Here is a 144,179-nt window from a genome sequence, read left to right as displayed (position 1 = left end):
CTAAGATATCAGGACTTAAACTATTTGAAAGCCCCAAAAGATGCCTTTTTTACCTTTTCCCATTCTATTTCAAACAGGTTATATGTTAAAAGGGGGTAATACAAAAGCTGCTCTCATTCCATTTACTCTTTAAACTTTGTAAAAAATTTAAATTATACATTTGATCTCCAATATGAACCAATGTCATTTCTATATCATTTAGTCTATTATTAATTTGCTCATCAATGAGATTGTCTATGCCACAGTTCACTGGCGTTTTTCTAACAATGCTGCATCTGTATAGTTTGATGCAATGCAGTTCCAGCGACTGCAGCCACTGTGATGCTTCCAATGATTCCAATGGCAGGTGCAATAATGAATCCAATTAGTCTATTAGTCCTTTTTAGATATTCTTTTGCCAAATGGATCAGTATATGTGTTTCTGGAGAGGATTGCCAGAATCTTGACCTCTGCACCGGCAGCCAAATACCTCTTCTTTTCCTTGCTGCTGTAATAGTCTCATCTTTCTGCAACATAAATGCTTGGATACAAGTGAATAGAGAACAATTCTCACAATTAAAAGTTTGATTTCCTATATGTATATGACCTTTAACAAACATATATGGATCTCTAATACATATTTGTATATAGCATTTATGGCTGCTATTTAAAGAGAAACTATAGTTACTAGAATTGGCTATAAAAATTGGTCTCAGTCCTAGGAAAATTTTCTGTCATTTTCTTTGACTAATGCTATATTTATCACCCCATGAATTTGGCACAAATCATCCTCCATGAATTAAACCCTGATTTAGCTTGCCTGTTCATATGGTCTCAGTTATCTTCAAGTCAGAGATGAGAGACCCCACAGGGGCTGCATCTCTTACAATTCCATAGGAATCATTAATTATGATAACTGCTCAATTCATATGACGTAACTGCCATCCATTCCAACTTTCTTTCCCATCTAACAGGCAAATATCACTTGTTTCCATAGAGTTATGCATACGGGTCTTACTAAAATGGAAGAGTTAAATTTGACACCATTTTTCTTCTTTTTTAAGTAGTTTTGGAAGCCTAGAATCTACTGGACCTGGGAATCCTAAGCTAGTATTCAGATATTTTGGTAAAGTTAGATTGGCCCATGTTAGGGCCCACAGCAGAGGTGGGTTAGGCATATAAACCCAATAAGTATGACTATGTCCCTGTCCTTCAGCAATTAAAGTTATATGTCCTATAATATACATTACCCATTTAGTTATTTTCATCTGGGTTGACATCTCTGGGTTTTATCCAAACTGAAGTTCCGTCATCTGCAATGACAAGAGCAAATCCCCTACCCCACACCTTTACCATTCCTGGTTTCCATAAATCATCTTCAACATCTTTCCAATAGATTGGCTGCAGCTGCAGTTCCATTTGGGTTGTATCATTTTTCTTTTCCAAATTACTAAAATGTTGTTCTGCAGGAGTCTGTGATGAATTATCATAAATGTTTTTTTTTTTTAATTTAAAGTAAAAAGTGCTTTTGCTAATTGATCTTTAGGTGTACTTATTTTCATAACATCATTTTCCTGATCATCATCTACCCCTTTTTGTTTCAGGAGCATAGACTTTAGTGTCCGGTTTGCTCGTTCAATAATTCCTTGCCCAGAGGGATTATGTGGAATTCCTGTGATAAGAGTAATATTAAAAGTAGTACAAAATTTATGAAATTACTTTCCTGTATAAGCAGGACCATTGTCCATTTAATAGATTGAGGGCATCCCATAACAGCAAAAGCGTTAAGTAAATGTGATCAAACATGGCAGAAACGATCTCCAGATTGTGCGGTAGCCCAGATGAAATGAGAACAAGCATTTATGATAACATGTACATACTGCATTTTACCAAAATGTGAAATATGAGTAACATCTATTTGCCATAATTCATTTGCTTTTTGACCTCAAGGATTAATCACGATGCAAATGGGTGTGCATTTAAAGGTCCACAGGTTTGACAAGTCCTAACAATGTCCTGAGCTTGTTGTTTAGGTAAAGACGGAAATTTATTTCACAGCCATTTGCTATTGATATGAGTCAATTTGTGAAATGTTGTGGAATCTTGCATTACCCCCACAAGAGTATTTGCTTGCTGATTTTGTAATGACAAAGGACCGGGAAGATTGGTATGAGCTCTTTATATGCATGATAAAAAGGGGAGTAATTCAACTTCTGACTAATGTTTGTAAATGTAAAAATATTCAGGACAATTAATTTCCTTTAAACAAAGAAGCTGTCTCAATGTGAGTAACTGTTTGGCAGACTTAGTCTGAATCAGAAACAATATTAAGAGATTGTGGAAAATTTTGCAATACTTGAATTACAGCTATTAATTCAGTGCACTGGGCTGAGATATAAGGTGTTTTCTAACTTGTTTTCCTCTGGGGTGACATAAGCAGCCTGCCCATTTATTTTATCTTTGGTAAAGACAGTAATAACTAACAGAAAAGCCTGAACTATTTTAGGCAAAATATATTGCATTCTTTTTTAAAAATTGTAAAGGTTTTGACATAGCAAATGATTATTAATTTGTCCTTTAAAATCACTTAACGTTATTTGTCAAGAGGTATTGAAGATAAATAGATTTCACACACTATGCGATTAATAAATCAGAATCTCCTTGTAAAATATTAAACAGGTTCTGTAACATATAATTAAGAATTCCTAAAGTGGCAGGTAGCAAAAATGAAAGCAGAGTGTCAATAGTGACATGTACCCATAGTAAATGACCAGATTTTTAAAATTGAATTCATTGAATTGATTGAAAAGGAATGCAGGAATGTGGATTCTTTATAATTGGCTGTGCATTTTTGCTAATTTTAAATTTATTGCATGCAGTTTTATGAAACTTTCTTATAATAGTGGTTAAATTCCAATTTGCTTACATGACTGGGCCCGGTTGGGTCCTCTGGGAACTGGCTAGGGACCAAGAGGAGCTTCCTGGGACTTAGATATCTTTATTAAAGTACACCTCCTTCTGGGAAGATAGCCAGTCCTTCCAGCAAGAGTGCACATTTTAACTATTTCTTACCAAGTTCATGCGATAGCAACATCAGTTGCATGTAATGGCAACATCAGGTGAACAAAAAAGACTCCACAAGTATATTTTTTCCTTGCATTCAGCCCTCAAATCTGATCTGCTCCCCAAATAAGCCATGGTTATTTGGGGATAAATTTAGTTTATATATATCTAGTTTATATAAACACCGGACAAAGCATTAAGATATTTGATTTAAAGGAATTTAGGTTTTCATATGATTTGAATATTATTTAATAGGTAATAGATTCATTTATAGTAATATTACTTAGATTAATAGATTAAGCCACCTGGTTTAGGACAAGAAAATAAACAGTTTTTGTTTTTGTTTTTGTTTTTTTTTTGCCAGTATAATGATACCCAGGAGAAAATCAGCATTCTTTATACAGATAACGACATGATAAAAGTCGACGTAAGCTATCCTGATAAAACGCATACTCCCTGCCCCTCACAGTGATCATCCAGGAAAAAACACTTTTTTATATCTTCATTAGAACAGACTGAGAGTCCAAGAAAATGCTGTCATTCCAGACTCATTAAATCTTTTTTGATTTTGACCATAATCTCCATTTTTACAAACCCTCAGCACTTATTATATTAGTTTAGGCTTTGTCCCACACTCCTCTTACTCTGCAACAGTCATTCATTTTATCTTAGGATAAAACTACTCTGTCTTCCTACGAATAAAAATACGTTTCCTATATCCTTCATGCCCAAACCATCATTCCAAATACTTTACCACACACAATTACCAGCAAAATCAAATGCTAGAATGTCAAATACTTAAAACACTTCAGTTAATGCACATTCAAAACACCAATATATAGTTTTTAATGAGAATCTTCAGTCTCAAAGTTCCTAAAATATATCTCTTCTTCAAACATGAATAGGAGCTAAACTCATGGCCAGTCTCCAAACCACTGCCTGTCGAGGATTTAAGCCAACAAAAGAAGATGGAGCTACCATTCCCACTCTCCATCACAAGACTTTACCTGTAGCATTGGTATAAATCTCATAGAATAATCATTCAGACTAAACAAAGGTAACCTAACAGAACACCTTGAGTCAAAACTACAATCCTGAACCTCATACCCCCTTGGGGACCAACCTGTCACAGGAACCATCAATGAGCACTGACCCCCATTTGGTAGGCACCTTTCTCACTGAATACTCTCTGACTCAGGTGTACATGAATCCCTGTATAAAGGCAGCCCATCAAGAACAAGCCCAGAAACCAATCTTTCTTTATCCTGCTCTGCCAAAGGCACGGCAAAGAAGCAATTTTTAAAATCTATCATAATAAAGCAGTTCTTAGAAATTACAACTGGTTTGGGCAAGCCAGACTGCAAAGATTCCATAGGCTGAACCACAGTATTAACTTTTATCAAATCAGTCTACATTCACCATTTTCCTGACCTCCTTCCTACAATAAATATTGGAGAATTCCAAGAACCACGAGACTCCTCTAAACATCCTGCTTCAAACTGTTCCAAAATCAACTGAGTCAGAGCCTCAAACCTCTCTATAGATAAGAGCCACTGCTCAACCCACAAAGGCCCACCTGTAGTATTTGTAGTGGATGTCCCTGGAGCATCTCCTCACTTTATGCTTTAAGAGTTCCCTTATTAAATCCCTGTTTGGGCATCAATTGCCGAGTCCAGCTCAAGCAACTGTCCAAACAGGGTAAGAAGGGGTAGTGGGAGATTGAGAAGAAACACAACTTAGAGTTTAAGACAAAGCATGAGCCAGGTAGTTCATTGCCTGACTGAACACAATAACCAAATAGAAACAGGAATATTTTCCCCGTTTCGTTATGTTCACTGCAAAGCCTTCATAACCAATTTCCATTACTTGAGATTTAAAACATTATGGCCTTAAGGCTGAAACCAAAAACAATGTTTTTGAATGAGATCAAATAAGCTTACTAATTCAGATGTTTTAACAGGCACCCCAGTAGCTTTAATACACACACATACTCCTCCAGCCGCCTATTATGATTACTCGTTACCCTGATGATCCAAGGAAAATACTTACTTTACCAATATGACTCGAGTCCTCTTCTGTCGGCTGGACACACATGCCTCTAATGAGACTTTTCCTTGGTTCCTTAATATTGATTTGGAGTCTTCTTCTTTGAACCCCATGTTGGGTGCCAAATGTTGCTTCCTATTGAAATGGAGCTCAAAGGATATTAAGGAATGATGAGAAAAAAAGAAAGGAAGAAAGAAAGAAAGAAAGACACAGACGGGCTCGGGGGTCTGAAGCTTGAGTTTACTTCAGACAGACTTCAGACAACTTTATTCTTATCCAGATCCTACTTAAATACTGCAGGGTGACAAAAGGCATGCATGCATTTCTTGAAAGAACAGAGAGCTTATTTTTCAGTGCTCCCTTCCTTCATACTTAACATAACCATTTGGGGTAAACATTCTCTTCCTCTCAGACTGCTCTAGATAACAATCTCCAGTTTACTGCCACCATCCTGAGGCCAGCTGCTTCAAAAAAATTCTGCAGGTCTTGTTTTAACACTTGGGTCCTACAAGACAACACCCAGCTCATGATATGCAACTCAAGTCTCACAGTAACTTGGTGGCCCAAGGTTAAGCATTCAGTCTCTGCTAAGGCCCAGTAGTAGGCCAAACCTGTTTCTCAAAAGGAGAGTAGTTATCTGCAGCAGATGGTAAGGCTTTGCTCCAAAATCTTAAGGGTCTGCATTGTGATTCTCCTATAGGGGCCTGCCAAAGGCTCCAAACAGCATCTCTGATGGATCATATGGTCCAAGTGGCAGAGCAGCTTGTACAGCAGCCTGGACCTGTTGCAGAGCCTCCTCTTGTTCAGGTCCCCACTCAAAATTACCAGCTTTCTGGTCACTTGATAAATGGTCTGGAGTAGCACACCCAAATGAGGAATACATTGTTGCCAAAATCCAAAGGATCACCTAGGCGTTGCACCTCTTTTTTGGTCATAGGAAGGGCCAGATGCAGCAACTTATCCTTCACCTTAGAAGGAATATCTTGACATGTCCCACACCACTGGACACCTAGAAATTTCACTGAAGTGGAAGTTCCCTGTATTTTTGTTGGATTTATCTCCCATCCTCTGACATGCAAATACCTTACCAGTAAGTCTAGTGTAATTGCTACTTCTTGCTCACTAGATCCAATCAACATGATACCATCAATATAATGGACCAGTGTGATGTCTTGTGGGAGGGAAAAATGATCAAGATCCCTGCAGACAAGATTATGACATAGGGCTGGAGAGTTGATATACCCCTGAGGTAGAACAGTGAAAGTATATTGCTGACCTTGTCAGCTGAAATCAAATTGTTTCTGGTGGTTCTTACTAACAGCTATTGAGAAAAAAGCATTTGTCAGATCAAAAGTTATATACTAGGTACCAGGGGATGTACTGATTTCTCAAGTAATGATACCACATCCGTAACAGCAGGTGCAACTGGAGATACCACCTGGTCGAGCTTATGATAAGCCACTGTCATCCTTCAACACCCATCTGTTTTCTGCATAGGCCAAATAAGAGAGTTGAATGGGGATGTGGTGGGAATCATCAGCAGTAATCTCTGCAATCCCTCCAGGGATCCAGCATTGCTTCTAATTTACTATTTTGCTAGGTAGGGCAGTTCTAGTGGCTTCCACTTGGCTTTTCCCACCATAGTAGCCCTCACTGCATGAGTCAGAGAGCTAATGTGGGGATTCTGCCAGTTGCTCAGTATATCTATACCAATTATACATTCTGAAACTGGGGAAATAACTACAGAATGGGTCCAGGGGCCCACTGAACCCACTGTGAGAAGGACCTGAGCTAAAACTCCATTGATCACCTGGCATCCATAAGTCCCCACTCTGATTGGTGGATCAGAGTGATGTTTTGGGTCCTCTGGAATTAAATGTCACTTCTGAATCAGTGTCTAATAATCCCTGAAATATGTGATCATTTCCTTTTCCCCAGTGCACAGTTACCCTGGCAAAATGCTTTGGTCTCCTTGGGAAAGGCTTGGAGGAAGATTAACAATATAAATTTGGGGTAGTGTAACAGAGTTCTCCCCCAGAGGGACCTGGCCTCCCCTTCATTCAAGAGGCTCTGGGTCTGTAAACTATCTCAAGTCTGGAAATTGATTAAGGGGCCATGACTGTTTTTGTAATTCAGGTTAGATTTCTGTTCACTTGACCTGGAACTCTTTTGTTTATACAGCTCAAACAAGAATTTAGTAGACTGCCCATTTATTGTGTTTCTAGGTACCCCATGATTTACTAGCCAACACCACAAATCTCTGCAAGTCAGATTATTTTGACTCCTGCTTTGAGTTTGCTGTCTATTATAATAGCCATGTCCACCTATCTTTGGCAATTAAGTGCTGCCACCTGGCTTCTGCCAACTCAGGATCTGGCCATCCCCATTGTGTTCCCACAGTAATATCTGACCTACAGAGAAGTGCAACTATAGAGCTCTTCAGGAGTGATGGCGCTAGTCTCACAAATTTATTTCTCACTGTTCTGGTAAAAGGTGCATCCTCTGGACATTCCTGGGGTGTAAGAGCAGGCTTTGCATGATAAGTCCACTCTAACATTGCAATCTCTCTAAGCCTCTGGATCCCCTCATCTACATTATACCAGGGCAGTTCTGACATTTCAACCTCAGGTACTGTTGGCCACCTTTTGATCCATGTTTCAACCAACCATTCAAACAAACTGCTAATACCTTTTTCTAACCCATAGAGGTATAACATTGAATTCAGAATCCCTGCCTAGTGGGCCCATATCAATAAATTCAGCCTGATTCAGCCTTATATTCCTCCCACATTATCCCACACTGTTAAAATTCATTGCCACACATTTTCCCCTGATTTTTGTCTATATAAATTGGAAAACTCACACAGTTCTTTTGGTGTAATGTACCTCTTCATGTGTGATGCTTTTACCTCACCTTTAGGGGTCTGTTGGGACTTAAGTCTAGTTATAGATCTGGAAGAAATGAGGGGTGGTGGGGGTGGGTCATGTAAAGAATTGGAAATCTCTTCCAAGCCATTTGCTTCAGGGTATTCATTTGCAGTTTCATCTGGTGAAACAAGATTAATCACTAATCTCTTCAAGTAGAGGTTGGGTGGCCAACTCCTCAAGGCAGGCTGGAGGTGGGGCAGTTATGTCCTCAGGGCAAACTATTAGAGTTATCTAGAGAAGACTCAGCATGATCTAAGGCTTCAACCTCACCCCCGACATCATTATCAATCCATATGTCACCAACCTATTTTTCAGGTTTGCACTCCTTTCCAATCAATGCCCTCACTTTAACAGCAGACACCATGCAAAATTGAGATTTCAGTTTACATTGTAAAGTTGCTACTCAACAAAAAATATTCTGAGTCTGATTTTCAGAGATCTCAAGTCAACAGCTACAAGAAGTAAGATTTTCCTTCAGGACACTCATAGAAACTTCTACATCTGTCAGATGGCACTTAAACTTCCCATTTGAAACCTTAAGCCCATCCCTTTCACTCATTTATGTAGCCAGTGTATTGAACAACAACCAGCCAACATATCTATACCTCCTATTTCCACAAAACTCTGTAAAGGTGTCAAAAACATTATCCCCCAGAGCCTGGCTCCATACAAGCAAAGCCGTAGAAGAATCGAATGATAATATTTTGACTATTTCTTTTACCAACTCACTCCATGGATTGGCAATGTCATTCTGATTACGGGAATCAGAGCCTTTAGTGCCTCTGAGTCCAGTCAAAGTAGAAAACCATTCATAAAAACCTATTTTTAAGATTCTGTTTCTTAAGAACCATTCCTGGTACCAAGCTGTATTAGCTAGGGTTCTCTAGAGAAACAGAATCAATAGGAAATATTAGTAAATATAAAATTTATAAAAGTGTCTCAAGCAACCATGGGAACATAGAGTCCAAAATCTGTAGGACAGGCTGTGAAGCCAACGATTCTGATGGAGGGTCTGGACAAACTCCACAGGAGAGGCTCTCTGGCCGAAGCAGGAAGAGAGCTTGTCTCCTTTGAATCCTCCTTAAAAGATTTCCAGTGATTAGATTAAGCATCACTCATTGCAGAAGACACTCCCCTTGGCAGATTACAAATGAAATCAGCTGTGGATGCAGCCAACATGATCATGATTTAATTCTATGAAATGTCCTCAGAGCAACAGGTAGGCCAGCACTTGCCCAACCAAACAAACAGGTACCAACTCTTGGCCAAGTTGACACATGAACCTGACTATGATACCTTGTATCTACTTATTCTTTCCTTGCTTGTGCTGTGGGTATAAAGTCTAAGAATCCACTGTCTACCACATGATCTTGAAGATACTTCCCTATACTTTCTTCTAGGAGTTTTTTGGTCTTGATTTTTATTCTTAGGTCTTTGATCAATTTTGAGTTGATTTTTATATATAGTATAAGATAGAGATCCACTTTCATTCTTTTGCATGTTGATATACAGTTCTCCCAGCACCATTTGTTGGAGACAATTCTTTCCCTGTTGAGTGGACTTGAAAGGCTTGTCAAATATCAGTTGTCCATAGATGTGAGGGCCTATTTCCTAACTCTCAATTTGATTCCACTGGTCAATGTATCTATCTTTATGCCAGTACCTTGCTGTTTTTGACCACTGTAGCTTTATAATATGGTTAAAGTCAGGTAGTGTGAGTCCTCCAACTTCCTTCTTTTTCAAGATATTTTTGTCTACTTGGAGCCCCTTACACTTTCAAAAAAAGTTTAAAATTGGTTTCTCCATTTCTGCAAAGTAGACTGTTGGAATTTTTATTGGGTTTGCATTGAATCTGTAAATCAATTTATGTACAATTGATGCCTTAATGATATTTGCAACATCCAGTATGTCCAATCCATGAGTAGAGAATGCCCATCCACTTATTTAGGTCTTCTTTGATTTCTTTTAGCAATGTTTTAAAATTTTCTGGGAATAAGTTCTTTACATCCTTGGTTAAATATATCCCTAGATATTTGATTATTTTAGTTACACTCATAAATGGAATTTTTTCCTTGATTTCCTCTTCAGATGCTCATTACTAGTGTATAGAAATGTCACTGATTTTTTGCATCTTGGTCTTGAACCCCACCACTTTGCTGAATTCGTTTCTTAATTAGTACCTTTGTTGTTGATTTTTCAGACTTTCTGTACAGAACATGTCATCTGCAAATAGTGAATGTTTTACTTCTTCCTTTTCAATGTGAATGCCCTTTATTTATTTATTTTTCTTGCCTAACTGCTCTTACTTGAACTTCTAGGACAATGTTGAATAACAGTGGTAACAATGGTGACAGTGGCATCCTTGTCTTGTTCCAGATCTTAGAATAAAAACTTTCAGTCATTCACCATTGAATACAATGTTAGTATGTGTTACATACATATGCTTTATCATGTTCAGGAAGTTTCCTTCAATCCCTATTTTTCTAAGTGTTTTTATCAAGAAAGAATGCTAGATTTTGTCAAATAAATTTTCTGCGTCGACCAGGATAATCATGTGTTTTCCCCTTCATTTTGTTAATGTGGTGAAGTACATTAATTTTTTGTGTGTGTTGAAACACACCTGCATACCTGGGATAAAACCCACTTGACCATGATACACAATTCTTTTAATGTGCTGTTGGATTCATTATACAATATTTTGTTGAGGATTTTTGCATCTATATTCAAAAAATGAATGGGTCTGTACTTGTCTTATGGTATCTTTATCTGGCTTTGGTATTAGGGTGATATTGGCTTCATAGAATGAGTTAGGTAGTGTTACCTCCTCTTTATTTATTTATTATTTTTTTTGAAGAGTTTGAACAGAATTGTAATTAATTCTTTTTTGGAATGATTGGTAGAATTCACCTGTGAAGCCTTCTGGTGCTGGGCTATTTTTGTTGGAACTTTTTGATGGCTGATCCAATTTCCTTTCTTGTAATTGGTGTGTTGAGTCTTCTATTTCTTGTAGAGTCAGTGAAGGTTATTTGTGTATTTTTAGGAATTTGTCTGTTCCATCTTAGTTGTCTAATTTGTTGGCACACAATTGTTCATGGTATCCTCTTATATTCCTCTTTATTTCTCTGGGGTCAGTAGTAATGCTCCCTCTCCTCATTTCTGATTTTATTTATTTTCATCTTCTCTCCTTTTTTCTTTGTCAGTTTAGCTAAGGGTTTGTCCATTTTATTGCTCTTCTCAAAGAATCAGCTTTTGGTTTGTTAATTCTCTCTATTGATTTTTCTTTCAATCTTTTTTATTTTTGTCCTAATCTATGTTATTTCTTACCTTCACTTTGGGTTTTGTTTGCTGTTCTTTTTCTCATTCCCCCAAGTGTCCACTTAGGTCTTTGACATCTAGTCTTTCTTTTTTAAATATAGACATTTAGAGCTATAAGTCTCTCTCTCAGCACTGCCTTTGCTGCATCCCATAAGTTTTGCTGTTTCATGATATTCTCGTTTTTGTCTAAAAATATTTACTGATTTCCTTTGAAATTTCGTCTTTGATCCACTGATTGTTTAAGAATGTAACTTCCGTATATTAGCAAAATTTCCAGTTCTCTGCCTGTTATTGATTTCCAGCTTCATACAATTATGGTCAGAGAAAGGGCTTTGTATAATTTCAATCTTTTAAGTTTATTGAGATTTATTTTATGGTCCCACATGTGGTTTATCCTGAAGAATGATCTATGCACACAAGAGGAGAACTTACATCCTGTTGTTTCTGAGTGCGATGTTCTATATATGCCTTTTAGGTCTAGTTCATTTATCATATTATTCAAGTTCTCTGTTTTCCTCATTGATCCTCCATCCAGATGTTCTATGTATTGGTGAGAGTGGTGTACTGAAGACTCCAACTACTATTGTGGAGGTGTCTATTTCTACCTTCAATTTTGCCAGTGTTTGCCACATGTATTTTGGTGCATAAATAGTTATTATTGAGATTTCTTCTCAATGGATTGTCCCTTTTATTAATATCTTTCTTTGTCTCTTATAAAAGTTTTGTATTTAAAGTCTATTTTGTCCAATATTAGTGTAGCTCCCCCAGTTCTTTTTTGCTAACTGTTTGCATAGAATATCTTTTTCCAATCTTTCACTTTCAACCTATTTGTTCTTTGGGTCTAAGGAGAGTCTCTTGTAGACAGCACATAGGTGGCTCATGCTTTTTTATCCATTCTGCCAATCTATGTCCTTTGATTGGGGAGTTTAATCCATTAACATTCAATGTAATTACTATAAAGGCAATATTCACTGTCCTGGGACTGAGGTAGGACATATACAAGAGGAGCCTGGAGCAGCTTGTAGCGTCAGAAAATCAGGAAGGTTCAGAGAAAATGAAGCTCACCATGGTGAGGATATGTCAGAGACATACAGGAGCCCATGGAAAGTGCCTCCAATGACCAAAATTGGAATGATTTGATCAACAAAATAAAGTAGATTGGATTATAGCTGAGAGTGTAAAATCTATATCCATGAGTCCATTCTGATATAAATTAATGACTCAATACACTAATAAATAGGGGAGAAGAGACAGATCTCCTGTGCAGAAGAATTTTGAATAATTTATTTAACACCTCGTCCTTAAGGAAGAGGAAAGTAACTCCACAGCCCTCAAGTGTGGGCAGTGCATCATGACTTCTTTCCAAAGACTACAGTGCCGAAATGAGGGAAAGAGAAAAGCTTTACAGTGGAGAAACCTGACAAAGACGACCTCATCCAGATGATCAAAGTCAATATCAGCAGTGAAAAGATATATTGTCTGTATGTACCCCTGAGAAGTTGTGATGAGAAGGTCACTTCACCTCTCTGGTCTTCTTCCAAAACGCTCATAACTCAGGTTGAGAAAAATATCAGACAAATACTAGTTGAGGGACATTCCAGAGAATACCTGTGGTGGTTTGGAACTGGATGTCCACAGGAAAATACGTTTTTGAAGTTAATCCATTCCTGTGGGGATAAAACGAATGAATGTAAGGAATGTGGGAAAACGTGTGGTTCTAACACAAAGATTACAGACCATCTAAGAATTCACACTGAGAGAAGGCTTATAAATGTGAAGAGTATGGAAAAGCTTTCATCTTGAGGAAGATGCTTAGTGAACATCAGAGATTCATCATAGAGAGAAACCTTACAAATGTAATGAATATGGGAAAGCTTTTACTTATCAAAACCTTTAAAAGGGTATTTTAGATATGCATGTAGCTTAGCTGATGCTCACCATAATTATTTTTAATTACAAAACTACAACTAGAATAAATCCATATTTGAATATATAGACAAGGTCATCATAAAATATAGCTAAGTAGGGCGGGCCGCGGTGGCTCAGCGGGCAAAGTGCTTGCCTGCTATGCCGGAGGACCTCGGTTCGATTCCCGGCCCCAGCCCATGTAACAAAAACGGAGAAACAGAATACAATAAAACAAGAAAATGTTTAAAAATGTTTCCCTTTCTTCCTTCCTTCCTTCCTTCTATCCTTCCTTCCTTCTCTCTGTCTTTCCTTTAAAAAAAAAAAAAAAAAAAAAAAAAAAAAAAATATAGCTAAGTAGAAAAACCTCCAAGCATATACACAAAGTATTAACTAAGGCTGTATTCATTAGGGGCATTTTCTGATTTTTTAGTAGTGAGCAAGGTGAAGTTCAGCAGGAAGACACTGGTCTGGCCATTGTCTCCTTGGTCAGCAATGGGGTTTCATGTTCAATTCCCTGTGCATTGCAGTTGCTGACACATAGAAATCACTTTAGTAGGGGATGCAAGGGTAGTTCAGTGGTAGAATTCTCCCTTGCCATGCGGGAGACCCAAGTTTGACTCCCGGCTCATGCACTTCCAATAAAACAAACAAACAAAAATTAAACAAATGGTGCTGCAATAACAGGATATTCACATGGAAAAATAATGAAATGTGACCCTGCCATACAGCATACCAAAAAAAAAAAAAAACCACATTTTAGTAATTAGGAAAAAGAATTTTCATTTTTTAATCATCATTTTCTTCAATTCTGTGTGACACCCCTCCTGGCCCCTGCTGACACATTCAAGACGTGACTTCATTTTTTAACATCCCACAAAACTTTCCAGATAAACTGGAGGACTAGAGGGACAGCTGGGCATCACTGCAGGTAGTTGGTAAGCCATGTCCTCAGTGGATGTCCCCCTCTACTTCTACCCCCTCCTTGTTCCCATTCTCACTAGGAAGGAAGAAGACAACCCAGAAAAGCCAGGGTATGAGCCAACCCTAGCTAACCCTCTGGAACCATAGCTCCTTCCTGCCTGAGAAAAACAATTAAACAGCTGATCACCCCTAATCACTGGACTTAATAACAGTAGGTGCCATTTATCTGGACTCTGCTCTGTGACATGTGCACTTTCTTCTTCTTTCTGTTGGGGAAATTGTGAAAGATGTTGAAATGTGAAAAAAAGATTACAGTGTATGTTGTCAGTGAAATTCTAGCTATTGCCTAACAAACTCGCTGGAATTGTCTGGTTCTATGGGAACATAGGTCTTTGATTGTTTAGTTGGGCTATTTGGCAACTCCATAGGAATAGAAATTAACTGGACAGATATTTCCTGTCCAAAGTAATGCAAAAGTTGTTCGTGGCAATTCAGGTAAAATTTGTCTGATAGAAAATATAGATCTCTGTAAATCCAATCAGCACTTGAACTGGCTACCTTCTTAATTAATGGTCATTGACATGTGTTCATTTTATATTTATGAGAGTCATGAGTCTATGAAAATTATCCTTTAGGAATTTTAAAGGTCCTCCTGGGTTTACCTGGCAAAGCCAGGTAAATCACATGGTGGGACAAAGGCACTTCATGGGCTGCTTGACCCAAGGTCTATCTTTAATTGGCTGCCGGAGCTAATCCTAAGTGATAATAGAACATTAACTTTGCTCATTCTCCAATTCTCTAGTTATATATTTCTCATCTTTACTGATTTTGTGTTTGTGTTTTTGTTTCTGACTCGTGTTCTGTCAACATCAGCGGCAGCAGTTAAGTGGGAATTTGATTTCAAGGTCTGACTATTTGGTGATTTTTTTAATTAAGTGGATGATAGATTTCTGTGTCCTTGGGATGAAAGACAACAGAAAATCCAAATCGTTACTCCTTTTTTGCTTATTTGTATATTTGTCTATTTTGAGCTCAAATCCATCAAGAATTTTGTGCTCACTGGGAAAGACAGCTTTTTGAGATCTGGGTTCCTGTTTACATTTGACCTGTTGCTGAGGCAAAAAATAAGCATATACATAAATCTAATATTCCTAACTTCTAATACTTTAAATGTACTAGACTTTGAAAAATCTTTCATGCAGAAACTGCAAGCTCAGAAATATTTTATGAATTAATTTTGGTTTTAAAAAACAGCTGGGGGATTGCAAGAGTAGTTCAGTGGTCGGATTCTCACCTGCCAGGCAGGAGACCTGTGTTCGATTCCCAGCCCATGAGCTTCTCAAACAAATAATCAAAACAAACAAATGATAAAAACAAATAAACAAGCAAAAATTCTACAAATGGTGCTGCAATAAGGGGATACTCACATGGAAAAAGAAAGAAATGTGACCTTCACCATACAGGATACAAAAAAAACCAACAGCTAGATTTATTCTGTGATTTATCAGTGTTAAGTATAGTGTAGAGCATATTTTATTTGGTTTGATTTCTCATGAAGAGAACAATTAATCTGAACTTCCTAAATAGGTTTATTGATGAAAAGGTTAACATTGCTCTCACATAATGTCACAATTATAAAAAGAGTAAATTGATGTTCAACTAAATTGTATCTTTAGGCAGAAAAACTTCAAATATTAACCTATGTTTTATAGTATTTAACGTTAAATAAATTCCCAAGATCTTTAGATAACTTTAAACCTTGAATTGATATTTAAAGGGTAATTATTGGATGCCTAAGTAATTTCTAAGATATAATTTCTAAAACTAAGCCATTGGTTATTAAGTATAATTTTAAGTTTATTTTTGCTCTTTCTTTTTATACGTTGCAGAAAGGCTATATCTTTAGGGCATTATATAGATTGAATTATATACCCCAACCAAGACATGTTCTTAATCTTAACCCACATTCCCATGGTTGTGAACCCATTGGAAATAGGACCTTTAAAAGATGTTACTTTTTAATTAAGGTGTGACCCAACTGAATTAAGGTAGGTCTTACTCCACAATCCTGGAGGCCTTCTAAAGAGAGGAAACCAGAAGCCAAAAGTCAGAGAAGCCAGTGCAGATAATCAGCGGGAACCAGAAAAGCAGATGAAAAGAGAGAACATCGCCACATAGAGGGAGGCAGAAATGCAAACCAAGGAAGGCCAAGGAGTGTGTCAAGCCATCCCCAGAAGGCTACAAACTTCATGGAGAAAGCACAGCCTAGCCATCACCTTCTGTTGGGGCTTCTGGCCTCCAAAACAATGAGTCAGTTGTTGTTTAAGCCAACCCATTGTGGTGTTTGTCATGGCAGCCTTGGCAAACTGAGACAATAGTGTTAAGAAACAAGTTCATGTTTGCCTCTTCAAGGAGAAGTAAAAGGAACGTACGTGGCTGCGGATCAGTGTGTATGTGCATTCCTGAAACTTGCTAGCCTGCCAAATTGCTTGCGTGTGACAGTTTTCAGTTTTCTACTCACCTCCCAATTTTTTCTGTGAAATGCAAGTTGGTTACTTAGGATAAAAGTTATAATGAACATGGGTGGCTGATAGTCTACACAAAGCAGTAGTGAGAAAGACTTACAAGCATGTAAGTGCTTCTGTCTTACAAAGCCTGACATAGTGGTTTGGCTCCATTACATAGTGGTTTGGCTCCAGAATAGAAAAGAACAGAGTGGAGGGCAAAACTGGGAAAGTGAATTTTATTTGCCTTGTTTTATGATGCCTAGTCTGAAAAGCAGCCACGAAAAATGTTAAAATTTTAGCAAAGTTTCATGCCATTTCGATGGGCTTGTTTCTTTGGCTAACTGATGAGTTTCTTCTTCTACAATATGAAAGGTTATTCTTTCCCTTCTGTGCAGTCTGCCTAGATAGCAGATATTCTGCATCTTACCAGAATGATTTTCTGTGCTTTATGTTGGCCATCTTGTGACCTTGATTATTAAGCACACATACACACAGAGAAAACCAACAGCAAAATCCCTCGTTGATGAAAGAGAAAAATTGACGATCATGCCAACTTCTATGCTTATTTTGCTTTATTATTACTATTATTTAGTAATTATTTTACTAGTAGCAAATAGATGAGAAAATGCTGTTTCTCAGGCACGTGGGATACTCTCTTAATCAACTAAGTTCTCAGACAAATCTTTCAATTTTCCTTCCAAAGGTCAGGTCCTAAATATATAGAAACAGAAAAATAAAGTTTTAACTAAGATGTTTTTCAAAATTCTTAATGGGCCCCTGGAAACTCACGAAGAATTGCTCATTCACTTTAAAAAAACAAGAGAGAGATGCTAGAAGTAATTATGTTTGTTTGAAATATTCGATATTCCTTAATCAGAGCCTCTACTGTAATTGCTGCCTGGAAGGAGTTGTGCAATCAGCAGATACTCAGCCTTCTCAAGGTTAAGGTTGTATTGGTAAAACATCATTAATATAAATATTTCAGATATTGCACGCTTTATGGAAGACCATAATTTGTTTTGACCCTCAGGGAAACACTTCCCCAGGAGAGAATTTTTCTCTCTTCCGTTTCTGTTATTGGTTATTGCAATAAATTAACCACAGTTTTTGTCATTTACAAATAGTTTTTACTTTACTCTCATGTTTGTCCGAAAGCTCACTTTATTTGCCTTGGTTTTTGATGCCTGGGTCTGTTTCTTCAATAAAGGAAGACAACTTGAGAGCCTGCTGGAGAGGACTGGACAGGGCCTTTGGAGCTGTGGACCCAGGGGACAGGCTTCCAGGCTGGCATGGCTTAGACAACTCTCAGACTGAACCACAGTTTCTAGAATGCTAAAGTTCAGAGCAGAAGCTTCTGGAAAACTGCTGACCCTAGATCCATGAACAAGAGTTAATTACATTGGACTGAATGAGGGCAATTTATTGTGGTTATTTGTTTGAATATCACTGATGTACTTTGAAGGTTCTTAAATTTATGGATAAATAACTGAAAGGAAATATGTTTAAACATGAGTCCTGCTCTTTTTGGCATCCTTTCACCTGTGCAGAGTGGTTTGGGCCCCTGGGACTGCTCTTCCAGGTGTCTGGCTCCACAATGCCCCCATGCGGGCAGACCCCTCCCCTGGAGGAGGTAGCAGGTGTCTCTCTTCTGACTGACAGAAACGGTCCTCCTTTCACCAGGTACAATTGGACTGTGCAACAAGAGTCAGATCTGGGACACATTTGGGAACAATCCTGATTTAATCGGGTAGGACAAGCCACTTTGTAAACAGAATCAGCACCTACAAAGCCCTCCCAGGAAACCCGGTCCCCCGCTTACAGGCCTTCCCACAGGCAGTAAGGAAGGCAGAGACCTGCAGACCACGAGCCTTACCCAGTGTGGGGAACTTTGGAAAGAGAGGAAATCACCCAAATGCATAGGCACACAGGTGACATCTGCCGGAGAGAGTTCCTTAGGCTTGATCTGATTCTTTATGAAATCTCATCTGAGATTCTTAATGAAACTTCCAGACAGAAGCAAATTCTAGGTCTTGGTAATTGCTCAAAACTGTAAAGTTCTTTTGATTTGAAAATAGGCTCAAGGAGGCCTGTGTTAATGGCCTTTCTTGCTGCACCAAAGTAAATAATCAGGCCAAACTTAATGGTCAAGAATAATTTTTGAACATTATTATGATCCTGAGTGAGAAGAAGGCTGTTAAAAAAAATCTGTGAAAGGTTTTAAATGGGCAAAAAAAAAAATCACGAAGCATCCCTTCAACGGAGTTCTGAGTATCATTGAGCAGATCCTCAGGGATTGTCTGATTCTCCGGGGTGAGCACCTTTGGTTGTCTTGGGCTCAACTAGTAGGCACCTCTCTTAAACTGAGTTTAAACTGTGGATGGGGTGATGGCGATGCAAACGTCTCCTGACCGTGGTGACATGTAAAATTCCCGTTCAAGGTGAGGGGCATGAATTTCTTCTGCCAGAGAATATAAATCTCTGCACATCATCCTCATTTGAATTGGACCTAGTATATTATTGGTTCCTCATTAACTTAAGCTTGGTATGAGAACCATGCTTTTACCTTTTTGGAAATTAAACTTTAATACTTCGTGATTCCCCTTGACAACCTGTGAGTTAGGGGTCATCTGCTGTTAATAGGTAAGGAAACTGAGGCACAGAACAAGGTCGCTCCACCTGTAAGGGACAGGGAGGAGCAGCAGGCAGGACGTTCCTAGCTCCTGAGCCCCCCTTTTACCTTCCAGGCACCAGCTCCCAGGAACCCGAACACAGCTGCGGGTCAACAGCCTTCTCCCCTGTGCTTTCTGCAATCGTCTTTGAAGTGAAATGACTCAATTCCCCTCCTCCATGATGAGAGCATGTCCATTTCTGCCTCAAGATGGCCAAGGTTCTTTGCAGGGCAGAAGGCTGGGGGGAGATGGCATTTTTTCACACATTGCTGTCTATATGTCCCAGCTCCTGGCAAGCCTAAATCCTACTCTACAGCTCTCGCAGCAATCCTTTCCTTTCTAACTTGTGCCATTCTAACATGGGACTCAGCATCCTTCTCCTCTACTTCCTCAAGGCAACACTAATATGCCACAAGTTTGGGGTTAAAGGTGAGGTTTTCAGCTCAACACAAAATTAGAAACAACTTAAAATTGAGAATTAGTCTTCAGTGTCCTTCACAGCCGCTGGGCGTTTGCCGCCAGGGGTACAGCTTGGTCCTACCTCTCTCCTGCTTTCTGCCATTCCCACAGAGCCCCTCTCTTCCTCCAGACCCTTCACCTTCTCCCTCCTTCCTTCTGCTTTTGGGAGTCCCCCTGTCCACCTCCCATCTTCCCCAAAGACAGAAGCAGAACTACCATTTCTTTATCATGCAGAGCAATTTGCCTCTTCTGGGGCTTTTCCTAGCCGGACTGTGCTGAGGACAGCGGGACCCATCCTTCAGAACCAAACATGCCTTTTAGGATTTTGTTTTGTTTTGTTTTGCTTTTCAACAGATGAGACTTTCACTCCCTTAGGGGAAATTTTTGCTTTCTCCTGGTCCATCCAATTCTTTCTGATTTCAAACTGCAGGCAACTTCAATTTTTCAAATGGAAAAGGCCAAGCCTGGGTCATCAGGCCACCTGGTGGTGGAAAAAATGAGTGGGTTTTGTGGGGTTCATTGCTACCCTAAGCAAAATTAGAGATCTGTTAGGAAGGTGGTGGGGATGTGCCTGCTGCAGAGGAGATGGGGGGCAGAGCCCAGGGGCTGTTCCAGGCTTGGCAAGCCCAACTTTCAGGACATAAAGCCCTGGGCATCAGGGTAAGTTGTCCAGCAGACTTTAGGGGCACCCACCTGAGCACCACCCCAAAGTTGTAGACTCGGGGGTCCCCAGTACAAAACAGAGAGTGACCTTACAGAATTTTCTCAGCCAGTGTCGTGATCCTGCTCTATAGAAACTGCAAGTCCTCTAGACCAACCAAAATAAGAACAGGGTAAGTCAGGACGAGTGTATCAGCTTCCAGAAGAAAGAACCCATTTCCTTAGCTCTGGGATGGTTCTAGCGTATAAACTGTGGCCCCTAGTGAGCTTGTCAACTCCTTCACAGACTCCTTTCTTGTTCCTCCTGACAGTTCCCATAGGCAGGGCACTGCAGGGTCCAGGAATTGACTGGCTGGGGAACTCCAGGGCCCTTAAAACCACTGCCAACCCTAAGATTCAAAACCCTGTCCCTTGTAAAGGTTCCTAGATTGTAAACTTACAGCAGTCACATCTATTCCTAAGTTAACTATTATTTCTAAATTCTGAGATACGGAATCTTTGTGTATAACCTGGTCATTCCGGGGAACTTCTGGTATTTGCATGACACCTGAGGCTCAGAGCTAGAGTTCTGCAGCTATGAAAGTCAGCATTACCCCATACAGCAATGATTTAAAAAGCTGAAAAAGCAACCAGACATCGAGTAGAGATATGAATGAAGTCGATCTTGTTAGGACCAAAGTAAATCAGACAAAAAGGTAAAGGATGATATTGACTGTGTTTTAAAGCTCCAACTTCTGTGTAAGACAAAAGGAAGAGCTGTTTATTTGGTACAAAATTTATATTTTCTATAGCACACTGTCTAATTTAACTTGTATGTTCAGTTTATTCCAATACCATAATTACATGGAAACTTGAATAGGAAATGAGATCTTGGTGGTTTGTACAGGTTGGTGAAATACCTTAATATATCCCAGAGTAAGCTAGGAAGAAGATAAAAAAAAAAAGTGTTTTCAAAGTCACCTTGAGGTACTGGGAAAAAATGTGGAAATATTAAACTTCCCCACCTGGGGATTTCCTGAAATTCTTGCAAGGGTTTGGGGGCTTGCCCTTATGAAACTTATTCCTACAAAGGAGAAGCTAAGCCTACTTATAATTATGCCTTAGAATCACACCCCCCCCCCCCCCGACCTGAGAACTTCTTTTGTTGCTCAGATGTGGTCTCTCTCTCTAAATCATCTCCACAGGTAAACTCACTGCCCTTCCCTCTATACGGTACCTGACTCCCAGGGATCAGCCTGGTCCTGGCATCTTGGGAGTAAAAAATATTTCTTGACCAAAAGGGGAAGAGAAATGAAACAGAATACTGTGTCAGTGGCTGAGAGATTTCAAATAGAGTCAAAACATAATTCTGGAAATTATTCTTAAGCATTACATTTAGATATTCCTTTTCAATTTTTGGTGTATTGGAGTAACTAGAGGGGAAATACCTACCACTTGAAGTGTAATTCAGTAGCCTTGATGATTGAAGATGATTGTATAACTATATAACTTCAATGGTGTGAGTGTGTGGTTGTGAAAACTTTGTAACTGACACTCCCTTTATCCAGTGTATGGATTGATGAGTAAGAAAATAAAGATTAAAAATAAATAAATAATAGAAGGGAGAAGGATTATAGGATGCTTTGGTGTTCTTATTTACCTTTTGTTAACTTTTACTCTTATTTTTATTGTATTGAGAGTAATTAAAATGTTCAAAAACTGATGATGATGATGAACGCACAACTATATGATGATACTGTGAACCATTGATCATGTACTTTGGATGATTATATGGTATGTAACTATATCTGAATAAAATTGCATTTAAAAAAAAGCAAATGAACAAACAAACTCAGTCCTTGAGCAAGTTTTCATATCTCTCTTTGCCACTGTGTGTTGACCTTGGCTCTTGGGAGAGGGGGTTGTCTCATGCCCTGTCCCTCCAGTGGTCTGAGTCCTGATATGTAATCAGCAGCTGACTTGGAGGCAGCTTCCCTGCACGTTGTTAGTTATCTTTTTTAATTATCTGGGAGAAAGGCCTTTCCTCCATGATCTGCTTCTCCACATAATCAGAGGGCCCAGGCTGCCTGTGTTTTCATAAAGGGCCTGAGCGGCCCCCTCCCGTGGAGCCCAGGGGACACAAGGGCAGTCTTAGTGAGGGAAGTGCTCTTCAAAGCAGAAACAGAGCAGCCCCTCAGCAATCCCCCTCCCCCCTTCTCTCTGTGGGGGTGAACATCAGCCGCCATCTTGGGCCCTCTCCTCTGCAAGCTCTCCCATACCCATATCTCCTCCCTGGCCTCCTCCAGCCTCCACCCACAAGTCCCGAGTTCTCTCCTGAGCTCCAGGCTCACATATTCCTCCCCAGTGAAAGATTGCTCCCCGCACAGGCCTCTCCAACCCAGCCAACTTCTTCTAGCAGGTTGTATCCTGTTCCACTTGCTTCCCTCTGTCTGAGGTGGGCCTCCCATATGCAGCACCTCAGGAAATCCAGTGAGCTCTACATGGTTCAACTGAGCCAGCCCTGGCTGCTGGAGCCATGGTGGTGGCTCCTCCTGTAGGTCTCTGAAACATTGGACATGCCAGTGGGACAGCGCATCTTGGGGAATAACCATCCTTGTCTGCTTACCTCCAACCAGGAGCTCATCAGGGACAGGAGTCCCATTTTAACCTTTAATCTCAGGGCCTACCAGGAACCCAGTACATGAAATGAATGAGTGAATGAAAGAATGAGCGAATAGATGAATGTTCAGAAGACTGGGTCCTCACAGACACAGGCGCGTGTTCAACCACATGTCTCCAAATGACTGAAGAAGGTCATGTGCTGACTGCGGTCTACAGAGGTGGGACGAGATCTGGGACAAGGAGGCATAAGGGTGCGTTATGGGGGGAACTGTGTCCCCCACAAAAGACATGTTCAAGTCCTCACCCCTGGTCCTGTGAATGTGGACCCATTTGCAAGTAGGACCTTTGAAAACATTATTATTGGGTCATGTGTGGACCCATTTGTAAATAAGATCTTCCAAGATCTTACTAAGATGAGGCCAAATTGAAACAGGGCCCATGTTAACCCATATGTCTGGAGGCCTTAGAAGCATAGGAAATTTGGACGCAGTCACAGAAAGTCACAGGAGGAGACTAAGGAGACAGTTTGCCACGTGATGGAGGCAGAGATGCAAACCAGGGAACTCCAAGGATTGTGACAAGCCACACCAGAAAGCTACAAGCTCAGGGAGAAAGTGTGGCCTGTTGAGACCTTGATTTTGGCCTTCTAACTTCCAAAACAGTGCTACAATAAACTCCTGTTGGTGAAGCCAATCCATGGTGTTTTGTTTGTCACAGCAGCCCTGGCAGACTGAGACAGGAGTCAGATGAGCTTTGGGATATGTTGGAACATACTGGTCATGTTCCCCAGTCACACATGACCTTTTCCAGTGTAGCCCTAGGTCAACTGGAGGGAGAGAGTAAGGCAAAAGTTCTCCTTAGCATCATGCACACATAAGAGAACATACAAAGTGAAAAGTAAAAAATAATAATAATTTTCCATAATGTAAAAGGGGAAAAACTTTTCCCTTTTCTTAGAGTATTTTCTTTAGAAAACATGTCTTTGTAAATTCTTTCTCTGCCCCTTTGAGATGGATGTCAATGCTTTTTAAAGCTAAATAAGTTTCTTGCCATCTTTACAACCCAAGATCCCCTTTCCCAAGGACCTGGGAGCCATCGTTCTGGAATATAAATGTCAAGAAGCTACCACGCCTTTCTCCTGTTTCCACAGGAGTTAACCGAAGCATCTGGCTCCAAACTGTGCATATGCACTGAGAGATGAGAGAAGCTGTAGGATTCTTTTGGATAGAGGCAATCAACAAGCTTAAGGCAATCAACAATGCCAGTGCACTTGTGTATGCCAAATGGTCTGCCAGGCCCTCTTCATGGAGGAATCATAGTTACTGTTTAGCTTGAGAACCTGCACGGAGTGGGCTGCGGAGGTCAGAAGGGCAAAAGCGTAACACACAGGCTTTGTCGGGAAGACATTTGACTCACTCATGCTCGGCTTCACTGGGAGGGTCCGTTCCCCAGAGCCGGCATGTCTCGATCTGTGATCTGTGGCCCATGCTGGGAGGTACTCCACGCACAGCACACCTCTGTCGTGTGTGTGCCTTAGTGGAGGAACACTGCTCCCTCCCTGCCAGACACAGATACACCCCCAGGGTGTGAGCCTGGTGTCAGAAAACACACCAAGGGAGTCAGACTGTCTCCAGTGAATGTTTACATGTGGTCGGGACTGTAGGGAAGGAACGTACCCTGTCCCCTTATCTACTCAGGGGTTGGGTGTCATCCACTAGGCCACCCACCTGGGGGAGCACAGAATGCATGTGTGCATCCCAGGGACAGGCGGCAGGCTGTGCCGGGACTGCCCCTTCCCCCAGGTTGTAGCCACTTGGCTCTACAAACCAGTGAAACTTTTTTTCCTTTGCAATTTCTGGGATGCATCACCTTCTGGCTTAATGCTTATTCGATAATAAAATGGTTTTATTTTCTCTTCTACCTGGGTGGGGAAGTTTTCTGGATTGGGAAAAGATTTTGTTTTTAATTATATTTCCCCAACACACACTCATATTCACACATGCACATGCACTCACACACTTGAATTCTCACACATGCATGCACTCAAACACAGCCTCACCCACCCACTGGTAATCTCCATCCAGTCAATTTCTCCAGATCCATGGCCCTTTCTGGAAGTCACCATGGGGTAGACATTCACTGGTTTAAGTTTCCAGAATCAGCTTTTTCTTCTTGGGAACCACACCCCAGTTTTGTTGAATACCGGCTCCTCTTCACCCAGCCCAGCCTCACCTCTAGCTCGAGATCCTGCTTGTCTTGGCTAGTCAGCAGGTCCCAGCCCAGCCACTGCATTGGTTCAGGAATGAGGGCTAACCCAATTTGGCCAAAGGGCCAAAGGAGATTTGCTGGGGTCTCTAGGAAGGAGACCATATCCCTCTGTGGAAGTCTCTTCTGCACAGTGCAATGTGCAGAAGTAAAACCACTGGGGATCCGGCCCAAAGCCAACACCCAGAGAGAGAACGGCAGACCTAGGAGCACCATGGAGGGACTGAACTGTGGCCTGAATGCCCACCTGCCTGGGACCCAAAGGGGGTGCCTTGCAGAGACAGGCTTGGGGGAGGACACCCACACTTGTGCACTCCCACATTGCCTCTGTATGGAGCCCCGTGCTAGAGCCGGGGGAGGGCAGAGGTATAGGTACCTCCATCCCAGAGGAAGCATTGAGTCTCTGCAGGCCCGCAGAACCCAGAGACACACCTCCAGGGCGGTTACCAAATGCAAACTAGGATGAGGAGCCAAGGGGTCAAGTCACAGGCCACAGTATCTGGGCCACAGTGTCTGGGCTGCAGCGTGAGATCTCAGAAGACAGCAGGAAGGAGTCAAGGCCAAGGGGTTCCAGTAACTGGGCCCTGACCTCTGAGACACTCTGGTGTCTGTCTACCTATGCAAACCATAGCCTCAGGTAGGGGCGCAAGGGGGTCGTTGATGATGCATTATTCCACAACCTAAAACCCTATTTCCTGCATGCAAATTGGCTCATGATTTCTGGGGAAGTAATAAATAATATTTTCTAGTTTTTCATGAGGTTCCAAAAGAGGCCCATGCCTTCCAGGAAGGGAAGTCAGAAGCCAGCCAAGTGGATGCCTCCACTCAGGCCAGCTCTTCCTTGGACACCCAGACCTTATGGTGTCCCCCACCCCTTTAAAAAGTAGTTGACCTTTTCCTAAGTTTTGCTCCCCCAGTTCTGGCTCCACACCTCAAACTATCCTGCCCACCACCCCCTGGCTCCTCCAGGCTGGAGAGGAGCCATGAAAGGAAGGATGCCTAAAGCAGCATTTTCTGAGGAGCACAGGGTCTGGAAGAGCCACCAGCTGCAGTGGAGATTCAGTTCTCCCAGAGCCCACAACCCTGGCTTACCTGTGAGGAGATCTGCAGGCCCTGGGGAGTCAGGCAAGGGAGCCCTGCCCAGAGGCCTAGACTTCCTTGGCCACACGCCAGCCCAAATGGAGCCAGCGTTTGCCAACCCCTCCTGGGCATTGCATTGCCAGCTGCCAGGTGTGGAAAACCAGATACCTTTCCCGGATCCCAAAAGTCCCCACCTTCTAACTTGCCTCTTGCCCGTTTCTCTGATTCTGGTCCCACCTTAGCCCTAGTCCTCTGGCCAGGTCTTTTGGTTCCCTGACCTGGATGCCCAGACTGCCTGGCTCTGAGTCCCCTTGGGACTGATACCACAGCACCCTGGGGCCACCCCTGGAGCCTCCTCTGAGCTGCCAGCACCCCAGGCCTGGCTCCTGGCCCTGCACCCCCCTCGGCGCCCAGCAGGCCCCAGATGGCTCTCAGAGAATGCAAAGGTCACCTGTGGTGCAGTGCAAGGTTTCCCCTCCTCCGGCCAAAACGACCCCAGTTGCAAGGGCAGGATGCCCTAGGAGGTCTGGAGTGAAGTGCAAAGCTCCCATCTGAGTCTTACCCTGTGATAAATCCTAATGCAGGAGCTTTCTCCTTGACATCGTGCTTTCAATGAAAGGTTACAAGTTTTACATCATGGCATGAACATGAAGGTGCCTCATGCTGGCACATGCCCATGTCCCCCGGGGCACAGCTCTGGCCTTCTGTGGTTGACAATTCACTGGGTCACCTTGAGCAAGAAGCTCAATCTCAGTTATTGTGGGAGGAATGAAGGCGTGCCAGGTGAAATGGTAAAGTCTTGGCCAGGGTAACTGGAAATGTGTATCCTGCCCCAGTTTAACTTCCATTGCTCACAGCACTTGTGATTGGCACAAGGCCCAGGCGAGGCTGCAACTACAGTCCTGCCACCCACGTATAGCAAACCATGGGCGTTACCCCAAAGTAAAGCTAAGGGTCTGGCACCCACCCCCATGTACTCACTTTTACTGTTTTATAGTTCTGTAAGATAAATGCCTTCTACCTGGGAAGTCCAGGCTGGCTTCCTACTCCTGTGTTGGCAGTGGCCGCTGGTCGCTGGAAAGCAGAGAAGAGGGAGAAGCCGCGAACTGGCTCTCGGACACGCACCATACTCAGGTTCGAATCCCTCCTACACTACTGGCCAGCAAGCCCCTAAGCTTCCGAGGGCCTCAGTTTCCCCTCCTGTGAAAGGGGATCCCAGTACGCAGCAGACTTTTGGCAACTCCCATTGCCCCAGTCCCACCACCCACTCACACAAATATCAGGGGACAGGGGAGAAAGCCCTCAGGCCAGGCAAGTCCAGACCCAGACAGACGAATGAGGAGAAGGATGCTGGCTGGGGAGCTGCTAAGAAGCTTCTGGCCCACCAGCACGTACCCCCGAGGAGATTTCCAGCCCCTCCACGTCAAGAACTCCGCCTCCCTCCACACTCTGTGCGTCAGGTTAAGCCTCTATCTTCTGTTCCTGGCTGGCTGCCCAGCGGCATGGGGTGCCAGAGGCCAGCTCGCAGCGCTGCAGTCACTGGCGGGAGGAAACCCTGCCATACAGGTGACCCTTCACCCCTGACAGGTGCTCACGCCTCAGCCTGTTTCACCATGCTTATATCCTCATTTGTTCTGGTACATAAGCCACAGATAATCACAGTTCCACTTGCACTGGTGGACGGATGACGCGGGAAGAAGGAAATAAACCAACACACATTTTCTGAGTGTTTTTGTCAGTTTTGTTTGTTTCGTTTTCTCTTGAACTCTAAGATTTATTTTCAAACAGCACACAGACGGTCTGTGGGGCAGGGCCTGCCAGGCTGGTGCCGGCCACGTGGTCACTGGGAAGACGGGGTCCCACCCCCAGCAGCTGCCAGGACAGGGCCTGGCCCAGGGGCATGGCCGCAGCTTCAGGCAAGCGTAGGGGCTCAGGGCCCCGGCCAGCACGTCCGCCAGGGTCCCACCAGCCCGTCCGGGCACTAATGCAGCTGTGGGCACCCGGCAGGCAGCTGGCTGGGGACTCCAGGAACTCAACTACAGGGGCACAGCAGCTTCAGCAACACTGAGGAGTTCCACCGGCTGTGAGAAATCGGACTCTTGGGGACAACCTAAAATCTTTGGGAGAGCACCTCTCGCTTAGGCCTCTCCTCTCAGTTTCCCTTTGCTTTTCAAAAGTCTAAAAACAACACCAGGAAAGAAAAAGAAGAAGAAGAAAAAAAAAAGAAAGAAAACACACATTTTTCGGGAAAAGGTGGATCTTCACACGCCCCGGGATCTAGACTGGCCTTGCTCACTGCAGCCGCTCGGTGAAGTTTTCGGGGAAGACGCCCCGGCATTTCTCCAGCTCCTTGTGCTGGTTCCAGTCATTCTCCTTCACTCCCATGAGCCAGCCTTCATCCTGCATGGGAAGTGGAGCTCCTGGGTCTCACCTGGGAACTGCAGGGAGGAGGCTCCTCCACCTGCCCCTCCCCCCCAACCCCTGCTAAGAATGCCTCCTGCAGGCAGCGCCCCCAGAGACTCACCTGAGGCCCCACACTCACCCCAAGAGCCACCCTGCCATTGCTGCAAGCCTGTCTAAATGCCTACAGTCCCATGCTAAGGAGCTTCCCACCTTCTAGAGCCCACAGAGGATACAAGAGCTGTCCTTCTATGCTGTCAGACTTTTTACCAACAATTCTGGAAGGTTTTAGTGGGCTCTGATCAATTAAAAACTTCTAGATAGCCCAAGGCTGCCCCACAAGTCTTCCAACCTGGGCCCAGAAGAAGATCTCTTTCCTAGGTCCCAGCTACCTCTCCAGCCTTGACCCCTGAGATGAATGGCATGGCCCTAAACTCCTGCCCCATGTCTGGGCTATGCCCCATGGGAGCTGGCCTTGCCTGGCCCAAGACCTCCTAGATCTCTGTTATTTAACATGGCGTCATTGCCTGCCTTGTCACGGGCCTGACATATTTCTTATCTGAGCCCACTGTGGGCTGGGGCCAGGATTCTGCTTCTTGAGATCCCACCTAGTGCAGGGCTGGCCCTCCAGGGGGTCAGTTGAAACCTCTGGGTTTAGAAGATTTAGTCAACTCAGCAACAAGTCCAAGAAATACTTATTACTCAAACCCCCTTCCTGCCTGTGGCCTTACTAAGTATCTGGCATCCTGAAGGCCCCAACAAGGAAACCCCATGCAGGGTGGCCTCACGCCAACCTGCCAGACTCTCTCCCCACCTCAACCTCTTTGACAACTTGTTTGCTGACGAGTTGTTACTGTACAGATTCTCAGCCTATGCAACCAGGGCCTTGTGTGCCCCTGGGATGTCCACTTGATATCAACATGACCACCCCCTCCACCCTGCTGCCAACACCCCACAAACAACCCAGTGAGCCTAGCCAGAGGGTCTGCGGCTGCCTGAACAAAGCAGCAGTCCCGACCCAGGGTCAGCCCTTGGGTCGCGCGGCAGAACACACTCAGGGCCATACTGGGCTCATGGGAGAGTAACCCACAAGGACAGGCCTCACAAGAGAAGGGTTTGGAAGGTAGTTAGGGTGAGAACCAGCGGGGGGCACCACTGGGGATGTTCAAGGGTCCTCCAGGTCACAAAGGCTGTCCCTGGGGCTGGAGTCACGGCTGCCAGGTGGGCAGGAGTCAGGGCCAGTTGCAGGAGCAGGAAGGCTCTAGCGGGGGCTGCCCAGGAAGCCTTCCTGGTCAGAAGGGGCCAGAGGCAAGGAAGGGAGGAGAAGGGGAGAAGAACTCAGCTACAAAAGGCCAGAGACAGAGCCTTAAGGCAGGAGAATAAGTGGTGAAGAAAAGCAGAGCGAGGACAGAGAAAGAAGTGAGGAAAAGGAGAAACAGCAGAGAAAGGCAACAGGGCAGCAGAACAGGAAATGGAGGGCAGGGGAAGGGAGGAGGAGAGAGAAAAGAGGGGGCTAGGGGAAGAAGTTAAGAGAAGAGAAGGAGAGCAAAAGAACAAAGACAAAAATGGAAAGGGAAGGAGAGAGCAGGCGCCAGCAGCTGCTCAGACCTGAGCCCAGGGTCTCACCTGCGACCAGTGGGCCTCTGCTGCCCCCTGCTGGCCAAGCCACGGCCTCAAAGCAGCCCCTCCTTGCTCCTGGCCCCTTCCCATCTCTCCCCTTCACGTATCCCACCCAAACTCCGGTCACCTCCCGCCCCCTCTCAGCCCCACCGCCCAGACCTGCTCCTCAGGGTTCTGGAAGGGGATCACCAGCACCACGTCGCCAGCCTTGAGCTGCAGCTCATCGGTGTCCGTGGCCGTGTAATCGTGCTGGGCCTGCACCTGCAGAGGTTGAGGGGTGGGAGGTTGCAGTAGCAGGCAGTTCCTGCCTTCATGGCCTGCCCTTAAGCCCCCCACTTCCTAGCCCTTCTCGAGGTCCCGGGCACTGGCGCTGGAGCCTAAGCTCACCTTAAACATGAATCCGGGGGGCAGGTCGGCCCGGGGGGCCCCACTACTGCCCTCCACAGTGCCGTTCACAGTTGCTGGGAAGGTTTCCACCACCACGGCGGGAAGAGAGCTCTGGAGGGTGGGGGGAGCACTGAGTCAGGCGACAAGGCAGGGCTATGTCTGACGGGGACCAGCCTGCCTCCAGGCCCCAGGGCAGGAACGAGGCCTGGGGTAGCACAGGAGGACAGGGCAGACACAGTGAGGGTTAGCTGGGGTGGATGCACAGACAGACAGCAGGGAAGAAAAGACAGGGCCTGTTCCCTGTCATCTTACGGAGGCTGCTTCACTGGCTGCCGTCCCCCCGGGCTCCTGGGCTCCAGCCGCAGGCTCCGTGCCCCCGGCCACCTCTGAGGTCTCTCCTGGCTGCAACACAAATGCCGGCCTGGGATCAGACACAGGATAGGGCAGACAACCAGGACACCGGAGACAGGTCACAGGGGCATCCCTGGACCTTAGGAGTATAGGCCCAGTGGGCGTGGGCTCCAGGAAGCTTTGAGGTCACCCTGGGTCAGGGAGGCAGCTGCAAAGAAGGTGCTGGAGGCCCATAGTGCCAGGTGATATGCCACTAAGAAACCCCCATGGGCCCCTAAGACCTGCCCCCTAGATGTGACCCACGCTGGGGGACAGCAGCATGTGTCCGTCCCAGCCCTGGACACCACCTTCTCCCTCCCAAAGAGTGTGGGGCCCAGGCAAGAGAAGTAGGCACTGACCAGCTATCATCAGGCTGACCTGGGCCAACATTCAGACTCAGCCATTTCCAAGCTCCTGAATGTCTAGCTTTTGAGGTCATGATGCAGACTGGGTGAGAAAACTCTGGTGCCTACATTCAGGGACGCTGGAGGGGAGGGTGACAGAGAAGGACTGAAATGTGCCAGCTCAGCCACCCAAGAACTTGAGGTCACCAGGACCGCCAAAGGGCAAGCCCCTCCTGGAACCTCTGGGCTCAGCCAGTCTGCGTCTATTGAGGCTCACAGCAGCCTCTCCCTCCTCTGTCCCCTTCTCTGGGCACTTTTCCTATGCTAGCCTCCCAGGGACCAGGGCCATGCAAGGGACAGGGGGGCACTTACTTGGGCCGGCCCTGGCTGGACCATTGGACTGGGCCAGGCCACAGCAAAGGTGCCCTCAGCCACACTGGGCTCCCTGGAAGGAGGCAGATCACCCGCCGGACCCTCCGTGGGCTAGTGACGGCCACCAGGAGAGAAGGGGGTAAGGCAGGGGAGGTAGGGGGACAAGGTGTGGGTAGGGCATGAGATAAGAGAAGAGCTAGGTTGGCAGAGGGGGGAGTGGATGCCAACGGGGCAGGAGGGGTCTTGCCTGAGGCTGCCTATGGAGGCTGGTTGAAAGATGGACAAAGACCCCAGAAGGTATGCCATCTCCCACCACCTCACTCCCACCACTGCTGCGTCAGCACCCACTGAATCCAGCCATCAAATCACACCTCGGGCTGTCTTTGCCCACCCCCCCCCCCCCCAGAGCTTTCTGAACTCTTCTCCAGCCCTCCAGCCCTCCTGCCCAGGCCCAGGTCACAGTCAGGGGGTCTCATCCTCCCAGCTCCTGCAGGCCACCAGAGCATACAGCTTCTGAATGGGGGAGGCTATTACCTGGCACATATACCCATAATCAGGCCTGGGACCTTAGAATCCACTCTAGAGGATGGGGAGGACATATTCTGGATGGGTGGGCCTGGGGTGGCCACAGCCACCTGTCCACCTGCCCAACCTGCAGGTGGGAGCCCATGACCTCAGAGCCCAGGAAATTGGCCTCTGAACTCCAGCTCTATCATTGCTACTTGTCGGTTAGTCGCAGGGCTTCCCTGGGCCTCCATTTCCTGAGCAGGCCCTGACCTCTCCAGCCAAGCCCTGTTCACAAAAGCCTTTCCTGCTTCTCCCATGTCATCCTGTCCTCCTTCCTCTGCCCTAAGTGCTCCCCGAAGTCACCTCCTGGTGGGTCCCAGTGGACAGACACCTCCTTGACAAGAACTGTCTTCTTTCCCCGCCCTGAAATCTCTTCTGCCTTGCAGGGCCCTGCCCACCATTGGCACATGCAAGCCATCCTGGTGACCAATGACCATCTAGAGACAAACATCATGGGCCCTCATGGAGGAGCCCCTACCCCACAGCCTTGGGCCCCGTGTCTTCCCAGAGGGAGAAGAAGCAGAACAGCTGGAAATGAGGACAGCTCAGGTGCCTTTGTGGGCATGTGAGCACACGCTTGTGCAAATGGTTGTGCAGGCAGGTGTATGCTTTGTCTATGTGCTGTGATGTGTGCAGGCATGTGTGCTTACATACGTGTGTGCTACTGTAAGTACACAGGCATGTGTGTGCTTCATGTATATGTGCAGTTGTGAGCATGCACAGGCATTTGTGTGCACTTCATGTGTGCATGTGCCTGTGAGAGTGCATAGGCATCTATGTGCTTTGTGTGTGGCTGTGAGTGTGCTCAGGCACGTGTGTGTGCTTTCCAGTGTGTGCAGCTGTGAGAGTGCACAGGCACATATGTGTGCTTCAGGCATGTGTGTGGCCATGAGTATGTGCAGGCACATGTGCATGCTGTCCTGCATGTGCAGCCGTGAGCGTGAACTAGCCCCATGAAGAGCTGGTTTAAGAAGAAGCTGGGTTATCCGTAAGTTGCCCCCATCCTCCTTGACCTTTGTTTCTGGATATCTTCCCAACGCCTCAAACCCAACACCTCTGGAGGCCAAACTGTTGGGTTTTGGTGTTTCTTTATGATTAGTGTTAAAGAGGAGGCCAGTGGTCCAGTCACACGCAGAGGAGCCATGCCCAGCAGCCAGGCGGCCCAGGGCGAACGCAGGCTTACCTCCCAGAGGTCCCACGGGATAGGCTGAGCAGCAGTGTGGGGCAAGAAGGACAGAGTTAGCACAGAGGTTAGAGACGAGGCAGCAAGCACAGCCCATGGCCAACCCCTGCCACCACCCAGCCCTCAGCCCCAGCCAGCAGCCAGGTGAGGCTGCCACCTCCATCTGGGGTCCTGGCCACCTCTTCTGGGGACTGCAAGGCCAGGGATAAGTGAGCTCATACACCTTGCTGCTGGCAGGGGTGGGTGAGGCTCTGAGAGGCCCAAGGTAGTGTTGACTGGACCCTTCTCCTCCTTAGGGACCCCTAGGCTGGTGTGTCTCTGCCTTGTTCCAGGGTTCCTAGATCAGGGAATGGGCCCCTGGAGGCTCAGATGGCCAGATGGACCATAGGCATGGTGGGCACAGACCAACCTGACCGGAGGGCGTAGGCGCCTTCGCGGGGCTCGCCACAGGCGGGAGGGGATCAAAGTCCAGGTCCAGCAGGCTAGCCTGTTCCGAGAAAGGCCCTGGGGCCTCAAACTTGGCAGCAGCAGCAGCAGAGGAAGAAAGCAGTTAGTGGCGGGGTGTCCCATGGCAGGCAGGCGCTCACCAGGTAGATGCACGGACACATGGATGTGTGCACACACACATTCTGGAGCACTGTGATGGCCACCCTTGACCCAGTGGCTTCCCACAGTGTCAGCCCTGGGGATCCGCAGACATCTGCACCGCCCGTTCCAGCGGCCACCTCTACTCAACAATGCCCTAAGATCTCACTGACCTCACCCCACACACAAATCTGACCTTGCCCCTCCCCCATGGGCCTAACTGACCTCACCCTACCCCCACCCAAGCAGGAGCTCCCAGTTGCAGCAACAGGCTGCATAAGATGACTTCTAGGTCCTCTGACTGGATGGGCCATAAGAAGAGGACCTTCGTACTGGCTTCCCCACTCCCCACAAAGGCGGTGCCCCCTTGAAGACACCCACCTGCCAGCAAGCTCCAGGGCTGAGGCCACCAATCTTCTTGTGGGGACCCAAACATTAGTGGGCTTCAGAACCACCTGAGGCAGACCCCACCCCCAACCCCAAGCCCAGAGATTCCCATGCAGTGGGTTGGGGCACAACTGGAACATGCATGGAGCAGGCACTGCCAGGAAACTGACACAGAGACCCTGCCATAAGAACCCCCTGTACAAAGAGGCAGAGTAATGTCAGAGGAGAGGGGGGCCTGGAGGGAGTGGGAGAAGCTCTGAGGAGCCACTCTGAGGATGGGAGGGCAGCACAGGTCTTCCAGGACACACCCCCTTCCACCGAGGATGGATTTGCTGGGTGGCAGCCTCTGTCGTGGGTATGGGCTTTTCCTTTGGGGCTAGCGCAGACTTTCCTAGCTGTATCCTCACCCGGAGTACCCTCCTCCTCTGCCCTCCCTCATGCAGCACCAGGAGGGGCACATAGGTAAAGAACAGGATCCTAAAAAAGGGCCCCAAGCCGACCAATCCCAGGCCAGTCCAGGACCCTGCCTCTTCTAAAGCCTAAGGGTGTCCAGCACTGGCGGGTAGGGCCCTCTGAGATGCTGTGCCCATCCCATGGCCTTGCAGCCAGAGGGGCCCAAGACCTGGGAGCAGAGGGCTGGGCTGCAGGTCTGCCAGGTGAGACCGGAGACTTCAGTCCTCAGGACACCCTGTCACCCCACAGCTCTGGGACAGAGCATCTGGCCTTGCAAACTAGGCCAAGCTGCAGACTTCAGGAGTCCAGGCCAGGGGGGAGTCATTTGCTAGGACCAGGGGGCCCAGTCCAAGTCCCTGACCCAACCATGGCCCCAACAACTGACTTGTCTTTGGGGGTCACGTCTTTGGGGGTGACTGAGCCTGGTCATCTGAAGGAGCACATATGCAGGACTCCCATGGTGCCTGGCCCCTGGGGTCCACCACAATAGGGCAGGCAGCATTGCTCACCCTGAGAGGCCCCACCCCTTCTTTGCAGAACTCTGCCAGCCTGCACAGCTGCCCCACTCAGGCTCCAAGGGGCCAGGGCTCAGCAGGTCCAAAGAGCAGGCCCAAAGGGGCTGTCTCCTCCCTGCCCTACCTGCAGGTCCCCAACATGAGGAAGGCTCTCCATGCCAGGAAACAGTGCCCGAGGTATGCTCCCACCCCAAGCTGGGCAGAGTGAGGGAGACATATGGGGACTGTGGGGAACCAATGCATGTGGGAGCCCCAGGGCATAGCCAGCATCTGGGTAGTCTGGCCCACAGGTCCCTGACAGAGTAAATGAGGACAGTGACCCTCCAAAGTGGCAAGAACCCAAGCACATTCACATAGGTAAGTGGCTAGGCCCGTGTCCTGCAGGCCTCTGAGCTTTGGGAAAAGGGGCTGGCACATGGCAGAGTCCAGAGAGTCCCAAAGTAGGGGCAGGGTCTTCACAGCTCGCCATGCTTAGGCCCAATATCCACACCAAGGACAAGAATTAAGCAAACTCCACAAGGTTGAAGCCCTGAGGTATGAGGACCAGCTGCTGGCAGTCACTGCATTGTGGCCTCACCAGATGAGCAGGGCTACCAGGATGATATTACCACAAGGGTCTCCTTACTTCCACCACCCAACAGGTGTTCACTGACTTCTGGGACATCAGTGGCTCCACCCCCCAGCCCACCTCCACCTCCAAATGTTATCAGCAGCTCTGGGAGAAAAGTCCAGGTGCCCTGACCAAGAGCTGCCCCTCCCCCTCAGCCCCCACCAATGCCACCATGAACTGCTAGACACCTCTGCCCACTGTCCCCTGACCTCCACACAGGCTGGCCTCTCTGCCTGAAGCACCCTCTCTTCTCTCACCAATGTGGCAAAGGGCCCCTGCTCCAAGCGGCCCTCTCACCCCACCCCACAAATCCTCCATGCTCCCACAGCTTCCCCTTCATCCCGTCCCTGTGAGGCCATTGCTTGTCTGACCATTCCTTGGGGAGGGCAGGCAGGTACCTCCACCTATGTCCATGTGGCTGGCCACAGCCCATGCTCAGAAATGGTTGGATGAATAGATGGATGGTAGGAGGGAAGAATGGATGGATGGATAGATGGATGGATGCATGGATATATGGATGGATGGATAGATGGATGGATGGATAAATGGACAGAAGAATGGTTTGATGAGTGGATGAGAGAGAGGCAGGCTCAGAGCAGATCTCTCTTGCTAGACCCCTGGCTCTCAAGACAGAGGCCCCAGGCATAGGACTGGGCCGGCAGTCATGCTGAGGGGAAGCGGCAGAACGGGGGTGCTGGGCCGCGTGCCACGGCTGACCTGGGAGGGGGTGGTCACGCTGATCTCAGGGACAAAGTTGCCATCAAACAGGCTGAGGATCTGCTCCTGCTTGATCTCCTTGGACGGGGTGTGTTTGGGAGGCGGAGGGACAGGTGGGCCTTTCCGGAGCTGTGGGCCAGCAGTGGGTGGGGGCCACACGGGGAGGCCAGCAGAACGAACGGTCAGGGAAGACAAACAGACAGAGACAAAGCCACAGTTAGTCCCTTCCCAGGTCACTAAGGGAAATGAAGCAAACAGTGCCACTGCTCCAACGCTGACCAGCAGCACACGGCAGCCCCTGGGGGCTGGAGACAGAAGCCGGAGTCAGGCAAGAGGTCTGGAAACATGAGCAGAGGAGAGAGGGAAAAAGAAAGAAAGAGGAAAAGAGAAGGGAAAGGAGAAGAGGAGGAGAGGGGAGACAAGGAGTCAGCAAGGCCTGGCCCTAGCTCTACTGTCCTGGGTGAGAAAGATGGAGAAAGAAACAGGAGCTGAGACAGTGCCAGGCCTCCAGACCTGGGCCCCTCAGGAAGAACCTACCTCTGCCCATTCCTACAGATCCATCTCTCCACCTCCCTCTGCATCCAGGTCTACCCAGCTAGAACTCAAGCTCAGTTGCAGCCTAGGTCATTTTGGGAAGTCAGCACAGAGCTCTGGTCCCTGGCAGAGAGGCCAGGAAAGGTCCCACAGCTGGTCATGAAGTGCAGGGCCCCAAGCAAATGGCACAGTCCCCTCTGAGCTGGGTGTCCCAGCTTGTAAAACATGGATGGCTAGGAGTACCAGGATCACAGAGGTAGGGATGAACGAATGGACACAGAGGGCTACCACGGCATCAGGCATAGAGCACATGCTATATACAAGTTTCAGCTTTATCTCTGGAGTTGACATCACTGCCAGCCTCAGCATCAACTGGGCTAAGACCAGGAGCCGGGGGCTAAGAAGAATGCTAACTGGGCTCTGACACATTACCCAGCAGCCCGGCTCTCCTCCCTTGCCAGCTGTACCTGGAGGCCAGCTCCTACAGGTTGGCAGACACCTGGGGATGCTTGGCTGGGCACAGAGTGGGTGGAGACAGGGAGTGGGCTTGACTAGGAGGGAACAGTCCAGAATCCTGGACCCCCTGCCACCTCCAGCCCCTTCCTGAGCCCTTGTTTCTTCCTGTCTCTTTAAAGATCCCTCCCAGTCATCTGGTTGGGGTGCCCCACTCAGCCCCTGCAAGAGAGAGAGAGAAGGTGAGGAAGAGGGAAAGGTAGCTGCCACTGGAGACTCTGGAAGCTCAAGAGCCCCAGAGCATCTGTCCAGGGAGAAGAGGTAGAGGGAGGAAGATTGAGTAGCCGAAAGGTCATGGAAAGGTCAGGAAGGAAGACGCATTAGGGTAGGGTAGGGACAGACAGTCAGAGACCCATGGAGAGGACCAGCGCCACTGAGGAGAGCCTGGGCTGGTGGGACTCATGGACAGAGGCCTGGAAGGGGAAGGAGGAGGAAGAGGAAGAGAAAGAGGACAGGCCAGGTCACCGGTGGAGACCTTGTGCTCACCTGAGATGGGGACTTGGGGAGGGTGGCCCCAGGCGTGTCCACGCTGGCCGGCTCAAGCTCATGGTTAACTCTGATCTCCGGCGTGGCAGCAGGGGAGCCATCTGGAGGTGGCGAGGGGCTCTTGTTCCCCTTGGCAGGAGCATTGTCACTGTGAGGCAAGAAAAGAGAGGAGGCTGATACAGGGATGGCATGGCATAAGAGGGGGTATGCAGATATGTAGGTAAGCATGGGAGACCGCAGAGATGGGTATCCCCAAGGACCCCTGGGGGACGATGTATATGTGCACAGGTATACACAAGTATGTGAGTGCTCATGTGGGTCCATATGTGATAAGGTGTGCATTCGTGTGTGGATGTGTGCCCATATGTAACTGTGTACAAGGTTGTGTGCGAACATGTCTGAGTGGGCCCATGCATGAATGAGTATGGTATGTGTGTGCTGTGTGGCTCTGTGTGAAATTGTGCAAGTTCATGTATCCATGCATCAAATAGTGTGTCCATGTGCACTGCATATCTGTGTGAAATTGTCTTAGTGTGTCCTCTAATATCCACACATGAGTATATGTCCACGCATATCTATATGTGAAATTTGTGCCTGCAAGTGTGCATGTGTTCACAGGGGTGGGTGGGAATGAAAGGCCAATGGCATGAGACCACACCTGTTCACAGCCTGGGCCTGCCTTGGAGACAGGACAGCACAGGATAGAACACACACAGGAGGGCAGAGTTGCAGGGGCAGCAGGGCCGGTCCACCACGCTGTCAGGCTCCACAGGGCCTTTCCCCACCCTGTGTTGCCGGGGCCTGAGATGGCACTAGAAAGCTAAATATCACCACATGCGTCCACAGCAGCTCCTTGGCTCATGCCAGGCCCAAACTTCAGCCTGGGCCCAATACACGGCAGGCCTCCTGTCTTGCACGTGCAATGCCAACCTTCCTTTCCCCACCTTCCCACCACACACACACACACACACACACACACACACACACACACACACACACACACACAGTTCCTGGCTTCTGCCCCTTTGCTCCAAAGGCCATCAGTGGGGTCTGGCCAAATGAGGGCTGCTGCCCTCCCTGCAGAGAGGAGTGACAGGGAAAGCCCTCAAACAGGTGACTCAGGACCCAAGACAAAGGATAAATGGTGGGTACAGTGCGAAGAGAGAGCAGAGAACAAATATCCACATCTGTTCCTTCATAAAGAAACTCTAGAACAGCACTGCCCCGTATAGTAAACATGAGCCTCAGGTGGCTCCCCGGCTGCAAATTAATTTAGGCTAAATAAAATGTAAAATTCAGTTCCTCGGCCACACCAGCCACATCTCAGGGCTGCGCAGTGCAGTTTGGGGAAGATGCAAAAAGGGCCTAGCCCACCCGGCAGGAGACAGCTGTGAACGTTTTCATTTCTTTGAACTCTGTTTTCAGTGAATGTATCTGTCCACTTAAATGCATACATAAACATACACAGAGGACACACACACACCATTAAAAACACCACCACTTCTGGTGTATTTAAAGGATATTGACTGCAGCTTACAATGCTTAATAAAAAATCTTTATTCTTTTAGTATTAAAAAAACCCCACCACCACTGCAGTGCCCCAACTCCAGGGCCTTTCCCAGGCTTCCTTACTCCCTTCCACACCTGTAAATGTCACTCTAGGACCCTGCGGCCCAGCCCTGGGCTGGAGACGCCAGGATTGCATCTGGGATCCACAGAGTCAAGCAGAGTCATTCTCCTCCTTGGTTCTTCTGCTACTCCCTCCCTGCTCAGACCTCCCTTCCTGCCCACCCCACTCCCCTGGGCACACACATGTACACACAACATGGACCACCTCCCAGCCCACACGCACAGACATCACAGCCCACCTCCCCGCACACACACAACACACAGACAACGCGGCCCACCCCTCAGCACACACTCGCACACACAGCCCACCCCCCAGCATAATATGCCCCCCCCACACACACACACACGCACTGACAACACAGCCCACCTCCTAGCACACAACGCGGCCCGCCCACCCCTCAGCACACAAATGCGCACAAAGCACAAGCACACACACAATACAATCACCCCCCCAGCACATACACACATACACGCACGCAGCAGCCCACCCCCCAGCACACAATGCGGCCCACCTCCCAGCACACATGTGCATACGCACATAGCCCTCCCCGGCCCCCGGCCCAGGCAGCTGCATCACACTCAAGAGGCTGTTAGGGTTAGTGGCACCCCAGAGCCAGACCTAAGGCGCATGCACGGGGTTGGCCCAGGCCAGGGCTGGCCTGGGGGACCCACAGCGCAGCACTCACTACCAGTACCTGTTCTTCTTTCTGCGCAGCCTGGAGAACAGTTTAGTTTTCTTTCTGTGGGGATGGATGGGAGGCCTTCATGATGGGGACACGGCGGCGAGGCTGGCCTGCCTGGTCCCTCCCAAGCCAGCTCTGTACAGAGGGCCAGGAGAAAAACAGCCTCCCCCACTCTGCAGAGATCATGAAAGAGACCAGGGCCCTTCAGGGCAGTGCCTGGCCCTATCCTCAGAGTCATGGCCAGTCACGGGTCGCCCTGGTCCACCTTGGCATGCTGCCACAGGCCCTGGGCTGGTGCTACTGAAATAAGCAGAATGGAAGAGGGCACAGCCCAAGATGGCAGGCCCAGGGTTGGGGGTTGCGGGAAGCCTCTGGCCATTGCCCTCCCATGGTCAAAACTACCAGGAGCTCCCAGAGGGCCCAGAATGTGCCAGGCAGGGTAGGGCTCCTGGCCAGCCTGGGGCCAAGGCGAGGTGGCGACCTGGGCTCAGGATTCTCTGATTCCCTCCCTGGCTCCTCAGACCCTTTTCCAAGGAAGGCTTGGACCCAAGAAACTGCCTGCAGACAGAGGGAAAAGCCTGCACCGCCACCCTCCAGCCCCTTCCAGATGTTTCCTCCAGGACCTGAGGCCAGGCAGGCCATCACAAGGGGAGGGCGCCCCTAGCAGGAATTTTAGGGGAGGAGGGGGAAGGATGATGAGACTCATTGAATGCCTTCTTCATCCAAAGATCAGAGCTCGGTCACCCCAAGAAGTAGATAAAATCACCCCAATCTACAGATGAAGGGAACCAGATTCAGGAGCTGCTTACCACACCAGGCTGTGGCACACACATGCAGACTCATATACTCTCTTAGACACACTCACGTGCAGTCACACACACTCAGCCTCACACATACGCACAGTTACTCAGTCACACACTCCCACACTCTCACACTCAGCCTCATACTCACACTCAGACACTCTCACACATACTCTCGCTGTATCACAGGCTCACATACTCAGCTGCACTCACTCATTCAGTAACTCTCACATGCTCATACATACCTCTAGTGTCACACACACATACTCAAACACTCCCACAGTCACACTCACACATTCCACAGGGTCACTCACACACACACACCATCAGAAAGGAAGGGAAGTCCCAGAACCTGTTTTGTTACCCACGACCCACAGCCAGAGGAACAAAACGCTTCTGCTCCGGAAGCAGGGATCTCCTCTGCAGTGGGGCCCCTAAGGGCACTGGCTGTGTGACAGCAACCAGGACGCAGCCTCCAGGGAGAGCCAGCAGAGGGGAAAGGTGGCACTCCCTTTCTAGAAGGTTCTGTATCCGAGAGTCACTTAGCAATCCCCCTACTTTGGCTGCTCCTGCTACACAAACAAAGAGCTGAGGCCTCCAGACTCTGGTGATCTGCATCTACTCTACCCAGGGGGGTGCTTCTGCTAGGATGGATACCACCTGACTAGTGAGGATACTGTCCTCCCTGAACAGGGAGAGATCGAGCTAGAAGGCACAGACCCCCAGCCCCAAACTAACAAGGGACCAAGGAAGACAAGACCTGGGCACAAGAACAAGGCCTGCGCCTGCCTCACAACCAACCAGCATAAGCAGGAGCCCTGGCTGCTGAACCCCCAGCCACATCGTCCCCGCCAGCCCCACCCCAGCCCTGGGTGCCACTCACCTGGGCTGGGCCTTGATCGTGAAGGTGTTGCTCCCGTGCTGCTTCTCTAGGTTGACCAGCACGTCATTGAGGTTCTGGTTGAGCTGCAAGGAGGGATGGCAAGGAGTTGGGGGCCTGCCAGGACCACCAAACTGCCTCACGTCCCCAGTGACACCTCAGCACCCATGCCTCCCATCATGGTGGGAACAAGCTCCTCCTTCCCCATCAGTTGAAGCTGGGAACCAGCACACCAAACCCAGAAAAATAAAGAGGAAAAACCAGTGGAAGTGGGCAGCATTACTTAGTTGTTATTTCTGGGGACCATCTTTTCTCTTTTACCTACTTGTAGGGATTTCCTAAAATGCCACATAAACTTGTACTGTTTTTAAATCTTTTAACTCTGGTTGCTAAGGTTACTTTGCGACGATGTTTTCAGGTCACACCACAGCTCCCAGAGATTTTACCTGAAGCACAGGCAAGAGAGGAGGCTTATTCCATGTACATAGTGACTCTCATTACTGAGAATATTTCCCTCTTTGCATTGGCCACCAGGAAACTCAGAACTGAATTTTCCTTCTACTTGTAAACAACTGGGCTTTACAGCATATACTTCTATGGACTAACTTTACATAGGTTTCTTCTTCCAAAACACCTTTCTCTGCTTTTTAAAATTGTTATAAGTTGCCTCAATTCTTTGAAGGGAAGAGGAGAAGGGTAAGAAAGAAAGGGAAGGCCTAAAAGGTAGAAAACCACCCTCGTGGTAGGGAGTCAGGAGAGCCCCAAGCTGGCTTCTCTAGCTGCCCTGGGCCAGGATTCCCACCATCATCACTTCATTCCTGTAGGCCCAAGACACAGAGTCAGAGCCACCCACCACACAGAGGGAGGGAGCTGCTGACACTGGGCTCCTCCCACTTAAACTGTGGGCTTCACAGTTTAACTGACAATGGAGTTAAAAGTAAGACAACAAGGGAATTTAAGCTATGCAGACCCCTTCTTACACCAGATTCTGGCAGAGAAAGTAGGCCTCTGTCAACATCTTATGAAACATGGGAGAAAAACTAAAAACTGACAAAATCCTAGCAAATTTTCTTACTATTTTCTTACAAATTGGGAAACTACCATTTTCCAACACTGGACTCCCCTGAACCAAAGCTCCCTGAGAACATGGTTTCTAGTGGGAGAGGGACTCTCCAAACTTCCCAGGCCTGTCTGTCCAGGCAAGGAGGAAGCCGGGAGGCAGCATCCCCAGTCCACTGGGGCAGCCTCCCCAGTCAGGTGTGGGCACTCCATGCGGTGTGAGGGAAGGATCGAGTCTGCTCCTCCCCAGGGCCCAAAGGGGACACCAAGGTCACCAGTGTATGGAGAACCCCAGGTTGGAGAAGGGGGCTTCCCCAGGATAGATGCTGGCTCCCTCCTCCCACGCCTTCCACCCGCAGGATGCTGGCAAAGGTGGAATATCGCTCAGGGTCCCCGAGGCCCAGGGACGGTAGCAAGGACCCACCTTACTCATCTCCTTGTGGAAGTTCTCCTCCAGACCCGCGATGCTCTGAAATGTGTTGACGTAGAAACCCACACGGCTGCAGGAAGAGGAGACAGAGAAGAGGAAGGTGAGTCCCCGTCGGGGAAGGCCAGTCTCTGTGGAGCCCTCCTGTATCCCATGGGACCACACATTCATATACTTCCACCCTCACCTGGGACAAAGGAATTCCGGGACGTGAGGGATGGGTCATGTGACCCAGGGTACTGGGAAAAGCACCGGGACGAAAAGCCCTGGAACAGGCCACCTCCTGGGCCTCACCTATTCCACAGGGAGGGCAGCTCCTCCTGCAGATCCACGTTCATCTCCTCGAACACCTTCTGGGCCTTGATGAGCTCTTCCTCGGCCTAGGGGGCAGCATGGCTCATTGCCCTCTGCGGGGCCTCTGCTCCCTCCCCCCAGCCCCAGGCTCTGGGCAGCTGAGATGACAAGACACCCAGGCTGACCTCTGGCCTGTTCCATCCCCACTGCAGCCAGCGCTGTGGGGCTGCCCCTAAAGGAAGGCAGAGCTACCACTGAAAGGAGGAAAACCACCCTCTCCCCAGTGGCCCAAAGACCAAAGATGCAGGGAAGGGGGCAGGCCCCAGACCCAGCCACAAGGCGGCCCTGCTACCTGACACTTGAACTTCCCCCAGACTAAACATTAGCCCGGGGGCTCCAGCCAGGCCCCCCTCTGGAGTATTTCTTCCCCCTTTCTTAGGGTCAGCTCCATTCAAGCTCAGCAACCAGCCCTCACATCACCTCCCAGGGAGAGTCTTTCCTATAACACCCTCTCCCCAGGAACCCTCTCTCTCCTATGACCTTGTCCCCTCCAGTCAGAGGCTAGGAAAAACCCAAACAGCTCCAAGAAAGTAATGTTAAGGTGAGAGGAGAGTGCTGGGCCAGAGACTAAGGGCCCTGGGCAGCCAGATGGGTGGTGCCAAAGTCCATTCCCAGAGCCTTTCCTTTGGGCATAAGTACAGCCTCCCTGCCCTAGCCCTGAGTCCTCCATTCCTTATGCCTGGCCAGACAGTGAGGCCAAGGCCACCATCATGTAGCCCAAGAGGATGAAGAAGTGGGCGGAGGGCAGTGGTGAGGCGGGGTGAGTCACAGACCCTGGGGAAGGGGCTCCACTTACTTCTGGAAGGCGCAGCTGGAAACAGTGACTCAGGCTGACTGGGATTCGGGGCTTGAGTCACAGCTGGGGAACGTTTGGGCCCCACCCAGAGAAGACTCCTGGCCAGCGGCCTCCCATCCTCAGGCAGCAGCAGCTGGCCTGAAGGCCCGTTCTCCTCAGAGCTTGTGGTTTCCCCATCAGCACCGGGCCCCAGGACCGGCCCCAGTCAGCCTTATGACCCAGTGCCCCTGGCTGGAGCCATGTCACCAGGAGCCGGGGCTGAGGCTGAGGAGACTAACACCCTTCACTCTGACCTCAATCACCTCTGGGTTGGCGGAACTTGCTAGAGTGAACACAAGCTCCTTGTCTGACTTTTTTTTTTTTTGCATGAGCAGGCACCAGGAATCGAACCCAGGTCTCCAGCATGGCAGGAAAGAATTTTGCCACTGAGCCACCATGGCCCACCCCCTTGCCTGACTTTTTAAAGCCTGATAAATATAAAGGTAGACCAGGAACAATAACGTTCATCTACAAACACATGCCTTGGCCTCTCCTGGAAAGGATCAGACCTGGGGGGCTCTTGGGAGCCCTCAGCCCACTGACCGCTCAGCCAGGGTTGAGAGCACAGATTCTTTCCCCTCTCCAGGACTTTCTCCTCAGAGATGCCAGTGCCTGACAGCTAACAAAGCTAACAGAGGTTTGTGGAACCAAGAAAAAGTTGAGTAACTCCCCCTGGTCAGGACACAAGCATCCCATAGGGTTTCACATGCCTCCTACCTTCAACTGCTCAGAATCTGGCTCAAACACCTCATGCTCCAAGGACTATCTGGACCACCCAGTTCTGGCACCTGCTAAGACCCCCACCTCTCCGGGAGGGCCCAATCACTGCTGTAAGCAGCTACCACCCATAGACCGAGTCCTAACTCCCCAGAGGGACACTCATGAGAAAAACAGGAGGCCCAGCAGTTCGTTTACTGAGCGCCTCTGCACACCAGCCCTACTCACTCGTTAGAGAAGCCCTGCAGAAGAGGGATACAGGGGAAAGGGAGGCTCCAGTGTGGAGTTCCTAGAAATCAGGGCCTGTGACTTTTCCTCCTTCAGTCACACATGTCATTTCTACTCTTTCCAGAAACACTCAGGATGTTCAGGAGTGAGGGGAGCGTTGTCCACTGCTGGGAGGCCTCAGAGGCCCTGAGGTTCCACTCCATACGGAGGGCAGGGAGAGCAGGCATGAAATTGAAATTGGCCTCCCTCCCCCACAAGGTTGCAAAGCCCACAAGCAGGCTTCAGGGGGCTGCTACTCAGCACTGAACAAGCACCTGGGGACATCTGGTAATGGCAGTCTAAGAGGACATATAATCCCCCCAAAGCCAAATCAGACCAGTGGAGAAGACCCAGCCCCCTGCTGGTGGCCACCCATGGGTTAACTAGAGGCTCTCCAGGCTCGGTTAGCATGAGATGGGGGCAGGGGCATAATGAGGACATAATCACATAAAAACCAGATCCAAGCAGGAAAGCCAAGTTGGCCAAATGGCAGAACATCTGCAATCTGCCAGCCATGACATCTGTGTGTGGTCCCACACAATTGGGGGCACGGGAGCCCCCACCCCTACCCCCAGAGGATTGCCAATCGCGCCCAGCCCAAGAGTTTCCAGGCAGTGGCAGACCACCCAGAAGTGTCTCCCACCAACAAAAATGGGGGCTTAGCCTCTTGCCAAACCTGTTTCAGGGAAATTTTGTACAAAAATACTGGCTCTGGGGCAGGAAACCCATCTCTCCTTCAGCTAGAAGTTCGGAAGGCATCAGGGAGGACATAGCCACTCCAATCTCCACCTCAAACCTAGGACTGAGTCGGTAAAGACGCCAAGGCCACCTCCCCCAGACCCTGGAGATCTGGTCACCCCGGCCTCCACCACCGGTCTTTATCACAGTACTCTAAAAGAAATCAGGCAGCAGGGCAAGTAAGAATCTGGGCAGTTAGCCTATACCTGGCCCAAAGCTCTGGGTCTTGTAGGTACTCAATGCATATGGGTTGAAGATGATGAAATCACGAGGCAGCCCAGAGAAAACAGGGCAGCTGTCCAAAGAGAAAGGCAAACTTCTTGGCCAATCACTCTCCCCTGCTGGGACGAGGAAGGGGTGCTTCCACAACAACCAGGCCGTGTCTATGCTAGCCTGACATTTGTGTCAGTTTCATGGGAACAAGATAAATACGAGCCACCCCCACCTCACCCCCACCCCCCACCACCTCCCCAGCATGCCTAGCCAAACCAGGCTCATCCAGGGTATGGATCAAATGAGGGCAGGGGAAAGTTAAACACAGCTGGGTAGTACAGAAATGCCTCCTCCGGGAAGCCCTCCTGGACCACCATGGGACAGAGGCCTTGCCCAAATCTCTCCAGAGCTCGATATTCCTGCCAGACCACAGATCTTCCATAATCCCCTCCAGGGGGACCCTGGGGTCTCCGGGTCCCAGGAGTCCCTGTGAGTCTAGTGAGTGTGGCAGGGGCCAACCCAGAGAGCTAGGATAGCGACCCAGAGGCCAAGGAACTCCAACTCTGCCGCTCCCCAGCTCTGTGGCCATGGGCTATTGAGGTCTCTCTGGACCAACTTCTCTCCTCAGTGACTGTAAGATAACTGGAGCTCTTACAGGGCTTGAATGGCCATATTATATTGTTATTATACCCCTGCCCTCAGGCACCCTCACAAGGAACACAAGACTTGAAGGTCGTTCCTGGTCCCCAGAATGTCAAAAATTTGAATTCCCCGCCCACATCTGCATCTACCCAGGCCCTTGGCTGCTATCTGCCTTATGCATTTGACTTGAGGCTTCACTGAAAGCCAGAGGACCGCCAGCTGAGGCCCTGGATACCGGCCCAACTAGAGCTGCCAGTCCTTGGGCCAGTTTCTGGCTCGGCCCTGCCTTCCCCACCCCCCACCCCACCCTCCAGGGCAGGGCAGTCAGGCCAACAGGCACTCAGCGCAGGACAGGACAACAGACCAGAAGGCGCCAGCACGTGCAAGGTTAGAAGCCAGTGTCACCTGATTTCGGAGCAGGTTAGTTTGCGCTACGAGATGCGCCTGCAGTTTGCCTTGGCACCACTGGGGGGCAGCTTTCTCAAGCAGCGAGACAGGCTGGGGGGTGGTGAGGGGGAATGGCAGGAAGGTCAAGGCAAAGGAGAGGAGAGGCGTGAGGGAGACGGGAGAGAGAGACAGACACAGAGATTAAACATGAAATGCAAACGCCCCCAAAGCTGACGGACGAGCTAGCCACCTCCCTGAGAGGGAAACCGAAGCTGGGAGTACTAAGGGAGGGCCCACGGTGGGGTGGGGGACCTGTGATCTCCAACTGAAAGGCAAACTGTGAGTCATTAGCAGGGCCCTGCCCCAAGGAGGCAGGTGCGACCAGGCTAAAGCCTTGTGCCCCCCCCAGCTTGTGCCAGCAGAGAGAGGGCCCGTTCTCTGCTCCTGGCTCCCCCCAGATGATTCCACTGGGATCAGGCCAAGCTGGAGGCTCCATTCCAGTGAAACCCGAGCTCGAGCTCGGGGCTATTCTCATTTTGGAAAGTAGCCACAGGGCAGAGGCAGGAGGGGGGTGAGAGGGGGACCAGAGGACAGGGTGGGTGTCATACCCACCCTGCCCTGTCCCACCCCACTCTAGCACTGGCACCCACAGGGCCTTTCACTAGCTGGCCCTGGATCCCAGCATCTCCCAACCCCTTACATTCGAACCTGTATTTCCTGCCCTGCCCCCCAAAGCTCCTGACCTTGGCCTAGTCACCGGGTCTGTATAAGAGGCCCATCATCCCTGCAGGGCCCTGAGCTGGGAAGAGGGAAGGCTCAGCCCTGAGTTGGGGGGTGAGGGAACACCAGCCTCCCCATACCTCCCCCTCCACTCTGCTCCCTGCTGTACTGTGCACTCAGAACTCCAGGTGGAGGGAGGGAGAGAGGAAGGCCATAAGCCAACCCCCCTCCCCACCCCCACCCCCAGCCAGCCCTTACCTTGGCAATTTTGGCTTCGTCCTTCTTTTTGGCGGTCTGGAGTGACTCAAAATGGTGCCGGGCACTGTCGTAGTCCACCAGCTTCCGCCCCCGCTTGGCGATCCGTGACTGAGGGACAGATAGGGAGGAGGGAGCTGAGCCCAGGATTGGCCCAGAGGGAACTGGGTCCTGGGAAGGCCAAAGAAGCCGGAGGGCCTAGAGCAGTGGGTCTCTGGTGACTTGCTCACTGGGGGCCCTGTTGCAGCCCTCCAAGGCAGCCCTCCAACCCTGGTCAACTAGTCCCTTATACTAACCCATGTCAAGTACCAAGGACCTGAGCAAGCCCCTGCCCTGGGGCTGTTGGTCCTGGGTGGGCCGTGCCCTTCCTGAGTACTCAGACACTCAGGGATGCCTCAGGGACCCTCAGGGGCTCTTCTCACCCTCACCTCCACAACCTGCCTGCCTTCTGCATCCTCTCCCAGTATCCTCGGGCCCTCTCCCCCAGGCAGCTCCACTGGGTGAGCACAGGGACCAAAACAGGGTGCAACTCCCCAGAGGGGACCTGACCAGCAGAACCCATGAGACTGTCACCTCTTAACCCCAGTGCCATCCTCGGCACACTGATAGCTCCTAATGAGTGCCCAGGCCTCAAACTGAGCAGTGGCAGCTGGCTTCCTAAAGATATGTACACACCCAATAGGAAGCAACATCAATAAAGGCACAGGCCTGCCCTTCTGGGCACATACAGTAGATACCCAGGGAACCTCAGGCACACACACACGCCCAGGCCTGATATTCCCTTATACACCTTACCCAGTCGTTCAACTGTTTCGCAGTGACTCTGACACACAGGTGTAACACTCAGCCCTGCGACCCAGGAAGGCCCCACTCAGGGGCCAGGGGCCAGGTGGGCTGGACACAAGGGTCCGTAGTGAAAGGCCACATTGAGGAGATACCAACTCAGCCCCTTGCTCCCTCCCAGCTCTCCCGGCACAGGCTGTAGGGTGGAAGTTGGGCAGGCCTGCTGAAGGGGCCTCACCTTGATGTCGGGAAACTGGCCAAGGTAGGTGTCCATGGTCAGCAAGGCCTGGTCCACCAGCTTCTGATGGTAATCCATCCAGAGCAGGTCATTGTTCTGCAGGAGGCCAGAGCCCATCAATGCAGCCCATGCCTGGCCCCCAGCCTTCACCTCCCAGACACAGGGGCATTGTGCCTGAGGGCTCAGCCCCAGCACCTTCCTGGGCCCAACTCCCTGACTTCCTCTCCTATAGGATGGGGGGGGTGACAATTTCTGCCCTTGCAGCCCCTCAAGGGTTAGACCCGCCCAGGTCTGGAAGGGAGGAGGGGTCCTTAGGAGTCAGGAGTCAGGAGGTACCCAGCACCCAGTGGAGGGACATCACAACCCCTCATCTCATCCAATACCTGAGGGTGAGCTTGGTTCAGAGGCAGGGAGGGCCCCCAACCCAGAAGGCCTGTCACCAGGGCGAGGGTGGCTGGAATGACAGCCAAGGCCAAGCAGCCCACTCACCTCGGCGATCTTGCCCGCCTCATCCCTGCCAGGCCAGTCGGCCTCATACACCTCCTGCAGGCACTCGTTCAGCTTCTTGGAGGCTTCGTGCATGGCTGTGGGCAAAGGTCACACTGAGGCCAGGGCCAGGGAGGGAGGGCCCAGGTGGGACCGTCCTTCCCCTCAACCCCAACCCTCATTGCAAGGCGCTCTGTCACTCTCAAAGAACAGGTCTGGCTCCCCAACACCAACCTGGCTGTGTCACACACCCACCCTAGCTCTGCGTCCCTCAGCCACACCCAGGGGACACCCTCATGGTATACAGGCCTAGGTCAGGTATGCTGCAGAGCCCTGCCTGCCCCTCACCTTTGACAGAGGCCAGGTAGGTTCGGAGATCCTTCTGCAGCCTGGTGCCCTCAGTCTGCAAAGAGAAAACAAGGCCAGTTCAGACCCTGTCCCTCCTGCCGCTCCTCTGACAGCCTCCAGAGGCTAGCCAGCCCCCCATTCCTCCTCTGAAAATCATGACTACATACTGCCAGTCACAGGGAGGATTGGAAAGACAAGGGGTGTCAAGCACCTACATGGGACCTGGGACATGGAGCCAAACACACAGTCATCACCTCTCTTTCCAAACCCTTGAGTGCCCACTGCACACTCGGCACTTGGAGGAGGGAGAGAGACAGGTACAATCCCCCCACCCAACTCCTAGGTTACAGTCATTTTTGCCTGCATTTGCCAGCACCTTCTCTCTTTCCACACTGTTCTTGACCCTGTGAGGCAGGCAGGATCCATGTCTGCCATGGATATGAACTAGCTCAAGGACACACAGATACAGACAAATTGCACACAGGCACATGCATGCACACACACAACACAAACAGAAATGTACCCAGATGCACACAACACACACAAAGACACATATAGATGTGCCTGCAAATACACAAGAAGATGCACAGACACACACAATACACACAATGATACACACAGACATGCACATGCAAACAATACACACAAAGACAAACATATGCTCACCACAACACACATGAGATGCACACATAACAGAGAGATGTACAGACATGCACACACACAACACATGCATGCACATACAAACACATCTGCAGACACAGGCACAATGTACATACACACATACACAAAGCATATACACAGATCTGCATGCACATGCCCAGATTCATAAGCCTGCACACACCCGTGCATACACACAACACACAGACATACAATACACACACATCACAGCATATGCATACTTCAGCTTGCATAACACAGACACACACACACACACACACACACACACACACACACACACACCATGCTGTAGACTGAACAACCCACGAGCATTTTGAGGTGAGGATCAGGCAGACCCATGAACCCCCAGGTACCTGGTTCTATAAGCTCAGGTAGTGCAAAGACAAGAACTTTCCCACTGTGCCTACAGGGAAGGAGGGCCAGGGCTAGCCTTTGGTGGGCCAGGAGGGTTCTGATGGGTGGGGTTCAGGAAAGAAGCCCTCCACCAGTGATGGCAGTACAGGGGTACAGGGGAATTGGGTCCAGGACTCTAGGGACACTGGCCTGAAGAGAGGGTGGGTATGGGACGTAGGAAAAGTCTAGAGATGGGGTGCAGCAGGCAGTGACGCCCATGAGCTGGATGCCCCCCGGGGTTTCCTGAAATGGCCAGATGGCTAGAAGGATGTCCTCTGGGCTGCCATAGCTGAGAAGGCAGGAGTTGGCCAAGCTCCCAGTGTGAGGAGGGGCAAACAGCAAGATGCAGATGTTTCCAGTAGCCATGTATAAAAGGGGGAAGCACCCACAAGCTTTGGAGCCCTGAACACCCAGCCCTGTCCATTCCTAGGCACACAGCCCTAAACATGGTTCTCAGCCTCTCTGAGCCTCAGTTTCCTGCTCAGTCACCTGAGAAGATAGCTCCCTGCAGGCAAGCAGATGTACATGGGGGGAAAAGGGGGGTGCAAGGCATATTATACCCAAAACACCCAGGGGCTCAGAGAGCAGCTGAAGCCATCCATACCAGTTAGAAAAGAGACCAGGAAATAAGATCTCTGGGAGGGCCTTGGACATGGCAGGTAGGAGGAAGGGAGAAGAGCACCCCTTGACTTCACCCCTGCTCTGGAACTCCCCTCATTCTGGATTCTTTCGCCCAGGCAGAGGGGCTAGACAGATGTGGACCCAGCTGCTCTGCATCAGCCTGGAAAGGGTTGGGGCCACAGTCCTGGGACACCCAGCACTTTTCAGCCCATAAGGCCATCCCACCCCGCAGCTCAATTCTCCAACCAGGGGAAGCAGTAGTGCAGCTGCCCTCTGGGCCCATGGCTCAGGTACCCTCCACACTCTCCTGACCCCCCCCATACAGCACTCCCTCCTCATAACCAGGACGTGCTCTCTCCTCCCCTTTCCCCCACCAGGCATCCCCTGGTGGAGCTACCCCCCGGGGCCTCCATTTTTCATGCCCCACCAGACAAATGAGGAAGTGGAGCGGTTTGGCCACCCAGTCGGAAGCTGGGAGAACCAGAATGAGAACCCTGGATGTCAGGCCTCTGAAGCCCCAGCACTGAGAGCCTCAGGGTGCTTAGAGAGAACCTGCAGCCAAATGACCCCACAGAAACACCTATCTGCCTACTTATACAATGAGTATTTCCATGTACAACAGAGACAGTGGAGGGAAGGTTTAAGATTGGCACATAAGATGATGTATAACCAAAAAAAAGGGAAAGTGAGGCGGGGAAAAAGAAAATCCCTCCCTAAAATTCTTTCAATCCCCATAAAGTATAATATACAACCATGGACACATGTAATTCCTATGTATGTAAAAGTTCAAGGTTCGCCTATCCAAAGATTAAAGGAAGAAGCAAAAGGACATTCCACCAGCATTCCAGCCTCTCTGGAATTTCTTCCTCCTGGGGATCTGTACTGGGCTCTCTGGGAATGGGGAAGGGGGAGGGGTTTTTCTAGCTTCCACTTGCCCTCCCTAATCTTAACAATCCCAGTCTTTCTCTGTTGAAGTGATGCTATTGTATTCATCTGATGTCACAGAATTTTTCAGATGCAGCTGCTATATGCCTGCCTTCTCCCACCTCCTCTCCCTCCCCTCCATGCCACTCCCCTCCCCACAATGCCTGCCTGCCTGTCTGAGCTCCACCCCAAGGAAAGGCTCCCCTAGCTGGGGCTGGGTGGGAGTGGCCATGCTCACCCAGGCTCCAGGCTGTACCAGGGCCCCCTGCACTGCCCACACAAGGCAGCTCTGTAAGCAGCCCCAGTGGGCAGATGGGCAGGGGTTGGTGCCTTCCCTAGTCGGTCCCCAGGGATGGACATAGAGCCCTCCCCCACCGGGGGAGCAGTCTCCTGGATGGTATGTGTTGGCTCCAGTTCCTGACCCCTCAAACAGGACCCTGAAGCCTGAGAAGCAATTCTCTGGGGTGGCTGGAGTTCTTTCTGGTCACGCTGCTTGCTCAGCCCACCTGGGAGAGGACAAGATTCGGGAACCCCAGTCCAACTTGGCCAGCTCTCCCCTCCAGGACTCAAAAGAGTCTGTGAGTCACCACCAGCCAGGGCTGACACATAGTGCAGCCTTGGGGGGGCACCAAGTCCAAGCCCCAACCATACTACCCACGAAAGGGCCCTGCTCCTCCACCTCCCTCAGCATCAGCCCCCACCAGTGTCCTAGAAGACATAAGTCCCCATCTTCCCAGTGAGTCTAAAGGGCAAGGACCCTTTAGATGCCCCTCTGTCATCCATGGCAGGAGATTCTCACTCCACAGCACTGAGGTTCACTTTTTGCAAGTACCGTTCGCTGTGAGCCAAGAAGAAAATCAGACCCATCCCCCACCCCACCCCCAACAAAGAAACACCTAAGTGAGCCTGGGGATCTGGCAAGCTGCCAGCAGCCCCTCAGAGGAAGAGCTCAGTCCACCTGGGAGGACCCAGAAGGTTGGCAGGGTGGCCTGGGCTGGGTTTTGAGTTCTCTGGGGGGTGAGGAACAAATAGCCCTCAGGGTTTCTAGTCACAGGGCCTGAGTCCCTATGAGAGCAGGGGACAGGCTACGTGACCTACACCCTCCCTGAGGGCCTGGGAGAACTGGCTTCCTTGATGACCAAATTCCCTGCTATCCCTGCCCCCACCACGTTAGGAGAAAGCTTAGTTTCCAAAGTTTCCAGAGCCTTTCCCAAGGTCCCCCAAGCCCTCCAGGTTGGTTGAGGCCAGGCTCCCTCACTGCCCTGAATTCATCCCCTCAGGAATAGCAGCCCCCACATCCTTCCCCGACACAAGTCCCTACATACCAGTCTAATCCAGAACTGCCCAACAGCCTTAACCTCCAAGGGAAGGATTAACCCAGAGCCCCAAAGCAGACCTCAAAGCTGCTCCACCTCACGCTACCCTGGGCCCCTGTAAAGCCAGCCAGGCTGAAGGCAGACCACGCCCCAGCTGAGGTGACCGCTCCTCCCTCCACAGCCAGACAGGGCCAGCACAGGCTATCTTTAGTGCTGGCTCCTCTGCCTAAGGATCAGTGAATGAGAGCCAGGCAGAACAGGAGCCAGGGACCCAGAGGGGCTGACTGAGGGACAAGCAGGAGCACAACACTCTGGTCCCAGCTCAGGGCTAGGCCATGGGGAACCTCAACTCCCAGTCCTCCGCTTTTCTCACCCTCTGCCACAGAGCACAGTCTGCTCTGGAGGCCATCACACTCCCACCCAAGGGCCAGAGCCCAGGGTTCAACCACATCATGGCAGCCTGGAGAGGCTGCTGCTCTCGTGAATCTCCCCAGCACAGCCAGCCACCCCCAGGACTGGGGAGTCAGCTCCAGAGAGGGAAGACTGGGTAGACAGGTCTGGGTTTAAATCCCAAAAATCCCACACCAGCTGTGTGGCTTTGGTAGAGTTGCTTGACCTCTCTGAGCCTCACCAGCAAATGAAGATTACATCAATAGGGCCCACTTCAAAGACTGCGAGGCCCGTGACTGTATAACACACAGTAATACTGGCCCTCAGTCAGGACTCAAGGAACTTCTATTCCCCAGTAGACCCTCAGACGGGGTAAGCCAGCTGAGCCAGGACACTCCAGGTCTTCCAGGAGACAGAACCAGAAGCCAAGACAACAACTGTCTCTTTTAAGCCTATCATTTTCCATATGAAGAAACTGAGACCCAAGGGACAGGAGCTTACTCATGGCCACCAAGGCAGCAGAAATCTATGTGGCGCCTACCTGGGCCTTGAAACATCTCAGGTTACTGTCCTAGAAGAACCGGCTGAGCCCTTCAGGCAGGCCAGGTGGAGCCCTGAGGCCATTTCCAGAATGCTCCTGGCCCTCTCCCAGCATGCCTCCTGGCCTTTTCCCAGCATGCTCCTTGGCTCTTTCCCAGAATGCTCGCAGCCCTCTCCTAGCTGCTTCCTGGTCTTTTCCCAGAATGCTCCCAGGCATTTACCCAGAATGCTCCTCTGCCCTTTCCCACCTGTTCCCTGGCCTCCTCCCAGCATGCTCTCAGCCCTTTCCCAGCACAGCTACCAGCCCCTGGCCTGTGGGCTTTCAGGGCTCACCACAGAAGGCCCCTTTCCCCATGTTCCAGGCCAACTAGAGAGGCTTTGGTGGGTGGATGCCATCAGTGCTTTCCAAGGCCTCAGATACAGACTAGGAATCAGCAGAGGCCTGGTTCCAGCCAGTCCCAGGCCCGGGCCCACCCGGGCCCTTTCCCAGCAGCACCAAGAGTCTGCCCACATTGCCATTCCCCTTCTTTGTGGCCTCCTCCACTGGCCTCCCTTCCCACCTGCCTCTCCTTGGGCCAGCCCACAGAAGCTCCAAGGATAGTGGACCAGCTCTCCCTCTCCTCTATCTCAGACCTTCCCAGGGAGTGGGAATCCCAGGGCCAGCTCACTCTCCTTTTGACTACTCTCATGCTCAGCCACACAAATATCCTATTCTGGATGCAGCAGATTGACTGGCATCCCCTGCAAAGATACACTCAAGTCTTAACCCCCAATCCTGTGGCTGTAGACTCACTTGAAAACAGGATCTTCGAAGATGCTATTTAGATGAGGCCAAATTGAATCAGATGGGCTTAATCCAGTATGGCTCGAGACCTTGTGAGTAAAGGTAATTTGGACACAGTTGTAGAAGACACAGGAGGAGGAAAAAAAAAAAAGACAGATGGCCATGTGACAGAGGCAGAGACCAGGTGCCAGCCAGCCACCACCAGAGCACTAATGACTTCAAAGAATGCACAGCCTTCTGCTACCTTGATTTTGGATTTCTAGCCTCCAAAACATGAGCCAATAAATCCCTGTTGTTTCAGCCAATATGTGGTATTTTATTACAGCAACACTGGCAAACTGAGACAGTGGACTTAGCAGACCTCCATGGGGAAAGGTCTCAGGGGTAGCCCAATAAGGGTATTCAGAGCCCTTCCATCAGGAAGTCCTCCACGTGTCTAGCCACTGCCTCCAAGCTGCTGAAATGACTGAGTCCTTTCTGTCCTGTCACTAGCCCCACGTCTTGGTAAGAATGTGGTAAAAGTCCCCTCCAGGCTCTGGAACTGGACAAGTATGGGTCTAAACCCACTTCCAAGGTTGGATGGCCTCAGGCAAGTTACCCAACTTCCCTGAGCCTCAACAGCTTCATCTACAAGAAGGAAGCAAGCAACAGCACAGGGTGCCTTATGGGGTTGCCTACAGGCCATCCTAGAAATAACCCAGCCTCCAACCAGCCGCACTATCAGGCTGATACCTAAATCAAATCCTATCTGCTTCACCACCACCCTAGGCTGCAGAAGCAACTCTCCTCACAGGAAGCTCCCACAGCTCCTCTTGCCTTAGCGTCCAAGGCTTTCAGAGCAAGCCACCCCCTATTGTCCTCTACCGCCCTTCCTATGTCTTACCAAAGACCTAAAGTGTCCCCTCACTGTGACAACATCACCTCTTTCCCATGGTTCCAGCCCCATTCCAATACCTTCTCCTCCAGAAAAGCTTCCAAAACCTTGCCATCCCACGCTGACTCCCTCCCTTCTAAGCTCCCCTACCTCCATCTGATCAGCTCTTGGCATTTTCCTCCCAGCAGCCACTGCCCCATTTGCTCCTCATGGTCAAGGGCCACTCATACTCACCAGCTGCTTGTTGAAATTCTGGACACACTGTTCAAACTGCTCATCCTTTGTCTCATCTGCCTTCCCCAGTTTCTGGAGGACCTGTGAGACAGAGCGGGGAGGGACAAATGTTACCCGGAATAGGGGAGCCACAACACCAAGAGTGCCCAGTCATCAATACCACAGAAGCACCCCCTCCCCATCCCTAACCCAGGGTCTGGGAGGCCCATGGCAGCGTTACCCAGCCCAAAGTTCTGGAACCCATCAGCAAGTCCCCAGCTGCCATGGTCCCCAAGTGCAGGAGTAAGTATATCAAGTCTTGAGACCCCTCCCTTCCCCACCTTCATTCCAGGGTTTGGCCAAGAGTAGGTGCTTGGGACAGGCCTACTGTAGGGATGGAAACCGGGAGATAGAGGTTTCAAAGACAGCCTCCTTGACGATGTCACACTGCACCCCTGGGTGTCTGCCCCCACCACTCTAGCTGTTGAAAGTGAGCTGAGTGAGAGGAGGCCAGGCAGAGGCCGTCTACCTCCCAATATAACTCCATTCCCTGGACTCCAAACTTATGAAGAACAGAGTGGGCCCAGGGCATGGAGGTGACGCCCCAAAGCAAGGGGCAATGAGGGTCAGGCTCTTCATATCACAGAGTCGGCTCCCAACCCAGACGTTTAATTTTCAGGTGTGACCTGCTCCAGCTACCATTCTCCCTCCTTCCACAGCTGGGCAGGCAACGTTAGGGTCTACCCCTCAGCAGACACCCCCAGATACACACATTCACACACACACATAGATATACAGAGGCACACATGCATGGACTCAAGCCACATGCTCTTCAGCTCAACTGGAGATCTGGAGGGGTTGCTGCCCTCTGGTGAGTCACAGCCATCCTTCTTGGCTGAGGTGAAAGCAAAGAGGTGGGGGAGATGGATTGGTAAAAGCAGAGAAGAAACTTAAGACCAAGAAAGGGAGAAAGACCTAGAAAAAAATGGGAGCCAGAGCAGAAGCACTAACCAGAAAAGCCAACCTAGCAGGTTCTCCTAGGACCCCTCTCTCGGCCTCATTCCTTCCAACCCCATAGTTCCAAGGGAAGGAGAGTAACTGAGGGGCAGAGGGCAGGGAGGACAAAAGAATGAGCCAAGGAGCAGAAGAGGGATGGGGAAAGCAGAGGAAAGTCAGGGAGATGGGGTGGGGTGGGGATCAGAGATGGAGATAGAGGTAGGGCTTGCAGAGAAAGAGAGGCAAAAACCAAGAGGAGACAGGACATACGCATCTCTAATGGAGAAGCAGAAAGTATTGCCTTGAGATTTTCAGCAGGGCTCTCTAGAGGAAGTGGCCAAAACCCAACAAGAGTGAGAAGGAAATAACTGTTGGTAGATGGGGTAGAAGGTGGAGGGGAAAAACTTGGGCCCAGGTTAAGGGTGGGACCCAGATGGGACTGGGCCCTACAGGTACAGGCAGTGGGGAGCCCCCTGAGAGCAATGAGGCCAACCCAGAAGTTGCTGAGACCAGGGTCAGAGCCAGCACTGCCTCAGATATATCCTCGCTTCTAAGACCCCACAGTGGGTTCCATTGTCTCGAATACCAGCTTTGCCCACCCAGAGCCCAGTCCTGGGTCCCAGACTGAGTGATGCCAAGGCCCAGCATGGAGGCAGCCCCTCATACCGCAACTTGCCGTTGGAGGGCCTGTGCTTCCCTGCTACACCTCCCCTGGCCCAGCCCAGAGCTCAGTGTGGTTCAGCCCTTCTTTCTCATAGTTTAACACTCTGCCACCTCACCAAGCATCAGCTCTGTGCCTGGCCCTGGTCATCTATGACGGGGAAGCCATGAAAAAAGTAAACACGTGTCCTAGTCCTGAAACACAGGGAAGCACATAGGGCTGTGGGAGGCCAGGGTGGAGGTCCTACCTAGCCTAGGCAGTTAGAGAAGAGGGAAGACTTCCTGGGGGAGGTGACAACCCAGACAGAGGGAGAACTTGCAGCCAAGGTGAGAGGACCAGAGAGACAAGGCACATCACCAGGGCATTTCCAATTGTCCAGGGCAACTACAGATCAGGGTGGGTGGTAGGGAGGGTGAGAGAGGCAGCAGGGGAGGGGTGGGTGCTAGGGAGTGGCCCCACCAACACCAATGTGTGACAACAGTCAGACAACTGGCCATCTAGGCCAGGGCAGCTTCCGGACTCATGTAGACAAGAAGAGAAAACTAAAATGAAACGCTATGATCAAGAACAATCAGCGCTTCCTACAATCCCAAAGAGCAAGTCTGGGTCTGACAGGAGGACAAAGGGACCCTGGTCTGCACCTACTGTCAGGCTCCCAAGGGCACCAATGTCCCAGGTGTCATGCAGACAGGGACACACACAGACCCCAGCCCCAGGTCCCAAACACTACTGTGCACCCTCCCCACACAATCGAAGCCACTGGGACCACCTCCAAGCCTTGAGAGAGGGAGGCCAGCTTGGTGGAAGACTAGAACTGGGAAGGTAAGAGTCCACCCAGCAGTGGGGAGACCCTGGAGGAAAGGGATCCCTCTCTCTGTCACTCGGTGTGTGTCTGAAAAATAACAATATTGCCGGTAACCACTTCAAGAATTACAAGACCCCATCTGCATGGGCAGCCTGAGGTCAGGGACCATGTCCCCAGCACCTCTGGGTCCCCCACTACCCACTCAGGACAGATCCACACTTCTGAGTGGTCAGTTAGTTCATCTGCACCAGGGGCTCTGGAGGCAGAGACCAGATCTTGAACAAAATAGCTTCAGGCTCCTCATTTGCAGAATGAAAGGATTACGCACCTGCAGAATTTAGCCTTGACACCCAGAAAGCACACTAGAAGTGTGAGCCATTAGAATTAAAATTAATGCTCATAGTAACTTCAGGTCTGAGGCCAGGCCCACTCGGGATGGTTTCAGCCTTCCAGGCAGTCCCTGCACAGAGAGTGAGGAGAGGGTAAAGGGCACAGGGATCCGGGTGTGAATCCCAGCTCTGATTTGGCTGGGTGGCCTCGGGTTAACTTCTCCACGTCCCTCCACCCCTGGGTCCCCACCCCTCTATGAGGTGCGGACATGGTAGCCATATGGAGGCCTGGGCTAAGGGAAAGTCCAAGAAGTTGGCCTCTTTTAATCCTCACTACACACACACTCTTCTTATAGACAAGGGACTCCGTCTTCAAGGAGCTTCCTGGGTGGCTACCAGAGGGAAAACCGAACCAAGGCAGAGGGCAGCAGGCTCTGAGCCCCTCAGTAAGACCCTGCCCAGCCGCCGCTTTCTATGGCCCACACTCTACACATACACAAGAGAAGATGATGCACACTGGACAAGAGGTTCCCAGGCATGGCTACTCCCACCCTGGGGAGGCCACGAGCACCCTCAACCCCGTCATACCTGCTCAGAGAGCCAATCTCACCTAAGAGCCACATAAACGCTCACAGACGTTCACGCACACAGAGAAGGAAGCCATGGGCCTTGGGGACATGGGGACACAACTCGTACATCATTCAATGCAGTGTTAACGGGAGGGATCAGCTCAGATCCGCAGAGAAAGAGGGACTCCGGGTGTAAGGGGGCAGGGGGGATTGCGAATGGTGGGCAACAGAGCTGAGTTTTTGAAGGCTGAGAAGGAGTCTGGGGAGGAGGAAAGGCTGGGGGTTCAGGGACAGGACTGGCACGATCTGTCCCGGAGAGGTAGCGCAGACACTACCGCATCACTCATGCTTGATGCTCAGAAATAAACAAAGGGAAACCTTCTAACCACACAGGTGGAGTTCAGCAGCATGTACCCCCGCAGCTCTGCATTGGGCAAAGGGAATCATGGGCCCGCAGGGCAGGCAGCCAGCCACAGGCTCAGAGCCAGAGGTCCCGGAAGCCTTCTCATGCCTCCACAGCACCTATCAGGGCTTCCTCTCACCAGGTCCTCAGCTGGAGGCAGCGTGAGTGGCACTGAAGTGCCTCTGAAGGGGACATTTCCAGGGCAGGCAGGAGGGGAAGTGGCAGGAGCAGCAGGACACAACCCACCTGCTCGGCCGCCTGAGGACCTTCTGCAGAAAAGAGCCTCACAGGTCAGCCCGGCTGACCCCAACAGCTCCTCTGGGGCCAACCTGGGCACCTCTTAATGCTAGTCCAGAACCCCGGGGCCCAGTGCACCCTGTCTGTGACCGAGAAGGAGGGAGACCCCCCTTTCCAAACCCCTACCCCACTCGCTCACCACCCAGGACCCCGGCAGAAGGCTCTGAAGCCAGCACTCTCTCCAGATATCCAGGGTGTGGGGGTGGGGGGGAGGGCTCCAGCTAAGCTCTCCCTTTCCCCTGCTAGCTGACAGTTAAGGGAGCCCCCATCTTCTGAGACAGGGTGCAGACCAGCTACCACGATGCACAAGCTCCCACACAGCTGTGGGTCATATAAGGACAAGGCCTTCCCGTGAGCACAGGGTGGGAAAGGCCCCCGAAGGCAATCAGTCACTTCCAGGGGCTGAGCCAGGGCAGTCCAGACATCACAGGGCCTGCACAGCCCCAGGGGAAGGGGCTGGGCTCCCCACCACAGACACAGATGAGTGCAGCAGATACATCAGGACCACTGAGCCCAACACCACAAGGTCAGGGTGTAGAGCCTCGGGGGCCCCAAGCTCTCAAGCTGGGGCAGGCGGCCAGGTGGGACTCTGCTCTGTCCCCACTCCCAGCCCCTGGTGCCCATGGTTCTGAGTGTGCTCCACGGCCAGGGGTTGGGGGAGGGCTCTGATCCCCTTCTTAAGCCCCAGAAACTGGCCTGACCCCCAATGTGTGGGGGGACACACACCCACAGACTGAGTGGCAGAGCACGGGGCAGGTTTAGCACTTTCTAGAACCCAGAGCCAGACCAGGTTTTAGCTACCATTGGGGAGCCCAGGGAGAGGAGCCCGACCTGGGATGCAGATGGAGGGCCCTGAGGGAGACAGAGCAAGGCAGGCGGGACTGGGGTCCACCTCCACCGTCACCCCAACCTTCCACATGCACAACTGACTTGAATCCAGGGGGCCTTACTCCCTCCCAGGCGCATCCCAGCCCACGGCTCAGACCTCAGAGAATGCATCTAACCTTGACCTTTTTGAGCATCTCTCCTGGCCCTGCTTGCCGGCTGCCTTGGCTGGGTCAGGTCACAGAATGCACTTGGCCCAGCTGTCAGGGCGGCTTCCCCTCACCTCTTCCTCCCCAGCAGGGCCTGCGGTTGGGGCCCCCAGAGACAGGATGCCCGCCCTTGTGCCTCCACATAGATGCTCCCCAGGCACGTGGGGGCGGATGGAAAAACAGACCAACCACTTGGCCACAAGCCATTGTGGGCCTAGGCCAGGTGTTTGCACGGATCAGGCAGTACACAGCAGGGCCCTGTTCTGAGGAAGACAACCCAAGGGTCAAGGGGGCATCTGGAATCAGGTGAAGGCTGCCCCCTAGGCAGACGCCCCACTGTCCCTCTGCCTCTGGGTTCCTGGTTGGCTCCCCAACAGACAGGGATTCTCCCTCAGAGCCTCTCATGGCCTCCCTCTCCAACCTCTGTCCTCCACAGAGAGCTGCTGCAATCAGCCGTGCTAGCAGGGCCACAGCTGATGGCAAAGATGGGGCCTCACAGGGAAGGCTGGGAAGGCTGGACAGTCAGCCACTGGGGTCTCCCACCTAAGGGGCCTGAGAACTGCACACCTCAGTAGAGGTGGAGAAATGGGTGAGGACCCCAGGACGTTGGCAATCTCGGCGAGGGCCCATTCCCCACAAACACTGGACTCCAGGGCCCATAAGACACACACTGGGGGCAACCAAGCAGGACCGGGGGAGAGGCCTCTCACCTCCCTCTCCTGCCCAGCAAGGACAGGAGCATCAGAGTGGTGGCAGCACCAGAGTCACAGTGTGCTAGAGGATTTGAATCCCGAGGGACAGAGGGTGGCCCCAGCCTAACAGCAATCCTGCAGACTCTTGGGGCACACCCCTATCTGCCCCACCATCACCAGTCCCCCAACTCCACCCCTGCCTCTCGCTGCCTGGGTAACAAGTGACTGCCCCCTTAGCCAGGTCTCCATGCACAGGGGTCTCGGCCTGCCATGTGCAGAGTCCAGGTGGCCGCCAATAACGCAGGGACCCCAGCAGCCAGGGCCGCAGCCAGGACAAAGGGCAAGAGGGATGGGAACAGGGGAAGCCTCTCTAGGCCCAGCACTCACCAGGTGCCTCATTTCATATGCCCCCTCCCAACTTGTTACTTTGGAAACATAAACCTCAGGAAAAGGTGGAAGAAGAGTGGAATGCACTTCCAGGGACCCTTCATCCAGCACCCCCTATTCTTCTCAGACCCCAGAATCTCATGGAGTTGGCCCCACTAGGTCGCAGGTTTCCCTGGGACCCACGACCCCTGTTCCTTCCAACGTCGTCTCCCTTCTGGAAAGAAAATGTCTACCCTAGGCCTGCTCCACCATTGTATTCAGGGATCAGGTAGCTAGTGTTCTGGGTTTCACAGGTCCTCAAATGGAGAACAACTAGGGCCCAGGATGGACTGTGCCCAGAGTCTCACCCCACACCTAATTTAGAAGAGATTTGGGACTTAGAGTTGAGGCCGGAAGGTATAAGATTTGGGGGGATGCTGAGATAAGGTGAATTTCGCATATGGGAAGGACATAAATTTGGGGGGAGGGGCAGAGGGCAGACTAAATTTTGTCCTCCCCAAAAAAAGATATCTTCAAGTCCTAACCCCTGCTACCCCAGAATGTGATCTTATTTGGAACTAGGGTCATGGCAGATGTAGTTGGAAAAGACGAGTTCCTGCTGGAGGACCAACATGGCTGGTGTCCTTATAAGAAGGGGGAGACAGACATAATGGAGACGGCCACCTGACAACAAAGGTGGAGACGGAGGGACGCAGCTGCAAGCCAAGGACTGCCAAGGAGAGCCCACGGCCACCAGAAGCCAGGAGGGGTCCTGAAAGACCCTCCCCAACAGGCTGACTTTGGATTTCCAGCCTCCAGAACTGGGAGACAATGACTCTCTCTGTTTTTTTGTTTGTTTGTTTTGTATCCTGTGGTTGGGTCACACTTCATTATTTTTCCATGTGATTATCCTGTTAATGTAGCACCATTTGTTGAATTTTTTGTTTGTTTTGGGGAAGTGCATGGACCGGGAATCGAATCTAGGTCTCCCGCATGGCAGGGGAGAAATCTACCTGAACTACCCTTGCACTCCCTGAGTCTCTGTTTTAAGCCCCCCAGTTTGTGGTCCTTTGTTTTGGTAGCTAAGAAGAACATTTTCTTAAGTATCCATAGTACCATCAGCACACCCAATAAATTAAATATTTATTTAATAATATTGCCTAATACACAGTGCACAGACAAATATCCTTGGCTGTTCCCACAATGTCCCTTATTTCTGGGTTGTCTGGTTGTTTTTCCACCTAGGAGCCAATCACAGTTTACATGTCGCTTTGGATTGACATGTCTCGTCTCCATTAATCCAAAGTATCCTCCCCATGCCCCAAATTATTTACTTATTTTTTGCTTTTCATGATACTGACAGTTGTCTGGAAGACATCCCACATTCAGGATTCATCTATTTCCTTCTAATTGCACTGAGGTTAAACATTGTTTTGGCAAGAACACCACACAGGGAGTGGTGCACGCTTCCCAGGTAGGGAGGCATTGGAAGTCATTTCATCCTGTTTGCGCTGAGCTTGTTTGCAATTAATTAGTCACATGCTGGGGTTAGGCCTTGTCACTGTGCAAGTTCTGAGTCCCACAACTTCTCCCTGTTGCTCTCAGCAGCCAATCACACTTTGCTATTCAACATGTGGTCCGTGGACCAGCATCTTCCTAGTCACCCAGGAGCCAGGGAGAATAAAATATTCCAGGCCCCACCTCAGACCCATGGATGTACGGTAACTCCAGAGAGGGGCTGCATTATCATCTTGGCCCGACCAATTGTCATGCAGGGCTCAGGAAGGGTGCTTCTCCTCATTCTGTTATATTCTTGATGTAGGCCAGCATGGGGACGGGGGGATGGGGGTCACTGCAGACTCCCAGCTTCAACTTTGGTTGGGTACGTTTCACCCATTACCAACATTCTTTTTGATGCTCAAATCATCCCACGTTGGGCCAGTGGGAGCCTTTGGACGTCCCCACCCTTCTCAGAGCAGCGTCTCACTTTCTGCATGAGGTGTACCACAAGCCAACTCAGAAATAAAGGACACCATGGGGACAACTCTGAATATTTGACTGTGGACTGTGTGTTAGGAAATACTATTAAATACATATTAAATTTATTAGGTGTGCTGATGGTATCATGGTGCTTTCCTTGGCCTGGCCCCAAAATCTGCTGTTTCTCCAACGGGCCCTGGTTCCTTTCAGTGGGGAGGGTGTACTCATGGCTACAGGATGTCCTTGCTGCCGACATCTGGCTCACCTTTACACCATGCCATGGGTTACGTTATCACCCCCACTTGAAAACAAGGAAAGAAAGGCTGGTACATAAGAAAAGGAAGGCTGTGCAGCTAAGGAGAAAAGCCAGGATTCAAACCCACATTTGTGGTGCTGCCATGGAAAGTGAGGTTGCCTGCCAGCCCTAGGTCGCCCTCCACATTTACTACTGCCTTCCTCCCAGGCTGCACTGCCCAGGGGGGCACCCAGGCTGGCTAGCTCCAGCAAGACAGGGGACACCTGCAACAGGCAGCTGGGGCCTAAGGCCTCCCTACCAGCCTTGCCCAACCCTACTTGGATCTGTGCTGCAGTCGGAGACTCTTCCTGCTCCCCTCTTCTTCCGAAGTGGAGCAATGGCACCCCCATTTGAGGAGTGAGCAAACTGAGGTGACCTGAGGAGGGGCTAGGATGGCAGCCTAGGGCTCCTGACACTTCTCACTGAGCGCCAGCCCCAGCAAGTGCTGCTTCACCCTCCTCCTCAGCCCTGTAAACCCTGGAGATGGAGGCTTCGGGCAACTCTGCCCTTTGGTGTGGCAGCACTTACCCAAAGGCTGGTGAAACTAATGGTGACAATTTAGGCTCAATCAGCAGACCCCGAGCTGTGGCTGAGCCCTTAGATTGGAGACAGGGAGCCCAAACAGGGGCTAGAATGAGGAGTCTGCCCCCATACCCCTCAGCAAGCTTCAATCCATTGGACCCCATGGCCCTGAGCCAGCACCAGCTGTGGGCAGCGAAGGGGAGAGGAAGATTCCTGGCTGGGAGCAGAGCCCAAGACTCCTGGGATCTCAGTCCCGGAAAGCAAGTCCAAGACACACAGCATAGCATCCCAGGGCAATAAAAACACGTAATCCACAAAGCACCAGGCAGGCCCCACCTCAGGCTTTGCCTTACAGTCTCCCAGAGTGACCATGACTTGATAAGAAAGATGTTGAAATGCTGGCAGGAGGCCAGGACAGTCCCCCAATATGCAGGTATCGCACAGAGCCAGTTTGGGCTAAGGCTCACACTCAGGCTTCCTGCACCCGTGGCTTATACGATTGGAGATCACCTGTGGTCACGTGTTCATGTGTGGTGTACTTGTACCCACACCCATCCTTCTCTTGGGTGCCAAGAAGAGGCAGCGCAGCAGCCAGCGGAACACTGAGGATGAAGAATCCAGAACGAGGAAGGGGGATTGGAGAATCCGAGGAAGGGGAACTAGGAGTGAGCCTAGGGTTCTAGCTCCAGGCCTTTGGGGCCTCTGTCTCTCAGGGCTGGCTGCAAGATAGTGCAGGAGGGGTGGCTCTGCAGAAGGAGCATCTGTCAGCCTGCCTTCCTCCGAGGGGAAATGCCATGCTCAGCTCATACTCCCGGGGATCCCTGAGCCCTGATTCCATCTCTCAGCCACATACCCAGCCCAGAAGCCCCACAAATGCTGAGAGCACTGCATCAGCCCCTCCCCATAAGTGCCATGAATTTCACACTGCAAAGTGTGACCTTCCAATGGGCCTCTGGTCCAAGGGCCACCTTGGCAGACCCTAACGCCCCCTGAGGTGGCAACCGTAGGTCCCATTTCACTGATGATGAAAGGTATGGTGGGACCCATGCCTTTAGATCAATTCCAAAGCCCAAACTCAGCATGGGATTCTCAAACCAGGGTACACAGCCACCCAGGAGTAGCACACAGTGGGCTTGCGGTTCACTGCAGAGCATCCATGCTGTACCTTGCTTCCTGCCAAAGGTTTAACTGACAAAGGAAACACTTTGTAACCCAGCCACCATAAATCGTGGATTAGGTTGCAAACTTTGCAAGGAATATTGCAGTGAAATGCAAAACTAGTAGAACATTTCCATGTTTCCACTGGACAAGTGAATGAGGCTGTTCTGCCCACATCCCCAAGCAGTTTCCTTCCTACCCCCTCCCGTGCCCAGTCAATGCAGGAAGGCCTGAGAGCTGCCTTTTTAACAAGCTCTCATGTTCCAGAAGTCCCTGTCCATTGAACCAGCACACAAGACCTCGCCCTGCTTTTCCATGGGGACCGGTAGGAAGAACTGAGCAAAATCGCTACCTGGCCCCCCTTGGGAAAGGTTGTCAATCAAAAGTAATCACCTCCTTCCTCTTTCAGTGATTTCTTTTATGAAGCACTGGTGAGGGCAAAGAGTAGTTTTCATCTTTTCCTTTCTGTGTCGGCTAAATCAAAACTTGGCCGCCTATATTGACCCTGAAACAGTGCCTCGATAGGTCAGTTGGTCAAAACCGGAGGTGAAGAGAGCACGGCTACCCCACCCTAAACCCCTCCCCCAAACCAATGTGCCCCTGTTCTCTGGGGGCCCTTAGGCATGGAGCACCCCACCTTCCCGGGGAAGTCTGCCCAGCCACGATGCCCCCTCCTCCATAGCTGCCTCTCCAGGTGAGAGCAAAGGCTCTGACCCCAAGGAGAAGAGGGTCACACCATGCCCTCCATCACTCTCTCGCCCTCCTCACTCCCAAAGGCTGACATTCCAGTCTGAAGCTGTGGCCCTGGTGGCAGTTGGCCCGCAAGGAGCAGAGGGTGGGCCAGGTGGCCCCAACAGAGCACGGCAGGTGCAGAGGCTGTCAGGGTGGGGAACAACCAGGGAAGACTGGACTTGGGGGGCAGGGGTGGTGGTTACAGAACAGTGCAGCCACCCAAGGGCCTGGCCTTGAGTCTAAACCTTCATAGAATTCTTTCTCAAAATCCTGGGAGCAGGGTGCATGGGTGGTTCAGTGGCAGAATGCTCACCTTCCATGCAGGAGACCTGGGTTCAATTCCCGAACCATGCACAACACTCCCCGACCCCCCAAAAAAATCCTGGGAGGAGAGTAAGGCCTTTTGCAGTTGAAGAAACTGAGGCTCACACTCAAAAATGGCTAAGGACGCAGGAGCTAAATTTGAACACCCAGGGCTCCTAAACACGAGCCCTCCACCTTCCAAGTGGGCCTCACCAAGGGGTAGGCTAAAAGGATGAGATTCAAGAATCACGCGAGCCCCGCGAGGATGGTGAGGGGCCCAGGCTGGGCGGTGACCGGCTCCCACCCGCCTTCCTGACCCCAGAGGGTGGAGCCCATTCTTGGTCAGCAACAGAACCAGCCACGCAGCTGCGGGGAAAAGGGCTTCTGGAAGGACTAGGACCATCCAGACCGGGGCTAGCCACTCCCATTCCACAGTCAAGCACCCACCCAGCTGTCCAGACCCCTCCATCACCAATGCTTCAGGAGTGGGAAGGAACTTGTCCCCAGTGTCATGCAGTGAGCCCAGGCTGCTCCTCACAGGAGGTGGGGGTGGGGCTGGCCCCTGGGCTCAGAAGCTGAGTGACTGGGACTCATTTTTGACCCCCATCTCCAGATCTGGCCCACGGTGGGCAAGCTGGCCAAACGCATGAGCCCCTCAATTCTCAGGTGTCCAGAGAGGGAAACCCAAGGACCCAAGACCACATCAGAGTCCAGGAGCAAAGCCAGGGCTGGCCCCGACCCCTCTGCCTGACTGTGGGCTCCTCCTGTCCTGCCCTGCCCTGGCCGCAGCCCCCTGACCTCACGAGGGACATTCGGTGATTCATCAGAAGTGCCCTGGGTGCCAGTCCTGGTTTTGAGGGCAAAGCAGTGTCCCTTGCCCTCAAGGGCCAAGGCCACGGGCAAGGCATGTGCAGTGGTGATGAGAGCCCCTGAACAAAAGCACAGCGGAGCCTAGGGAAGATGAGGGAGAGCACCACTCTTAGGGAGGGTCTCGGGGAAGTGAGCGGGAGGGGGCCATCTGGAGGCAGAAGGCACAGCAAGTGCAAAGGCCCTGAGGTGGGGATGGGCTGGGGGTCCCGTGTGGCTGGAAAGTAGACAAGAGGGAGGGTGATGTGAGGCCAGGGGCTGGCTCCACACTGAACTCCCGGTAACCTCACGACGGAAATGCTATCATCGACCCCACTTGGCACAGGAAGAAACTGAGTGCTGATGAAGAAACTCCCCAAGACACACAGACTGCAAGTGGGATGGGAGGATCCTCTCCCAGCCGGCTCAGAGGCTGCACTCCAACCACTAGCCCACACTGCCTCACAGCCAGGGCCAGACACAGGACCTCCAAGTCCTCAGAAGGCACAGCTTTGAAAACCCAGCATGGACAGACAGACAGTTCCGGCGAGTTCTAAGCAGACTTCCAGTGTTGGGACAGGTGGCAGGAGCAGGAGCGGGAATGGAAGAGTATTTTGGAAGGTGCCTGGGGCGACCCAGGTAAGGCCAGGATCATGGCCAAGGGCAGCAGCAGAGGAAACAGCAACAAGTGATCAAATGTGGGGAGTCAGAGAGGGAAGTAAAGGGAATTCCAGGGATTGAGCAACTCAAGGGAAAGAGCTGCCACCACCCAAGATGGGGAGAGGGGAACATGGGAAGTTTGAGGTGTCTATTCTGCCTCCAGAGATGATGTCAGGAAGCAGGTAGAGACAACTGGCCAGAAAACCTCAGGGGGCCAGGTGGACCCCATTCTCAGCTCCTGCTGCTGTGCGGCACACACAACCCCCTGAGATCCCCACCTCCTGGTGACCAGTCAGGGTGACAACCAGCTCAGGACAGTGGCCTGAGGCTCAGGGTGACCAGCTCAGGATAACAAGCTCAGGGTAACCAGTTCAGGGCAGTGCCTGGCTCAAGGTTACTGGCTCAGGGTGGCCAGCTCAGGGTGGTGGCCAGCTCAGGGTGGTGCCCAGCTCAGGGTGACCAGATCAGGGTGACCAGCTCAGGGTGGCCGGCTCAGGGTGGTGCCCAGCTCAGGGTGACCAGCTCAGGGCAATGCCAAGCTCAGAGCTTAGGGTGCCCAGCTCAGGGCAGTAACCAGCTCAGAGCATCCTGTCTGAATAGCTGGCTAAGAGAAGGGGAGACAAGGAGGCATGCTTCTGCTTGAACAGAAGGAAATGCAGGGAGCAGACCCAGGCTGTGCAACCTGGGGCAGACAACTTGACCACTCTGAGCCCCGAATCCTCCTCAGTGAAATCAAACCAAGACATGTCCTTCAAGAGTAGTTTCAAGGATGACATGTGATTGTGTAGGCAAGAGGATCCAGCACAAAAATGGTGGCTGCTTTCCTTCCTCAGCCCTAACCCCTGTCTGTCCTTGGGGTTCCTCCTACCTCCTCCCCACCTGGCCCACCCTCCCCAATCCAGCCCACATGTGCCCTTCCTGATGCCAGGCACCTGCTCCCATAGCTCATTCCCGTTACACACTGCACCTGATGTGCTTCCTTTCAGCAACCCCTGACCCCACCCTACAAGCCCCCACCCACCCAATTACCCTGGTGGCCTTTGGTAAAGGGAACAACAGTAAAAGACCCCACAGAAGTTGGCAGAGAGGAGCAGAAAGTGAGGGCTAGTCCCAACCAGGCTACCCTCTCACCCTCTAGCACAGGAGCCCCACAGGGCCTTCCTAGAGGACACCTCAGCCCAGGGGGTGCACTGCGAGCCATCCCCAAGACAGCTTCAGGAGGTTCCACACATCCCTATGGCTACCCTGGGCCCCCACCCACCACAGCCCCACTCAGAGTGTCAGCACTCCCTCCTGCCCCCGCCAGCCCCACCACCTGTCCCCAATGCACACGTGTGGGTGCTATTCTCAGCCCCGGGCTCAGGACGCCGGCCAGCGCAGGGTGGAGTCCAGCACCGCCACCCACGGACCCCAACACCTGCTCCCTGCGCTGGGGGCTGGAACAGCATGCCCCAACAGGCACTCCCTCACGCCACGGCCTCCCCCAACAGCTTTCCATGCGCCCAGCCCCAGCAGAGGTCCCTCTGTCCCTCCAGATGCACTCAGTCTCTGCTCATTTCTGGTAAGTTCAACTTAAACGTGCACCCAGGTTACTGACTCTTTTTCCCAGTTGGAGTCCTGTGCTCCCACATCTGTAAAACTGAGACTATTAAATAGGACCTAAGGGAAACACGGTGTGTATTTTCTGAAAGCACATTATGGTGACTATTCCAGGTCATTTTTGTTCTTGCTGGTATTCATAGAGAAGGGCTGTGGGGTCAGCTTTAAATAGCCATACTCGGACCTGACCACCCAACATAGACATGCTAATGGCCTCCCCCATTGGCCCCAGGTACTCAGGGCCCCCGAGGACATAACAGGGCCCCTTTACTTCACAGATGGGGACCCAGGGCAGGCCCCCACTCCCAGTGCCCCCTACCCAGCCCAAAGTCAATCACGGATGGAAGAAAGCCGGGTGGCAGAGGGAGTATCTGTCCAAGGTAATCAGTTCAAGGGTGCCTGCTGGGGGAAGTCGTCTGGCCTGTAATGCCCACATGATGGAATGACTGTTCCAGGAGACGAGGGGCTTCTCTGGCTTCGCTGCTTGCCCCTGCTGATCCTAAGCCTGTGATTCTCAAATGGGCAGAGCGGGGACTGTTAGGACATGAGGTTATGGGGAATTGAAGGGTTGGGGAGAGGCAGGAAGTCAATACGCAATGAGCAGGGAAGAGTGGGGCAGGGGGCTCCCAGAAGTCCCCTTGGGGTTTGTCCCAGAAAGCCCAGCCCCAGCCCACCTGCTGTCTCTCTGGGCCATATCTGTTCCTGCTGAAGCAGAAGAGCTCAGGGAGGACAGTCACTGCCGAGTGCAAGCGAGAGAGAGGCTCTGCAGGCCTGGGACCCACAGCCCCTGGCTCCATCAGTCTCAGCTGTCCATGCGTCAGGTTCAGGGGAGGATGTGGGGGGGGCCCTCTCCCTCTGACCCATGGCCCCCTCCATCTGATCCCCACCCCTACGGTGGGTGGGAGGTGAAGGCCAGGTGGCTGTGAGAGGCCTTGCAGCTCTAGCTGTCCAGGGGTCATGGGGAGCATTGTCCTTGGAGCTCCCCACTCCCTCTCAGGGACAGACCCCACCCCTCCACTCCATCATCCGGGCTTCCTCGCAAGGCCAGCTAAGACAATGACCACAAGGGAGTGGTGGCAGAGGTAGGGTGGGGGCACCCTGAGGGGGAGAGGCATGAGGCCTTAGGAATCACAGCGAGTACCAGCACGTCCCTACCCGCTCTGCAGCTGGGGCTGTGAAGAGGGGCTGCACCTCTCCTGGGCTCATCCCCAACTGCTGCCACCCCCACCCCAGACTCCTCCAGGCCGCACTTCACCAGGAGACACACAGGTCAACAGTAAGGGCAAGGTGAGCAGCCAGACAGGAAGACTGGCAGAAAGACAAACAGAAAGGCAAGAAAATGCAAAAGTGCAAAGAAGGATAGAAGGAAAGACATAAGAGGGAGAGGGTAGTGGGGAAAAGACCAAGCCATGTGGGAATGCACAACCAAAGAGGACAGCAGACAGCAGGATGGGAGCGAGGCTGCAAAGAGCACCCTGTCTAGTCCCCAGGTCCTCGGCACAGCCCTGGCTTCCCCCTCTGGGCTCTGAACAAAGGTGGGTCCCTAGAAGCCGAAAGGGATCCCTGCTGCCTCCAGGGAAAGGAGCCAGGGTGGGGGGCCGATCAGGACTGAAGTGACAGGGCCAGTTCCCCTGCCTCTGCCCCCTCCCCCTGCCTCTCTGGGCAGCCCCTCGCTTTGCTTTCTCCTCTGAGGCCTCAGAGACATCCCCACCCCCATCTGCACCCCAGTTTGCACCCAGATGCCTCCAACAGGCAGGAGAGCCCACGAGTGTGGGTGCAGACAGTGTGAACGCCCACATGCCCCTGAAGCAACAGCACCGCTGCCACCCCCACCCCAAGGCAGGTTGGAGTCCACAAGCTGCCCCTCATCCTGTCTCCTCATGGGTGAAGTGGAGAGCCTGGTTCTGTCATGTCAATCCTCCCACGCAGAAATGTGGTACCCTCTGGCACATCCCAGAGAGCCAAAGGGCTTTAGAGGGGCAGAACCAGGATTTGAACCAGGGCCTGTGAGATGCTCACGCATCCTTCCCACTGGCCGCCCCAGGGCAAGTGCCTTCTGAAGCATCTCCCTGCCTCGAATGCACTTCCGCCCCGGGCAGGCAGGAGAGGAGCCTCACGTGATGGAGGACACGCTGAAGAAAGAAGGCCGAAACACAGGCCCCAAGTCTCAGACAGACAGGAACAAAGAGCAGGAACAGGAATCTCAGGGGCCCTTTGGGGTGCCCGGGCATCTGGCTGCAGAAGCTCCAGGAGGCAGCACTGCCTGCTCAGGTTTAGTGTGGAGCCAGCTGCAGTTGAGGGGACAGCTCTAGCCTGGTGGCCCAGGGCAGCTATGGTGACCGCGTACTGCACAGCCGCAGGAAGCCAGACAGATGCCGGGTTCCGTCCTCACAGTGGCTTGCCCCTGCACTGACTCAGCACTCCCCAACGGGCTGGGCAGCCTGCACCACCTCTGGGGCAGCTTCTGCGGTCTGCAACAAGCTGGGGTGGCCACAATTGGCCTTGGGGCCAGGCCACCTCCAGCCAGCACGGTCCCCCACCACCACCCTGCCCCTGCCAGGAGGGGTGGGAGAAGGTGGTAAAATGCCAGTTCATCGGGGCCACTACCAGCACACACTGCCTCATTGAGTCCTTGGGGGGGCGGGATGGGGGGGTTGTGGGAGGTGTGCAGGGACACACAGGTAAATTCAAGGAAAAAAACTCTCCTGGCTTAGTTTATATTCAGGAAAACAACCGTATTTGTCCTGGGCTTAGCAAATGCAACCAATTATTTGCAGATTCGGCTCAGGCTCCCTGCCATTCTTACCTTGTTCTTAAATCTCCCCCCACCACCCCTTCCACCCCCAGGAAAACAAAGCCACATGGTCTCTTCTGAGCAGGAGGCAGGAGGTGGGAGGTTTGGCATCTTTGTCTAGCTCTCCCGGCACCCCGAGGCTCCCTGGCAAGTTCAGAGTCAGCTTCCTTCAGTGCTGAGCCCTGACCCTCTTGGGGGTCCCTTGGCTCTTCCCAGCCTCCTTCCACAAAAGGATCTCTGAAGATCCCATGGGGGTGTTTGGGACCACGTGGAAGTCCTCCCCAGCCCTACCAGTCCCCCTCCTCTTCTCCTCTGGTGTCCCAGTCTCCTGGGACAGCCAAGGGCCCCCTCTCCGCCCCGCGCCCTGTTTTTCATCTGCCTGATAAAGGCAGCCCCCACACGCTGACGGTCCTGGGAGAACAGGGCAGAGCTCTCATGTGCACTTCTGCAGTCACTCCCGGGCACCACTCCATACCACCTGGCTCTGCCTAGGGGGAATGGGGGCAGCAGCCCCTGGGAGAGGCCACCTGAGGACAAGTCCCACATCCAAGAGGAAATCTTTGAGCACTGGTAGAGGAAATCCCCAGGTTCCCCTGGGCCTCGGTGGGCTCATCTATCAAACAGGACCATATGTGGGTCCTGATCACCTCAATAGGTCATGGGAAAAGGGAGAGGTGAGTTGGTGGTTCTCAGTAAACAATAAAATGCAACAGGGATGGAGAGGTCATCCTCCCTGAGGAGCCGTACAGCCTTCGCTGGGCCCAGACCCCCAGAGGGAACTTGCCTGCCGCCCTCGTCATGCTTATGCATCCCCTGGCAGGGGTCTTGGGTTCCCAGCTCCCACGAGGGCTCTCCACGGAGGCTCGTGGGCCAGCCAGCGGGACCCGGACCCCTCAAGCCTGTGCCCTCTCGCTACAGCTCAGGTTCCCCCTCAAAGGGATGAATAAATGAATGAATGATGGGAGAACCTCTCCTCTGCCCAGCCCTGCAGGGAGCCTTCTGCACCAGCCCTCCACCCCAATTCAATCAGGCTCTGGCCACTGTGGGCTCTGACTGCCCTCCTTGGGGAGGCAACACCCCTCACTCCAAACTTATCTTTTTAAACCTTAGACAGAAATAAAAAAAGATACGCAGCACAGTCCCAAGGGCCCTGTCCTAAGCAGAGACAGCAGCTCAAAAGGCACAAGCCAGAAGTGTCAATGCCCTCTAGTGGGTTCTCGGGCTGGGAGAAGGGTGAGAAGAGGCTCCTTCCACAGAGGAGGAAACCAGACGTCACAGAGGGCCCAGGGCAGGGGAGTAGGGCTGAGCCACTGCTGCCTCTTTGAGGACCAAAGGCTCTATTGAGGCCAGTCTGCCCCTCTCCATGCCCCTGGGTTCTCCCAACCCTCTTTCCCCCAGTCAACTGCCTCTCACTCCCTGCCAAACTGCCGGTGGTCCCAGATTGGATCGTAGCTCCCAGGCCCCCATCCCCTCCATCCGATCCCCAAGAGAACTATCTGCAGGCTCGGGGTGGAGGACATGTTCCCAGAGTTGATGCCACCTCAGCCCAGAGAACTAGGAAGCCACAGCCGGCTATAAGGACAGGGGTCCTCCAGGGGTCTCTCCTGGGCACACCCCTTTCAGCACTCAGCGGTGGGCACAGGCTGGCCCAAGGCTCAGGCATCTTGGCCATAGCCCTAGGAATAGGCTGAGCTGAGCAAAGGGTCCAAAGAAAGTAGCTGCAGCTGTTGGGAATGGGGGCCAGGGGAGGGGCACGGAGAGGCTGGCAGAAGCCTCTGTCACCCCACCGTCCTTCCGGCCTACAGCCACCGTAAAGCTCCTCAAGCCACGGTCTCCACACAATGGGGGACTGTCACCACACCCTGTCCACGTGCCACCCTCACTCCTGGGATCCATGGCTGGAGCCAGGCTTCCCCCAGGCTGCCACAGGCTATAGAAAAATGGCCCCCACTCCCCATTCCAGGCAGGCTGTAGAAAAATGGCTCAAACTCTCAGAGGAGAGGCTGTGTGCCCCTGTCTGGGGAAGCATCGGATATGCTCAGAGCCCCTCCTGGAGCCTGGGGCAGAGAGCACTGGCCTCCAGCGAGCTCTGCTTTAACAGGGGTGGGCTCCAGGAAGAGCGCCCTGCCCCAGAGCCCTGTGCCTTCCTGGGCATGGTTGGGTTCTCCCATGGCCTCGTCCCTCCCTCTGGGGTCTGTGGATTCACTTCCTCATGCCTGGCCTCAGCCATTTAGGCGCTAGGTCTTCTGCCCTGCCCAGGAGGCAGAAGGGCAGTTCAGGCAATACCTGGGGAAAAAGCTGACTGGCCCAGGGCACAAAGGGACCTGGGAGCAGAGGCAGTCTCTTCAGAGGCTGTGGGCTACACACCAGCCTGCCCACTCCCCACCCACATCACTGCTCCGTCCCCCACAAGCCTCTGCAAATGCTTTCCCACTGCCAGAAACCTACCCACAATTGCCTCCTCCACTCTTCAAACTCACAGCACAGCTGTGACCTCCTCCAGGGAGTCCTCCCTGACTGCCCAGGCCACCTGCATAAGGGTTTCCTCAGTCTGTAATGGGCACTGAAGACCCTGGAGGGCAGGGACAGGTTGTCTTCATCTCAGTCCACTCGGCCCCTCAGTATCCTGGCCCACGGTGGACATACCATAAATGAATATATAATAAGCACCAGGAAATAAAAAGCCATCAGGGCCTCTCCCTCTCAGAAGCCCCCTTCTCTCTGGGTCACCTAAAGAATGAAAACAAAGAGTGCATTTTGGGAACTGGCAGGATGCTCCCTCTGGACACAGGGGCTGGAGGGTGGGAGGTTTTCGAGGATAAGGGTGTCTGCGGTGGTCCAGGAGGCCTGGAGGGCAGCCGTCGGGCCCCTGGCAGTGATAATCCCCGCCCCACCCCCGCCTGTGGCAGCTGCTGCCTGTCAGCCGCTACCCATCAGCCGCCCACTCACTGCCGCCCTGTGGGTCCTGGGCCCGCAACGATGCTGCGGCCCACGCAGACTGCAGAGGTGAGATGTCTGCAGCACGGCTGCCCTTCCCCGGGCTGGAGGCGGGCGGGGGCTGGGCCTGTCACCCCTTGCTCAGGTACAGCAGGGGGAGCACAATGCCCGTGCCCAGGGGCATCACGGGACAGGGGCGGCCCCTGTCCCACCTCATGCTGTGACCCCAATCCCACCCCATCTGCTGTCAAGCTCAGGATCTAGGTCAGAGGCAGCCATGGGGCCATGTGGAAGGACAAAGGCAGACATTTCCCTGCCCCAGGCCCTGGCTCATCCCACTGACCTCCTGGCGAGCACTCCCCAATACCTCTGTCACCTGAAAGGGTTCTAGGTGGAAAGGGGTGCTTATGAAGCCCCCACTGCAGAGGAGGAGGCGAGGCCAAGATGCATCCCCGTGCGCCCACCCCCGTTTCTGAGCACCAGGCAGCAGCCACTGGCTTGGGGTGGGCTTCACACAGCCCTCAGCCTCTACCCACTGCCGTCATCGTTGTACTGTGGGAGGAAGTGCGGCACTTCAGGGCTGCTGATGGCAGCCATGGGATTTGCACCCCCGGTTGAGCTCCACTGACACCCACGGTGAGCCTCCCGGGCCTCTGCCAGCCACCAGCACTACCTCCCCACAAGACCCTCAGTCTCTCCAGCAGGAGAAAGACCTCCAAGGAGCAGACACTCTACAGGGCTTCCCCTGGGCCACCATGGGCCTGCCTCAAGCTCCTGGGCTCAGGAGCAGCTTCCCACCCTATAAGGCCACCAGCCACCAGCCACAGGGTGGGCCACAAGATCCCAGAGCACTGGCTCCCAGCCTCTTTGATTCCACACTAGAAAGTTTTCCCAATTGGGGGTGAGGTGGTGAGGGTGGGGGCAGGAGTGCATGCAGCACAGACTATCACCCTCCCCCAGACCATTAAAAACCAGCTAGCATTTGGCCATCATTTCATATAAGAAACAACTTAGCAGCTATAAAAACACAAGAAGACAGAAAATTATCCCAGAATAAAGGCCGTTCCTTTATATTGAATAAATTGGAGATTCCTTTTTTTATTTGAAAACACACAGACTGCAGCATGGTGCTTTTCATCCTTATTGAAAGGCACAAGCTCCCCTGGCTCACCTCTGAAAATCACAGGCTTAGCCCTCACCCTAGAGCAGGGCACAGCACACAGCCCAGGGGACCAGGCATAGATGTGCATATCATTTGCATTTCTCTAAGGCCTTCCTCCTACTTATGGGCCATAGTAGAGGTGAAACCTAGACAGTGACCCACAATAGACCACATTATGACATCAGGTCTGTGTGACTGCAGGCATGTCGTTTTGCTGCTCTGTGTCTCGGTTTCCCCATTTGCTGAGTAGGAATGCAGCAAGGAATGCACAGGGTTGCAGCAAGGATGAGAATTTGTGCATATGCCCAGCCCCTGGGGGGGTAGGCAATAAGCCATGGTTATCACTGTTAATATTTGACAAAGGCTTCCCTTGGACAGTGTGCTGGTTTGAAAGGATGTATGGACCCTAGAAAAGCCATGTTTTAATCGAAATCCCATTTTGTAAAGACAGAATAATCTCTGTTCAATACTGTATGTTTGAATCTATAATTAGATCATCTCCCTGGGGATATAACCTAATCAAGAGTGGTTGTTAAGCTGGACTAGGTGACAACATGTCTCCCATTGGGTGGGTCTTGATTGGTTTGCTGGAGTCCTTTAAAAGAGGAAACATTTTGGAAAATGGAAGATTCTGAGAGAGCAGAGAATGACATAGCCATGAGAAGCAGAGAGTCTACCAGCCAGGGACCTTTGAAAATGAAGAAGGAAAATGCCTCCCAGGGAGCTTCATGAAACAGGAAGCCAGGAGAGAAAGCTAGCAGATGATGCCCTGTTCGCCATGTGCCTTTCCAGATGAGAGAGAAACTCTGATTGTGTTCACCATGTGCCCTCTCATTTGAGAGAGAAACCCTGAACTTCATCGGTCTACTTGAACCAAGGTATATTTCCATGGATGCCTTTGATCGGACATTTCTATAGAGTTGTTTGAATTGGGACATTTTCTCAGCCTTAGAACTGTAAACTAGCAACTTAATAAATTCCCCTTTTTAAAAGTCATTCCGTTTCTGGAATATTGCATTCCGGCAGCTAGCAGACTAGAACAGACAGGAAAGCTTGTCTTTCTCTTCTCACTATCCCAGCCCTGACCCCTGGGTCTGCCCAGTCCAGCACGCTGTGGCCTCTTGGGGGGTGGCAGCCTCTCTGGGGAGGCCTCAGGAACCCAGATACCACTTCTACAAGGCGGTGCCTCTCACGGCATAAGAACAGAACAAGCAAATCCTACCAGTGAGAGTAGGACCTCAAGCCTCAGAAGCATTACCCTATGTTTCAGGTGAGGAAACTGAGAGTCTGAGAGGTCCAAGGGCATACAGCTGCTAACAAGGAGTGGGGAGGGATTCCAAACCAGCTCTCTGAAGCCAGAGAGGTATCCAGCACACAGAGTTGCAGCTTGGAATGAAAATCTCACAGGTTGTCCTCCCTGGTCTGGGCCAGCTTGGGTACCTCCCCCATCCTCTTTCAACACTAAGTCCTGGGGCCAGAAGGAGAATAGCGAATCGTGTGAGCCCCTGCTCACCTGACCCTGCCCGAAACCCTGTGGCAGCTGCCCATCCACCTGGGACCAGCCTCAGCTACTGCCCTGCCGAGTTATTTTAGGGTTGGTGTTCTTTTCTTTGCACTTTTAATTCCAAAAGGGGATGTGCCAAAGAAGCAGCTTTAGACAAACACTGCATAGCAAGGTGGCATCCACCAGGAAGGTTTCATCCTCAAGCGGCCCTCGCGGGAGGCCCGGAGCCTCAGAACAGCCTTTCCCCATCCAGGGTCTCTGCTGTGCCAGTGCCCGTGCGCACATCGTCAGTACTGGCCAGCACCCACGTGCACATCGTCAGCACTGGCCAGCACCCAGGTGCACATCGTCAGCGTCAGCATACAGGAGAGGCTTAGTTAATGACGACCCAACCCACCAACCAAACAGTTTCCACTGGGGCAAAGCGAGACCACCTCTTGCCCCCTGGTCTTCTATGACCTGGCACCAGAGCTGTCCCTTTGCTCTCTGCCTCCCCAGCTAGAACGTCAGCTCCATGAGGCAGGGGCCTGCCATTCTTTACCCGTTCCCTCACCCAGTGGCCAGCATGTAAGGCACACTGGGTCCATGCTGCTTGAATCAATGAAAGAACAGACAACACCACTACCACCCGACTGTCGGCCCAGGGAGTGGAAACACTTACCCCAGGCCATTGAGGTGGAATGTAGAGGGGTCAAGATGCACCCCAGAAGTATCTGATTCCAGGGTCCAAGCACAAACCCCAAACCCACTCCCGCCACAGGCTGCCCATCCCACACCCCAGGGCTATGACAATATCCTAAACCCTTTTAAGGGCTCAGCTGCGATTAGCTGCTTACAGAGGCCTGCACTGGGCACTCCCCAGAGCAGGTCAGGAAAAGGGTTCCTCAGGGAGGGAGGGCTCCCATGGGGGTTCATTGCATTGTTCTGCTCCGAAGAGCTGATTTTTACTGAGCACTTACTAAGTGCCACCACTTATTGGGGCTTTAATTTTCACAGCAAACATGCAAAGTGGAACCTCCACCCCACATTTTAGACACAAAGGACCTGGCCCCAGAAAAATCTCATAACTTGGCTAGGGCCTGCCACTGGCCAAGGATACAAGCTGTCCAACTGCCTGCCAAGCCCGTGTTCTCTCTGCTGACCCTCCTGATAGGGAGGGACACGTGTTACCTTCTCTTGTGTGGTAGGACCCAGGGATTCTAGAATCACTCAGAAAAAAGAACCAGCTGAGACCAGGCTTAGGTGAAGGCAAGGGGGAGGGACAGGAGCATTCTCCTTGCTTTGTCCACATCACTAAGCTGGTGAGGGATGATTGGGGCTGGGGTCTCAGGCTCTGCCACCTGGTCCAGGGGCAATGGCATGGTCAGATGCCCAGAGAGCAAAGGGGAGAAAATGACCAAGGCAGAGGGAACAACCCCAGCCTCAGCTGCTCTGAGCATCCATGAAAGCCAGATTTCCCTGTCATCTATGGCCTTCCAAACCTGGCCCAACTCTACCTCCTTGACCCACCTCACCACTCCCCCACCCACCCATCTTCATCTAAACTGGTGTCTTCGCTATCCTCACTGCCACCTCCATGCCTGGGTCATCCTTGACATGCCTCCTTCTCCAAGGTCCATGCAGTCCCAAGGGTTTATCCCACTCTGGCTTCTGAGCATAAGGGCCTCTTCCTGGCTTCAGCCCTGCTACAAGCCAGCAAGCTCTATGGAACAGGGACCCACCTGTACCTGGTCCCCCAGCCCTGCCAGGGCCCACTGGGGCTCAGGGAAGCTGAAGGATTCCAACCTCTCCACATCCTTCAGTCAAATGTCCATGGATCACCCTGAAACACCACACCCAGAGGTGATGCTCCAACTGGGGAACCTTCCATCCATCTACATAAATAACACAGGTTCAGGAGAATCTGGTCTGAGGCTGGAGAGAAGAGCAAGAAAGGCCTGTGCCTGCTCTGATGACACAGAGATAGAGACAGCCACAGAGCCGGAGATGCAGAGAGACCGAGGAAAAGACCACATGGGGGTAGACAAGAGAGAGAAGCAGGGAAAGGACGCAGAACCTCAGAGACAGAGAGATGGACAGTAGAGGGAGGGGACAGGTAGAGGGGAACAGCTTTGACTCTGGCCTGGGAGAGGTGGGTGGACAAGTATCAGCAGGTAGGGTCTTCTTAGCCAAGGGAAGCGGAAGGCTCTGGGGCTAGGGTGGGAGCAGCCTAGGGGCAGATGAGGGTGGAGTCTGGGTGTGGGCTAGGTGAAGACACAGGGCTGCAAGCCCCAACCCCATCTCCCACTAAGGGGCCAGCATGCCTGCTCCTAGGTATAGCTGCTCCTCTCAAGGTCGCGTTTGAGGATGAGAACTGGTTCATGGGGGACCCAGCTCCTACTGGGCCATCTCAGTTTCTTCAGCTAGCATGGCTCTCGCGTGAGACCTTGACACCCAGATGAGAATGGAGGACTCAGGATTATGTGCCAGGGCTCTATAAATATGTCCTACTGCGCCTTCCTGACAGCAGGCCCCTAGCGCGCCAGGCCAGGCCCGGAGTTGTTCGCTGACCACCCATCCTGGGCCCACATGCTGCTCAGCAGGCCCAGGTCTACTGAGCAAGGGCCTCTCTTGTGCTCAGGGTCTCCCAGCTCTGCCAGGAGGACTTCTGGGCAGTGAACCTTCTGGGGTGAGTAGGCCAGATTCCCCTCCCACCCCCTCCCAGCTGTCCCTGCTCCCCTGTCACCCCTTCCCCCCAAGGGTCTCAGCTTGCCAACCTCTAATCCCTTGTCATCTGACCCAGGCTCCACCCTAAGTGTGCTCTGCCCAGCCATGCTTCAAGGTCCAAAAATGGACACAGTCATTTATAGAGGGTCCGACAAGTCAGACACAAGGGGAAGGTGACATCACAGCACCCATGGGCAGGAACCACAGGCAGGCACTATGCAGCTTGGTATTTTGGGAGTGGTGGGGATGCCTCCCCATGTATTCTCAGACCCTCTTCACATCAGACCCCCCAGAGCTCTGGGACTTTCTGAATATAAGTCCACAGAGGCCAGACCATGCTCAGCCTACTCATGCCTGCACACTAAGGCTCCTTGCAGGACAACACATGTAGCACAAGTACAAGAAATACTCCTTGAACAAGGGGATGCAGAAGCTCACAGCACAAGCCAGCCCAGCCACAGTCCTGCCTCCAGGCTCCCAAGCCAAGCCCCCAAGTGCTCTTGCTTGTTCAAAAACCTTCACCAAGCACCAACTGGGGGCAGGCCAATAGCGAGAAACAACACAGAGAATAGGGAGAACATACCTAAGCTAGGGGCACAGAAGAGGGCAGTTCGGAGACCCCCAAGGCCCACAGTACCAGAAAGCAGCATCTGAACTACACTGCTACCCTGTGTCTCAGTGGACATTTGTGCAGTGAGGGGAAGGAGAGAAAACAAGAGATAGGGCTCTTTCTGTGCAAACCCTCTCAGGGCCAAAACCTCCTGCTTGTCCCCAGTCAGGAAAGGCCCCTCTGGCATCAGGGAACTGGAATGGCCATACTCCTGATTCATCTGGTGCAGTGTCAGGGAAGGTTGTCAGACGCAGGAGATTCTGGTCCTACTGAAACGAGGAGTGCCACATGATACTGAGGAGCAATTAGTGGTATGAGGGTTCTGATACGGACCCTGAGCCATAGAAGGTACAGTGGAGAGGCCAGGGTGGGCTGAAACATTGACCTTCCTGGGAGACAATCCTGCAGCCAAGCCAAGAAGGAAGGCAGCATTAGGGAGTCGCCTTCAGCCACTCTGGCTCACGAGGGGTTGGCGGGGGTCTCCTGAGCAGCACTGTGGTGCTCTGCAAATGCCAGTCCCCGGAAGTCAGACCCGGGCAGGGCCCAGCCCTTGGTCAAGGCCAGTATACAAGGCTCACCAGCTGTCAGCCAACTGCCCCCGGCCATGGAGCAGAGGTTGAAGGTCCCTAGAGGGTGGCTCAGTGGGGTCAGTGATGACATATGGCAACTTACAAGGAGGGGACACAGTCAATGCCTGCCACAATGTCAAACACACTGTGATAGGGTAAAGGAGACGCAACAAGAGCACTGGGGAGCTAGGGAGGTTTAGGCATTCAGTGGTGGGGGCAGGGAACCTTTTCCCATAACTCTGGGCTTCCCATTTGGCCCCTCTGGAGTGAGAAGGTTCGGGCTCAGGGGCTTCCACTCCAGGTACCTACAGGGATTATCCAGTAACAAGAGTGGGAGAGGCAAGGCACAGGCACCTTCCACGGTCCCCTGAGCATTTCCCAAGTCTCCCATCCAGCCTGCTATCAGTGGATCTTTAATTCCACCCCGTTGGGGTAGGAGCTGGGGCTAGCCACATAAATCTGGAACCTGGCTGAAGGGGATACCCTCCTCGCACCACCACCCACATCCTAGCTGGGATGAGCAGTAGGGCTCAGAGGGAGGTGCAGGGGAAGCTCTAGTGCTGCACACATACACAGCTCCCCCCCCCCCCCCATCACGTGGTTGCATCCTTAGGGAGCCCGCAGGCCCCAGCTGCAAAACTCATTGTTTATAAACAGTCAAAAAGCCGGGCAAGGGTCGGGCGGCCTGTCCCCGGGTCTGCACTGGGCCGTGCCACCAGGCAGAGGAGCAGGCCCGCTGCGGGGCACCACTAGGCCACCCAGGCCAGAGAGCAGATTCTGCAATCTCAGATTTCAGATCGGAGTCGGCAGGGGAAGTGGCGTCAGCAAGTGGCGTAATCCAATTCAATCAGCCTGAGGTGGCCAGGGTTGGAAAGAGAATCCCGGCGCGGACCCCCACGCCCCTCCCATCGCTACATTTCCTGCACAGTCAGGGTGCCGGGGGAAGCCCGGCTCCATCCCTCGACCGCCGGGAGTCGCCCTCGGCGCCCAGAGCTCTTTCAAGAGCGCTGTGGGGTTGGGTTGAATACCCGCGGGCGGCGATTCAGAGAAGGGCCTGCAAATGCTCTCCGCGCCCCTCGCCAGTCCTCGACCCTCCTACTGGGCGGAGGGCTCCCAAGCCAGAGGCGCTGCCCTGTGCCGGGTCGCCGGAAACCCGGAGCGCCTGCTCAAGCACCGGCACCTCCCCAAGGGGCGCTCTGCTCCCGTGGGGTCCGGTCGGAGCGTCCAAGCCACTGGCACCTCTCAGGAAAGGAAACCCGAACCGGCCTTCGGTCGCTGGGGAGAAAAGGCGGAGAAGGCGGGGGCCAGAGGGGACTTGCGGGCACGCCCAGGGGCCGGGAGAGCGCCCTGGCGAGCCACCTCGGGATTCCGGGATCCAGTGGCTCCGGGAGTGGGGGTCGCAATACTCCCTCCTTTCCCCAAAGCCCGGCTCCTGCGCTTTGGCCTGGACGGATGGGAATGGTCCTCCAGCCTCCCAGCCTCCCCGCCGTCGGCCTCGAGGGGAGGTGAGCCTGGCCTCGCTCCCCCGCCTAGAGCCAGAGCGTGGGCCACCCTTCACCGCGACCCGCCGCGAAGGTACCTAGAGGCCGGGGAAGGGGGTTGGGGCGAGGGGCAGGGTGTGGGGGGCGACAGCTGCACCCTCTCCTACCCCCGCCGGGAGTGGTGACACTGGACGAGGTCCAAGGAAGGCGCCTAGCGCACAGGGGGCGCCGCATGGAGACCCCAAAGGCCCATGGCAGCTTTCGGGGATGACAGCTCTCCTAGCCTGAGCAAGCAGCGGAGCCGGGGGCGGGGGAGGGGACAGGTGGCCAGGATCGCTCGGACTCGCTCACCTTCTCCTGCGCGCGGGTGAGCTTCTTCTGCACATTACTAGCAATCTTCCCTGCTGTCACCCCTTTGCTGCCCAGCTCAGCCATCGCGGCTCGGGCCTCGCGGGTGGCGGCGACGATCTGGCGCAGAGGCCGTGCGCGCCGGCTCCCAGCCCCAGCCGGGACTGCGCGTTCTGCCGGAGCTCCCGCTCCACGCCGCGCGCTGCACGGTGGCTCCGACTGACAGAGGCGGAGAGTGCGCTTGGCCAGCGGCGAGCGAGCGAGCGAGCTACGCGGGGACCAAGGGAGGGACGGACGGTGGGAGGGGCCGGGCCTCGGGCTATGGTCAGCGCCCCTCGCCCGCCCCCTCCGGGCAAGACCCTGCCTTTTAAAGGGGCCACCCCTGGCGCGGGAACCTCCGGGAAGGCGAGGACCGAGCGGAGCCCTCGGACTCACAGGCTGCAGCGAGCGGGACTCCCCGGAGGCCCTGGTGACACCGCCACGGGGCGGGGACTAATACAACAGTCCCGGGTCTAACGCGCTGCCGCAGGCCTGGCACTTTCGTCCTACTCCCCAGCAGTTACCTCACGCAGCTCAGCGCAAAAGACCTGATGAGGAGGGGGCGGGGAGAAGGGCGGTAGAGAGGAAGGGAAGGGTGCGCTTTCAAAGCTCACAGCTCCAGCGCTGGGATCAGTGCTCGTCCCTGGACTCGGGAACCCCCGACTGCGAGCGCGCGGCTGGAATCTTCTCTCCCTCCACCCGGGATCTCCCTCCCTCCACTCCTGGCCGGGTGTTCTAGGCTCCTCCTCCTCCTGGCCCTTGAGTCTACCCGGCTCCACCTGGGTGCTCTGGGCGCCTCCGAGCTCTGTCGCCGGCGCCTAGTCCCCTGACTAGGCGGGCGCGCAACTCCGGATTTGCTAATAATAATTATAAAAATAACAATATCCAACATTACCGAACAAGGCGTTAGCTCCTTGTGATCAACAGCTTACAGATGAGGCCCAGATATCTGCCTCCACCTCCCAAGCCTGTAACCACTGAATGCTAGACTGCTTCCTGGTGTGTGCAAGAAAGAAAATGAAAATGACCAGTGGTCATTATTCATACACAATATAAGGTTATTGCTAACCGGCTTTGCCAACCAATGCAAGTATTCTAAAAGTAAACGAGTGTGAAGGATGCCTTGGCACTTTGCTGCCCTGGAGGTCAGGGGCATGGCAGACCCATGCCCGTGCTGCATTCTGGACACCACCCCTAGCCTCAAGAAAGGTAGGCTGAGTTGAACCAAGGGTAGTTGTAGGTGGGGTGTGGGATGGGGGGAGGAGAACAGAGCTCTCCCAGAGGAAAGGATTCCAGGGAGGCTTCCTGGAGGAGGCCTTAAACACCAAAATGCCAAATCAGGAAGGGTTCCCCACCCCCCAATCACACAATCTCATTGTAAAAGCTATATCATTATACGAGTGTCTTCAAGAATCAAGGCTACTGGAACAAGGTTAATGTGATGCTCCGATAAATCCCAGAATGTTTTGGACAGTGAATAAAGAAGTATTTACAAAGTCCCGTTGGGGGAATGGGGAGAAAGAAAGAAAGAGTCAACTTCCCCATTTGGAGAATTTCTCAATTGAGAACCCCTCAATTTTGGGGTTCACCCCTGTGAAACATTCCTGCAAAGGATAGGCTAAGCCCACTTAAGATTGGCCTAAGAGTCACCCCCAAAGAACATCTTTTGTTGCTCAGACATGGCCTCTCTCCCTAAGCCAACTAGGCAGGTGAACTCATTGCCCTCCCTCCCTATGTGGGACATGATACCCAGGGGTGGAAATTTCCCTGGCAACATGGGACAGAAATCCCAGGATAAGTCGGGACCTGGCATCAAGGGATTGAGAACCATCTCGACCAAAAAGGGAAGAGAGGAATAAGACAAAATAAAGTGTCAATGGTTGAAAGATTTCAAACAGAACCAAAAGGTTGTCCTGGAGGTTATTCTTATGCATTATACGATATCCCCTTTTTAGTTTATGGTGCATCAGAGTGGCTAGAGGGAGATACCTGAAACTGTAGAGCTGTGTTCCAGTAGTCTTATTTCTTGAAGATGATTGTATAATGACATAGCTTTTACAATGTGACTGAGTGATTGTGAAAACCATGTGTCTGATGCTTTTATCTAAGGTATGGACAGATGAGTTAATAAAAAATAAACAAATAATAGGAGGAACAAAGGTTAAAATAAATTGAGTAGATTGAAATATTAGTGGTCAATGAGAGGGAGAGATAAGGGGTATGATACGTATATGAGTTTTTTCTTTTTTCTTTCTTTTTCTGGAGTGATGCAAATGTTCAAAAAAATTATGGTGATGAATACACAACTATGTGATGACATTGATTGTACACTATGTATGGAATGATTGCTAAGAATGTTTGTATGCTAAGTTTTATCAATAAAAATATTAATAAAAAAAAAAAAGAATCAAGGCTACTGGAACACAGCTTAACAGTTTCAGGTTCTTCCCTCTAGCCACTCCAATACACCATGAACTAAAAAGGGATATCTATATAATGTGTAAGAATAACCTCCAGGGTACCCTCTCAACTCTGAAATCTCTCAGCCACTGAAACTTCATTTTGTCTCACTTCTCTCTTCCCCCTACAGGAAGGTTCAAACACCAAGCCCCTCATACTAATAGGGAAACTGATGCCCCTGGGGAAAAAAGGTTCCTCTTGGGTTCTTGCAGACAGGTCTCTTTTCCCTGGGCCTGGAACTCCCTCCCAAGCTCCTAACCACACCTGCTGGTTCTCCAGGTCATCACTCAGTGCCTCAGGGGCCCTGATCCTGTCGCTCCAGGTCTGTCCTCCCTATTCTGCAGGAAGTCAGAACGAGGCTCAGCAGGTCCGTCCCTGCTGAAGATCACACAGATAGCGAAGGGTAAGCTGAGAACCAGACCCAGGCCTCCCTGCTCCAGGTAATTCCCTCCCAGGAAAGCAGTACTGCAAGAACAGAAGGCATTTGTAATAGTCATCATTATAAGCTCATGTCTGATTCTAGAGTTATAAAAACAAAACCTACACTGCAGCAGTTTGAGTCCCTAAAACAACTTTTTCTCCTAAAATCTCAACATGCACTCCTGGTGTCGTTCCTCCTTTAAGTTGGTCATTTTTCTTAGCATTCTCTAGAAGCATTCTCACTGAGGGAAGGAGGAAATGGGCACAAGTCAATTGTGTTGCCCTCTGCCTCCAGGGAACAGTGGGAAATTCTGCTTCTCTGGACTCTGGTGTTTGAAAATACCGCTTGACAAAAAAAAAAAATGGAAGCAACTTGAATGTGGCTCAGCGGAAGATGGTCAGCTATATGATAGTCCAGGGACCGGAGGAATCCTGAGGGAGTATTTGAAACAACCATGGCAGAGATTGTACAGCAAGTTGAAAATGGTGCTTATGGTATCAGTATGAGTGGAAAGGAAAAGAAAGGAAACTGTGCATGCACCATACTTACAACCACACAAAAATAAAAATCAATGCTCGTAATCAAACACTGGAAGGAACAAGACATAAAGAAAATAGACGTGTTAAAGTCAAATGATTGTGGGGGATTTTTTTTCCTCCTTAATTTCCTAAATACACTGTAATATGCTATGCTGGACTTCCTAATAAAAAAGAAAAACACAGCTATTTTTAAAGTAAGCAGATCTTGATCCTATTTCTAGATAGAAAAGACTTTCCTAAGCACAAAAGCAGTGGAGGATATATTGAAATTAAAAATGCTAGTTATGGAGGTGGAGGTGCAAGAGTAGTTCAGTGGTAGAATTCTTGCTTGCTATGCGGGAGACTGGGTTTCGATTCTCGGCCCATGCACTTCCCAAAACAACAAAACAAGCGAAAAAAACAAAAATTCAACAAATGGTGTTGCAATAACAGGATACTCACACAGAAAAATAATGAAATGTGACACCCCACCATACAACATACAAAAAAAAGCTAGTTATGGGCTACATAAAAATTAAAATTTTTATTTTCATTAATTGAAAATAAAAATACCACAAATGCAGGAGAGAAGTTCGGAGGAAAATGCTCCAAAAATGTTAATACAAGTTAAATACAGGCAGGAAGAATGTGCGCAATCTTTATTTTTCTTCTTTAAGATTTTCTATGGTATCTGATTTTTTAAACCAGGATAATCCTTTTTTTTTTTAAAGAAAATACACCTGTTTCCATTTTGAAAAGAAATTTGTCATTAAAAAATTAGTGTAAGAAACTGGGGAAAATTTCTTTGGAAATAAAACAAAATTCTTTACAAACTCATAAGAAAAACATTGAGTCAAATGCATAAATGGATGAGTCACAAAATTAGAGGCTTAAATGATCAATAAATAGGTTTAAAAGTTCAGTCTTAACAGAAATAAATGTTCATTAAATTACTGAATTACCACTCATCAAATCAGCAAATCATTTTTTTTTTAATTATGCTACTCAACAAAACCAGAGAGACAAGTACTCTCAAATACTGCCCCTGAGGATGTAAATATATATGAAGTTTCTGGCAAGCAATCTTGCGATATGTATTTAGAATCAGCAAATATTCATATTCTTCAACTCTATAATCCTAAATCTAGGAAATAATTCAAAACCTTAACAAAGTTTTATCCACCTTGCAAGAGTGAGGTGTACTAGCTGTGCCTGCCAACTGGCCACATTTAATCCATAAGGTCTTGGGAAAATGATGTTTTCAACCATGAGGTGCACAGAAAAGAAAGGGAGAGAAAAGAACATGGCCCCCATGTTTTCCTTCTAATATTCTAAACAATTCTTCACATTGTTTATAATATGCAAAACAGAAAGCACCTAAAAATTATCACCTGGCTGATTAACTCCTATGTAGCCATACATAAAATGTTTACCAAAATAATAAAGTTCATGAAGGGTTTTGTGTTGGGGAAATGCCTGTGACATGATGTTAATACAATAATGCAGGATATTAAATTGTGTTCTTACTATTTAAAGTATGGGCGAAATCCAAAATGTGTTGATATTGTAGGGTGCAACAATTTGAGTATTTTTCCCCATACTTCTTCCTTTAGTTTTCAAATTACATGTGTGCACTATTTTGGTAATCAGAAAGAAATGTTATTAAAAGCACAAATTGATTCATACCTAGGGCATGAAACCTCTGTAGGTGTTGTTAAGAATCAACAGGAGCGATGTCGATTGGGATTTAGCAAACTAAATTGCTAGTGCAAGGCAATTAGCACTATCTAACTGAAGCTTCGAGTAGCCTTCAGAATAACCTCTTGACCCCATTTGATCTCTCCTGGACACTGATGCCTTATTTTATTGCACTAGGTTTGCCTTCCTCAAACCTGTAATTTCCGGAGGGTTTCCAGATCAGAGAAATCCTGAAATGCAGAGGAACAGACTCTCTAAGATTATCAGTAATCACATACCCCAACCTTTAGTGTTGACACCCCTTCTCAACATGAAAAGGTCAGAACAGGCATTGCCCAAAGACCCCTACAAATTGGCTTTTTTTTCTTTCTTTGCATTGTATATATGTTATACTATACAATTTTTTAAAAAGTTAAAAATAAAAAATGTACAACAAAACAAAAAAATGTTAAAAATAAATAAAATTTAAAAATAAAAAAGCTCTAATTGAAATGGGGAAACTGTTCCCTGGGACAACAGTTTGGGAAACCACAATGAGGAAGAGTAGAAAGGGACAATACAGAGAACGGAAGAGTGAGGTGTACTAGCTGTGCCCACTGACTGGCCCCATTTAAACCATAAGGTCTTGGAAAAATGATGTTTTCAACCACAAGGTGCACAGAAAAGAAAAGGGAGATTAAAGAACATGGCCCCCATGTTTTCCTTCTATCACTCAAAAATTGAGTAAGAGGCCCTGAACTGCTGCCACCACCTCCTCACCACCATCATCATAAGATTTTGCTTTTACTCTTCGGTTATCAGAGTATACTTGTGTTCAAGAAAAGTAGGAGTTTTGCCATGCCTTCATAGCTAGAGAAAGTGAGACTAGGAGAAGGTGGGTTTATCCAAATGCACACAGCTGGTGGATCCTGCGCTGGGATCAGTTAGTGCGAGCACTCATGGGCTCTGAAACAGACCAGCATCATATCTTCTTCTTGTGAGAGCAGGCTTCCCCTGTTATGCGGACAGGCATGGGCTGTCTCTTTCAGCATCCAGAAGAATCCACAGGCAGAACCAGCAGGGGACTTCACTTTTCAGAAACATTATTCCAGGGCAGACTGTGTGTGACACAGTATCTAAGAAGGACTCTGACTCAATTATTCTCACACCCTTTTGTAGATAATGCCACCACTTGCATTCCATGATACAGTAGGAAGGACAGACAGACCTGGGGTCAGAAATCAGCCCCTCTACTTACTCCTTTTCCATCTGTATTTTTTTAAGCTATTCAAGCCCATCTGTAATATGGGGGTAAATTACACCCTATGGATTATTGTGAAGAAGCCCCTGGCATATTAGAAGTAACTGTAAATGGTGGCTGTCTCTAGTGTATAGCAGACACCATAAATTTGTTCTACCTGGCTGGTTATTTTGGCTTCTTGGTGTGGTTTGGCGAGGCCCTCATGTGGGATGCCTTGTCTCGTGCCACATGTTGTGCACTTATCCTGGGTCACAGCAGTCAGCTCAGGGACAAGCCCATGTCTCAAGCAGAGCCAGCAAGAGCCTTCCCTGGACTGATTCATGCTTGTAAGAAGCAGAATTTCCCCCTTCTGTTTGGGCTGCTAAGCCAGTAGGGTGTCAGACCATAGTCGCCAGAGGCCAGCTTGCCTACCACTTGGAAAGATCCTGCCTAGAAGATGAGGTAAACAAGAGTGAAGAGAGTAAGTGAAGAGGACAGAGACAGAGAGAATTAACAATACTGTTTGAGAACTTGGTTCCAGCCATGCCTGAATCCAGCCTCCTACACACACACACACACACACACACAGCCGGCTATTTGACCCAGTGCATTCTCTTCTTGATGAAGTCAATTTGAGGTCAGTTGCAACAACAACAAAAAAGGATGATTAATACACTATTATCATAATGGCTTTGTGGGAGTCAATTCAAATGGATCCCTTATGCTATAGGGATCATTAAGTTAGAGCTTCTATGAGAACTTTTACCTATCACTTGGATTAAGATAGATTGCCCAAACCTGGACAGTTGTGAGAGTGAAAGGGGGAAAAATAATTACACCTGGATAGTAGGCATAAGCCAGGAGCAGATAAAGTTAAGGGGTAGGAGATAAAATTGGGAAAGGGGCTAAAAACAAACTGAATACAGTTCACCACTGGTGCTCAAGCTAGGGCTGAACACATGTCTAGGCACCTGTTCTCTGGCCTATCCAGGTTTCCCCTTGCTGCTTTTTACAGAGAAAGGAGGATGACCTCCAAGAAGGTCTTCTGAATAGCACTCTCTCTTCATCTCCTGACCTCCAAAACGTACTGACCCAGATGTTCAGCTCTAGCTTGATCCAATTTAACCAGGCCTTACAGGAGGGGCCTATGGAATAGGCCACCTCCAACTTCAACCAGCCCAACTCCAACTGGGCCTTCAACTAGTTTCAGGGTATTTCCAAAGCTTCCAGCAATAAGTTAACCAGTCACTTTTGCACCATTAATCTGGTGCATACCCCTGATTGCTGGTGAGATGCAAAAGATGGCTGCCAATTTTAGAGATGACTGAATGGAGGTGCAGAAGAGCAAACAGCTCTTAGCCCAGCACTCCTTCAAAAGATCAATGCTTGTTCCCACAGAAGAAAGATTCCTTTCTTTGGAATTGGTCACTGGGAAGTTACAGTAATCCTCCCTATATGTCATATGAAAAAAGAGTCTGCTAAGCAAAGAGCGGTGACAAGGTTGCACAAGTACATTTTAAAGCTTTTCCAAAAGTTTTTATATGCAAACAAACTAATTAGCTATGGGAACCCTTAAGAGGACCAGTTGAGTTCCCTGAAACTGAGTTTCATGTGCAAGTTAGTGTTTCCAATTGCTGGTGGCAGTGCATATGCACACACAGTGCCCTTGGAAAGGAATTCCAGAGTACATAACAAAAGCCTTAGGAGAATTTGCATCCTGAGATGCATCTGAGACTCTGTCCTAAGAATACAGTTCTGAGTTCAATGATATTCTTTCCAATGGGGCAGAAAATAGTGAAAAAGTTGGAAAGAGCCTAAATGTCCACAGGTTGTTTAAGTGAGAATTTCTGAATATTGATTTATCTATATACTACACATTACACTACCACTAAAAATTGGTATGTGGATTTCTCCAAAATTTAAAAAAAATTTGCTCTTCCAAAGACACCATTATGAAAATGAAGAGGCAATCGATTCAGGTAAAATATACTCGTGATACATAATCTAACAAGGGATGTATAAAAAAAACTGTTCTACCTTGTTTGTTGCTCAGATGTGGCCTCTCTCTCTCAGCCAATACAACAAGCAAACTCACTGCCCTCTTCCTCTCTACGTGGGACATGACTCCCAGGGGTGTGGACCTTCCTGACAACATGGGACAGAAATCTTAGAATGAGCTGGGACTCAGCACCAAGGGATTGAGAAAACCTTCTCTACCAAAAGGAGAAAGAGAGAAATCAGACAAAATGAAATGTCAATGGCTGAGAGATTCCAAACAGAGTCAAGAGGTTATCCTGGAGGTTATTCTTATGTATTAAATAGATATCACCTTTTTAGTTAAGGCATAACGGAGAGGCTGAAGGAAACTGCCTGAAAATGTAAAGCTGTGTTCCAGTAGCCATGTTTCTTGAAGATGACTGTATAATGATACAGCTTTCGCAATGTGACTGTGTGATTGTGAAAACCTTGTGTCTGATGTTTCTTTCTCATCTGATGGACAGATGAGTAAAGCATAAGGATTAAAAATAAATAAATAATAGGGGGAACAAATGTTAAAATAAATTTAGTAGATTAAAAAAAACTGTTCTAACAAAAAGGCAAACAACACAATAAATAATAAAAACAAAACAGGCGAATGATTTGAAGATATACAATTAGTCGATAAACACAAGAGAAAATGCTTAATTCCATTAGTCTTTAGGGAAGTCCAAACTAAAACCCCAATGAGCTAATACAACACACACGCACACACACAGAGGAGTGGCTAAAATCACAAAGACTGCGAACACCAAATTTTCTGAGAACATGAGGCAAGTGGAACTCACCCAGAGCACTTCCTCCCTCATACCAGAATACTTTTTTCCTTCAACCTGGCACTATAATTGGGTCTTCAAATGCCTTTCCACTGTTCTATTAATCCAGCTGCTTCAAGATGATGAGGAACATGGTAAGCCCAGAGAATTCCATGAGCATGTGCTTATTCCTATACTTCATTTGCTATAAAGTAGGTTTCTTGATCAGAAGTGATGCTGTGTGGAATACCATGACAGAAGGCTCCCTGCAATTTCTTATCTTTTTACCTTTTTCCCTCTCTTCTCTCCTTATACCCCAAGTTCATTTTGTATTTTTTTATTTGTAAAATATTTATTTGTGCACATAAATACCAGGGTTGCCCAACCCCAGGGTAGACATGTCTACATCTCAGCCTGTCTCCAACAGGCCCCAAGACATACTAGAAGTTGAATATATCCTTCCTAAAGACATGTGCCCACGTACTGGACACTCCTAACTCTTCTCCCCTCATTTCATCACCTGGCTACTTACCAACCCCTCCTCACCCTTAAAGACCAAGCTCAGATGTCACCTCTAAAGGGTCTTCTTTGACCCATCTACTTGCGTGGGATTAAGGGACCCTCCTCTGTCTTCCCCCAGATTCCTGGACTTGCCTTTCTCACACATCCAGTCGTCGTCCCTCCCCCTCGCCGACCCTGCTGCTGAAAGGCATTCTGTCATGATGGGGGAAGGGCACTTCAGGAACTAATTCTTACCTCTGACAGTAAGCAAGCATGCATCCAGTTCGGAAATCTGTGTTCCTCCTTGTCTTGTGGTAATCAGAGTTGGAAAAGGTAACACTTATTTTGGGGGGAAAGGGGAGAATAATTTCCTGTTCAGACCCTAAGTTAAGAAATAAGTTCCTGTGCAGGGAGAAAATGTGAGGCTCGGTTTGAGAACCACAGCTTTCAGCTGGGGCCTCCTGAGGGACAAGGACTGGGTCTGGTTAGCTCTGACCCCTGACACCCTCCACAAGGCCAGGTCAGATCAAATGCTCAGCGAATGGATGCTGGTGTTGCCCCTTGCTCTAGTTTGCTAGCTGCTGGAATGCAATATACCAGAAATGGAATGGCTTTAAAAAGGGGAATTCAATAAGTTGCTAGTTTACAGTTCTAAGGCCGAGAAAATGTTCCAATTACCAGTCTATAGAAATGTCCAGTCAAAGGTATCCATCCAGGGAAAGATACCTTGGTTCAAGAAGGCTGATGAAGTTCAAGGTTTCTCTCTCAAGTGAGAAGGCACATTACAAACACAGAGTTTCTCTTTCAGTTGGAAAGCACATGGTGAATACGGTCAGGGTTCCTCTCTCATCTGGAAGGGCACATGGCAAACACAGCATCATCTGTTAGCTTCTTCTCCTGGCTTCCTGTTTCATGAAGCTCCCCAGGAGGCATTTTCCTTCTTCATCTCCAAAGGTCGCTGGCTGGTGGACTCTGCTTCTCGTGGCTGTGCTGTTCTGCTCTGCTCTGCTCTCTCTGAATCCCTCATTCTCCAAAATGTTTCCTCTTTAAAGGACTTCAGAAACTAATCAAGACCCACTCAAATGGGTGGAGACATGTCGTCACCTAATCCAGTTTAACAACCACTCTTGATTAAATCTCATCTCCAGGGAGATGTTCTAATTACAGTTTCAAACATACAATGCTGAATAGGGATTAGAAGAAACGGCTGGCTTTACAAAATGGGATTAGGATTAAAACATGGCTTTTCTAGGGTACATACATCATTTCAAACCAGCACACCCCTGAACCTGGCACAGACAAGGCCAGCCCAGCATGGAGAAGGCACTCAGTACAGGGACAGTGTCCTGTATCCTACCAAAGTCTCCTGCCTTCTCACACTGGCCCTACGCTTGCCCCTCCTCCCTCTCTCTGGAGAAATGTACTGCATTAGGTACAGGTATGGACTTACAGTTGATTTCTGCTAACCTGTATTGCTTCTAGAGCCAGCTTCTATCATCCCAGCCCAGTTCCCTGATCTGGGAGCTGGGGGAAGCACTGCTCTGGGAGCTCCCTGATCTGGGAGCTGGAGGAAGCTGGAGGAAGCACTGGCTGAGCCCTGGCTGGCTGGATCATGGCACTGGCTGGAATGCCATTTACAAGAGTGCAGATGGCCAGCATCCTCTGGCAATGAAATCATGTTTCTTGCATTTTACATTTTACAGAGTAGGACACAGAACATAATAGGTTTTGTTCATTCTAAGTAAACATCTGACAATGTCCAATTCAATGGGTTCTGCCCACAAAACACAACAATGCTGCCTCAAAAAAAGAAATGGCTGAAATAAAGCGCCTTCATAAGACAGTGAGGACAAACCTCAATCCACAACATTGATGTGCAAAAAAAAGTGCTTGCCTTCTGTGCTGGTTTGAAACTGCCATATACCCCAGAAAAGCTATGTTCTTATAATCCAGTCTTGTGAGGGCAGGCCTATCTTTGGATGGCACCTTTTGATTAGGTTGTTTCCATGGATATGTGACCCTGCCCATTCAAGTGGTCTTAATCAGTTTACTGGAGTCCTTTAAGCAGGAGACACTTTAGAGAATGTGCAGCTACTTGGAAAGCCAATACAGAGAGAAGACCACTTGGAGAGAGAATGCTCTGGAAAATGCTAAGGAAGGAAAAGCCATGAGAGCCATTTTCAAACCAATCCAGAAGAGAAGGGGCAGCAGATGTCACCATGTGGCTTCCATGCGATAGAGAAATCCTGGACATAATAAGTCTTTTCTGAGTGAAGGTATCCTCTTATTGATGCTTTAATTTGAACATTTTCACTGCCTTAGAATTGTAACTTATAATTTAATAAATCCCCTTTATAAAAGCCAATACTTTTGGCTTTTATAAAGTCAAACAAAAGTCAAAATTTCTGGCATATTGCATTCCAGCAGCTTTAGCAAACCAAAACACCCCCCTTCTCTTTTTTCATTCAAGGCCTTATTGCTCCAGTAGGCCCTCCTGGACCCCAGTCTTTTCCAGACTCACACAGAATGTGGTACTGCAGGTACAGGGGGTACCTGTTCCTCCGATATGCCTTCTAGTCACTTCCATACATGGTGGCTTGCCCCTTCTCTGCTCTCTTCTTTCAGGCTGTGTCACTCACACAGCTGCATCTCAGGCCTGTTCCAGGGCAAGGGAGAGGCAATCTATGTTCCCTGTGATTTGAGTTTTGGGAAGCTCCACTGTGGTGGCCCTCTCAGGCAAGTGGACAGACAGAAGGAAGAGTTGTGCTCTTCCTACCGGGTTGGGGCCAAAGGGAACCATCCAAGGCTCCTGGTTCCCTTAGGCCCACTGCCCAGGCAGAATGGCATGCATCCTCCTGGCCTTTTCATTAAGACAAGGGGTTTCTCCAAACCTCACTGGGCTTCCTGTCACCCCATCCCTGCCCCTGGGGGTGGTTCAAGCCAGTAGGGCCAGGCATTGCCATCCTCTTCACTCCTTCCTCTTCTCTCCTACCCCCCCACTGCCACCCCCTCTCTGCACCCTACCCTGTGAATTGCTTTGTGGTCTGATGAGAGGAAGCCCTGCTCTAGTCTAACACCAGGTAGGTGCTGCCCACCTCTACTGACTATCAAACAGGTCTCGACTTTTAAAAACTCCCAAAGCCATGCATTGGATCCGCTTCCTGAAGAAATGGGCGCAAAGTCCCTTGGTTGGAACAGGAGAGGATGGGACTCACAGGCAATGAGGAGGGGAGAGGCCTGGGTCAGCATCCCAAACACAAGCTTGTGCTACTGATATGGACTGCGGATCTGTACATGATAGTTCATGCCAGCCCCATATGTACACATGAAGCAGAAAGGTAACTTTTGCAATTAATAAAGCCCCGGAACAGCTTCCCTCTAAGCACAGAAACAAAGGCTGTTGGTGAATTCCGCCTCCCAGGTAGAAAAATCTCAGCATCCTGCACTCAATGGAGACTGAGCCTGCTGATGCTGGACGTAGGGATGCATGCGGAAAGACAGGCTACAGCTCGCATGCAGGGAGTCCACGGTCTGCGAAGAGAGACACCATCCCCTGGGAATGATCCATGGTCAGTAACAGCATATAATTCTGCCTGTGGCCAAAACTTCCACAAGCAGCAGAAAAACTTTAACGAAGGTAGAAACGTTGAATAGAGTTTTGCAGACACCACACACAGATGCTTCTGGAAGAAACAACTGCCCCATGTGGGGCCTTAACATCTGGGGCCTCATTAACTGGAGCTGCATCTGCCTGGGGTAGGGGTGGGGGTCGGGGAAGGGGCTCCTGCAACGAAAACCTTGACCTGCCTCTTCTAAAAGCCTGGCCACCAGGTCCTCTGCAAGGACTAAGATGTTCCCAAGCAGTGAGCAGGCTCTTGGCTCAGGAGCTTAGAGCGAGCTGGAAAAATGAGCTGGACTAGACCCACCCTACCCCAGGGTCCAGGCGGGGCCACTTTGGCAGCCGGGATGATGCCGCATTCCAGGGATGCTCAGAGGAGGTCCAACTGTGCTCCGAGCTCCCACAGTGCTCTCCAACAAGCTAACCATGTCTATACCAACCCCAGCCAACACCACTACAATACAACAAGCAAACTCACTAACCAGCCCTCATGAGTGCACACACACACCAGGCCCTGGTTATCCCTGCCTCCCAATACATCCTTCCTTGGAGTCCTCTTCTCCACCCTTAATCTCTGCCTGAGTTGAGTCCTCCCCATTGACTTCTCTCATCTGCACTGACTTATCCTTTGACCCTGGCCTTGCCCCTCCAACCCTGCCTCCACACTGCCCAGTACAAATTTTCTCAACTGTTCATCTGATCACATCAGTTACCTGCCCTGCATTGCCCTCAACAGAGATTATAGATTACATTTTAAAGAGATTAGTCCACAAGCCCCCATGGTCTGGCCCCCTCCAGTCTCTGCAGCTTTCTCTCCCTGTGCTCCCAGGCTCAACCCTCTGTCTGACCCAGCACCACCCTTCTTTGCCTCAAGGGCTCCAGTTCATCTTTCCAGGCCTGGTTGGAGACTCAGCCATCCAAGAAGCCTTCCCCAAGCCTGCCAGCTGGACCAGTGCCCTTTCTCTGAGATGGCACAGCATTTCCCACCCGTATTAGGATCGGTTTCTCCCAGTCAGGAAGCTCACATAAGGGCCCAACAGTTTCTGGCATGTAATGCCAAATGTTTGGGAGAAGGAGAGGAGAGCGTGAGGTAGAGAGGGGAAAGAGCTTCTATTCCTAGTAAGGTGTCTGATGACGAGGAGCTCTCCCCTGGGGCGACACTGTTGATTTCACCAGTGCACCCTCACAGTGTACAGACATCCGCACAGAGCAGGACTCCATTCCACCCCCACGTGTGGTTCCCATACTGGGATTGTACAAAAAGCAGGTGCATTTCTTGGCATGAGTAATGAAGGATCTGAAAAGGAAATTAAGAAAACAATTCCATTTACAATAGTATCTAAAAGAATAAAATACCTAAGGATAAATTTAACCAATGAGCTGACAGGCTTATGCACTGAAAACTAGGAAATATTGCTGAAAGAAATTAAAGGAGACCTAAATAAATGGAAAGATATCTCATGTTCATAGAGTGGAAGACAGTATTAATATTAAGATCTATCCAGAGGAATTACAGATTCAAAGCAATCACTATTAATCATGCAACAGCCTTTATTGCAGAAATGAAAAGATGATTCTCAAATTCATACAGCATGGTAAGGGGCCCCAAATAGCCAAAACCATCTTGAAAAATAAGAACGAAGCTGGAAGACTCACACCTTCCAATTTTAAAACTTACTACAAAACTACAGTGATTAAAACTGCTTGGTATTGGCATAAGGACAGATATATAGACCAAGGGAATGGAACTGAGAGTCCAGAAATAAACCAATTCATCCATGGCCAGTTGACTTTTGATAGGGAGTGAAGTCCATTCAATGGGAAAAGAATAGTCTCTTCAACAAAGGGTGCTGGGACAACTAGAAACCCACAAGCAAAAGAATAAAGGTGGGCCCCTACCTCTCACTATACAAAGCTTAACTCAAAAGAGATAAAAGACCTACACTGCAGAGCTAAAACCCTTACAAGAAAACATAAAGGAAAATCTTTAGGACCTTGATTTAAGCAATGGCTTCTTAGACTTTACACCAAAATCACAGGAACAAAAGAGAAATCAGATAAAATAGACTTCATCAAATGTAAAAACTTTACATCAAATGTAAAAAATAAATCAAAGGACATTATTAAAGTGAAAAGACAACCTTACAGAAATAGGATAAAACAGTAGCAAATCATATATCTGATAAGAGTTTCATATACAGAATATATACAAAAATTCCTACAACTCTAAACAAAAAGGTAGACTTCCCGACTAAAAAGTGGGCAAAGGACTTGTATAAACATTTCTCCAAAGAAAATATCCAAATGGCCAATAAGATATGAAAAGATGCTTAATATCATTAGCCATTAGAGAAATGCAAATCAAAACCATGAGATACCATTTCACACCCCCTGGAATGGCTACTAATTTTTTTAAAAAAAGGAAAGTAAGTGTTGAACAGGACATGGAGAAATAGAAACACTTGTTCATTGTTAGTAGGAATGTAAAATGGTTATAGCTGTATGGAAAACAGTGGCAGTTCCTCAGAAAGTTAGATGTAGAATTACTATATGCTCTGGCAATCCCATTTCTAGGTATAGACCCTAAAGGATTCAAAGCAGGGACTCACACAGGTGTTTGCACACCAACGTTCAAAGCAGCATTACTCACAATTGCCAAAATACAAAAGCAACCCAAGTGTCTATTGACCAACGAATGGATGACAGAATGTGGTATGTACACACAATGGAATACTATTCAGCTGAAAAAAAGGAATGAAGTTCTGATACATGTGACTATTGGATGAACTTAACAGATATCACTTTGAGTGAAATAAGCCAGACACAAAAAGACAAAGATTGTATGATAGGTGGGGTAGGGAATGGGAAGTTAACACTTAATTGGTACTGAGTTTCTGTTTGGTTTGATCGAAAGTTTTGGTAATGGATGGTGGTGATGGTAGCACAATGCTGTAAATGTAACACCACTGAATTATATATTTGAATGTGGTTAAAAGGGAGAAATTTTAGGTTGCATTTATATATATTACTAGAATAATTAAAAAAAAAAACCATAAGACTGTATAACACAGAGAACCCTCATGTAAATTGACGGACTATTAATAGCTCACACATTACACTTATTATTGTTGAGTCATTTTAGTCAATTTTGAGTAGTTCCCCCACTACCATTTGTAAGGGGAGGGACATATGATATTGTCTGTGTGAGAAAACTAGGTCAATTGTCTTATACGATGTCCCTTATTTTGGACTTTGTTTCCTTGGGGTTTGGTTTGACTTGTTCTTTTATCACTTGGATGTGACATATAAACACTTTACTGCAGGAACACTTCTTTGGTGATGCTGTGTACCTCACACTGAATCACCTCATAAGGTATCGCATGTCCAACTATCTCGTAGTTGGTGCTATTCAGTTCAATCACTTCGGTGCTGGCAGTCAGCTCTCTTCATTGCAAAGGGATGTTTTCTTTTGTTTGTTTGTTTGCTTGTTTGTTTGTTTTCTGCAAGGGCAGGCACCGGGAATCAAACCTCTGTCTCTGGTATGGCATGCGAGAATTCTGTCCCTGATCACCATAGCACCACCCTATAGAAGGATGTTTTTATCTTGTGCTCAGCCGATAAACCGAGGGGTGGTGTTTGGGTCCCACACAACCATTCTGATTCCAGACATCTTTCACCTAATGGTGTGAGCATCCATTGATGGTCCTTCTCCCAATAAATTATTCCACTGGGGATTGCAAAACGGTGGCTTTCTAATTCTAATATTCCTTCCACAGTTCCTGCTGAAAAGACAGCATGTGGTTTGAAACTGTATGTAGCCCAGAAAACATGTTCTTCAATTTAATCCGTTCATATGGGTGTGAACCCATTGTAAATAGGGCCATTTGATGAGGCTACTTCAGTTAGAAGTCCTTTATAAGTGGATTGAAATTCAGACATAAAAGGAAAGCCACAGACTGAGCAGTCAGAAGCTGAGACCAGCAGAACCTGGAGATGCCACCATGTGCCTTGCATGGAGACAAATTAAAGACCAAGGATAGCCAGCAGCTAGCCCCAGAAGCCACGGTCTTCCGGGAGAAAGCACCACATTGATTTGGACTTTCTTTTAGCCTCAAAACCGTAAGCAAATAAATTCCCATTATTTAAGCTGATCCATTTCCTGGTAATTACTTGAACAGCTGAGGAAAGTAAAACAGACAGTAAAAAAACTGCTGTTTTCTTTATTTCTAGAATACAGAATTAGTATAACAGTCATGATGGCAAAATAGTCATTCACCGTTTTCCCCACTTTCTCTTTTTTTGTATGCTGTATGGGGGGGGGGGCCACATTTCGTTCTTTTTCCAAGTGAGTATCCCCTTATTGCAACACAATTTGTTGAATTTTTGTTTGTTTGTTTGCTTGTTTGGGAAGTTCATGGGCCGAAATCGAATCCGGTCGCCCGCATGGCAGGCAAGAATTCTATCACTGAACTACCCTTGCACCCCCTTCTCTTTCATTTTAAATATTGCTATGTACTCATGGGTTCTTATTTAGTCAAAGTTTTCAATCTATCAAGTCTTTATCCTTATTGATGATCAAATTGTCCTAAATTTGGCCAGCAGCTCCTTGCCCTTTAGGCATGTCCCTATTAACTCTTGAAGGCTTCCTTGGTTTCTCTAGCATAGGATATTCCAGGCTGACCATGGATTTTCCCTTTCCATCCTTGGGATCAGTCACTTCTCCAAGGAATCCTAGTTTTTTTCTCAGGGGAAATAATATTTGGAAACCAACATCTAGGTGCTAGGTGTGTTCACTATGAAATATTGCCCCTGGGCCCTTTCAGGGAACTGAGCTAGAAAACTCTTATTTGAAACATCTGTATGTTCTTACTGAAATTTCCAACCCAAATTTAACATTCCATGTTTTTTATCTTTGCTGCTTTGATTTTATATTTGTACCTTTACCCCCTCAAATTGCAAATCTCAGTTTCAATTTATATATATATATATATAATAATACATATAATATATACATAAACTAATACATTAACTTACTTTTCAATTAATATATTAACTTACTTTTTCTTACAACATGCATCAAAGAGTTTCAAAATTACAACACTAATATTTCTTGGAGGACTAAAATTATTAGGTGAAGTTTAAGATTTATTTTCTTTTGTCTTTTTCTTAGAAGTTAAAGGTATGTTGAACTCAAAAACAAAATTAAACACAAAAGTAAAACCTACACCCCCCAGTCATGCAGTAAGTTGTAACTTACTTTCAGTGAAAGTTATCATCTCTCAGGGTACAAGGGTAGTTCAGTGGTAGAATTCTTGCCTGCCATGCAGGAGACCCAGGTTTGATTCCTGGCCCATGAACTTCCTAAAAAAAACAAAGAAACCAACAAAAACAAACAGACAATTCAACAAATGGTGCTGCAGTAATGGGATACTCACATGGAAAAAGAATGAAATGTGATTCCACCATACAGCATACCAAAAAAAGTTATCTCTCATTCCAATGATTATTTCAAATTGTATTGGTTTTATAGTGTTGACTACATATGATGTCTAAATTTTTTTGGTTTATAGTAGTGCAAGAACTACCAGCATAAGTAGTTTATGCTTAATTTTTTATTTGTAAATATTTAAGAAGTATTACCATCAAAACTATTTAGATTATAGTTACAGGTCAAGGTCTCACTGTGAAATCAGCTATAGACAACTCTTCTTTGAATAGCAGGAAAATATAGAAAGCTACTTTAAAAACAGCAAAATTTCACAAATTCCATTTTGTATTTTCCTACAAGGAGCGAATTTTTTATAATAAGCCAGGATCGTTCTTACAAATTAAAAAATAATAAAGCCAAGCTATTATGCAAATATCATTTAAGCCCACACTTGGGGTAAGTGAAAACTTTTCCCCTCTAAGAGATGAGAAATACTGCTGTAGGTACGGACTCAGCTTTCATGAATTCAACTAATTGCCAGTGATCTGAGGGTCAGTAGTATGTAAACACGTTAAAATGCTGCCATTTGATTTCTGTTGTTTTTCCATTTCTGAGGAATTTTAGAAAAATCAAAGAAGACAAAGAAGTTCAATAAAGAGTAGAGATTATGACTGCTATTAGAGCTCATAATTAATAGGTTCGCCCTAAGAAAGAAAAGGCAAGAGGAGGGAGCCCACAATATGATGCCTTGACTCATTCTCCCATGACAGAAAATGAAGGGCTGGCCCACGCTGCCTCTCTCCCACTCCCTTGTCCGGTGCTCATGCACAGCCCAGGCCTGCCAAAGTTGGTACTGCAGCACATCGTATCCCCACAGCATTCTCACTTCCCTCTTGGTTCCCAGTGCAGGCGATATGTCACTCCAACGTTTCACTTCCTGTCACCCACAAATACCTCTATCTCTATCCACACATGCACACATATATACATTCAAACATATTTACTTTCAATTCTTCGCCATCCCTCCCTGTACCTCCTTCCCTCCAGGCTTCACAATGACTCATGAGTGACTCATAAAAGTTGGGAGGGCCCTCAGGGGCTGGGCATCTAACCCCCTCAAGTGATGGGAAGCCAAGGTCCATGGGTGATAGCAGGGACAGATGAGGAGATGGCCACACGTCTAGTAATACAGAGCCCTGCTGCCAGGCCTGAGTTCTGAACTTGGCTTTTCCCTCCTCTGTATTCCAGGCACAATCCTGGTAAGTTCACAAACACCTGAATCCCACTACTTCCTTTAAAAGGAGGAGGGCAGGAGAGGTATGAACCGGGGCAAACTGTAGCTGGTAACCCAACTAAGTATCATCCTCCCTTGTCCCTTGTAGCTTCCACTAAAGATCCGGGGAAAATTAAATACTTACTTTAAACCAGACTCCTCTGCGACTAAGAGGGGACATCTGATGCAATTGTGGGCAATGGGACTTCAGTGTAAGTCTTCTGGAGACTGGGGGATGTTTTTGCTTTCTTTGCCTAAAGGGAAATGTGCTGCTGGCACCTTCTCTTCCTCCTTCTTGCTGCTTTCAACACAAATAAAATGCCTGGAGCTGCAATAGTGCTTTTGTGATCACGAAGTAACAAGCAAGAGGGAAAGCCCAACAGACTTGCACAGGTGCCTGCACTCTCAAGAGCTGAGAACCAATGCAGGCAGGTATCCAATTTCAGATATCATGTTACATGGCTAGCCCTCTACAAGTAAAATTTTCTACTTCTTACAGCAAAAAGCACTCCTAATTGATACATACATACATATATATGTATGTATCACTCACAAACAAATTAATCCAACACATATTTACTGAGCAAGCATTGAGAACCTGAATCTAAAGATCCAGATATGAATTAAGCCATGGCCCCTCACCTCAAGAAATAAACAGCAGTGGGAATATATTGTTGTTCTTCATACACTGCTGTGCAAGATAATTGTGTCCACATTTAGCAGATGGAATAAACTGAAACTCAAAAAGGTGAAGGGACTGATTTAGGGTTATACAGTACTTCCGGATGGCACCTGACCCATATGGGGCAATCAGCCCATAAGCAGACCAGCAACCTGCTGGAAGCAGACCAGCAACTTCTCCTGGAAGACAGTGGTGTTTTGGACCTGGCTGCTGGTGATCCTTGGTCTTTGGCTTTTCTGTCACATGGCAGTGCACGTGGTGACATCTTCTCCTTTCTCTTCAGCCCCACTGACATCCAGCGTCTAGCTATTTCACATGGCTTCCTCTAAGTTTCACTCTGCTTATAAAGGACTCCGTATTACAGAGTAACGCTCAACCTGATTCAGTTGGGCAACACCTTAACTGAAGTAGCATCTTCTGGAGATCCTATTTATAATGGGTCCACATCCACAGAACCAGGGGTTGGGACCTGAACATGTATTCAGGGGGACATGATTAAATTCCTAATAATTGGGAAACAGAGAAAATCAGCTGGTTGGCAAAGGAAACGAGGTGAAGACACCCCAGAAGTGGGAGATTACAAATTCCACAAGACTGAGAGAGAGTGCACCCACAGGGGCACCATAGAGAAAAGGAAAGCAGACCCAGAAGACCGAGACTCAAGCTGAGCCCAAAGTGTGGGGAGTCATAGTGAACCCCTCTTTGGTCTGTAAGAATGAGGATCAGTCACTGCTCCCTGAAACCAAAACATTTCCATCTCAGAAGCAAGTAACAGAAACTAATTCAAGTCAACTGAAGTAACAAAGTAAATATATGATATGGATTCTGATGGCAAACCAAGGAGGCCTCTTTTAGTGGCTTGGAGCTGTATATACTCCAGAAAAACATGCTTTTATACCCAATCTCTTCTGGGTGTGAACCCATTGTAAGTGAGACCTTTTGATGAAGTTACTTCAGTGGAGGTGTGACTCGCCTCAATCAGGATGGGTCTTAATCCTATTACTGGAGTCTATATGCAAAATGAAATTTAGAGAGAGAGAGAGAGGGCCACAGAGGTAGCAGACAGAAGCTGTACATCAAAGAAACCTGGAAAACAAGGAAGAGCCCAAGAGACACCACTATGAGCATTGTCATGTGACAGGGGAACCCGAGACGAAGGATCACCAGCAGCCAGCCCCAGAATGCCAGTCACTGGGAAAAGAGCATCTTGATGATGCCTTAATTTGGACCTTCTTTTACCCTTAAAACCATGACCAAATAAATTTTCATCGTTTAAACCAAACCATTGCTTGAGCAGTGCAGGGAACTAAAACACCTGTTCTGTACTCCTGTCCCTGTGCTCACCTTCCCCCTCCCCTCATTCCTGATTGCAGACCCTTGTCCCCGAGGACACTCCCTGAGCAGTGACATGGAGAAGAGTTTCTGTGAGGGGGGCTTCTCAAAACCCCATCCCCTGATCCCCACTAAGACAACTTCCTATACCCCCCGCACTTACCCCAGATGTTTACCCCAGTGACCTATAATATATCTGGAAACTGGGACTTTAACTTCAAAAAGACTCTGTTCTCCTTTTTTAAAATTACTTTTTCCCCTTTTCACTTCCAGCAGAAGTTACTGGGGAAGATGAGACAGGTTATCAAGGGAAGGTTAAAGGAGAGAAGGGGAAGTCTCAATTCTGTCTGGAAGGCCCCTAGTCCTCAGTGCTTTCTAGGTGCCCGACCCCCACTGGAACTAGAATCACCGCACTCACCAGACCTGACCCTGAGACATCCTCACAAGTTACGTCTTACACTATGCCAGTCCCAAACCAGGCACCCACTCTGATGATAAAAACAATAAGTAAAGCCACCGTTTTGAACATTTGCTTTAAGCAGGTACTGCTCAGTGCTTTTCATGCATTATGTCATTCAACTCTCACACCAACCAAGTGGAGTAGGTAGATCTCATCTCATTTAACTGAGGTTCTGAGTCATTAGTTAACTCGCTGTCAGGGAGTAAGCGGCAGAGCCTGGCTCAAAAAGTGACTCTAAAGCCTTGTGTTTTGGACCATATGATTCCAGCCTCTACAATAGCCTGCCCTGTGTTTTAAATTTGGTTAGTGTTGTGCCAATTTGAAAATATTATGCACCCCAGAAAAGCCACGTTTTAATGCTGATCCCATCTTGTCAGCTCAGCTGCTTCTTTTAATCCTCATCCAGTATAGTAGCACAGAATCTTTGATTAGATTATCTTCGCAGAGATGTGGCACTCACAATTGCTGGTATGACCTTTTGATTAGATGGAGACATGACTCCACCCATTCAGGGTGAGTATTGATTAGTTTGCTGGAGTCTTTTAAAAGAGAAAATATTTGGGGGATTGCTTAGAGCTGACAGAATCAGAGTAGAGCTGACAGGCAGAGAACTGAGACAGGGATGTTTAGAAATGCTTGGAGCCCAGTAGGCATCATCATTAGATATTAAGCAAACTAGAACCTGGACAGACCCAAGGGAAGCCAAGAGATGAAAGCCAGACCTGGAGAAGCAAAGTGAGGAACCCCCACAGGAACAGAGGCTGAAAGCAACGGAACCCAGGAGCAAGGGACCAGCAGATGCCAGCCACATGGCTTCCCAGCTGACAAAGCTGTTCCTGTCTACCATGCCGGAGACCCAGGTTCAATTCCTGATGCCTGCCCATGTAAAAACAAAAGACACTTATTGTGATTATATTTGGTGGGCCACGGTGGCTCAGAAGACAGAGTTCTCGCCTGCCGTGCCAGACACCTAGGTTCATTTCCCAGTGCCTACCCATGTTAAAAAAAAAAAAAAAAGTCATTCCATTTTGGATATAATTCATTTTGTCAGCTTAACAAACTAAAACAGTTGTTAACATCCAACAATTAGAAGAGCTTACATAAAAACTCACATTTCTAGATTCTCTTGAAAAATCACAATTATCAGCCCCACTGGGACCACATTTCCTGCTGGCAATAATTGGATGAAGCAAAGCAGCAACCCTGGCACTCAAGTTTGCCATAGTCTCTACCACTCCCAATTGTATAACAAAAGCCATTTTCACAGGCCACTGATCATCATTCTCCTGGTCTGTCCCACTCATTCATAGTGCCTACATGGCCACTGCGGCCAATTGAGTGTGTGTGCCCCTGAACTATGCTACACAGCTTAATGTGAATGGATGGATGGGGAACTGAACAGCTGGAAGAATGACAAGGGCTTTCTGAGTCTCAGCTGCCTGCCCAGGAAATATCTATGGGCACTGCCCTAATTCACCAAACTTTATCAACACTACAGTATGTCTGTCCTAAACAAGTCAGCCTGGCTGCTCTTTACCTTCCCCTGCAATCACAGACACTAAGAGTACCCCATGCCCCAAAAATGTTTACCCTTGCTCAACATTCCCAGTTGGAGTAGCTACTCAGTGCCAAAACTTGGAGACAGAGAGAGTTTAGAGGTGGCCTCTTCTATAAGAAAGGTTAGATGTCCCTTCATTCATTGGTGAGCTGGGCAATACAACAATACCTCCCTCATAGGTTTGTTGTGAGGATGAAATGGGATGAGTAGTGTAAGTGCCTAACCCATGGCAAGTACCCAATACAAGTTGGGAAATTATAAGATTAGGTATCAGATGGGCCATGGGAGTTGATGCTACATTGACCCCAGATGCCAGCAAGAGGTAAAATCATAGGGGCCACAGCATGAGTGAGCAGAGAAGGACTGCATAGGCGGAAAGGGGGAAATGAAAAGAGGATGGGGAGCAGGATAAGCCATCAAGGCAGAGATGTGTAAGGAATAATAAGGAAGAAATAGCACAAGCTGAGAGTCCATTTTGGGAAGAAGACCAAAGGACTTGAGGAAAGAAATACCATCTGGTGTCCATTTCCATCCATTAGCGGACTGAAGGGAAGAGGAAGCCACACAAAAGTTAATGTTGTAGACACACCTTGGTGACAAAACAGGCTTCAGGATGTCAGGTAGGTGCTAACGCTCCACCCAGAGGGAGAAGGAGTACAGTCAGGGGTTTGTGGCAGATGGGTATCCTGTAGGGTGTGGACGTTGCTCAGACAGTATGGAGAGGTGTGGGAGGCAGACAGTTGAGTAGGGACATGGCACCTGACCCAGATCTTACCTGAAGGGGGCCCATGGCTAACTCCCAGGATGAACCCGGGACAGCGAGGAAGCACTACTGGTCTGAAATCCAGGATAGCGTTGGCAGTCTCTGAAAACCTCGGGCCTACATCTCTCCAAGGTGACAGGTCCCCAACGAGGCCTCATTTGGAGTGGAAGTTGGTCACAAAGCTCATGACAATTTTTCTTTCAGTCTTCAAAGTCACTGACACTTTAACAATTTCTTTCTGTGGAATTAAGCTGGAGCTGATCTCCTTTCAGAAAAACAGAAGGCAGTCTGAGGAGATGTTTGCCCCTCCATTCAGGGGCCGATGTGGCCCTGGAAGACTGAGAACCAAACCCACAGTAATGCTGTCCCAGGACAGCAGAAAGAGAGGACATGGTCCCAGGGGAGTTGGGGGTGGATTCAGCCTGGCAGGCTCAGAGACCCCAGAATGTTAACCAGTCCCAGGAGACAAGTCCAGTGGACTCAACACAAACTGATATGATACTCAGGCATGAAACAACAGTCAGCTGCCATGGGCCTACAGCCTCCTTTCTCTAGTGGCATGTTCTCTCCCTGTGGGGCATTGCTGAAAGAAGCCAAATGGTCACTCAGAAGTTCTAGAAAGAGAGATGGCTGACCAAATGCCACAGCCCTTAAGCTCTAGTGCTACCTCCTGATTCCCCATCTTAGGCTGGCCCTGCCGTAAGGACCAAGAAGGTAGGCCAGTGGGCCAAGGTTCCATCACAGATTCCCCGCCTGGTGTCTCACTGACAGACTTCACAGGCCAACCCTCTTTGCCAACTATCATTACACAGGCTTCCTTCAGTGTTGTCCAAAAATGAAGTGTTCGAGGGGCAAGAGTCTGTGGGGGTAATTGCACATCAGCTTTCTGGGCAGCATCCACTTCCAGGCCCTTCTCTAAAAAGCCACACTAGGCCCACAAGGGTGGGTTTGAGGTATAGTCTGCCCTGAGCAGCCACACGTGCAGATGGATGACATCACCTGTTCCAGGGGGTTTCCTCTGATCCACTCCCAGAGGATGGCTGCTTTTCCAAGTTCCTGGGCAGGCGGGGGTATGTCAATGTCCAACGGACCAGCACCGGAGGTTCACTGCTGCGTCACCCAGCGGGCAAACTGAGCCCCATTAGGCAGCAGCATCAACAAATGGGGAGGTAAATCTTTTTAAATATTTGCTGTCTAACCGTGAATCAAGCAGCCTTAAACCATAAGGACGTTTATCATCAGGCCTAACGGGACATCTGTAGAGGCGGGGGCAGCAGCTTGGCGTTTTGGTCTCTGACCCAGGTATGCCCCGCCCCTCTGCTCTGCCATCCTCCACGACCACATCCACCCCTACTAAGGACGCCAGCTCTTCCGGCGTCTCTCCAGGCACCGGATGTCCTCTTCAGAAGCCCCGCCCAAAAGGCCGTGCCTCACGCCTCATTGGGCTGAACCGCCTCACGTGCCCACTCAGAACCAGCCAGTAGCTGGCCAGGCCTACAAGGTCGTCGTCCAGTGGTTCTCTGGCAGGGCTTTGGCTCACGTGATATTGGTGCCTGGGCCCCAACTCCAGAGGCGTGGATTTTCTTCATCCAGGATGCTGGCGTGGGCGCTGGGGTTTTTAAAATAATGGGTCTTTGCCACCAGTAACCCTGGAGCAGGTGAGAAGATGATGAAAGAGACAGTAAAGTCAGGAACCTGGGGAAGGAGGGACCAGATGGTGGGCCAGCAGGAGAGAGGAGACAGATGTACACAGAGGAGGGCAGGCGTACACCTCCAGGCAGCTGAGTCCTGCCTACCAGCTTGTCCCCTAAGAGCCCTTTCCAAAGCTGGTGGGGCGACAAGAAGCTTCAGATCTGATCCAGCCTCAGAACTACCGAGCTTTGCTGCCCACGGGAATCCCAGAGAGTTCGTTTAGGGTCAAAGGGTGCAATGAACTCAGCTGGGCATCTGCATTTTTGGTGCACTCCCCCGAAGCCTTGGGGGCGGGGGGGTGGGGGGGAGTGTTAAAAGTTAAGGACCAGGCGGGCTACGGTGACTCAGCAAGCAGAATTCTCGCCTGCCATGCCGGAGACCTGGGTTCGATTCCCAGTACCCGCCCATGCAAAAAAAAAGGTTAAGGACTACAGCTTTGGCATTAACCTTTCTGTTAGACACACCTTCCCTTCCTAGGACTTTGCCCTGTGCTCAGCGGTCCGATGCCTCTTCCTTGGGAAGGCAGAGGCCAGCCCCACTGCCCAAGGGCCTTAATTGAAACGTGGGGTGTAGGATCAGGTTCAGTGAGGCGAGTGACAGGGACACGCTGCCCTTACCCCCAGGTCATTTAACATCTTTCTGTTTCCTTCTGCGGTCTCCCATCCCTCTCACTCTTGGTCAAATGGGCCTCTCCGCTGCCAGCTTTTGGTCAGACCAGGACAACTCTTCAGGGGTAGAGTAAATTAAAGGAAAAACGAGAGTCCCCTCCCTTAGTCCCATTTCCTCTCTCCACATCCATTCTCCCTGCTGTCCAGCCTGGGCTTTGCATCAGTCACTGCTCCCTCCACTCCTCAGAAAAGACATTCAACTAGGATGTTAGGCATTTATTTATTTATTTTTGTTTGTTTGTTTGTTTTTTTACAAGGGCAGGCACCGGGTAACGAACCCGGGTCCTCAGGCTTGGCAGGCAAGCATTCTTACCTGCTGAGCCACCGTGGCCCAATGTTAGGCATTTAAAGCTTTCTTTTTCAGAAAGTTAAATGTTCAAAGGGCAGCCTGGTGAAGAAAATAAACCACTAATGGTGAATTGTTGTCATTACTTTTTCGACTTGATTTTTGCTGGAACACAGGAAAGACTTCTATTAGCTTGATGATATTATAACCTGGCCAGCCTACAGAGCTCTTTTTTTAATTTATGTCATTTATCAAATCATGTTCTTGGGTTGTCCAAGTATAATGCTAGCATTATATACTAGCAAAAAAGACTTTTTTCACTTCCTTTCCAGTACTTTTCATTAATTTACTTATTTTATTTTTCCCATGGCTTTTATTTCTTTTTTGGTTAAAGGAATGCCTATTTTAAGAAGTGTGTAAGGGACAGTGGAAGGACAGTCTCTCCTTCCCATCCCCCAGTCACCCAGTTAGTTTCTCTTCTCTGGGATTCTCCAGGGAAATAGAACAGACCGGATAAATATGTAAATATATGCATAGATGTATATATGAATACTGTGAGATTTATTATAGGAATTGGCTCACATGACCATGGCAGTTGGCAAATCTGAATTCTGTAGGGCAGGCCACAGGTTGGATATCCCAGTGAAAGTTTTGATGAATTCCCCAGTAGAAGCTGTCTGGCTGAAGTAGAGATAGAAATTCTTCTTTCTGTCTGCTGAAATCATCTGCTCTCCCTTTAAGGCCTTCAACTAATTCTCTCATTGCTTAAGGCAATCTCTGGAGATGCAATCAACCATAGATGCAGTCAACTAAGTACTGATTTAAATTCACGAAATACCCTCACAGTAACAATCAGGCCAGTGCTTGCTTGACCAAACAAACTGGACACCATCACTTAGCCAAATTGACACATGAAGAACTTAATCAACACAGCCACCATGACCAGTTTTTTGTGAGCCTTCCAGCAGCAGTCATGCACACACAAGCATCTACATGTATATATTCTACTCCCCTGCTCCAAAATGAGTGGCATAGATCAATGACCATTTTATCATGTCACAAACTCTGAGTGAGGAATATTTCAGGGCTCTGTGGGGATGGCTCATCTCTGCTCCAACTACATCTGAATCTCAACTGGGTCTGAAGGCATCTTCACTCACATGTGTGGCCCCAATGTTGATATGACTCAAAGTTGGAACTATTGAGCAGAATTGTACATAGTCTTTCCAGGTGAATTGGGCTTCCTTGCAACATGGAGACTCAGGACTCCCAGAGCATATGTTACAATGACAAGGTAAGGCTGCCTGGCCTCCACTGGGGATTGAATCATGCACCCAGTGTGGACATGTTTGTGATCTTTGTCTGCATTCTGGTGGGCTTGGACTCATTGTAAAGAAGATGTGACTTCAGTTAAGGTGTGGCTCCACTGAATCAGGTTGGGCTTTAATTCAATACCTGGAGTCCTTTATTGGAGAGTAACAGTCAAATGGGGAAAGAAGCCACAGGAAGTGCCCAGAAACCAGAAGCTAACTAAACCTGGAAGAGAGAAGACGTTGCCATGTGCATTGCCAAACCCATGGAAAAGCAAAGGAACGCCAAAGATTGCTGTCCAGCCAGAAAGTTCTGACCTTACGAGGAAGCAAGCCTTCTAGCCTCTGAATATGAGCAATAAATTCCTGTTCTTTAGGCCAACCCTTTGTATGGGATTTGTTTCAGCAGCTGGGAAACTAAAACAGCTTTTTAAGACCTGGCATTGGAAATAACACATGGTACAGATGGTCACAAAGCTTCACTCAGCTGCAAGGGGTGGGGCATAAACTCAAGGGAAGGAGCATCAAAGAATTTGTGGCCATGTGTTTAAGCCACCAGAGTTAGCATACATTCCACTCATTTTGTTTTGTTTTACACATAAACTATCTTGGCATATATATAAAGTACATATAGGGATAACTTACTTTTTTTTACACCTGCACAGTAGTCCATTGTAAGAATTTTCTTTAACCAGTTCCTATTGATGGGGCTTTATAATTCTTGCACTGTTCTCTGTCTTTTGCTATTACAACAGTGCTACAGTGCACATACAACACTACCAATGCCTGTCCTTGCCTACACGTCATTTCTGTATGTGCAAATATATTTGGATGATAATTAACCTTGATAGATTGTTCCAAACTGCTCTTCACCAAAACTGATCCAATTTATGTTCCCACCAGCAGCATTTGAGAGTGACTGCTTCCCTGCATTCTTTCCAATCTACTGTGTAACTGAACTCCTTAATCCTTACCAACATGGTGGGTGAATAAGGACTTCATTATAATTTTCATTTGCTTTTCTCTTATCGTGAGTGAAGCTAGGCATCTTTTCAAATGTTTGAGAGTCCTTCGTATTTTCTTCTCTGTGAATTGTTCATTTCACTGTTGGGCTGTTGGGCTTTTTCTTATTGAACAATAAGAGCTCTTTATAGATGGATGGTATCTGGGATATGAGTTACAACAGTGTGTTCATCATCCTTTGACTCTGTTTGCAGTGTTTTGTTTTGTTTTTTTTGCTATGAGTGGCAAGTAGTGTTTTTCAAGATGAATACATATATTCTTCCTGCCTGTAATGGCTTGAAGCTGTATGTATCACAGAAAAGATCATGCTCTTTTAATTCATTCCTGTGACTGTAGACCTATTGTAGGTGGGACCTTGTGATTATGTTATTTCAATTGACATGTGCCCTACCTTATTCAAAGTGGATCTTAATCTTCTTACTGGAGTCCTTTATAAGAGAGTAAAAGACAGAAAAGAAGTCACAGAAACTAAGAGAGACAGAAGCGAAAGGCAAAAAAAACACAGAAACTCAGAGAGGAAGCCACTGAAGTCAGTAGCTAGAAACAATGAAAGCTAGGAAGGGAGGACCAGCAGACGTCACCTGTGACAGAAGAGCGCAAGCTTGCCAATAGCCAGTCTTCAGGGAAAGGGTATCATTCTATTGACACCTGAATTTGGACATTTTCACTGCCTTAGAACTATAAACTTGTGAGTTAATAAATCCCCATTGTTAAAAGCAAGTTCATTTCTGGCATAGTGCATTTCATCAGCTTTAGTAAACCAAAACACTGCCCTACATGTTCACCTTAATGTATGACATTAACATTCCTCCACCAAGAGGTCTGGTCTTTGTCCCTTCTGCTAGAACCTGGGTGGGCCTTTCTCTTTTGCCCCAACAAATAGAGTGTGACAGAAGAAATACAACATGACTTCCAAATCTAGGTTGTACAATGCAATCTGAATTCTGCCTGACTGTTTCTGTCTCTGAGGATGGCTGTTCTTGGAACACAGCCACGTGGTATGAGGAAGCCCCAACCACAGGAGAAGCTACATGTGGGTGTTCTGGTCAATATCCCCGCTAGGTCCTGACCTCTCAGCTAGCATCTCTGGGAAGCCATCAACTGAGTAAGCTTTCAGATGACCCAAACTCAGCTCTTCAGCTGAGGCCTCAAACAACGTGGAGCAGGGACAAGCCATGCCTGCTGTACCCAGTTTGACTTCTTGGGCCACAAAATCCATGAAAGATGATAAATTATTATTATCATCTGAGGCTCTGAGGTAATTTTTTTTACATAGCAATGAATAACTAAAATACTTTGTTTTTATGTTAATGTAGCTGTTTTCTTTCACAGCTTCCAGTTTTTTCACACTGAAAAGATCTTTCCCACTCAAAGGTTATGAAAGTATCTCCCATACTTTCTTTATGGTTTTATTTTTCAAGCTTAAATGTTGGATCCACTTAGAATTTACTTTAGTATAAGTGATGAAATATGCATCCAGCTTCACTTTTTCCCAAAGGCTCTCCAGTTAAAAAAATATATATTATATTAGATATTACACAGTTTCTTCACTGGTGTGAAATGCCATTTTTATTATGTGCTCAATTCCCATGTATGATTAGTTCTACTTCTATTTTGTTCCTTTGAACTAATCATGTAATAATGTTACACTGTTTTAATTACTATAGCTTTATAGTTTGTTTTAATAATTGCTGGGATTAGTTCTCCATCATTATTCTTCTTTTTCAAAATTTATCTGTCTTTATTTGTCTAATTTTCTTTACAGACTTTAAATTCGTCTTGTCTAGTTTTCAAAAATATTCTGGTGGCATCTTGATTTGAGTTATACAACAGTTAGGGATTGAACTTTACTGCAGGGAACACATAACTAACTCCTTAGCAAAATGGGGAGTTAGCTCTCCTCTGGTAAACAAGCCAGAGGAAGTCATCAAGAACCTGGGCTATTTCTGGTCTTCTGCTCTGCCATCCTTAACTTGGAGGTTCCTCCTCACAGTGTGCAGATGATGCTCTACCCCAGTCCTCAAGTCTTCACTCCATGCAGGAACAAAGAGAAATGCAAAAAGCAAAATACAGATCTGCACCCATAAAAGAAACTCTCCAAGAAGCTCCACCCCACCATGTCACAACTGGAATGCATGGCTAACCCCAACTGCAAGTAAGTCTGGGAGGGTGTGTTTAACAGAATGCATGAGCACCCTGAACAAATCTGGGTCCTGTCCATTAAGGAAGAGAGGAAGAATGGATGTTGGGGCAGTGCCTAGTGTCAACAGCCTCAAGACTGCTCTAAAACTGTAGAGAAATTGAGAGGCAGACATCCTAGCTGTGCCAATTTGGAGCTATTATGTACCCCAGAAAAGCCATGTCCTTTAATCCTCATTCAGTATTGCTGGTTGGAATCTTTTTTATTGTTCCCATGGAGATAATGACCCACCCAATTGTGAGTGGTAACTTTTAATTAGATAGTTTCCATGGAGATGTGTCTCCAACCATCCAAGGTGGAATTGCTTACTGGAACCCTTTAAGAGGGAAGCATTTTGGAAAAAGCTTTAGAGCCATCAGAACCAACAGAACCCACACAGCCAGAGACCATTGGAGCAGAAAGAAAATGCCTCCAAAGAAGCCTTATGAAATGAGGAAAGAAAGCCAGCAGATGTTGCCATGCGCACTCCCAGCTGAGTGAGAAACCCTGAACTTCATCAGCCCTTTCTTTGGAGTTAAGATATTTTTTTCTGGATGCCTTAATTGGGCATTTTCATGGTCTTAGAACTATAAACTTTCAATTTAATAAATTCCCGTTTTTAAAAGCCATTCCAGTTTTGGTTTTTTGCATTCTAGCAGCTTTTCCAAACTAGAACAACTAGCCATGACTATGACATGCCTTTCCATCTGCTTATCATTTTGCATGTCCCTCATCATTTAAAGTTATTCTCCTAAATTTTACAAATTTTGAAAGTTTATGCCTTAACATTTTATCTCTTTCATGTCTGTTGTAAATGAGGTCATTTCTTACACTATGTCTTCTAATTGTTTGAAAACACAAAATTTTCAATTTCTGTATGTTAATTTTGTATATAGTCAACTTTCTGAATTCTCTCATTTATTATAGTTTCCAGTAGATTGAGTTTTCTCAGTGATCAGTTCTAATGTGTATACAAATAATGATAATCTTACTTCTTTCTTTCCCACTTTTAGAGCTCTTGTTTCATTCTCCAGTTCAATCATGTTGGTTGTAAATCCAGAGCCATGTCAAATAATATTGGTGATATGAGTCAGCCTTCTCTTCTCCCTGACCATAATAGAAGTGTTTGTAGTATTTTCCCTTCTTGGTTTCAGTATATATATCTTTTACCATTTGTGCTAGTTTGAAAGTGTTGTGTACCCAGAAAAGCCACGTTCTTTTCCTAATCCAATCTTGGGGGGCAGACTTATTGTGTTAGGGTGGAACCTTTGATTCGATTGTTTCCATGGAGGTGTGACACTCCCAATTGTACTCGGGACCTTTTGACTAGATGGAGAAGTGACTCTGCCCAATTAAGGTGTGTCTTGATTAGTTTACTGGAGTCCCTTTAGAATGGGAAACATTTTTGAGAAAGCTTAGAGCTGACACAGACAGAGACCTTTGGAGATGCAGAAAGAAAATGCCCCCAAGGAAGCTGTTTGAAACCAGAAGCCAAAGGACCAGCAGATGCTGACCAGCCACATGCTTTCCCACCTGATAGGTTCAAAGCACCATTGGCCTTTCTGGAATAAAAGTATCTTTCTCTAGATACCTTAGTTTGGACAATTTTATGGCCTTAGAGCTGTAAACTTGCAACTTAATAAATCCCCTTTATAAAAGCCACTCCATTTCTGGTATATTGCATTCTGGTGGCATTAGCAAACTAAAACATCATGTTAAGTAAGTGTTAATCTACTCCTGTTTTACAAAATATTTTATCAATAAGGGACATTAAATTTTTTAAATGCCTTTTCAGCATTTACAGGAAAGTTCTTATTTTAAAAACTTTTTAACTATTAAGTAATATTGCATTTATTAAATAAATCCCTTTCAGTTATGATTTTAGGTTTTTTTAGGACATGTTTTCCTTTCTACATTTTGATGCTATGTTTTTAAGTGAATAAAAGTCCATACTTGTTATATCACTATGAAATATTTTTCTTTATCCTTTTTAGTTTGTTTTGCTTTGAATTCCATTTTTCTGACATCAATATCATTATAATTTCTTGCTTTTCTGTTAGCACATACCCGATATATCTTATTTCCATTCCTTTATTTTCACCTTCTCTGTGCCATTTTGTTTTAGCTGTCTCTCTTATAAACAACATATAGGTGTGTTTGGGGGATTTCTTTTCCTCCTGGTTTGCCATCTGTTTTTTAATTGAACAATTTAACCTATTCACATTTCTTGTGATTACTGATATCTTAGGACTCATCACAGCCACCCTGTCTTGTGTCTTATATTTACCATGCTTTTTATTTTTCTTACACTTTTCCTCTCTTTATCAATTGATTCGGTCTCCTCGATTAAATTTCTAATGACAAAATGCTTGCCGTTAAATGTTTAACTCCAGTATTTGAACTTTACTTTTTTTCTTTCACAGTGTACATAAATAGACAATGTATTTCATCATCATCCACTGAGCAAAGCACAAACCTTGGTGCCTTATGCCTCTTTCCTCTCTTTCTCTTCCCCACCTGCAATGATAATGCCATTTGGGATTGCATCTTCTGATGGGAACTTTTTCTTTTCTCAGTCAATACTTATTTAAACTTATCAACCAGTTCTACTTATTTTCTTACTCACCACTACTTCTCGAATCCATTATCTTTCTCTTGGCTTTATTTTCAAGTACATCCTCTGGCAGGTATGACTCTTCTAAAGGTCACTCTTCTAAAATTGTCTTTATTTTATATTTCACCTTCACAATTGAATGATGATTTGGCTGATTCAAATGATTTTCCTCTGGCTCTCTGAAGATGTTCCCCACGGACCTCCAGCATGTGGTGTTGTGGGCATGCCTTCATTTTACGGGTGACAACGGCCAAACCCAGAAGGCCAGAGGACTTGCCCAAGGTCACAGTCAGGGTCAAAGCTGGTGTTAGCAACAAAATTTCCTTATTCTCAGTCCAGTACCTACTAACCCCCTCCATTTTTCTATGAGTAATACCTGGATATCATTGAAAAATTAGGAACTACATGTGAGCATAGAGAAGGGAGTAAAAATTAGCCCTTATCACACCTTGCAAAGGTCCAGGATTAACATTTTGACATTAATCTTTCCAGACATTTTCCTATGCACATGTAGTTTTTTTCCCTAGCAGTATCATATGGTCTCATAGCATTATTTTTTTAATAAAGATGGGATTGCACTATATATATATACATATATATATTCTGTGCAAATATCCCCATGTCAATAAACACTGCAACCACATCATTCTCCATTGTTGTTCACTGTTACACATCAATCCTTTGATTAATATTCTCCTAACTCTTCCTGCTAACCTCAAGTCAGAAAGGTTGTGGTTTAATATTAGCTTTCCACCCGTGTGAACTTGGACAAATGCTAACTTCTTTCTGTCTCAGTTTCCTCATTTGTAAAATGAGGTAAGTAGCATATATGGCTCGGGATATTTATCGTTATTAAACTAGTAAGGCCCATAAAAGGCTTGGCATGGTTGCTGTTTTAAGGTGGGTGCTAAATTCACAGCTACTATTATGATGGTGATGATTATGATTTGCCACTTTGTCTCCCAAGAGTCCTGTCTAGTATAAAAGAGATGAATAATGGGACCCCTGTTTCCCTGCAAGCATCCCCCAAAAGAACCAGCTGATATACCCCTACTGCCCAGGGCTGTTACAAAACAGAGCCAACTCCAGGCCAAAATGAATCTGTCATCAGCTTAACCTACTGTCCTTCACAAGTTCTCCCACCACGGAGGAGCCTTTAGGGGCTGACTAAAGGGATCTCCAGGGACGAGCAGTCCAGGGTGCATGGAGGGCGAGGGTCAGCCAGGTGAGTACAACTGGCCAGGAACAGGATTTGATGGGAGCTAGTTTCCTTTTATTAAGCCTGCAATCCAGAAAATTCTGTGCAGGACACCTGGAAGGTCTGCAGGCTGCGGACCAGGGCAGATTCCCAGGGAGCCAAGCACCAGGAGTCAACATCCCTAATTTAAAGGAAAAGGCTCTTTTATTTTCTACTTTTATTGCTTTCATTTCATATTCTTCCGTGTGTGGAAAGAGGGAGGGGTAGGAGAGAAAGGAAGGAGGAGAGACAGCCAGGAAGAGGAAGTGCTGGGGAGCCATAGCAAGTTTTCCCACAGTAGAGGGAGCGGGGGAGGGGGGAGCAGGTGGAGGAGCACCTGCCATGAGCCAGGAACCTTCTGGCACTTTACAAGCACGGGCTCCACTTTTCACTGTAGGTCGGAGGCCACGTCCGTTTTAGAGAAGAGAAAGTCATTCTAGGAGATTAACCTCATATTAATAGCTACTATCATATGCCAGGATGCCTGCCATTAAACTCATTTAGTTCTCACTATGAAAGTAGATCTTCTCATCACCCCTGTTCTGCAGCTCATTTTAACTAAGGGAGAATCTAAAACTGGATCTATGGTCCCCTCAACCGTTGACTCATACGCTCTTCCAAACCAGGCTTTGAAAGCAAAGAGCCCTTTATTTCCTGGGCCTAACTTCCCTGAAGAAAGTGCCCTCTCAGGGCCCCTCCCCTTACTGTCCCCTGACACCACCTGGGGCTTTCTGCACAAGACGCCCCCCCACCCCACCCCTGCCCCATCTCAGGTCCTCCAGCAACTGATGCACGGAAGCCTTTCTGAAGCTCAGGATCCAACAATAGATATCCTTTTCTCCAAGGACTTTGAAGAACATCGGAAACTGTGGCAAGCCCTAAAAATTCATTCATTCATCCATTTGTCCATTTATTCACACAGACCCAATGAGACCCAGTTGGAAGCTGGTAATATAAGCATGAGCCAGACACTGACTTTGGGCTTGTCCCAGTATTCCAAGCTGAAAGTCATTTCCTTCAGAATTCAGAGAACTGCCAAGGCTTGCTTTGGGGAAGTCTGGCAGGATTTAAGCATAAAATAAAAATTTTCCTTTCAAATTAGCTACTAAGTTGCTGAGTGGTTTGGATCTAACTACTTTGTGAATGGAAGTATCAGGGGCTTCTTTTGGCCTAGGGGGCTGTGTAAAAATTTCCTGGGACTGAGAGAGTTTAAAGCTCTGCTCTAAGATAAATTTCTATGATTACATTTTCTGAGTAAGGGAAGGCACACTTGACTTTTTACATATAAGCACAAATTACCTTCCAGAGATTTATTTATAATCTAACTAACAGATTATGAGAATGAAAGATAGTTTAGAAACAACATTGATGTAGGGATTCCAAATAGCTGATAACTTCCCTCTGAGTGACTGTCTTATTACAAGGAATCTGAGGATATTATTGATGGTTTAACCACTGACATTTATTTCCATATATGCAAATTATGCATTTTTATTTAAAAAAGAAAATCAGGTTTGCTGAAAAGCATTAGGAGAAAATACACCAAAATGTCAATGGTATTTCTTTCTGTATAGTGGGATTTGCAGTGATTATTTTTTTCTTCTTTAGAGCTTTCTGTATTATCTGAAGTTTATTACAATGATCATATTCAAACTTATAATCAGAATTGTTTTGGAAAAAAACATCTTAAGCAAACCTTCAAGTGCTCTAATAAAAACATTTTTACATAATGAAATTTAAAAACAAAAACACTTTAAAAGAATCCCCAAATATTTTGGGTTAAATCTGCACCCAAATTCCATTAATAAGAGCTAGGGGCACTGTACTAAAATACCTACCTCCTATTATCCTCCATTTGAGAAATGAAACCCCTGGTCATAAAAATAGTTTTTGCTTGCAGTTAAAAGGGAGAGAATTTGAAAAAAAAGTAAAAAGGAAAGCAGAAGGAAAACTGTCTGTGAGCAAATCTAAATTCAGACAAATGTCTGAGGGGCTGTAAAATGGAGAGAGGCCAGACCCAGCTCCCCAGGCTTCAGCCTACTTTGGGGGGACAAGGAGCAGGCTAATGGTTTTACACAAGGCCCCGATTTTACATGTGGCTGTGGATTAATTTTAGAAGGCCCTGACATTCTATCTGAGTCATCCTGAGGTGGCCTGATTGGAACTAATCAGGCGAGCCCATTCCAGGCGGTCTGTCTTCTCATGTGTCTAAGGCATCTGGGCTTCTGCCAGCTCCTGATGTGGGAGGCTCGTTCCCAGCAGCAAAAACCATCTCACCAACAGCAGGGAACTGGTCACCTGCTAAAATGTGGCAGGACCACTTCCACGCACAGAGAGGTTTCCATCACTTGCAACCATGGTTTTAACTACCATTCATACTGTACATCGGTTTATCCAAATAGAGGAAAAATTAGGAATGCAAAGTCATGGGGCAACAATGTAAAGACCATTCAACATGATCACACCAAGAAAGCAGACCTGAACCCAATGAAACACCTACTGCACACAAACACAGTGGAGCAGTGATTCCCAAACCTCACCACCTGTATTCCATGGGAGCTGATTAAAAATATCAGTGCCTGGGATTGACCCACCATGCTGATTATGTGCATCCGGGATTTGTCAGGTCAGCCAGATCAGGAAACCACAGTGGTGGGGGAGACAGAGCTGAGTGACAGAGCCCTGTCCTCAGTGGGCTCCTAGTCAATGAGGAAACCACCATGGTCAGAAGACATGAATGGTGCTGACAACCCTGGGTCATGTGCTCCACTGCTGGGGCCAGGGCAGGTCCTATCCAAACCCCAGGGGGAATTGGATTAGGGGGTTCCCAGAGGAAATGTGGTCCTGCTGTTATGGCAAAGAGGCATGGATTCTGGGCAGGCAAAAATCAGCAGATAACCCTCAGTCTGACATCCCAGGAGTTCATCACCCCTGGCAGCTTCAGCCTCCAAGAATCTGACAGGTACCCTGGAACGGACATCATTTGTGTGGCTTCCCTTTTTTTTTCAAGAAGGGCCCTTCCGCCTTTTGAGGATTTGCCCCCTCTCTCTCCAGTCATGCAGTCTGACCCACCTTCCCAGCCTTGGTGATTAAGCCAGAGGCGAGCAGTTGGCCCAGGTTGGGGCAATCGAGGATTTCCTGAGAGGTAGCAACCATAGGCAGAGGTAACTCCGGAAGCTGCTTTCACCTGTGCCCTCGATGTGATGAAACCCCTGGCAGTGAATGAAGACCACATTCGGAGAGAAGCAGGAGCCATGAAGGAGTGGACGTCCTGGAAGCACTTGGTGGCCTTTTCCATCCTCCCAACTACCAATCTACCTTTCCCAGCAAAATAAATCAGCAAACCCCCTCTATCTACAGAAGTTGAGGTTGGGTTTGGATCACTTGCAAGCAAAGATTTCTAACTAATGCCTATAGAGTACAAATAGGCTGGAAAGGAAATGCCAGAGCCTCCCTCACTGTGCAACAGAACTTCTTCTCAAACAGGATGGATCTGCGCATCATCCAAATTCAGATTTAGTCATTTGAGAAATTCAACCAGAGAGGTTTTGGTTGAAACAAGGTGTGCTTCCTGGAGGAGGCAAATGTGAGGCTGGATTTTGAAGGGAGGCCACAGGGTACTCCCCAGGCAGTTCTGCAGTCTAAGTACCTCTTTGTTCCAGGAAGGGCTGTAAATATTGATGACTCCACAGGAAGATCTTCAGAGGCACACATACTGTACTCACACTATTCTTAGCTGCATGGCATGATTGAGGAAGAGCTCAGGATCCCCATGGCTGCATGTCCTGGGGGGAAAGATAAACTGGACCTTCAGCTGTGCTGCCCTGCTTAGCTCTGAGCCTTCTAGTTCCTGAATCACATTGCAGCCAGAGACTAAGACCAAGGGGCTCCAGGAGGCCTCTCTTTAGAGTGCCCAGGTTGGAAGTCCGTCCAGCCAGTCTGCTCCTTAGAGCCCCAGGGGCCAGCTTGATGCCTCCTTCAGCTCGAAGGCCCCCTGCCCTCCAGCTGCCTGGCACTACAACTTAACCCTCATCACCATACTTGCCTGGCTTCTCACTCCCAGGATTACTGTTCACCTGGCACAGGCTACAGGACCCTGCAGAAATTCTCAGATGTCTCTGCTGAAAAGTCTGGGGTATATAGATCAATGTCTTCCTTAACAACAGGGTTTCCTGGAGTCTCGAGTTTTCTCCTCAAGTTTTCATTTGTATTTTTTTAACAGTGTTATTGAAATAGAGTTTCCATGCCATGCAATTTACCCAATTAAAGTGTACAATCCAATGGTTTTTAGTAAACTCACGGAGTTGTACAATCAATTTTAGAAACTTTTCACCATCCCCCACAGAAACCTCTTAACTTTAAGCTATCAATCCCCTCCTCCCTTGGTTGCCCCGTTCACTGCAGCCCTAGTTAACCACTGATATATTTTCTCTCTCAATGGATTGAACTCTTCTGGAATTTCATGAAAATTGAATCATATAATCACATATGTGACTGACTTCTTTCACTTAGCATGTTTTCAAGACTCATCCATATTGTCATATGTATCAGTACATTTTCATGGGTTAATAATACTTTATTTTATGATTAGACCACATTTTATTTATCCATTTATCGGTTAATAGGCATTTGGATTGTTTCCACCTTGGGGCAATTATGAATAATGCTGCATTGAAGTTTTTAGGTGGACATATATTTTCAATTCTCCTGGGTATATGCCTAGCAGTGAAATTGCTGGGTAAAATGATAATGCTATGTTTAACTTATTGATGAAGCACCAGACTGTTTTCCAGTGTTGAATAGAAATGGCAGACATCCTTGTCTTGTTGCTGATATTAGGGGGAGGGCATTAAGTATTATGTTAGCTATGGGTTTTTTGTAGAAGCCCTTTACAGGGTTGAGGAAGTTATGTTCTATTCCTAGTTTGTCAAGTATTTTTATTGTGTAAGGGTTTTGGATTTTGTCAACTGCTTTTTCTGTGCCTATTGAGATGATCATGTAGTTTAAGTTTTTAATCTGTTGATGAGATGTATGTTGGGCATTTCTTCATGTTCTCCACAAAGATATGTCTAAGTTTTACTCTGAGTTCCAGAGGGTCCATTTATAAATAGGACCTTAAAAGATGTTATTATTAGTTAAGGCATGGACTCATCTGTGAATAGGATCTCTGAATATCTTATTTAGATGAGGTTAAATTGAATTAGTGTGAGCCTTAATCTATATGACTAGAGTCTTTATAAGATAAAGGAAATTTAGATTAGTCAGTCAAGTAGAAGCCAGAAGTCAGCAAGGGCAGAGGGAGAAATCTCCATGTGACAGGGGTTGCTGGGATGCCACAGACTCCCAGAGACAGCAAGCCCTGTCATGTCTTAACTAGCCCCAAATGGTGGGATAATAAATTTCCATTGCTTAAGCCAACCACTGTGTGGTATTTGTCACAGTAGATCTGGAAGACTAAGACAGTGTATTGCATTCGTTGACTTTCATATGTAAAACCAATCTTGCCTTCTGGTGATAAATCCTACTGGTCATAGTGTGTAAATCTTTTTTACAAGTTGTTGGATTTACTTTGCTAGTATTAAGTTTTAGGATTTTTGTTTCTGTATTAATTAGAGATATAGTCTATGGTTTTCTTTTCTTGTGACATCTTGTCTGGTTTGGTATGAAAAATATTGGCCTCATAGAATGAATTGGAAAGTGTCTCTTCCTCACATTTTTTTAAGAGTTTCTGAAAAATTGATATTAATTCTTCCTTAAATGTTTGGTAGCATTTACCAGTAAACCCACTTGGTTTGGGCTTTCCTTTGCAGGTAATTTCTTAGTTTTTTTAATTACCAATTCAATCTCTTTACCTGTTATAGGTTTATTCAGATTTTCTATTCCTTTTTTAGTCTATTTCAGTAGTTTGTGTCTTTCTGGAAATTTGTCAATTTCATCTTTATCTAATTTATTGGCATAGAGTTGTTTATAGTATTCCTTTATAATCCTTTTTATTTCTGTAGGGTCAGTAATTATAACATCTCTTTTATTTGTAGTCCCAGTTATTTGATTCTTCTTTCTTTTTTCTTGGTCAAACTAGCTAAAAGTTTGCCAATTTTATTGATCCTTTCAGAGAACTAAATTTTTGTTTCATTGATTTTCTCCGTTGTTCTTCCATTCTGTGTTTCATTTTTTGACTCTAATATTTGTTATTTCCTTCCTTCTGCTTATTTTAGGTTTAGTTTGCTCTTCTTTTTCTAGTATCTTAAAGTGGAAGATTAGGTTATTGATTTGAGATCTTTCTTGTTTTTTAACTTAGGCATTTACAGCTATAGCTTATAGCCATATGCACTGCTTTAACTGCATCTCATAAGTTTCTTCATGTTGTATTTTCATTTTTATTCATCAAAGGTATATTCTACTGAACTCCAATGTAAGGGAATAGATAGAAATGAAGTTGGTTCTCTAGTGGGTCTATAAGTAATATTACCATAATGAGGATGAACAAGATTGAAAGCGGTTGTATAGACCTACGTGTCCTACTAATTAACACTAGAAGTATGAACTAATTCTTGCAAGAATTATTTGATATGATTCATATACAAAGAGTGTTTAAGTCCAGGGTACAGGGGGAAAACTGCTATTGCATGCTATGGGCTATGTAAACAAAAGGATACCATCAGCACTACCAGAGCAACAGCAGAGGTAAGTAATGGGGGGAGGGACAAAAGTTAAGAGGAAGTTTAGATTTCCTATTTGACGAGGGTGTGTTTATTGGTTTTATTTCTCTTGGGAACAATGAAATTATCTAAAATTGAGAATGTTGATGGACTGTGAACTTTGGGCACTATAAGTGATCCCTGATGAATGCAGATACTTGATCCTTGATGAAAGCAGGTGGCTGAAGGATGCACTGACTGAGAAGTAGATTGGCGAATGATGGTGTATCCTTATGAACAGAGTTTGTGCTGCTGCAAAAAGGAGCAAAGTCATGAGGCATGCAACAATGTGAATGAACATGTGGGGCATTTGGTGAGACAAAATAAGCTAGAAACAAAGGAACAACAATGGTACGGTCTCCTTTAGAAAATATTTATAAGAAAACAGGAGCCTAGGTTGTAAGCTTTTATAGCAGACATACTAAGTCCGGAGTGATGATTATTACTTCTGGATTTCGAGAAGCTATTTATATACATATATATGTCCTGATATTTAGAGATAAGAATGAAGCTGAACAGGTTGGGGTTAAAGTAATTCAGAACACAGGGGTAAGGAAGACAGTGTCTATATTTTAGAACCACAATACTCTTTGAGATCAAAGGAAGAAAGATTTACTTCATCTGGAACTGAAATTTTCTGTAGCACATAATCTAACTCAACCGATCTGTATAGCTCATTTGAACAACTGAAACAGTGAGTCCAGAATAAGAAAGAGGTCCTTTAATCCTGTATAGATTATTGTAATACCTGAATACATACTAGAGTATATTAAGCAGATAATCAAAGTATTGTCAAAGTCCCTTGAGGGATGGGAGAAAGAATATGAAACTGTTAATCCTTACCATTAGGGAATCCCCTGATACTGTGTCAAACTTTAGAGACACCCAAATCAATAGGCCATGCTCTCAATCCTGAGGCTTACTCATGAGAAGCTTATGTAGGTAGTGGAGAAGCTTAGGCTACCTATAGGCATGCCTAAGCATTACTTCTGGAGGACCTCTTTTGTTGCTCAGATGTGGCCTCAGTCTGTTTAAGCCCAACTCTGCAAGTGAAATCATTGTCCTCCCCTCTTTATGGGACATGACATCCAAGGGTTAAAGTCTCCCTGGTAATGTGGAAGATGACTCCCATGGATGATTTCAGCCCTGGCACTGTGGGATCAACAATTTCATCCTGACCAAAAGGGGGGAAAGATGTGTAACTAATAAAGTATCAGTGACAGAGAGAGTTCAAATAGAGTCGAGAGGCTACTCTGGAGGTACTTCTTACACAAGCTTCAGTTAGGCGTTGCTACCTATCGTAACCTGCCAAACCCCAACCAGGACCATTCCAGTCAATTCTAAAGAACACTTGGGGCAGTATATAAGATTCCACAAGGTTTCCACGCACTAGAGTAACTTTCCAGAAACCTACAACCTCCACATGGTTCCCTGATTCAGATAAGTGCTGAAACCTAGAGGGCCCAGACTCTCCAGAACATCAGATAGTTCCATCTCCCTACCCCATATTAGTGACAGATGCTTCCAATATAAAAAACTTAGAATGGCATAGCACAAACACCCCTAAAGAGAAGAATGGAAAGATCAAAGGTGATGTGGAGTTATACAGTGAAATTAGAGTTTAACAAATGAATATGAATTCTGAATCATTAAATTAATATCTCTTTTAGTCTCCAGTATTTTAGAGCAACGAGAAGTAAAAACTTAAAATTGTGAAATTGTAACCCATCTTAAAGTATGAAGTATGTTCTGCAACTAATTGTGGTGCTGTGCTTTGAAATTTATTGCTTTGTATATATATATATATATATATATATATATATATATATATGTTATTTTTCACAAAAAAAAAGAAGGGAAAAAAGTCAAATTTGATGTTAAAAAAGTATTTAAGCCTCCAGCCTCCTATATTCTGGAGCAGCAAGAAGGTAGAATCTGAGAGGATCGTATGTAGCTCATGACAGACTTTGGGATCTGTTCTGTAACTACTTGTTAAAGAATTTTCTGAAAATTATTGCTTTCTCCTTTCTTTGCTTGTATATATGTTATACTATACAATAAAAAAAGTTTTAAAAAAGTATATTCTAACTTGCTTTGTGATTTCTTATATGACTCACTGGTTATTAGGGAATATATTGTTTATTCCACATATTTGTGGTCAGTTTCTCAAAGTTCTTTCTAACACTGACTTCTAATATTATACCATGTGGGGCAGAGAATATACTTCATGTTATTTCTATCTTTTTACACTTGTTGAGGTTTTTTAATGGCCTAGCTTATGATCTATCCTGGAGAATGTTCCGTGTGTATTTGAGAAGAATGCATGCAGGCATACCTCAGAAATATTGCAGCTTTGTTTCCAGATGATCACGACAAAGCCAATGTCACAATAAAGCAAGTCACACGAAGTTCTTGGTTTCTCAGTACTATAAAAATTAAGTTTACACTAGACTGGAGTTTATAAGTGTGTGATAACATTATGTCTATTAAAATAATGTACGTACTTTTAATTTAAACATATTTTATTGCTTAAAAGGCTAACCACCATCTGAGCCGTCAGAAAGTGGTAATCTCTGTTATTTTGATGTTGATGGCCTCCGACTGATCAAGGTGGTGGTTGCTGAAGGATGGAATGGACAATTGTGTTAATTTCTTAAAATAAGACAACAATGAAGTTTGCCACATTGATTAACTCTTCCTTTCACGAAAGACTTCTGGGTAGTAAATGATGCTGTTTGATAGCATTTTACCCACAGTAGAACTTCTTTCAAAATTGGAGTCAATCTTCTCAAACCCTGCCACTGCTTTATCAACTAAGTTGATGTAATATTCTAAGTCTTTTGTGGTCATTTCAACAATGCTTACAGCATTTTCACCAGGACAATCCATCCCAAGAAACCACTTTCCTTGCTCATCCATAAGAAGCAACTCCTCATCCATTCAAGTTTTATCATGAGATTGCAGCAATTCAGCCACATCTTCAGTCTCCATTCCTGATTCTCATTTTCTTGCTATTTCCATCGCATCTGCAGTAACTTCCTCTACTCAAGTCTTAAACCCCTTAAAGTCATCGAGGAAGATTGGAATCAGCTTCTTCCAAACTCCTGTTAATGTTGATATGTTAAATCACAAGCGTTCTTAATGTCATCTAGAATAGTTAATTCTTTTCTGAAGATTTTCAACTGACTTTGCCCAGATCCATCAGAGGAATCACAATCTATGGCAGCAATAGCCTTACAAACACATTTCTTAAATCATAAGACTTAAAAGTCCAAATGACTCCTTAATCCATGGACCACAGAATGGATATTGTGTTAGCAGGCATGAAAACAACATTAATCTCATTGTGTGTCTCCGTCAGAGTTCTTGGGTGACCAGGTGGCATTGTCAATGAGCAGAAATATTTCGAAAGTCTTTCTTTGACCAGCAGATCTCAACAGTGAGCTTCAAATATGTAGTAAACCATGTTGCAAACAGATGTTCTGTCATCCAGGCTTTGTTGTTCCATTTATAGAGCACAGGAAGAGTAGATTTAACCTATTCTTAGAAGTCCTAGGATTTTCAGAATGGTAAATGAACATTGGCTGCAACATACAGTCCCCAGCTGAATTAGCCCCTAACAAGAGTCAGCCTGTCCTTTGAAGCTTTGAAGCCAGGCTTTGACTTCTCCATTCTAGCTATGAAAGTCCTAGATGCCATCTTCTTTCAATAGAAGTTTGTTTCACATACATTGAAAAATCTGTTGTTTAGTATAGCCACCTTCATTAGTTATCTTAGCTAGATCTTCTAGATAAATTGCTGCAGCTTCTCCATCAGCACTTTTTGCTTCACCTTACACTTTAACGTTATGGAGATGACTTCTTTTCTTAAACCTTATAAACCACCCTATGCTAGCTTCATATTTTTCTTCTGAAGCTTCCTCACCTCTCTCAGCCTTTATAGAATTAAAGAGAGTGAGAGCCTTGCTCTAGATCAGGCTTTGACTTAAAGGAATATTATGGCTGATTTGATCTTCTATCCAGACCACTCAACTTCATTCATTTTAGCAATAAGGCTGTTTCACTTTCTTATCATTCATATTTTCACTGGAATAGCACTTTTCATTTCCTTCAAGAATTTTTCTTTTGCCTTCACTACTTGGTTGTTTGGCACAAGAAGCCTAGCTTTCAGCCTATCTCAGCTTTCAGCATGCATTCCTCATTAAACTTAAACATTTCCAACTTTTTATTTAAGATGAGAGAAGTCCAAATCTTCCTTTCATTCAAACATTAGAGGTCATTGCTGGGTTATTAATTGGCCTAATTTCAATATTGTTGTGTCTCGGGAAATAGGGAGGCCCATGAAGAGAATAAAGGATGGGGAAATGACTGGTCGGTGGAGCAGTCAGAACACACACAACATTGATTGATTAAATTCACGTCTTATATGGGCACAGTTTATGGTGCCCCAAAACAATTACATCAACTATCACTGATCACAGATCACTATAACAGATATAAAAATGATGAAAAAATTTGAAATATTGTGAAAATTACCAAAATGTGACAGAGAGGCACGAAGTGAGCCCATGCTGTTGAAAAATGACACTGATAGACTTGCTCAATGCAGGGTTATAACAAACTTTCAATTTGCAAAGAATGCAATATCTGAAAAGCGCAATACAATGAGTTATTTCTGTAATCTGTTGTTTGCTGCAGAATTCTGTAGATGTCTGTTCGGCACATTTGTTTTAGAATGATGTTCAGATCTCCTATTACCTAGTTGATCTTCTGTCTAGTTGATCTAGTACTGAACGCGTATATGAAGTCTCCAACTACTGTTGTTGAATTGTCTATTTCCCCCTTCAATTATGTCCGTTTTTGCTGCATATATTTGGGGCTGTGTTGATAGGTGGATAGATTCATAATTGTTTTATCTTCTTGACTTTTAGTATTATGAAATTCCCTAATTCTTCTATTTTTCTGTTTTAGAGTTTATTTTTGTCTAATATTTATTATAGCCACTCCATCTTTCTTATCTTTGATGTTTGCATCATATATCTTTTTCCATTCTTTTACTTTCAGGTTGTATATATGAACCTACCATGTGTTTCCCTATAGATAGTCTGAGGATTTTCCCAGTCTGTCAATAACTGTTTATTGATTAGATTTTTAATCCACTAGCATTCAATGTTTTCACTGGTATACCTGTAATTACATCTGACATTTTACTTTTTATTTTCTATATTTATGTATTTTTATACCAGTAATTATCTTTTACTGTTGTCTTTGTATTAAATAGATGTTTTCTAGTGTACCATTTTCATTCTCTTGTTTCTTTTACTGTGTGTTTTCAAAGTTTTGCCTTATGGCTCTGGGGATAACAATTATCTTAAATTAGGACAATTTAGCTCAAATTAACACCAGCTTAATGCCAACAGTATACAAAAACTTTGTTCCTACATAGCATCAATTCCTCCACTCTTTTTTGTTGTGTTATCTTTATACAATTACATCTTTATACATTGTGTGCCCATCAACAAGATTTATAACTATTGCTTTGTGAGTTTGTCCTTTAAATCAAATAGAAAAAAAGATTTACTGACAAAATACATTTTATATTTACCTAAGTGATGACTTTCATGAATCCGTTTTATTTATTTATATGGATTTGAGTTACTGTCTAGTGTTCTTTTATTTCAGTCTGATAGACCCCCTTTAGGTTTTCTCGTAGGGCATATCTCCTAACCGTGAATTCTTTTAGTGTTATTTTATCTGACCTCTTAATTTCTCTTTCACCTTTTTAATGACTCATTTATTTCTAGGTCTATTTTGGCAACATAAAGTATCAGTACAAATTCTAAAGGGGACGGTGCACTTCCTGGGTGCCTTCTATGGTCTGACACTTGTGTGCACCATCTTCTTCAGTCATTCTAACAAGCCACAGGATGCTGAGATTTGTAAGATATCTGCACAGGACCAGGCACCTGCAAGAAAAGGCAGGGTGCAAACCCAGGTGCACCTGACTTTAAAGCAATGTCCTTTTCCCACTATGTCTAATATCCCTGACTCACAAAGTGGGTAAAATGAGTAATACTAAATTACTGAGAATCATACATGTATACAGCCTTTCTATGATAATTTTGAAGAATATATTTATCATTTTGCTCACTACAGTTCTAAAAATTTTTTTATGTTCATCTCAAGTGAGATTGCAAATTTCATAGAGGGACCTGCTTCTGACATCTTTTTGTCAGTTTTATGGTTCTTTCAGAGACAATACGGTTATGTAATACTAAGAAAAAGCACAAAATACTGAAATCCATTTTATTTATTTACATGGCATAAAAATTTCAATAACAAAAATTTCTTATTATGAAAGATGATGGTTAAGTAGAATATCAATACTGTCCATGCCTGGCAATCAAAAGGTAACATAAAGTGTGCTCTATTTCATGCTTTTTCACTCTACAGGAGGATCTCCAAATTAGTTCATCAGATGCAACAAATATGCCATTTGCTTTTAGGATATATGTACTCTTTCTTATCTTATTCAAAACAGACCCTGAATGGAAGCTGTGAAGAATCAGAGCTGTGAATCAGCGCTATTCAACATTCACCAGTAACCATCAGGCTTGCTTAATTCTTTTAGTTATCTGAGGATCAGTTATCTTCAATGATAATAGCTCTTAAACGATAGGATTCAGTAACTACGATACATATTGAAATTCACACTCACCACCTTCTGGGTGTATAGTTCCTTGTTTGCCCAGGCAGAGCCCTAGTAGCAGAATTTCAGGTGCATGTGTTTCAGTCTATCCTTTACATATTCGATGAAACTGGCATGCTGCCTTCTACCCCATCTTGTCATCTCCCCATAGCCCTTCACAGGTTCGCAAAAAACCTATGACCTCTGGTTGTGATCTGCGTTTTTCTAAGACTTTCCCATATAACTTACTAGGATTGGATGAAGAAAAGCGTTCTTTGAAAGTCATGTAAAACAAACCACCTGTAATGCTGATTCCAATAAGCACCACCATTAAATAGGTGAAAGCACTTCCAGATTCTTTCACTTACTGTGCCATTGAGACAGCGGGTCGATCTCTCTGACTTCTGGGCACAGGCACTTGTTTGCTGCTGCCCTCCTGTGCCCTCCGCGGGCTCCACCCGTGCGTTCAGATAGTTTCCTGGGTCCCTCCAAGGATACATGTAAGTTGCACAGGTTTCCTCTGCTCTGGCAGCCCCCATCTCAAACTGGGCTCAGTCTCTGCAAAAGCAATCATTTCCCCAAGGTCCGCACAGCCTTTCTATATACTGTATGGCATGTAGAAAAGTCCATTTCATGTTCACAGAGGGCTGCTCCACTTTGAGAAAATGCTGACTACAATTAGCAAAGTTTCACAAGCCACTACACACCCAACCAGCAGTTTACTTAAGATGATCCTCCGCAGCGTGTTCGGTAAAACGTCAACTCCCGCAGTTTACACTAAGAGAAAGTCTCCACAGAGAAGACTTTCCCTTCTCATCAGTCCTCTTTCCACTGGAATTAGAACACTCTGACTACCTTCTTCGCTGTCATTTACACTCTCCCTGCCATACCTTTGCAAGATACTACCTCTCTCTTTAATTTTTATTTTTTTAAGATTTTAACTATGTTTTATTTTAAGGGTTTTTTGTTTGTTTGTTTGTTTTTACTTTTTTACTGTATAACATTTATACAAAGCAAAGAAAGAAGAAAGCAATAGTTTTTGTTTGTTTGTTTGTTTGTTTTGCATGGGCTGAGAGATTTCAGAGTTGAGAGGTTATCCTGGAGGCTATTCTTATGCATTATATACATATCCCTCTTCAGTTTATGGTGTATTGGAGTGGCTAAAGGGAAGTACCTGAAACTGTAGCGCTGTGCTACAATAGCCTTGTTTCTTGAAGATGATTGTGTGAAATATGACATTTACAATGTGACTGTGTGATTGTGAAAACCTTGTATCTGATGTCCCCTTTATCTAGGGTATGGGCAGATGAGTAAAAAATATGGATTAAAAAAATGAGCAAATAATAGGGCGAACAAAGGTTAAAATATATTGGGGAGGGCAGTGTGATGGTGGCTCAGTGGCAAAATTTTCACCTGTCATACCAGAGACCCAGGTTCGACTTCCAGTGCCTGCCCATGTAAAAAAAAATTAAAAATTAAAAAATATATATGTATATATATAGGGTAGCTGGAAATACTGGTAGTTAATGAGAAGGAGGGGTAAGGTGTATGGTATGTATTAGTGTTTTTCTTCTTTCTTTTCATTTCTTTTTCTGTAGTGATACAAATGTTCTAAAAAATGATCATGGTGATGAATATACAACTTTGTGATGATATTGTAAGCCATTGATTGTACACCATGTATGGAATGTTTGTATCTTAAGAACGTTTGTGTTTGTATGTTGTTTTGTCAATAAAAATATTAAAAATAATAATAATATGGGATAGGGAAATGGAACTAGCTGATGTTCTGGAGAGGCTGGACCCTCTAGGTTTCAGGACTTATCTGGTCCATTTCCTTCATTTTTGAAGCATAGTTTTGCTGGATATAAAACTCTTCTTTGGTGGTTTGTTGTTATTTTGCCTCTGAAGATGTTCTTCCACTGCTTTCTTGCCCTCATGGTTTCTGATGATAATAAGCTGTTAATCTTATTGAGGACCTCTTATACATGATAAGTTGATTCTCTCCTGCTCCCAAGATAGTCCTTTTGTCTTGCTTTGTAGTTGTTTGATTATTATGTACCTAGATGTGGATTTCTTTGAGTCTGTCCTCTTTTGAGATCATTGAGATCTTTGATGTGTAGATTAATATTTTTTCAGAAAATTTTCAAGGTTTCTCATCAATATTTCTTCAAATATTTTCCTGCCCCTTATCTCTATCCTTTCCTTATGAAACCCCCACTATGCACATTTTGGTACTTTTAATGGTGCCTACAGGTCTCCGAGGCTCATTTCATATTTCTTCATACTTTTTTCTTTCTGTTCCTCAGACTGAATAATCTTAATTGATCTATCCTCAAGTTCACAGACATTTTTTTTCCTGCCTGCTCAATCTGCTGTTAAGCCCTTCTAGTGAAGAGCTCATTTTTGTCATTGTACTTTTAACTCTAGAATTTCTGTTTGGTTCTTTATATATTAATTTCTATTTTGATTACTTTTATATATAATTTCATCTCTTTATTGATGTTCTGTATTTGGTGGACAGTGCTTTCATACTTTCTTTTAGTTCTTTAGACATGGTTTTCTTTCATTCTTATAGCATATTTAGAATAGTTGATTTAAAGTTTCGTCTATTAAGTCCAATGTCTGGCCTTCCACAAGAATAGTTTCTATTGATTACTTTTTTCCCTTGTTTCTTTGCATGTCTCATAATGTTTTGCTTAAAACAGGATATTTCAAATAATATAATATGGCACCTCTGGAAACCAGATTCTCCACTCTTCCCAAGGTCTGTTGGTGTTGTTGTGCATTGTACTTGTTTTTGTTTGCTTAGTGACATTTCTGAACTAATTCTGCATGGTCTGTATTCTTTGACATGCATGGCAACTAAAGTTTATACTCTATTAGCTTAGTTGTGAATTGCAGAGTTTTCCTTAAACAGTTGAAAAGTGTAAGTATCCCAGTCTTTCCCAAGGGACTAGTGCATGTTGGGGAATTCCTTCAAAATGCAGTCAGGCCATTTAGAACTCTGCCTTAGCCTTCACTTCTGGCTTGCAGAGCCTCAAGTTCAGCCAGAGGTGAGAACTTAGGGCCTTCTTGGGTCTTCCTTGAGTATGTGTACAGTCTTACATATGCTCATGGCCTTCTTGATTTCCAGGAATATTTCAGAGCTTTTCAAATCCCCTATGGACATCTCATTCTTTGGCTTTTCTGTTAAGTATTGTGGGTTGTCTTTTGTTGTTGAGTTGGAGCAGTTCTTTAATTTTCTGGCTAATAAACACTTATCAGATACATTGTTCACAATTATTTCCTCCCATTCTACAGGTTGTCTTTTCATTTTCTTGATAATGTCTTTAACATACAAACATTTTTTTATTTTACAAAAGTCTATTTTATCTATTTTTTCTTTTGTTATTTGTGCTTTTAGTGTCATGTCTAAGAAAGTACAACCAAATCCATGATTATGAAGGTTCACCTTTATGTTTTCTTCTAGGAGCCTTATGGTTTTAACTGTTGAGTTTATGTTCTTAATCCATATAGAGTTAATTTTTGTTTGTGGTATGAGGCAGGGGTCTAACTTCATTCTTTTGCATGTGGATATGAAGTCTTTTTAACACCATTTGTTGACGAGACCATCTTTCCCCAGGTAATGTACTTGGTGCTTTTGTCAAAAATCAATTGGCCATACATGTGTGGGTTTATTTCTGGACTCTCAATTTTATTTTCTTAGTTTATGTGTCTATCTTTATGCCAGTACCACAGCATTTTGATTACTGTGGCTTTGCAGTAAGTTTTGAAATTTGAAAGTGTGAGACTTCCAACTTTGTTTTTTCTTTGCAACCTTGATTTGGCTATTTGGGGCCCTTTGAGATTCATATGAATTTCAAGCTTGGCTTTTCCATTTCTGAAAAAAAAAAAGAAGACTGCTGGAAATTTGATAGACATTGCATTGAATCTATAGACATCTTTGGGTAAAGTTGACATCTTACTAGATCGTCTTCATATCCATGAATACATGGTGTCTTGCCACTATTTAGGCTTTCTTTTATTTCTTTCAGCAATATTTTATAATTTTCAGTTTACAAATCTTTCACCTCCCTAGTCAAATTTATTCCTAGGTTGTGGTTTATTTTTTGTTTGTTTTTTGGCTTAACAACAGCAATTTACTGGCTCTTGGTTTCAGAGGCTGGAAAGCTTGCTTCCTCCCAGGGGTGCTATCTGGATGGCTGGCAATTTTTAGGGTTCCTTAACTTTCCTCTTGCATGGCAATGCACATGGAAGCACCTACTCCTTTCTCTTCCAGGTTTCCTTGACTTCCAGCTTCTGTACATTCTCTGCAGCTTCTACCTCCATGTCCAATTCCCTTTGCTTATAAGGATTATAGCCATGTTCCATTAAGGGACACCCTCATTCAGTTTGGGCATAGCTTATCTAATAATATCTTCAAAGGTCCTATTTTACAAATAAGTTTATACTTATTTCAGGGTGGGACCTGAACATGCTTTTGTAGGCGGCATGATACAGCCCCCAACAGAAACCATCATCATTATGATAGTGAATATATATATCCATCATCACCAAAATGATCAGTTGTTAATAAGCTATCAGTGGCTAAGAGTTCAAATAGAGTCGAGAGGCTACTCTGGAGGCCACTCTTACTCAAGCTTCAGTTAGACATAGCTACCTATCTGTTTGCCAAATTCCAACCAAAGCCATTCCTGCTAACCCTAAAGAACACCTAGGGCATTATATAAGATTCTACAAAGTTTCCATGCACCAGGGATACTTTCCAGAAACCTACAATTTCCAAATGGGTCCCTAGATCAGATAAGTCCTGAAATGTAGAGGAGCTAACCTCTCCAGAGCATCAACTAGTTCCATCCGCCTATGCTATATTATCAACAGCCCCTTCCAACGTGAAAAAGTTTTAATGGGCATAGCCCAAATACCCCCAAAGAGTGGAAGAAATATCAAAGGTGATGATGGAGTTATACAGAGAATGTAGGGTTTAATGAATATGTATGATTGCTGAGTCATTATATTGACGTCTCTTTTAGTCTTCAGTGTCTTGGAGCAACAAGTAGTAAAAACCTAAAATGATGGAATTGTAACCCATACCGAACTTTAAAATCTGCTCTACAATGAATTGTTGTGTTGTGCTTTAAAATATATTACTTTTTTGTATATATGTTGTTTTTCACAAAAAAGAAAAACAGTGTTGATTGTGATAAATACACAGCTACATGATGATATTGTGAACCATTGATTGTACACTTTACTTTGGATGATGAAATGGTATGTGAATATATAATATTTATCAATTAAAATATGCTGGAAAAAAATCCTCAAAATCTTAAAAGAAAAAAAAAAAAAGATCAGTTATTTAACCTACCAGGAAAGCTGAGTGCTAATTGGCTCAAACTGAGAAATGGGACAAAGCAGGTGTAAGCAGGGAGAGTAGTTCAGAAAGGACTTTCTGAAACTTATTGGGAGTCTGAATAGGTCTGTAATTCTCATATAATTCACAATCATGAGGAGTCAGAAAAAGCTTCTAAAAGAAAAAGAAACTTCTGAAATAAAACAAGGAATATGGATGGGGATAGGTGCAAAGTTTAGACAGAGGAGGATAAGTACAAAGAAACCAAAAAGGAAGCTACTCCAGTAATCATGGAAAGTGTAACTGAAATATATGATGGTGGGAATAATGACAGAAAACGTGCATATTTATATTATTAGGTATTTTTTAAGCTGTTGCAAATGGAATTGTTTTTCTGATTTTCATTCAGAATAATATTTGGTAGTATAAAGAAACATAACTGATTTTTTTTTTTTTACATGGGCAGGCACCGGGAATCGAACCCGGGTCCTCTGGCATGGCAGGCAAGCAGGCCACCGTGGCCTGCCCTGATTTTTTTTTGGAGGGGGTGCACGGTCTGGGAATTGAACCTGGGTCTCCCGCATGAAAGGCAGGCTTTCTACCACTAAACCACCCATAAACCCCCACAACTGATTTTTGAGTGTTAATCTTGTAGCTTTGAACTTTGCAGAGTTCATTTACCACTTCTAGTGGTTTTCTTGTGGATTCTTTGGTATCTTCTATGTAAGGGATCATCTCATCAAAGAATAGGTAGAGTTTTACTTCTTCCTTTCCAATAATTTGGATGTTTTTTGTTTGTTTGTTTGTTTGCCTAATTGCTCTGGCAAGGACTTTCAGTACAATGTTGAATAGCACTGGTGAAACTAGGAAACTGTCTTATTTCTAATCTCAGAGGAAGGACTTTCAGTCTTTCACAATTGAAAATAAGATTTGTTGTGGTTTTCTCATATATGCCCTTTATTGTGCTGCAGAAGTTTCCTTCCATTACTTTTTTTTTGGGGGGGGTGGTGCATGGTCCAGGAATCGAACCCGGGTCTCCCACATACAAGGCGAGCATTCTACCACTACCCTATTACTATTTTTATGAATGTTTTCATCATGAAGGGATATTGGATTTCTTCAAAAAGCCATTTCTGCATCAGTTGAGATAATCATGTGATTTTTTTCCCTTCGTTCTGTTAATGTGGTGTTTTACATTGACTGGTTTTCTTCTATTGAACACGCCTTGCATTCCTGGGATAAGTCCCAACTGGAAATGGCATATAATTCTTTTAATATGCTGTTGGATTCGGCATCCCAGTATTTTATTGAATATTTTTGTATTTATGTTCATAAAAGAAATTGGCCTGTGGTGTCTTCATTTGACTTTAATATTAGGTTAATGTTGGGTCGTAAAATGAATAAGGAAGAGTTCCGTCATCTACATTTTTTTTTTTTTTTTTTTGAGATTCGAGCAGTACATTTTTTTTTAAAGTTTGAGAAGGATTGGTGCTAATTCTTCTTTGAATGTTTGCTAGCATTTACCATTGAAACTGTCTGCCTGTTAACTTTTCTTTGTTGGGATATTTTTATTACCAATTCTATCTCTTTACTTGTTATCAGTCTGATGAGCTCTTCTATTTCTGCTTGAGTCATTTTAGGGAACTTGGGTATTTCTAGGAATTTATTCATTTTTTCTAGACTATCTAATTGGTTAGAAATAGAATTCTCCTATAATCCGTTTAATTTCTGTGGGATCAGTGGTCCCTCTTCATTTTGGATCTTAATTATTTATGCCTTCTCTCCTCTTTTCATTGTCGGTCTAGCTAAGGGTTTGTCAATTTTACTAATCTTTTCAAAGAGCCAATTTTTGGTTTCACTGATTCTCTTGACTGGTTTTCTATTCTCTATTTCATGTATTTCCACTCTAATTTTTATTATACTTTCCTTCTATTTGCTCTAGATATAATTTTCTCTTTTTTTCTAGTTCTGAAGTTATTGACTTGAGATCTTTCTTCTCTTCAATATAGGCATTTATAGCTATAAATTTCCCTCTGAGCACAGATTTTGCTGTATCTTATAAGTTTTGGTATGTTGTGTTTTCATTTTCATCTGCCTCAAGATATTTTCTAAATTCCTTTGTGATTTCTTCTTTGAGCCATTGATTGCTTAAGAGAGTGTTGTTTATGCCATCCTAACCAAAAGGAGGGAAAGAATTGTAATAAATAAGGTATCAGCAGCTGAGAGAGTTCAACTAGAGTCAAGAGCTTCAGTTAGACATTGCTACCTACCATTACTTACAAAATCCCAACAAAAACATTCCTGCCAATCCTGAAGAACACATAGGGCATTATATAAGATCCTACAATGGTTCTGTGCACTAGGGTAGCTTTCCAGAAGCCTACAACCTACAACCTGGGTCCCTGGACCAGATAAGTCCTGAAACCTAGAGGGGCCAGTCTCTCCAGAACATCAACTAGTTCTATCCCCCATCCCATATTATTGACAGCCACTTCCAACATGAAAAAGTTAGAATGGGCGTAGCCCAAATACCCCTAAAGAATGGGAGAAAGATCAAAGATGATGGTGGCATTATACAGAGAAGGTAGGGTTTAACAAATAAGTAAGAATGCTGAATCATTTTTAGTCTCCACTAATTTAGAGCAGCTAGGAGTAAAAACCTAAACTTGTGGAAATGTAACCCATACCAAACTCTGAAATCTGGTCTACAACTAATTGTTGCAATGTACTTTGAAATTTATTGCTTTCTTACTGTTCTAGTTTGCTAGCTGCCAGAATGCAATGTACCAGAAATGGACTGACTTTTAAAAAGGGGAATTTAATAAGTTGCTAGTTTACAGTTCTAAGGCCAAGAAAATCTCACAATTAAAACAAATCTATAGAAATGTCCAATCAAAGGTATCCATCCAGGGAAAGATACCTTGGTTCAAGACGGCTGATGAAGTTCAGGGTTTCTCTCTCAAGTGAGAAGGCACATGGCAAATACAGTCAGGACTTCTCTCTCAGCTGGAAGGGCACATAGCGAACATGGCATCATCTGCTAGCTTTCTCTCCTGGCTTCCGGTTTCATGAAGCTCCCTGGGAGGTGTTTTCCTTCTTCATCTCCAAAGGTCGCTGGCTCATGGACTCTCTGCTTTGTGGTGCTGCAGCATTCTCTGCTCTCTCCAAATCTCCTTCATTCTCCAAAATGTTTCCTCTCTTATAGGACTCCAGAAATTTACCAAGATCCACCCAAATGTGTGGAGACATGTTGTCACCTAATCCAGTTTAACAACCATTCTTGATTAAATCACATCTCCAGGGAGATGATCTGATTACAGTTTCAAACATACAGTATTGAATAGGGATTATTTTGCCTTTATGAAATAGGATTTTGATTAAAACATGGCTTTTCTAGGGTCCATACATCCTTTCAAACCAGCACACTTGTATATATGATATTTTTCAGAAAAAGAGAAAAAAGAGAGAAAGTGGAGTATACCAGAGAAGATAAGATTTGACAAATGAATATAACTACTGAATCATTATATTGATATTTCTTTTGGTCTCCAGTGTCTTGGAGCAGCTAGAAGAAAAAATGAAAAATTTGGAACTGTAACCCATACCAAACTTTAAAGTCCGTTCTATAACTAGTTGTTAAAATGTACTTGG

General features: G+C 47.4%; 1 protein-coding gene and 1 pseudogene across 13 annotated transcripts; both read right to left on the bottom strand.

Moving 5' to 3' along the window:
- Positions 1–28,118: 28,118 nt before the first annotated feature.
- On the bottom strand, positions 28,119–86,267 carry BIN1 (bridging integrator 1). Of its 13 annotated transcripts, XM_077153502.1 has the most exons (18): positions 86,019–86,267; positions 57,679–57,759; positions 50,925–50,979; positions 50,580–50,674; positions 50,091–50,186; positions 49,073–49,180; positions 48,113–48,205; positions 44,236–44,321; positions 43,939–44,014; positions 42,459–42,541; positions 38,464–38,611; positions 36,931–37,059; positions 34,073–34,180; positions 31,914–32,024; positions 31,120–31,209; positions 30,808–30,918; positions 30,580–30,681; positions 28,119–28,800 (listed from the first exon to the last, which is right to left on the bottom strand). In XM_077153502.1, the coding sequence occupies exons 1-18, from the start codon at positions 86,100–86,102 to the stop codon at positions 28,693–28,695; spliced, it is 1,764 nt and encodes a 587-aa protein (XP_077009617.1). In that variant the 5' UTR covers positions 86,103–86,267; the 3' UTR covers positions 28,119–28,692. The 13 variants fall into 13 exon arrangements, with proteins under 13 accessions (XP_077009617.1, XP_077009604.1, XP_077009606.1 ...); XM_077153489.1 differs by lacking the exon at positions 31,914–32,024 and having other exon boundaries at positions 86,019–86,261; XM_077153491.1 differs by lacking the exons at positions 31,914–32,024; positions 48,113–48,205 and adding an exon at positions 40,788–40,832 and having other exon boundaries at positions 86,019–86,259.
- Positions 86,268–135,111: 48,844 nt separating this feature from the next.
- On the bottom strand, positions 135,112–135,746 carry LOC143675703 (mitochondrial import inner membrane translocase subunit Tim21 pseudogene; annotated as a pseudogene).
- Between the last annotated feature and the right edge of the window lie 8,433 nt (positions 135,747–144,179).

The sequence above is a fragment of the Tamandua tetradactyla genome, chromosome 3 (genome assembly GCF_023851605.1).
Source record: "Tamandua tetradactyla isolate mTamTet1 chromosome 3, mTamTet1.pri, whole genome shotgun sequence".
NCBI lineage: Eukaryota > Metazoa > Chordata > Mammalia > Pilosa > Myrmecophagidae > Tamandua > Tamandua tetradactyla.
The sequence above is the reverse complement of the archived record's forward strand: the minus strand, read 5'-3'. Positions and strand labels throughout refer to the sequence as shown.

Bases quoted from the DNA above. Each gene is read 5' to 3' on its own strand.
- BIN1 (XM_077153502.1), bottom strand. From the start codon at position 86,102: ATGGCTGAGCTGGGCAGCAAAGGGGTGACAGCAGGGAAGATTGCTAGT. The intron at 50,675-50,924 runs GTGAGGGGCAGG...CTTTGCCCACAG, and splicing joins CTACCTGGCCTCTGTCAAAG to CCATGCACGAAGCCTCCAAG. The intron at 48,206-49,072 runs GTAAGGGCTGGC...ACCACCCCCCAG, and splicing joins ACGAAGCCAAAATTGCCAAG to CCTGTCTCGCTGCTTGAGAA.